This window comes from Pungitius pungitius, chromosome 4 (genome assembly GCF_949316345.1).
Source record: "Pungitius pungitius chromosome 4, fPunPun2.1, whole genome shotgun sequence".
Lineage (NCBI taxonomy): Eukaryota > Metazoa > Chordata > Actinopteri > Perciformes > Gasterosteidae > Pungitius > Pungitius pungitius.
In genome coordinates, this window is record NC_084903.1 from 4,318,535 (window position 1) to 4,442,867 (window position 124,333).

Here is a 124,333-nt window from a genome sequence, read left to right on the forward strand (position 1 = left end):
AAGGCGTAGCAGTGGCCGACACCTTCGACCAGTGCCGCGACACCGTCATCGCCAGGACAAAGGAGCTCTCCATTCTCACCCACGACATCCAGAGCCAGCTCAACATGGGCCGCTTCGTAGAGGTGGGGGACCGCCTTGTGGAAGTGGCCGACCTGGTGGTGTCTTTGACAGAGTGCTCCGCCCACGCCGCTTACCTGGCAGCCGTGGAGACCCCCGGCTCTCAGCCCTGCCTGCCAGGCCTGGTGGACCGCTACAAGGTGACCCGCTGCCGGCACGAAGTGGAGCAGAGCTGCGGCATCCTCAGAGTCACACCCCTGCCAGACCTCACCCCCCAGCTCCTGCTTGAGCTCTCTCAGAACATCTCCACCAATCTTAAGAATCTGACGGATATCTCCTCGCTGGCCAGCGAGAAGTCCAGGGACCGCTTTGCTAAAGAGCAGTTCAAACTGAGTGTGAAGAGCATGAGCACCAGTGGCACAGCCTTCCTGGCGTGTGTCAAAGAGGTGAAAACCCAGCCCTGTGAGTTGACCCGCAGCCGCTGCGTCCTCTTCAGTGCAGCTCTAGTCCAGGCTGTCGGTGCCCTGGTTGGGTTCGCCACAGAACCTCAGTTCCTCGGGAGAGCCGCGGGAATCTCCCCAGAAGGGAAGGGGGTACAGACTGCGGTGTTGGGGGGAGCCATGAGTGTGGTTTCAGCCTGTGTCCTCCTAACTCAGGGCCTCAGAGACGTTGCACAGCACCCAGAGAGCAGCTCCAAGATGGCAGAATACCGCGAGCGTCTGCGCAACTCGGCGTGTGCCGTGTCCGACGGCTGCACTCTGCTCACTCAGGCACTCCGAGAGCGCTCCTCTCCAAGGACGCTGCCGCCAGTCAACTCTCATTCTGTGAATTAGTTTAGGAAGAGGCAACGTGATGTCTGTCCCCTGGCTCTTTTCTGACGTACCAAAGAGACTCACTTGGGTTATGCCTGGTCATCAGGTTTCGAGTGACATCAGAGGGGAGGCTGCGTGTGGGTCAGAGTGCCAGTAACGCTGCAGGGTTTTGTGTCGCGCTGGATGTGGCTCCAACCTGGTTACTGCCGGACACTCGGGCTCAGCCGACCACCTGCTCTCCCCGACTGGCTGCAGCCTTCAAACCTGGAAAGTTTACCTCAGTTTTCAGCTCCGGTGCAAAAGGCAGCCTTGATGATGGATGTAGCCTCACTGTGTGAACCTATGGTTGGCTGACCTACTCGATTACATGTGCTTTGTGAGATTAGAAAGAGTGACCCGAGTGTCTCAATGCTTCGTTGTGGTTTTCAACTTGTGAATTCTTAATTGGCAAAAAGCTGCTGTGAGTGTGTGCCATAGGTTTTACACTATTTACCAGACTTCCCATAGTATTTTAAAGTGTTTTGATCATGCATGTAATGGAGTATTTATTTCAATAATTAAAAATATTGTTTCTGAAATTGAAACCTGTTTTGTTTTAATGCTCTTTGAAAACCCGGATAGTACAACAAGTCTCTGGTTGTATGTGTCCAGGGTTCAACTTGTCCGTCTGTGATTACAGCTTCCACCCCACTTCACAGCACCGGAAGGAACTTTCGGAATACTTTTCTCTAACATTTCACCCAGTATGATTGACAAATATCACCTATTGACTTTCAAAATAATGCCATACGGATGTTTACGCTGTTACTAGGAATTCATTAATAAATGATTTATTTCCAGCAGGGATAAGGACTGAGCATCTCTGTTGAACAATGCTGTTTATGGAGATACCTCACAACTAATTAATGCTGAAAGATACAGGAGTCATGATAATACCATTGGCCATATGCTTTGATTTTTTTTACATGAAGCAGTGTTCTAAACAAGTCCCACTGTGAGCAGCAGACAATAACTTTAGAACATTTTTTACAACCACAAGAGCCTTGACTGGGATCACAGTTTGATATTCATTAGTGTGTGTGTGTGTGTGTATATATAATATATTACACCTGGACCAATTAACCAAAACAGTCTACGTGGCTCTACTGATTTAAATCCTATGTAATGAACTTTGTTGTGCTGTGTCGAGGTACTGGGTGCGTGTAGAATGGGGAGAGAGCAGCTTGTTACATCCTGCAGTCATACCCATCTAGGGTGAGTTCAGGTATATTAGAACATCGTGTAATTTGGGACTGCATAAGGAAGCACCCCTAACTCATAGCCTTTTCAAGGCAGAGGTGAAATGCTTTTTCCTTATGCGGTCCCTAATTACCTGATGTCCTAATATGCCTGAATTCACCCTACTTCAAGAAAGTGGTGATAGTAACTTCTAAAATACTCCTTAAAAATACAGAAAAGAATGAAAAACACCAAACGAGTCAGTAGCTGAATAAGCTGTTTGTTATTGGTGGGGAACATTTGAAAAAGGGCGCCACCCAATTTCTCAGCTCTGCTGCTCATTACATAATTGCATGTTCCTTACAAATGTGCCACCATTTAAAAGGGAAAAAAATACTTTTGGATTGTTGACATAAAGTAGAGTAAATGCTTGTAATGCCGGCAGCCTTTTCTGTGACATGATATGAAGCTCAAGGGCCCGTTCCTTTTAAACATCCCTGAGGTAGAGCCTGAACAATTGGGCCCAAAACAGGAAACCTGTGGCCTTTGCTATCAGGAGTGGCTTCCTTCGCACAATAAAATGCTTGAGTCATAATTTCAGGCAAAGTTTCGCCCATTTCCTGCTGCAGGAGGGAAACACTTGCCTATCCTTTCCCTCTGGGGGCTGCATCCATGAGGTGATGACGACACTCGACTATGAGGAGAAGGAAGCTTCAGCAAAATGAAGAGGCTGGAGCCTTTATTCTGACTAACATACACACACACACACAGTCTAACGGTATCCACTTCTTTCTTGATGGTGGCGTTTTTTTAACAACTTTTTAACTTCAGGTATTTGAATGTTTTTACTTACGACGACTTTACTCTCCCTGTTGGCCGGTCAGGCCAGCAGATAAGGTTTCCAGGTGCGTTACAGCATCCGGACAGGAGCAAACCTGATCCTGGATGCATAATTGAATTTGATGGTAGATTAAATGGCAGTGCTATATTTCACTGACGGAGGGAACGTTTATACGGATGCATCTTGGGAAGCAACACTATGATGTAAAAAGTGTTTCTTCTCTGAAGCTCTCTCAGACTTTAATTGTATACGTAATAGAAGTTTTGGGGGGAAATACCAGATCACTAAAAGACGGTTCTTGTGTTAGTGATCTCTTTGTTTACTTGGGGTGTGCGTTGACCCCTGAAGACGCCACGTGCTGCAGTCAGTTAAATGAAGAGTCTGAGATGGAGAGAGCTTTTTGTATTGGAAGTAAAACAGAGGAATACCTCCATGTGTCAAACAGAAGGGGGACAAGTGGCAACCGGACCACTTTAGGACTGATAGTGCCCGGAACATGTTGCTAGCTGCTAGGCAACTTCCAGCTCAACGTCTACCCTGCAGAGCACCACCACCGTGTCCCTGAAAGACAGTGGTTTGAAAAACGTCCTGGCTAAATGTTGGGAGATGGTTGGCATTTCAGATGATGCAACACATCAAATGATGGAAAGTTGAGAGCACAGGAAAGTGCACGAGGACAGCAGGAAGAGTCGCTAGTTTAACATGTTGCAACCACTGGAAATCTGCCTCCAAGTTGATCACATGTGTGTAGTTTGTCTTCAAAAAAATACAATTAAACAACAGCATCCAAAAAACACGTTTTCTAAAGTGATAATTTTTAAAAGATTAAAGATTTAAAAGATTAAAAAAAAAAAAAAAAAACTTTTAATTGCGACTAATCTAGATTAATTAATTTCAAAATGTCCAATTAAGTCCCACACAGTGGGGAAATTCTCAGGGTTTACAAAGTAATGTACAAACATAAGACAACGTTTCGCCTGGGACACTTTTGCATTACTAACGCACTAAAATTTTGGGCCGAGAAGCATTCGTTCTATTTCAACATCTCTAAAGGTAGATGGTGCTGAGGAGCGCATGTGTAACCTCATTTGCTGCATAGACATCCTCTTTATCCCAAAGTGACTGAAGAAGTTACAAAGAGAGACATTTTGTGTGATTTTGTGTGGTAAATGTAAACTCAGCTGTCATAACAAGCTGCAGGAGAGCACCTTGTTAACCTCATGGTGTACTGCATGCTCAAAACAACATAGCATTGTTTATTTAGGCTGCTAACATAGCTTTTATCTTTTTTTATTAACAGGCCAAAGAAAAGGGCTCACTCTTAAGACTTTTCCAAACAGGGTCCTCAGAAAAGGACTAACCAGCTTCTGATCTGCATCTGATACCAGGAAGATAGTTAGGTTTTGCCAGTGGGGAGAAGAGCCAGACAATGCAACACAAGCCTTTATGGTTATTCTCGTGTCATAATTCTATTTCAATCATCAACAGAAAGGCAATCAACAACTTTATATACAAGTAGCGGAACGCTACAGAGCTGTGCATCATTTAAACCTTAGATGAGACTGACAATAAAAATATTCAACAAAAAGTTCAGTTTCATACAAATGTGTTAATACATGCCTTTAAAATCCGCTTTCAGGGTGACTTCCACTGCAAACCAATCTGCTTGCAGAAACGCACAATGACTATGGTTACTGGAACACTGATATCCATTATTCAAAGCAAAATATCTTGTCTGTTAAAACATGGAGGAACTGTTGTACTCAGTGGAGGCCTTCCATCAGACCTGCTGGTGGACAGTGATGGTAGGTGATACTCGGCTGTTATTGCAGGTGAGGAAACTAAGCAGTTGCTCCCCATCCTCGACATCTGCTCTCTTTCACTGAAAACACCCTCAAACACCACAATGTGGAAACTTGGCTGTCTGTCAAGTCCATTTCTAATTCCAAGCCGAGTTCTTCTTTGGCTCCCGTCACAGGGGAGGACTGACTACCGTAGCCTTTTTGAGCCCCTCATTTGTTATGGTTCTGCCAGCCTTGACGCGTTGACATATGGACCTTGGAGCTACAATGGTTACAACAGTGGTTCCAGTAATGCATTAGTTTTCTTGTCTTTCTTTTATTTGCGGGGAATTAAATACAAAAGTATTGGGTTGATTACAATTTTGTAAATAGGTAGTCAGGTTGTCTGAGTGGTATTACCATACCACACAAAAGTTTTACTCAACACTGGTGTGACACCATTGAACAGTTTATTAAATACTCGCAAGCATGGAGCGGAGTTGAAACAGATACTGTACAAGTCATGATTCAAGGCTACTCCAAGGATTTTTCCTTTGACTTTGATGTATATAGTCTTGGTAGTCACAATCTGTGCCCCCTTCTTCCGAGGAGGGGTTTCACGAGTTCTTGGTGCTTAAGTGGGCCATGGCGAAGAAATTCAGGGAGTATTTGTTGTGCGATAAGTGCGTAGTCTACACCGACAACAATCCAAGAAGCCACTTGAGACTTGTCGTCTGCTAAGCTGGTTGCGACCAAACAATGGAGGGCGGCCCAAATTGCCTGTTCTTACTTTAAGTTGAAGTACAGGTCAGGGAGAAGCAATAAGAATGCTGACACCCTCTCCTGGCAGCATCCTCTAAGTGCGCAGGACATGGCAGCCATGGTCACTGGCATTTTGCTTCCGGAACCACTGCAGCGTGCATTGCAGTTGGGGAAAGTTGAAGCAACCCAAGCTGCCATCACAGTCTTGCCTAATCGCACAAACAAGGTTCCAACCGGGGTTCCTCAGAAGCACAGCCATGTTACTGGCCAGCTATGTCCTCTGAGGTGTCCGAATGGTGTCAGGCCTGTGAAAGATGCCAAGTGGCGAAAGACACCCATCCAACTATCCGTAGCTACTTGGGGCATTTAATCCCCATTTTTTCCTCACAGCCTAATGAGATTTTGGCTATACTTTGTTGGAGCCTGCCATTACTTGATTCGAAAAAGTTCTGGTGATGACAGAAGTTTTCAGCAAATACACACTGGCTATTCCCATCCGTGATCAACATGCTTAAAAAGTAGCACAGGTTTTGGTTATGGAGTGTTTTTTCAAATGTGGTGTGCCTGCCCGTATACACTCAGATTAGGGTTGAAACTTCACTGATTCAGCAGTTGTGTGGCCTTAATGGCCGAAAAGTCTCGCACCACTCCCTACCACCCGGCCGATAATGGGCAATGCGAACTTTTCAATCGAACTCTCGAAAGAGAGATTGGAATGCGTGTCTACCGCAGGTACTATACTGTTACAATACCACTCCCCATCAGGCAACAGTGGGATCCCCATTTTTTCTAATGTTTGGCTAAGAACCCAGACTGCTGGTCGACTTCTTGCTTGGTTCAGGACCTGGTGGAAGCAAATGTCCATGAGTGGATCCAGGAATACCACACTCGGTTGCAGGTAGCCTTTGAGGGGGCTAGAGAGAAGTTGAGACTGGCTGCAGAGCACTGAAAAACTACATTTAGCATGTTCGAAGTGCACCTTTTGAACAAAAAGGTCAGCTTGTATTGTTGAGGGATTTCAGTCAGTGGGGACGTCATAAAATTCAGGATTCATGTTTTCTGGAGGTGCACAGAATCCTCAAGGCACCCGAGAATGGTGGTTCAGTCTACACCATCGCACCGGTGGACAACCACAGTAAAATTAAGCAAGTCCATCGTAACTGGTTAAAAGCCAGGGCCATCTTCTGACCTGGTCTCTGCTGGGCCAGACCCTGTAGTGGGTCTCGCTATGGGGAGAAAATAGCAACCATCTACCCCCGGTGCTGGCCCACCATCCAGTCACCATGAACGGAGTGAGGTAGCAGCACGTCGGACACCTGGTCAACAGCTGGTCACCATTATATATTGTCAAATGCATTGTTTGAACTGTTCAGGCCTTGGAGTTTTCTTTTGGTCACCAGATCCATCGTTGGGGTGACGATGCAACAAGGTGGGGTAGAATGTAGCAGAAGGGAGGAACACTGCTGTTTTGCCTCAGTCTGTCCCACTTATACACAGGACTACAGTCGATTGGCGCTGTGTTGCCGTCAGAGTCGTGTTAGCGTTTTAAAGAGACAGCCCGTTTTAGAGGCAGGCATTTTAACGTGTCATCTGATGGTGATGTCAGGACCCACTCTGGCTTTCGGACTTGTGTCAGGTGGCTATCCGAGCCGCCTCTGTACTTCTCAGTTACTTTGATTTTGTTTAATTTTGTGGTGTTTCCCTTCTAAAAGCCAGGGTGTTCTTTTGGGTATCTCTGTTCTTTGTGTTTGAAGATTCTGTCAAGGTCCAGGTGGTGGGGCTCATGTTCCCGGGTGTGGGTGTGCTGTGTCTTTTGGGGCACCCTGGGCTTGGGAACCCTCACGTGTGAGTTATACGTGTGATTGGGATGCCTCCTCTATTGTTTGGATCCTCACCTCATCACTGGTAAGCCACAGCTTAACTCTAAGCTGGTGTTTATATTGTCCCAATCATATTTAACACATGGTGTTTACCTTTATAGCCCAGGGAGCAATTCGGGGTTAGGTGTATTACTCAGGGACTCTTTGACATGGGACATGGAGCAGCCAGGGTTCGAACCAACACCCTCATGGTTCCCGACACATCCTCTCCAATCCATGCGCCACAGTACATAGAGTTAAGCCCTACACCAAGAAGTGTGACACTGTACAGTTACATTTCAAACCTATCAAAGAGTTAGTTTAACTCTACTAAGTGTTGCAAATGAATCTTTCTCTTTTCTATGGAAGTAAATCTGTGCCATCGGGGGTTGAAATAAAAAGTTGATTGAATTTCTAGCACTGAATATTTATGCATTGAAATAATGTACCTGAATGTTTTTCAACATTAAAACACCGCAAAAAAATTCAACCTAAAAAAAAAAATGTTGAAATATTCGAAATGGAGGCTACAATATTCAACCGCAAAAAATTCAACCTTGGCACACCAATATGCGGAGGCTACAATATTCAACCCAAATAAATTCAACCTTGGCACACCAACATCCGGGACACTAAGGAAGAGCAATCGATTCTAGATTCAAGATCAGGAGCGTGCGTCAAGCTAAAGGAGCGAGCACCCAAAACACCTTCGGCTTCGGATTGTATCCATGTCCAATAATAACGGGACTTTAACTCTTCTTCATGCCATCAGTGTGGCAACGTATGAAGAAATACATAGAAGAACATATAATGTTCACCCTAAACCAAAACGTTTGCTTGCCACTGACGATATACAACTCTATTAAAATATACAAATCAACTAAAATCCCTTAGACTCGGTTGGCCGAGTGGGTAGCACAGCCGCTCTGTGGCACTAAGTTATTTTGCGCGACACGGTTCGAATCCCGGTTGTGGCGGACTTTTAATAAATGTTCTTTTATGTATTTCTTCATACGTGGCAGTGACGTAGTGCTCACTTATACAATCGTAATCGCTGCAATGGATATGGGATGCATTTTTGAACATTTTCAGAACAATATGTTTGCAAATGTGTGACGACTCAAGTGACGGAGGCAGACAACACCTGCCTGCCGGGGGGAAACAAACACGCACCCGTAGCCAAACCAGTAGTTCAAAAACCAGTAGGCACGTAACACCGTCACTGAAAAATGGGTTCTCGTTTCAGACTTTACGAGCAAATACAGGATCCCTTTGAGATAAATTCTAAAGCCTCGCATTAAGACGTACATCCCTTTATGTAAGACTCTGCGCTACTTGCAGGTCGCTGTGTTGTGCCAGATCCTCAATAAAGTTTACCCATGGTCATGAAGACTCATTTAACGTTACGTGGACTTTGAATGTCGCTTAATACCCAACTGAGATCGGCTTGTGCCGCTGTGAAAAAGGATCCTTCCACCGACGCTACTGCGGTTATTCCTGCATGTCCTGTCGGGTTTATGCGTCTGCACGCTCCGCTAAAGCCGCTGCCGCTGCCCCCCCCCCACTACGATACAGCGGCTCATCTGCCTCTTCAAGCGCGTTCCTGGTTTTCAAAACTCCGCCAATCACTCCTAACAGCTTGTCCAAGGATCTCAGCATCATTAAATGAATTCAAAACTAGAAGAAGAGGCGTATTGTGAGCGGCTGTACGCTCTCGTTTAACTTCCGCTTAGTTCATGTCCAATACAGTCTGTTAATGTAAAAATGTCAGCTGTCTATTACGGAATCTTACAGACACAAACCACACTGATGGCATGAAGAAGAGTTAAAGCCCCGTTATTATTGGACATGTTTACAATCCAAAGCCGAAGGTGTTTTGGGTGCTCGCTCCTTTAGCTTGACGCACGCTCCTGATCTTGAATCTAGAATCGATTGCTCTTCCTTAGTGTCCCGGATGTTGGTGTGCCAAGGTTGAATTTATTTGGGTTGAATATTGTAGCCTCCGCATATTGGTGTGCCAAGGTTGAATTTTTTGCGGTTGAATATTGTAGCCTCCATTTCGAATATTTCAACATTTTTTTTTTTTAGGTTGAATTTTTTTGCGGTGTTTTAATGTTGAAAAACATTCAGGTACATAATTTCAATGCATAAATATTCAGTGCTAGAAATTCAATCAACTTTTTATTTCAACCCCCGATGGCACAGATTTACTTCCATAATTTTCTTTTGTACATTTGACTCTGTAAGAGTTTGCAGTGTGATTTCAACTCTGCACTTCAACACTTTTGCCCAACACTGGAAAAGTAACTTAATAAGAATTTTGCTGTGTACAACTACATCATAGTGCAGATTCTATCCATGTAAATCTCTCGCCACATTAGTTCCTTTTCGAATAAGAGGCTGTTGAGGGGAAAGATTCTTCGTCAAGTCCAGTATCATTCCTTCGGTCTTGTCTGTGTTGAGGTTGAGGAAGAAGACGACTGTTTTTGTATCCTTATGGTTGAAATGCACTTACTAAGTCACTTTGTGTAAAAGCGTAAGCTAAATTACATGTAATGTAATGTGTCCGCTCACGGACTGAGAGTGGAAGCTGGTTCCACAACAAAAGCTCCTCTTTTGTTGGCCCCACAAAAGAGGAGCTTGATAACTGTAAGCTGAATGAATTGAATTGATATCGACCAAGCTTGTGCTTAACATTTACTGTTTTGGCGTGTTAGCCGTAACAACTAATTAGGTCATCTGGCTTTCATAACTCAGTGCCTAGCCTCTTACTGACATCACTGCACGTTCTGGAAATGTAATGAAAAAATCTTCTTACTATCTTCATTTATGTATTAACTACTGACATATGTACTAATATTTTACATCATAGCACTCCTCATAGTTCCCCTTTATTCTAAAGAAAATACATAATACATAAATAGAGTAGTTTACAGATGTGACCCGTTCATTTTCCACGCACAAGAGCCAGAATAAACTGGAGCCCGAGACTACTATAGCAAAAGTGTTTATTAAATAAACTCTTCAAATGAGTCAATAAAAAGAGATTAAACACTGTTCACTTAATCACACTAGATCAACACTAAATTGTACCATTCGGGAGGTCAGTGTAAAGGTGTAAAACATAAAGTAAATAGTCACAAAAGGTAACAGGATATCACTTCAAACAAATAAATCAAATCATAGCAAATAAGATGACTAAATCAAACCACACAATACAGGAAACACATGCAAGATGGCTGCTCTATCTGCTGTGTCACTCCCTTCAACAGAGCAGGCATTTTTAAAACTCTACAGCATGCACATTACGAGCTCTCTGTGAACTGTTGGCCCCTCACATATCTTCTGAGTTGGTCCTTCTGGAATATGATCAACCCCCTGATTTAATTACACAGCAATTTGCTTTAAACCTGTTTCAAATTGTGTCTGAGCCAACAAGATAATTATTTGGAAATTATTTTTGATGACCACGGCCTGTAAACTCCATTAGATAATGGTTTGGATGAAACTGGGACTCAAATTCTACAGCCACTTCCCAACAGTGGATACCACATGATGGTTGGCCTATTGAATGCAGGACGCATACGTATACAAGGTAAGGAACAGTGGTCACTATAGAACCACCTTCAGGTTATCCAGGATGGCTGGACCTGCTGCGACTACGCCCACGCTAAACCAGTCCAACTATGACTGAGGGAAAGCATTCCAACTATGACTGAGAGAAACCAGTCCCACTGCGCAAGAGGAAAATCAGTCCCCGCTGCAACTGTGGAGTCTCCATGATCACGAGGCACAGCACAGTACAGGTGTTGTTTTATTTTCACTATGACCTTACTTTTCTACATGGGACAATGAACCTCCACTTATCTAACATTACACTAAGTGCTTTTGTGTTTTATTTATAATGTAGGGAAGGTTCATTCCAAAGTGCATGTATCAAAAGCATAATGTAACTAACAGATAGGCCTGTACATGTGGATTTGCATATCATGGGCTAAAATGGTGTGATCAAACATGTTCATTATACATCTCTGATTCCTGTATTAATGATTGGCTCTTTGGGATTGGAATGCCATAGCTATTCATGGAATATTCATCCAGAATCCAAGGATATTATAAAACAAGTGATATTTACAACAAGGTTCTAACAAATGAAAAAACAAACTCGGACTCAGTTCTGTAGTTCTGTAGAAGTCGACGATAAGGTCTCAAACAATACTTTTGGCTGAACAGACCCTTTCACCTGAACCCTTTTAACTGCAGGGCAACATGGAGTTTGAAGTTGGGACGTGTGGTGTTCTGGTCCCTGAAGTTCAGCTGCAAAGCTGATGGCCCCCTGTTCAATGTGTTCAATGTCTGTGTACAAACTGTATGCTTAATATCAGACATGCTCCAGAAAATGCCTGTGTCAGCAGCTGCATGATGCAGGTGGAAGGAAAATAAATGCTTTTATTAAGCATAGATCTGAAATCAGTGTTTAACTGCATTCTTATTTCCTAAACTCCTTTCTGTTTGACATAAATAAAAAGATTAACACAAAAGTATAAAGAATTCTAATGATAAACAGGATTTACTGAACTTTTCAGTGTTGTATTGACATTTTTCTCAAATGACACTGAACATATTCGCAGCAACAGATCAACTCCTTGTCGTGCTTCTCCCTCCAATGTTTTAACCAAACTTATTGGCTAACTAAATCCTAGCACACCTTACAGGAATGTGGCCGAATAAATTATTCACTCATCACGGCAATAGTTATTTATTCTCTGAGTTTGAGATCATTTGGCTGTGGAGGTGAAATTGGGTGCAATGCGGTTCTTGGTGCTGCAAAAAAATTAATCATTAAATGCCACATGGCTGCCTAGTTCAGTTTAATACAATGAAAGTATGTTGGCACCGTGAACAATATTCAATGTGCCAACATACTACTAATAGTATAGTATTTAGGAAACGTTAGCTAAACAACAGCTGACAAACAGGAATATAATGAATGACAAAATACAGAAATAAATAAATGAGGAAATACAGAAATGTGGAAATAGATTTATTTAATGTTCTGTTAAGGTATCAACTTATATTTATACACGTCTGTATTCATTCTTTAAATTATTTTATACATTTGTTTATTTAACACTTAAGGCATTTTTTTCCCTCTATAGATTGTGGGAGTCATCCTCCCTGACCTGGACACTGTGTATGCTGGGCGCCTCCAGAAGAAGGCCATCTACAAGGACATCACACACCGGGGTCTCCCTCCATCAGGAAAAAGATTCAGGACTGCTTAAACCCGCAGTTTTTCTGTCTATATTTTATCTATTTTATATTTAATGTCTTGTCTTAATGTTTTTATACATTCTTTTGGGGCTGTTACTGCTGTTCTGATGAGTTGCCAACTTAATTTTGTTGTATTATTTTTACGATGACAACAAACATACGTACATTACCGTAGCTTACCTTATTGTGTCAAGCTTTAAATGTACTTATATATACGTAAGTACCAAGCAAATAAAGGGAAGATGATCATGATTCAAGTGTTCTTGAAGGACTCAAAATGCCTGAGAGAAAGTCCTCAATTAAAGTAAATCATCCTGGACTTTGGAGACTGGGAAAGAAGAGATTCGGGTTATGTTGGGTGACTCTGTGAATAATTAGCCAGATTATGTTGTGGGAGTCAGGAAAAGCACGACCTGAGGACATCTGGTGGACCAAAGGAGAACGTTAGTCCAGCTTTATAAAAGATGCAGCGCTCTGGAGAAATTGGACTGTGGGACAAAAAGGGAAAAGGTGCTTGGGCCTTGGACCTTAGGGGGTGTATTATTACTGTAATTATTATTATTTAAAATATAGGCCCAAATCGGCCCAGCCATTTAGTATGTGCAACTCGATCAGAGACTGAAGTGAAGCAGTGTCACGGGGTTTCCTGCTCTCAGGATGTTTACTGAGGATGTTTTCTACTCTCTTTTCCCTCTGAGGTGTGGTCCATTTCCTTCACACACTACATGAGGACAAGTGCGACATGTGGAAGAACCACACAGAGTTTCGGTTGAGTTTGAAAACAGATCAGAACATTTGACAGATGGATGTATCGTGTAGACTGTGTGAATAGTTTCTAATAATAGGTAATAAGTATAGCAACCTTTTGTAAAATAATGGAATAGATGTAGATATGTTGTTAAACTGAATAGTTTTGAGTCTTACTTTTTTTTTACACACATTGCTAATATTTTATGCTGACTTGACAGAAATAGATACTGTACATTCTTTACAAAAAGCGACACTCACACACATGAGCCACTAGAGGGAGGCACAGAAAACACACGACACTCTCCCAACCCAGAGGAAGCCTGATGCATTTGTCGATTGGAAACAAGGCTGTCTGCATGAAGTCGAAGGCATTGGGAGCATGTATGTGCCCAACAGGGTGTGCAGCCCCACCTCAGACACTGTAGAGGGTCTACTAAGAGATACCAAGCCGCTCACCATTGTTACCACAGCCACTGAGCTGCTGCTTGTTGTTCCTTTTCCTAAAGAAAAAATGATATTTAATGGAATGTTTTACAGAGGGATTTGTTTATACATCATAGATACATAAATACAAAGAGATATCTAAAATATCTTCTCTAACAACCTTTTACTTTAATATGTCAACAAATTGAAAGAAGAATATTGAGCTTGACTTGGCCCAAGGACCACAATTCTGTTCTCAGAATTGTATGTAATTTTAAATGATATTGGAAAACACACTTCGAAACCAACTGTGAAAACAAGTGATGAATGCCCCCCTACCCCATCACCACTGTGGGCTTAGAGAAGCTTCTGGGGGGATGAAACCAGTGAAGGCCGCAGCTCACGTCATAATCTAACTCTGTTCTCTGTTCTGTTCTCCCACAATGCTTTTCTCTCCTCATTTGAATATTAGCTAATCATCGTGCAGGTCAAAAAGCACTCATCCAGACAGAAAACACACACACACACACATTTACTCCAATGACAAATGTGTGTTTATGTGCACCACAGAGAAGGTATTCATTCCCCCACACACCTACCCCCGCCCCCACACACACACACACACAGAGGCTTGTAAAAACCCTTGTAGGTGTGAGGTCATGCCCAGCTCAGTACGTGTGTTTTCCTCTCTTGAGCTGGCTCGAATGAAAAGAGCAGTGGTTCTGGGGAGCCGTGCCTCTACTGAAACACAGTTATGTTCTCCACACAGAGGAGGAGGAAAAGGAGGGAGGAGGAGGACGAACGAGTCACAAGCACATTACCCCAGATGAATCTGAGTGAGGAAGCCACGCTCTGCGTAATGCATCAGTGTGTGACCTGAAGTTCTGTGTGGAGTGAATCCATCCTTTGAATCCTCTGTTTACATTTCCAGTAGAAGCTGTAGACACGGCCTAAAAGTCAACATGATCGACTACGGTAAGTTGGACTTCCACTTTTTAACATGGATGTTTGTCAGCGTCTTTAACTATTGTAAATGTCTGTCTTTCATAATAGTACCCAAGTAGGGCTTTTAGACAGGGAAGTAAGACACTGTCTAAGCATGATGAAACTATCAATGCAATTTCAATGTTTTTGCCTGAGGGCTGGACGAGTGTGTGTGTGTGTGTGTGTGTGGATTTTACGCGATCACTTGCACACAGTGGCCCTTCATGAAAACACAAATTCCATCACATTGTGTATGTCCGATACAAGACGATCTTTATGCCACTAATACCTGAGTGAAGCCGGCAGTGGATTGAAACGGCTTCCTCTCGGCTCTCACCAAAGCCACACAGGCCCACCTGGCATACAGCTATATGAATATAAAAAAATGTAATCTGTCCTACAGATGGAAATCATCCGTATCAAGAATTCTATGTCTTCACCAAAGCCGGTAGATGGTCTCAGTGATTGTGCACATTGCGTGGTGGATTATTCATAGCATGACCCCTCTTGGCTGTCCTCTGAAGGCCTGCACCATCTCAAAAGCTGGAAACAAGATTCCTGTGAAAACTCCAAACAACACTCTCGTTGTCCGGGCTGAGCAGCCGCCCCACCCGTGCTTTTCCTCAATCACGGTCTGTTCCGGCAGACGGGCCCTGAGTTGCTGCCTTGCTAATAATAAAGGCAGTCAGTGTTTCTGTGACATGTGCACACAGACACACACACACACATGATTAAGCAAACACAGCAATCCTAAAACCTCCTTTCAATGTGACCCATTGGGGTGACCAGACTTCTCTCTCACCCACAACATTTTCCAATGTTCCAATCCCCCCATTCTGGGGGATCCCTAAGTGTGCCCAAGCCAGCTTGGAGATGTAATCTAGCCCCCTGGCATAAGCTCTCCCAGAGCTGAGTAGTGTGATGCCCTGATAGTTTGAGCACACTCTCTGCTCCACCTTTTTGAAGAGAAGAATTTTTCTGGAAAGTAACAGTTGCTATACTGGTTAGACGGGTTCCAGAAAATCCTTTAATAGTCCGACACACAGGGCTCGACACACACAGGTCCAGTCCACATCCAGAACATGGTCAAACCGTATGTCCCTGCACTGCCCTCTTGCTTAACAGAGCTAACATTCAACAACATCCTTACTGTTTGCTGTCCTGGCACCTAAATGTTCCCAGGCCCTGCTAACCTGCATGTTGATGTTTCCTTGGGCAAGACAGTTACCTCAACAATGTTCATGTAGCAGTGACTTCAGTGTGTGAATCTTAGTTACTGATGGGCAGGTGGCACTGTGTATGGTAGCTTCTGTCATCAGTGTATGAATGGGTGAATGATGACATGAAGTGTTAAAGCGCTATACACAAGCAGTCCATTTACCTTTTAAATGGTGGAACGAACTCCCCAACGACATCAGGACAGTGGAAGACCTGGACTCGTTTTGATAGCACTTGTTACCTACAGCACTTTTCTAGTTTGGCTTTCTCAAAAAATGTGTACTTGGTTCTTGTTGTTCTGGTTATGTACCCACTTGATTGAATGCCCTTATTGTCACTTTGGATAAAAGGGTCAGCTAAATAATACATGTAATTGTCTTTCATGGGCTTTTTCTTGAATTGGATTTGACTCCACCAAAAAACTTGAATGTGACTCAAAACTCCCCAGCTAATGGCTTAACAAACTGTTGGCTGCTAGTGGAAGATGAGTATCTATCATTGTAGATTGCATCAGTAGGCCCAGGTATCACGTTAAAACGCCTCATCCCTTTTTAGCTTCTGTTTGTGTGGACTTGTTCTGGGGTTTATCCAGCCTGTTGAAATATCTAACGTGGCTTATTAGCAAATCTTCCATAGACCAGGAGTAGTGCACCACATTAACATCTCGAATTCTCCAAAACATGTGTCGCCTGATAAGAAGATCTGACACTTCACAATGTCCCAACCAAAAGACAAGGAAGTGTTTACCTTCTAATTGACAATATATGATACTTGACATTGGTCTTCACTGACTGAGGTTTGTGGCTGGAGAGGCACTGACTCTTTCAAAGTCAGATTCACAAATATAGGACTTCAACAGAACAGAATAAAATCACCATTCAACTGGCTGCTTGCACATTGACCACTTGTTATGTTTCATATCCCATATCGTATATTGTTATCTTATTTAATATTGTCACGGTTTGGGTCTGCTTCTTGTCTTATTTTGTAGTTTCTCTTGTGTTCCTGGGTAACTTCACTTCCTGCCTTGTCCTGTGATTGCCTGATTGTTTCCACCTGTGTCCAATCACCTGCACCTCCCTAGTGTATTTAAGCCCTGTGTGCCTGTTGTCCCTGGTTGCGTCATTGTTGAGTGTAACCGTTGTTGGTGCATGTCCGTCCTCGCCTTTTCATTTGGATTTATTAAAGAACACCTTTGTTTGGACAACTCCGCATCTGAGTCCTCCCTGCCTCGACCCGCACCAGCCGTCCTGACAAATATAATTTTAAATTATCATTAAAAATAGAGCTGGTTTATTTTTGTTGTGGACTGTACAGCAGTGCATGCATGGTCTTGCCTTTACTTATGAATGAAGTCCATTCGCTTTTCCTTCTGGACAAGCATCTCTATGACTTCTTTATCTTAGGCTCAATACACGTTATTGCTATGGATGAAAGTGGTCCTAGGTCAGTCCCATCCCGACTGTATTTCAGCCTTGACGGACTGATGCGGTGCACTTGACTTTTGATACTTGACGTTTTTAGCCCGTACATGCAGGCTATGCCACATGTCTGTAATACTTGAAGGACAACAGCAGACAAAAACCTGTGTGCTCACATCAGGAATCAGGGTCAGGAAACATTTATTACCATAATATGTCAGTCATACAAGGAATTTGACAGTTCGACAATGGACAATAAGACAATGGACAACAAGACAACATAGTGCAAGAGGAATAAAAAATGATATAATAAAATATATTTTAATACGCCCTCTTCAGTGAGGCAGGGGTACTGCTGCTGCGACAAGGCGTCGCTGCCTCCGCCTCCATCTTTCACCGTATTTGAACAGGAAAATATACAAATTCAGCAATATTGACTAAAACAATCATTGGTTTAACTGCAATCTAATAATAACATTTCTATCAATGATCAGTGGACAAATATTTATTTGTTTTACTTCATTATTTTTTACATTTCATGATGACAGAGGAGCCAGTGCCACACATCGCTGGTTGTGTTACACCATGAAGCCTTGTCACCTCCTTCCCAATTACGCATGCATATGTACAAGTGTTAAATGATTGCGAGCTGTGTCTCTGCCAAATCACTGCCTCTGGCTCCATGATTTCTTACTCTGACACAGTGATCATTGCTAAAGACATCATGCTGAAATCTGCCGAGATATCATGCCACCTCATTATGAAACTTTTGACGGTTGACTCACTAAAAGGTAATGGGGCATCAGTCACAAAAGATGAGCTAATTTGTATTTAGTCAAACATGTGGCATTCACATGTTTGTGGCTGAATGCTGCTAAAACCTTTTGAGCCATTCAAGCCCGACTGTGAGTGAAAGAGCAAGATAATGATATCAGACCGACGGCGTTATGGGTTTCTGAGCCTGTACACATCTCCTTTAGAATGTATAATGTATGTGTGGGTCTTCATGTTGTGCACTTTAGAGCATAAAGCATTGATAAATGTTCAGTTACTCCAGCTCATTAATGGAGTGTATGCACAATAACTATATACCATTTATACATTGTGTACATTAGAAAATGAGTTGATCTCTGTGTGAGCCTCTACTAGCTTAATAGCTCCTCTTATTGTGTTGATTTTCCATGTAATTTTGTCACATCAAACTGCATGTCATTGTGCGTGTCTGTGTGTGCTTCTCTCAGAACATCTTAACCTGAATAAACTAAAATTATGAGGAGTGTGAAAAGCTTTGCCAATTTTTTAAAACAGGGAAAGAAAAGCTTTTTTATCGCCAGTCCTCAATTGCCTGAGCTGTTTCTCAGAACACTTTCACAGGCGGAAGCAGTCACACTGTCTTAACTGAGTTTTTCTAATTGCTCTTCAGAGCGTCCCCATCCATTAGGCTTCGGGCCAGCTGGGAGGAGTGTGATGGTTCCGGAGCTCCCACCGCACACCCATACTCACACGCCAACGGCTATACATCAGAGATACTCCAACCAGAGCAGGAGAGCCAGCACAGCGGCTGCTAGGAGGATGGAAAGGAGACGCACAGACCAGGAGGAAAGCCGCAACAACAACTCAACCAGCAGCCACAACCCTCGCTCCAAGAAACTGGCCATGCTATCCAGGTACCAGCACCGATCAATGGCTATTAGTAAATAAGGATGCATTGGAAGCTACCAACACTTCAGTTAGAATATCTTTTTCATTGGTAGACATAGTATGTAGCTTTCTTCACAGGCTGGTGTCAAATTTGTTTGTGTGAATTATGCGTTGATCGGGGAAAAGAAACACATTTACATAAAACGACAAACAGCATGAATGATTTCGTACAGAAAACATTTGTGTTATTGTTTGGATCTTAAATTCAAGACAGCTAAAATTGATCTTTTCAACACATTTTCACCCCCATCTCTTCCAACAGCGACTGTCAAACGTCTATAGAGAAGTTTACTTAGTTTGGATTGGATTGTTGTTTGGGAAAAATCAAGTCTGTTTGTACATGTATGCTAGTATTACCGTTGCGTTGTTACAGACAAAAGGTAAAATGAGTGAACGTTTAAATTGATTTCACCTGGGTTATGGTTATGTGTGAAAACATTGGACTCAACCATCCAGCCTGAGGACCATATTGAATACCTGTGCAAAACCTCATTCTATCATCTCAAAAACATCTCCAAACTCCACCCTACTTTGACCTTGTCAGATGCAGAGAAGCTTGTCCATGCCTTTAGCTTCTCAAGACTGGACTCCTGTAATTCACTTTTAACTGAAATCACTGGCAAAATTACCCTGAAACTACAACACATGGAAAACACCGCTGCCAGAAACCTGATGAGAGTCCGGAAATGCATAACATCCATCCTACATTCATTACACTGGCTCCCTGTCTCTTTCCGGATTGAGTACAAACATCTACTACTAACTCATGGATGCATAAATGGACATGCACATCCCTATCTGCAAGAACTACTCACTCTCCAAACCTCCACCTGCACCCTCAGATCTGTGAGCAGCTCTCTCCTCCACGTCCCCAACACCAAGCTCCGCACCATTGGCGACCGGGCCTTTTGCTCGGCAGCGCCACACGTGGACCGGTCTCCCTGATCACCTGAGGGCAGTACGGTCACTGGACTCTTTTAAAGCAGGCCTGAAAACCTTTTTATTCAAGGATCAAGGACGTTTTTTTTCTTCCCCAACGTTTTTACTAGCTTTTCCTCTATGTTTTGCCATCTGTGTCGCACTCTGAAATCGGCTGCTGATCGCAGGGCGATGGTGGCACGTGGAGTTGAGTGATGCGCTGAGAGCTGCAAGGTTGGTGGTTCGAAAACCGGCTGCCCCATGTGTCCATGAGCAAGACACCCAACCCCTAATTGCTCCCCAGGCAAAATTTAACACATAATGCAACGTACGTCGCTTTGGATAAAAACGTCAGCTAAATGACATGTAATGTAATGAAGAGTGCGTTATAAAAAATTATTATTATTATTTAGGCTGGATAGTTGTTGTTATGACATGGATTGGTTTGCATTGGAGTTAGTTGAACACCTGGTGCATCTCAAACAGACTCTAAAGGGTTTCGTTGGATTTGACCTTTTTCCATCTAAGTGTCCTGTATCTGCACAGAATGAGGAGTAGAGTGAAAAATCTATCGACGGGGATGACAAGGTCATGTGCTGCATGTTGGCCATTCGATTGAACATGGGAGCCAGAAGACTGGCTGAACGTCGCTCCTAAGAGACTGCAGAACTCCCTCCAAAAACTGGGGACACCGGTCAGACACTATATCTGCAGGGAAACCATTGAGACATAAAACATGAGAAAGTACAGCCTTTGGCGTTTCCTTGGTGCAGGACAACTTAGGCAGGGGAATGAAGTGGACCCTTTTAGAGGAAGCGGACCACCTGTGTTACCCTTGGACTGGGTAAGCCCTGCGATGAAGAGATGTCCAACCAGGAATGGGTGGAGGAATTTGAGTAACCTTACACCATGCACACACCTGGCAGGCGGAGACTCCCCCTCCTTCTCCATCACGGGCCACCAGAACCACTGCTTTATGACGAACATCGTCCTCGGAGCCCCGGGGTGGTAGGAGACTCGAGCGGAATGGGCTAACTGAACAAAGAGAAAAGGGGACAAACAGCCTGCTGTCAGCCATTAGGGACAGAAGCAGTTACTGCAGCCTGCCTCACCTTCTCCTCAATGCCCCAAGTGATGGCCCTTTCTAGGCAAAACGGACAGAATGCATGAGGGAGGGTTGCGACGAGCAACTGGGTCGAACAACTGGGTCAAAGCAGCATCTGCAGCAGACTTCCACTGAAGTAGACTTGTACCAGTTCTCCCAAGGGGTGAAGGAGAGGCTGAGCAAGGAACTGGCGAGCTAAGGGGAGACCAGGTCTCTCTTTCCTAAACTCTCCGAGATGGTTTTTCTAACCTTACAGCAAGAGCAGTTTAGACCTTGACACTCTCTGAGTCATCCCTCACAGGATTGTTAAGCCCTCTGAGAAAACTCCCCTGGAGAGATGCATCAGAACGCAAGAATGCCTTGTGTTGCGACAGCCTGATTGAGGTAATCAAAGTCTGCTACGTCAGTGTTGGCCAGTTTGTGCTGTCAGGTAGTTGGAAGCTACAAGGGCCTGGACTTAAAAGCGGACTAGAGAGGCGGTAGTCAGGTCTTTACAACAACAAGGTCTTTACTTCAAGCAGGATTTGGTACACGGGTAAACAGACAGGCAGAGGAATCTGAATCGGCAGGCAAAGAGTCACAGGTGGAAAAACAGGTGAAAAGACAGGAAGGCACACTGGGGTAAATCGCTGGTAACGAGTGGCAAGGAGTAGACACAGACTAAATACACAGGGGAACGAGACATAGGTGAAAACAATGAGTGCGAGGCTTGCAATCACACAGGAGGGCAGCACACAGGAAGGGAGGTGTCTGAATCAAAGGCAAGGTGAGGGACAACAGAAACAGTGACCAAAAAAACTAACCAGAAGGCGTGGGCATTAGAAATATGCACACATACGACATCATCTGTAGGTACATAACACTCCCCCTTCAAAAAAAGTATTTTTATGTCAACTGAGCTTGTTATTTCCACTCACTCTGTCCAGGTCTTTGATCCTGTGTCATTCTAAAACTAATGATGACTGTCCAGAGGGGAGGCGTGCTATATCGGATGGGTGCAAGAGATGGGGCCCAGGCTGTAGGGCACTAATATGTGATGGGGCTCAAACACACTGCAGAAATACAGGCAACGGGCACTGGAGGACAAGTGACCAATCAGCCCTGGGGAAGAAAGGAGACACTGAGTCAGATAACCAGTTGCAGCATACCAGCACACTCAGGGCAAACAAAAAGAGCATGAGGAGGTCCTTCAGCATCAAGGTATGTCAACGGTGGTTTGTGCTAGTGAGACTTTTTCCAAATGCTCTTCTTTAAACTGAGATAAATGTTTATTACTAACACATTATATACTTGGGGATAAAGTTTAAAAAACAATTCTAGCGCTTGGACTCTACTGGGTGATTTGTAATCAAGGGCCTTCTGCCCTAATCAGCAGCGAGGCAAATCCCCCTGTGGAGTCCAGACCCGGTGGTGGTGTTGGCTGATGAGTCTGATAGAATGAGGTCGATAAAGCTGATGGATCTGTGAAGACAGGGTGGAGATGGGGAGGTGTGTAACTGCAGCATGAACGTACTGAAGGTAAAGATAGTAACAGAATAGTCCCAGGATTTAATTGTTTCATTGTGCTATTTGATAGAAGAAACCAGCTGATCAGAGCAGCTGATGACCTGATTTACAGCCCCAATCAAAGACCGCAAGGTGATATTGAGTAAGCATGCATGAGGAGTAATTTGCAGATGTAGGACAAATAAACTATACATAAGAGCATAGTCTTCTGACTGAACTAACGTCAGCAAAGCATTAGTAAAAGTTAGTAGTAGTAGTAGTAAAGCAAATGTACTAGTAGAAGTAGTAGTAGGAGTGGTAGTGGTAGTGGCTTTTGTACTGCTTGTAGAAGTAGTAATAATAGCATTATCAGCAGTTGTCAACTGCTTACCTGCTGCATTAGTAATGACAGAAGCTATTAGAAGCAGTAGCAGCTTCACAAGTAGTAACAGCAGTAATAGCATATTAGCCAGTAGCTTAATTTCTCAAAAGGACATTATCCACGAAGTTCCACCACCGTAGTAATAGTAGTAGTTGCAGTGGTTTTACAAGTAGTAGTTGTAGTCGGAGCAGTAGTTGTAGTAGCATTAGCAGATCTAGCAGTTACACTAGTACTCAGTAGCAATGGTAGCATTAGAAGTAGCTGCACTAATAGTAGTTGTATTTGAATGAATTTACCTTTAATACTATATATACTTTAATACTACTAATATTATGTACATTAACCAGTTCAGTTATTATGATTTTAGTTTTAAAAGTTAAATTATTATTTCGTCAACCTCATAGCAGACCAATCACTTCGCATCCGTGGTGGATTATTGGAACCCAGGTTGGAAACCACTGCCTTACAGCATCTCAACTTGTCTGAGTAGTACAGAAGTCTTTATTCTAAAGTTAACAATCATTTTTAACGGTTGACTTTTCATCATCTACCAGACAGAAACTACAGTATATGAGAGCCTTGTACATTTCAGAAGTTTATAAATATGTCAATAGAATTATGTTATTATCAATAGATTAATTTCAGCAATTCATCTATTCTCATCACTGATTAGATTTCTTTGTTTCACATGATAATGTTGACCTTTGGGGTATTTCCATTTTTAAGTAATTGACGTAAAGGAAATATTTAAAGCTCAAAGCTTTTGTGTCTGTATTTTATAATGTCTGTGTTCTCTGTCCCTAAGAGCCATTGAATCATATATGGCCCACACTTTTTGCTGTTTTGTCATTTGTTGCTATCACGTCACTAAGTTAGATGGTTGCTCTGCTTATAAAGCTGGCTAGAGGTCCCTTATGCTTGTTCACTGTGTATCTGAGTGTATATGTGTGTGTGTGTGTGTGTGTGTGTGTGTGTGTGTGTGTGTGTGTGTGTGTGTGTGTGTGTGTGTGTGTGTGTGTGGCTATAGGAGAGTAGTATCTGGAGGATGTGTGTAGCCACAGGGCCCACTGAAGACATGTGTGGATCACAAGCCGCTGATAACACTGACCAGACAGGGGACGAGGACATCAATGTGGAGCCATGGAACGAGGGGAATTTACAGAGGTAAAGAAACAAACAGTAAAAAAACTCGGGGAAAATGGAAAATTCCGCATTTATGAAAATATAATAGGCCTCACAGGGATAAGGGCTGTATTTCTGGGGTTCTGGTGTAGCCAGCCGATATCCAGGCCAAGATTTATTTTACTTTCTTGATTCTTGTTGTTCTGGTTCTGTACTCTCTTGGTTGAACTTCACTCTTTGTAAGTGGATGGTAAGTTGGATAAAAGCCTGAGCTTTTTTATATTTTTTTATTTTCCGTTTTCCGCTCAGTGATTACAGTCAGTTGAGAGTTGACAAGAGTTGGAATTGAACTGTTTAACAGCTAGTTATCCAGTTAATACAATACCAATACTAACTGAGTAATCTTCTTAGAAGATATCCAAACACAAATTTCCTTTCTGGCTCTTTATCTCTCTACAGCAGGGGTCACCAACCTTTTTGAACCTGAGGGCTACTTCATGGGTACTGAGTCATACGAAGGGCACCCATTTTGATACACTCTTCTGAAATAACAAATTTACTCTGTTTGCCTTTAGTTATATATTATTAATGATTAATGATACTCATCTATTTGAAGACACTAATCAGTTTTACAAAATAATCTTTTACATTTCATGAATACTCTTTTGAACACCATTTTCCGAATTTAAATTCACAACATTTCATGTGAAAAATCTTTTTATTTCACTAGCCAGTGACAAACCCTTTTAACAAATCATTAACTATGTATTTTTTGGGGTAAGAATGTGCGTTCAGCTCCGCATCATTGCTGTTCCCGCACAAATTCTAATTCTTTGAACTAGAATAGGTCAGTCAGAGTTTGACTAAAAATTATCAAAACTTTCATGTATTATAGAAATATTTTTAATTATTTATTTATAATTTAATTTATTTTAGACCGCTCACTAGTGGTGAGTTGTGCTATTTTTAGAACAGGCCTGCGGGCGCCTCATATGGTCCTTGCGGGCGACCTGGTGTCCCCGGGCACTGGGTTGGTGACACCTGCTCTACAGAGTATTTACCTGCATTCAACTAACCAACCAACCAACCAGTGTTTGTAAATATTAGAAGAAGAAAAAAACAGATACTGTAATCTATTCGCATTGCATTTGGTCTATATATAGAGATTAACAAAATACTTGATTCTACTGAAATACTGAAAGCCTCCACACAGCCAAACTTCATGTAAATGAAGCAAATGTATATTCACATTCAAGGTTAGCAAAATGCTGTTGCCCTGTGCTATAAAAATAATTATCTATGCATGAATTAACGTTTTCTTTTCAGAAGCTGCAGCTTTGTGAGCCAAGACAAGCTGGCACCGTTTAACGGACAGTTTCTAGATGGCAGCACATGGAATGCAGGCAAGAGGATGATGACTATTCACATTAAAGCCTACAGTGAGGTATGAAATGTTATTTTCTGATTCTTGAAAAGAACACACTGCTGCGGTCCTCAGTACAATAACAGCCCACAGCAGACTAGGGGCTTTGTGTACATTTGTCCTGTTAATGCAAATCGATGCACGTTGTGTATTTAACATAAATATGTTACATGTTGCTGAATTTAATTGAAGTTATTTTTACATTTACATGTAATAGTGCAAACTTCACTTCCTTAGACAATTCACCTAATCTTGGAGTGCAATGATTTTATTACATTTAATTTGCACCATTATTATCATCAATATTTTCTTATAAAATAAAGCTCCAAAAACTGAATAACCAACACGGTGCTATGGTCACAAGTCTTATTTTGACACACAACCACAAAATTTAAAAGTAAGAAAAACATTTTCATATCCTAAGTACCCATATCCTCATAGATGGTATGATTTGATAATTAAAATGAATGTGTCGGCGATCCATGCCCCCCATGGCTAAGCACTCTGGGAATGGTGATTGATCAAACAGTTTTTTTATGCTGCAACGTCCAAGCCTTCCAATTTACAGTCAGACACAAGGCTGTAGGGATCTCAGTGAGAACAAAAACATAAAGGCAAAAAGTAATGGAAATAATTTGGTCAACTGTAAGCTTTATGTTAGAAGAAGAAAATGTGTATGATTTGTAGGCCTCACTGTACTTGGGGATTCATGAATTATTCTAACATCATTGACAGCAGCAGCAGCAGAGTTTTTACCTCTCACCAGCCAGTCATGGAAAGTCAGGGCAATGTTTTGTAATCAAGTTCTCTGTAAAATCTTTCAAATGTAAAAAAATGAAATGTACTCATTTTTATCATATAATGAATCAGATGTAGACAGTATCAGCCTTACATCTAGGATCTCCTCAACAAGAATGAGGAGTGCACGGTCATTTTGGAGCCGAGATGTTGTATTGAACTCAGCATGCTGTGTTTTATTGCTCCTCTGGAGCCACAGAGGCAGTAGCCATTGCGAGGAGGTCTTAATATTTTTGTCACTGTGGGAGCTGTTCTGCAGGGCATTGACTGCATCGCATCGCCCAGCTGCCAGGTCTACTTGAGTCACTTTTAATAGGCCGGAAAAACCTGAAGGAAGAATGGAGAAATAGGAAAGAATGCCTAATACGTGACTGGGCTTAGCTTATTCTTTTTTTCTAGACTGTGTCTGTTTGTTTTTTTTTTTTCTTAATGGCTCCCTTCAGTAAATTAAATGCTCCCTTTCACGTGGATCCAGATGATTCATGATGATCCAGAGGATATATTGTGTTGCCATGGATAGATGAACCTTTTAATGTCAGGGTACTTACTTAAAATAGTCAGGTTGTACAGGCCAGGTAGGTAAGTAGCAGTAAAGCTCTTGTAACCGGTTGTATATAGAAACAAACGCAACACAAAAGATTTCAGGAATCTTTGGCCTTGATTAAAAACAGCAGGCAAAGTCAGTATTCATTCATCAACATCTTATTTTTAAATTTTATTTTATTTTGTTATTGTAAGAATAAATACATAGACAGAACATTAATTGAATGACAAAACAGTGAGCACATACAAGCCATAAAACCTCATATATTTAGAGTATGGGTCAATCATGAATAAGTAAACAGGACCACCAAATAGTAATTTAATTAAAGTATCACATACTGTATATTGTGGCAACCAACGGGTGTGTTGGTGAAAGGATCTCACTCGGATGCAAGACTGGCTGCAGCAAAAAAAGGGTACGGTTTATTTCAATGCACAAAAAAAAGGTGAAGGGACAAAACAGGTTCTTCCTCTTTTGAGGGATCGGTTCAATAGGTCCAGCCAGGCTGTCCGGCCTTCCATCTCCTTACTGTGGAAAACACAGCAAAACAACAGGGATTAACACACGTGCCCAAAAATGTCTAGTGTCCCAGGCTCTTGGAATGGTTGGTCCTTTATAGTGTGGCCAACCTTCATCAGCCTCATGAGCCGCACCTGGCTTGCTTGTTGTCTCCAGAGGGGGCGGGGCATTTCCCCTTTTGGTCACCTGACCTCTTGCTAGTCGGTGCCCCTGACCTTGGTGCTGATCTCTGCTCCTGGGCAGTCTCCTGAGGCGGCGCCCAGGGGGGGCTGCGTCCGTGGGTTGCCAATATATATATATATATATAAACCACCACGTCGTTTCCTGCCAAACAGCAGGCCCAGGGAACCTCCTGTACGGCAAACAACAGAGGATGAAGTCATTAATCCCAAATACGTTCATCATCAGATTTCTTTTACATTATAGCACCTCCATTAATGGTAGCAGTCGCAAAGGCCCACATGGTTTATCAGCTGACATCGCGGGCTGGACGCGCACCAACGGCGCACATCCTCCCAGATGCCTGGCCAGTAAAATCAGGCCATTATCCGGTCTGTAGTTTTACCCATTTGGCCAGCCATTGGGCTATAGTGAGCCGCCTGGAAAATTATGTTTGAGTTGCAACCAGGGCTGGACTGGGACAAAAAAAGGGCCCTGGCATTTTTGCTCAGACCGGCCCACCACAATCGGTCGGACCACCAACCACCAACCAGTACACTATCCTTGCGGTTCTTGCATATCTTCTGTTCCGTTCCCAAAAACCCATACAAAGCTGAGAAGTACTGTAAGTGCCATGGACCAGTTTACAATTGCAAGTATAGGTTACTTTGTTTTAAAGGGATAGTTCACCCAAAAATGAAAATTGTGTCATCATTTACTCACCATCAAGTTGTTTCAAACCTGTATGATTTTTTTAATCTGCTAAGCACAAAGAAAGATGTTTTAAAGAATGTAGGTAATCAGACAGTTGATGGACCCCATCGTCTTCCATAGTTGGAAAAAAAAATACTATGGAAGTCAATGGGTTCCATCAACTGTCTGATTACCGACATTGACTTGCCGTAATATTGCATATTGATGATATTGTAAATTCAGAAGAAACATTAGAAAATATCTAGTTAGTTGAATATACAGCTTTCAAAATGCAAAGTGGGTTTTTAACCCCCAAATAACATACATTAGCTACCTCTTCTAACGTGTAACTCGTTGTTGGCGTGGAGTGATGATTAAAATAATCAAATGGTATCATTTACATTTTTTTCTAGAGAAAAAGGGCCGTCGACGGCCGTTATGAGTTTTAAATGGTTACATTAGAATATCCCAAGTTGCAATTGAATAAATGAACTCTTAACTCTGCTAGCTACAAAAACAGTGCAAAATAGCTTATCCTGTGTTATTTGACTTTAGCTATCTGAGTGGCCATTGCAGTAACTTTTAAGTGACAATTTGACAAATGACAACCTGACACTCAGACTTTATAATAGCAACAACCGACAACGATTATGTTGGTTGCCTTATTATAATATTCATTAATTGAGGTAACTGTTAAATCGTCATCATCTTCATTGTGGCCCAGCCACACACACTATCCTCATGCACCCGCCCTGATTAACACTTCCTCCCTGTTCATGTAGCTACCTGCTTGCTTACCGTTTCAATGACACTCTCCTGCTCGCTCTGTCCCTCCTGGACTTCACTGTCAGACTCAGACACCTGCTGCACCTTCTCCTCTGCTGCCTGCGAGCCGCAAGCACCGCTATCGCTGTGGCTAGTCACCTCTCCTCCTCCATGTGCTATTTGATATGATATATGATGTGATAGTTCACCTGCTGTTTCTGTAGGGTTGCCAACCGTCCCGTATTACCCGGGACATCACGAATTATGGGCAATTTTGATTTGTATTTGTATTTGGCCAAAGAAAAGTGTACGATAATAGACTAGAGAAACCATAACAGGCTGCAGCATGCGTCAGGCAGAAGGAACACACCTACAGTGGAAGCATATATACAGTATACCACTGAAGCACGTAACATACGCAGAGAGAAAAATAGCAACACTGAGCAAGACAAATGCACAAATAGGTGAATCAAGCAGGCAGGACAGACAACACATCAATGCTCGCAAAGCTGATTAGCAACAAGCCAATCCTTAAGGTTGTATTTGAGAGTTTTGTATGTGTTTTGTGCGCAAATGTGTTGTGTCACAGAGAATACAGATTTGCTAAACGACCTTGACCTGTGTGAAATAACACTGTCTCCTGGGAATATGGTTAAGAGCCTAACACTATTACACTACTGTCATAGCTGGCTCAAGCTATGCCAAACGTCAGGAGCAGGAGACAGTGAATAAGATTAAAGAATATATGTTTATTGAAGTATAACCCTAACAAAAAGAACTTCTATATAACATTTATAATGACACAAGTACAACAACAGGAAACATCACATCACTTTTAAAGGCAAAACAACAAGAAATAGTTTTTATCACTGCATTGACAAAAGCATCCTGTACAAATTGTCAGCAGCGCCACATTTGTGCAGGCAAATCAATGTTCCTGGGTGAACAGTAGGGAGCAGCATGTATTGCAACACAACGTGCACAAATGTGAAATTTCGAGGCAAATCTTAGCACGACAAAGAATCTCATGCAAACAGGTGTTTCACCAAGAACCTGTAGTCCCTACATAGATACATGTAGTGCATGCATGGCTCCGAGGCGGTTTAAGGTAACTGTCGGTGTGTGCGGAGGATGTAGGGCGGTAGGAAGAGGCAAAGAGGTCATTGGTTGTTTCTGGTGTGACCCAAATATCTGTCAACAGACAGAGTTTCTATGTCCTTGTAGGAGTTCCAGGAATACAGGGATTTTAATATGACAAACTCACACAAGTTCACAAGGTGTAACACCAGCATCAACTTCAATGATGAACTGAAATAACATACCCAAAAACTATAAGGACCCTGTGAGGTGGGAAGTCAGTAAATTCGTGGTGTATGTGTGGACGTGTGAAAAATGGTGTCGTGCGTGTATGAATGAAGAGAATAGCACAACTGAAATAACGCATGGAGACTACAGCCGGAGACAACAAATCAACAAAAAATACTAAAGTGATCAATTCTATTAACACAAAATTTAAAAATAACCAATTAAGTGCAAATCCATAAAATTTACTATGTTAACATTAGCTCATACCATGGTTTAACTAAATATTAAAATACTTTTCGATGTTCCTAGAAGTTCAAACCTTAGCCCTGGCCCTGCACCACCTGGACTCTCCTCCCATCTTAACAGCTGGATCCTGATGTTTCAGCTAGCAATAAGGCTTTCAGGAGAAGAACAGGCCGTACTACGATACTACCCCAATCTATATTATATTATACCAAACCACCATCTATTATATTTTACTTCACTGCCTTGACTCTACTATAGTATTTATGCACCGCTCAACTTTCAATACTACTAAATTATGTTGTACAAATTCAAATACTGGGTGTGTGTTTTACGCCAGTTGTATAATAATTAGCTTTACATTAGGGACTACGAGATGGACCCCTATGCTCACATAAAGAGGACCTCGCTCATCCCTCTCCTCAACCAACATCTGTCCTTCCTGTATTATCTGGCACAGAGGGCAGAATGTGTAGTCAGGATGGGAACTAATAATCTATGGCAAAAGTGGATTTAAAGGTACATTCTGAATACTGGCACGTTGCATCTTAGGCCCAAAGTTGATAGGTTTCTCTTCCCTGGAATTTTGTGTACTTCAGGACACTTTCAGGAGTGAGGACACCCTGCATTCCCAAAGTCTCACGGCAAACTCATCCCACCCAGCCCTCATTTCCCCATCTGATGCTCAGTCGTTACCTGGATACGCAGATGAAAAACTTCTTGCCAACAACAACCACACAAAGGTCATATATTTATGTGTAACCTGACCCTCAGTTATTTTAGGTATGCACCATCAAAAAAATTATCTCATCTTGTATTTCAATTTTTTTGTGTCCCTTTGGATGTTTGTCTGTGTGTGTGTGTGTAGTTCTCCATCCCTGAGGTGAATGAAGAGAGGTTCTTGGACACAGATGAGACTAAGCAGAGCTCAACAGGACAGACGGCCAATAAAAGGACACGCTGCAACTCAGCCAGTGGGTAACATACAATTTTCCCTCAATAGGACATTTAACAATCAACTCCACAAAGAGTGAGAACCATCAACTTGACTGTGAGCCGGTGGGAAACTGCGCCAACAGGAGACTGCTGAAAGAGAGCGGCGGCGATGGAAAAATGGGTTCTAATGTTTATTGTCTTCAGGGAGGTTTGAGGCCAGAGAGTAATATCCTTTTACAACCAGGAAGCCGCACCGCTTATGGGAAATGTGATCCTAATTGTGAGAAATGCATGCACTTACAGTTCGAACAGTGTGAGATTGGAATTAATGGATTGCACATGTCTGTGTAAATTTATAATGACACAACAACAGGAAACATCACCTCACAAGGCAAAACAACAAGAAATAGTTTTTATCACTGCATTGACAAAAGCATCCTGTACAAATTGTCAGCGGCGCCACATTTGTGCAGGCAAATCAATGTTCCTGGGTGAACAGTAGGGAGCAGCATGTATTGCAACACAACATGCACAAATGTGAAATTTCGAGGCAAATCTCGACAAAGCACGACAAAGAATCTCATGCAAACAGGTGTTTCACCAAGAACCTGTAGTCCCTACATAGATTCAGATTCCGAGGCGGTTTAAGGTAACTGTCGGTGTGTGCGGAGGATGTAGGGCGGTAGGAAGAGGAAAAGAGGTCATTGGTTGTTTCTGGTGTGACCCAAATATCTGTCAACAGACAGAGTTTCTATGTCCTTGTAGGAGTTCCAGGAATACAGGGATTTTAATATGACAAACTCACACAAGTTCACAAGGTGTAACACCAGCATCAACTGTTACGGCTGGTAACGAAACTGTTTTGACCACTATAATAAAGAATTTAATTCAGTTATTCTGACTATTTAATTAGCAACTAACTAATTTACCTAACTTTGAACTTGATGTTCATCCTGACGACACTGTGTATCACCAGGTGTCCATCCTTACTGGATTGGGGATCTGGACAGCATCATCATGAAGACCCCAGAGCTATACACCATTCATCCTCATGGGAATGGAGGTTTATATGGAAACAGGAAGTCTCTGTCCCAGCAGCTGGAGTTTCCTCATTCCACTACACAAGTATTTAAAAGAATTGTGAATTTCTGAAGAAAATGCATGAAAGTGCGGACCACACATAAATGTTACTAACATTAGCACCAATTCTTTTGGCGCAGATATCCAATATTTCAGACCGTTCATAGGTTCATATCAGAAAGAGTGTGATTTTGATATGTAGTTTTGCTTGTGATAACACAATAGACAGAATTTCAGCGTCATGCTGAAATTTGAAAACACAAATATGAACTCTGAGACTTGACACGATAATATCATGAAATAATCTAGTTTCGGCTGCTTCCTTGGAGTAGCCTAGGCCTTGCCTATTCTTGTACATTTCTAAATAAAAAAAACTCCACTTGTTTCCTTCTAGAGCTGTAGACCACTAACCTCCCTCACCCAGGCTCCCTCAGCCCTGTCAGTCTCCTGCTTCTGGGCGGAGCTTCCATCTCCTTTTCATATATCCATGTGGTCAATTAATTGCATGATATACCGGTACAATAGCATTATGAGGAAAACTATATGACATTTAATTTTTACGAGCAATAACTCATTTATATAATACGGAGAGATGAAATCCAGCATGCTGATTGGTTGAGAGTGAGTCACGGGGTGTACATTAAAGAGCAATAATGTAAACAGTACCTGTTCACAGTTAACTGAGCTTTCCATATCACTGCGCATTCAAAGTAAAGTAGGTTAGATTTGTGCGACCGTTAGTTGACATTTTTTAGGGTTAGGGTTAGGGTGGCAGTGGCTGGAAAACTACCGGAAACACCACAATTGATCGGTTTCGGGCAATGCGAGCCTTTGCAACCGGACAATTAATCTGCTGTGTGTCGGGCCGGAGTGCGTACGCCTGATGACAGCCGTCACCGTCAGTCAGCGAACCGTCGGCCGTACCATTCGCCGGATTGGCAACGCCACCCACTGTCAGCCATTTGCCGGTCTGCCACCCCCCCTCATCAGCCGTACCGATCGTCAGTGGCCCGCGTTCGGTTGATGAGGGCAGGATTTGGCCGGAACCTGAAATGAGTTTGACTCCTCTGCCCTAACCCCTCCTTTACCACCACACTCGTCTGACACACTTGGTGAAGTGAAACAGACGATCAGTTATGTTAATACTTTACAGTGTTACAAATTTGGTGAGCAAATGTGCTCTGGGTCTGAAAAGCCCCAACATTAGTGTGTTCATTTTGAAATGTACACTGTTAAAGCCCAGCACATTACATCATCAGGTCCATGAGGTGTATCCTCAGACCCTTCTGGGATTTAAGGCTTGTTCTTTTTGCTCACTTGTTACATGTTCTTAAATAAGTTGGTATTTTATCAAAGGAACCAATCAATATTCCAGCGTTCACTATTCTAGCTGAGAAAAACAGACTAGAAGCAGTCTGAAGTGTCCATCATATGAAGTCAATATTAATCAAGCCATGACTGAGTCAGTCTAATCAGTTTGCTGCTGAAACAGAACAGTCTGGTGGACGAACAGCAGCCCGGAGGCTCTCTCACTCTCACTCAGGAACATCTGTGATTTAGATCCTTGATTTCTACAGTGGTGTGTTAGTGGATCAACCACAATTCAACAATTGTGATTTTGTGTGTGTGTGTGTTTCATGCTACTCCTCTCCAACCTGTTCAGCATCCCTCCCGCTCTCTCAGCTCTGCCCAGCTAGTACACTCCTGCAGTAACATGCAAGCCTTCATTATCTGCAATGTTGTGCTGATGAAGGGCCATGGCAAGGTAGGAGCCATCCCCCACCAACACACCAACACTGTCATACTGTGTTCCCAAACGTCTTCTCTCCCTTCTGATTTCCAACATGGATAATATATTTATTTCATCTGATTGTTATTCATTTCTGTTGGTAATCATTTGTATTCAAATAGTGCTTCTAGTTTTGGTTTTATTTATCTTTTGTTTACATTGTACATTACATTGTTTACATCTGTCTACATTGTATGTTGCTCCATCCTCATCTATTCTTCACACAAACCTTTTTCCCACGTCAAGAATGAACTTTCACACTCAACTAGACATGGTTTACTTCTAGTATCAATGACATCGTAGTATTGGACAAAATGTAAAACTGCTCCTACTTTTATATTTAGGATTCCTAGTATGATGATGTTTTTACATTTTTATTGATGTGACTCAATGCTAATGCTATTGATTATATTTCTGCTGCTGTTTCCAGGGTCTGGGCTTCAGTATAGTGGGTGGGAAGGACAGTATGCATGGACCAATGGGGATCTACGTCAAGACCATTTTCCCTGGTGGGTCAGCAGCTGCTGATGGAAGGCTGCAGGAGGGTGAGGCACAACGTTCTGCCCATGAAGCGCATACACTTGGAACACCGTAAACTTCTATTTTTACAAGCTCTATAGTGATCTGATCATCATGCAATACTATTTGAATCAGACTTAAAATATGGATACAGAGAATCTCTCACTTTTCTCTCACTTCTTTCTCTGTGTAGAGTAGCAGTAGATATAAACAGTATAACTGAATATTGAAGACTCACGGGTGAAAATACACAAAATGCTGGTGTGTGGTGTATGATAATGATAGTGTCATGAAAGCTAAAGTAGATTTAATGCTCTCACTCTGTGTCTGAATAGGTGATGAGATCCTGGAGCTGAATGGAGAGTCACTACATGGCCTGACTCATGATGAGGCCCTTCACAAGTTCAAAGTAAGGCTACTACATTTTGATCCCAATAACAGTACTGTTTTATCTTCTATGTTCCAAAAAAAATATCACAGGTGCATAACATTGATCTACTGGACCCAATGTATTTATCTAAAAATGAGTAACAAACCCCCGGCCAAACCATCTGGAGTTTTACCTAAAAGACCAAATTACTGAGTACAGAAGCCCCAATAAAAAGAAGATGTAAATCAGCAAGTAGTTTGACCAAACACTCAATGATTTACTGTTCTTTGTATTGATGAGGTTAGTTTGGGAGTTTTACAGTTAAACATTTTTGTTGTTAAAGCGGATTTGTAGTTTTTGCACTATAATTCAATTTTAATTTAACAACAGAAGGCTCCTGTACAAATGTAAGTTTTTTTGTACTACATGTACAAATGTTTACTCCATTTTTAGGGAAACCACTGTGTGTGCTCTGCAGGACCTCTAAACATTACACATGCTAATATGTCTTTATGAAATATGATGCATTGATTAAATTAACACTGTAATACATATTTGACATTGGAATTTTTTTCTACATATGTACCTTTAGCTGATTATAAAGAGGCCACTTCTTCCCAAAGCCATTATATACAAAAGTCTTGGAGAATTTAAATATAGTATTTATTTCATAATATGGACTTAAAAATCTCTTTCTGTTTACAATACTAAAATGACTTTATTAGAATGGCACACAAAAAGTATTCTTAAAGAATGTAAAATCAATATCAGCACCATATTCCGCTTTCCGGGGTGGTGGGGGGTTAGTAGTGGGCCAGAGATCAAACTCATCCTGCCGACTTTTGTATTGAGCATTGATTTGAAATATTCAATGTTTTTGTACAGCAAATCAAAAAGGGCCTCCTGACTCTGGTGGTGAGGACAAGCCTGCGTGTGGGGGCCCTTTGTGGTCAATCGCAGGTAGCTCAGCTATGCAGGTCACGCTCCCTCAGCTCCACCACAGGTATGGCCAGGGCTGTCTCTGACATGGGAGACTACAACTGCCTGAACACACTGAGTGTACCGGGTCAGCCCGCCAGGCCCAGGGACCGCGTCATGATGTTGATCATCCTGCACAAAGGTCAGAAACATGGGAGGAGGGGTTCTACGGTGGCAGAACAAGACTCCTTCCTCGCATTTACACGCCGTCGTGCCTTACTTTATTCGCAGAAACAGACACAAAAGGCAACTCAACAAACCTGTGTTGGACCTAGACATAAATTGAATAAAATACATAGAAATGTTTTTTGATTTGTGGAGAAGGTATTTTAAATACAAAATGACTCCACTCTAAAGTATTTTGGTATAAATTAAGATTTTTTTATTGGCCCCTATCAAATACAAATGACAAAATACTCAAAAGTAATTGAAATATGTTTTTTAAATGCAAGTAATAGAAATACTACCCCTCCATGGTGACTAATGTTTGGTTTGGAGATGCCCTTTGAGCTTGCTTGGGACCACAGCAGTGTTGGATGGCTTCTTCTTACACACCAACAGAGTCAATGAAATGAAATCCTTTAATTGCTGTATTGCCTTCAGCTCACTGTTTTTTCTTTCTCTTGACCACCTCTCATACTTGGCTTTTCATCTGGATTTGACTAGTCAGCATTTTCCCTTCATCATTTCATTCTACTGTCTTAAATGCACGTGGTCATTATTGCAATACCTACTGCCAGCCAATTGGGATGAAGAATATTTCATTACTTAGCCAGCCGATATATTGCAGCTCAGGCACTCAATAATTGCAAAATATTTGCACCAACCAAAATATGTTCTTTGGACTTGGTGGAAAGTGGAATTGGACACTTTTGATTTTAAGATTTTACAAAGCTCAGTCTTCACAAAGGTCCTCACACTCCTCGGGATGGTAGACTTGCGTGTTGTGATAAAGAACATTTTGTTCCTTTTTTAGAAACAACTATGGGCTCACGTTTATTATTGTTTTTACATTTTAGGGACTAAATGATTGATTGTTGGATAAAGAAAGCCTTTTTTAGTTTACCTCTAAAATCATCTGTTGTGGTTTGTTGATGTACACGCTAAGTTTATGTTGAAATGAATCCTTTAATTGTAGGCAGTATGAATGAATCATATCACAAGAAAGGTTTATCTATGAATGTGTCATTTCCCAGAAGCTGCCTGTGGTCTTGGTATTGGACTGTGTTGTGTTCCATCCGGTGACGGGTGCCCAGGGATCTACATCCTCACCCTCTCTCCGGGATCTGTGGCTCACATGGATGGGAGACTTCGGTAAGCAGAGCTTAGAACACCGTACAGTATGTAGGGGCATAAGACTGATTTAGGTAGAGTGACTGGATATGCTTATTCCTAGGCAACGGTTGAATCGCATTGCGCTATAAATAATTAATTTAAATTAAATTAAACAATGATATTAAAAAAAAATTAAAATATTCAGTCAAAAGTAGTGTATTTTGCAAACACTATGAACAAATGAGGTGATTTCTAACAGCATTATTCCCTTTACACAGTAGCAGTTATTTCTTGTAATTCTCTTGATTCTTGAACATGATTCACTTTAAAAAATAAATGTTATCAAATACAAAACCAAAACTATTTGCCACTGCAATGGCATTAACTTTTTTTCTAGATTGTAAAAGCTTCTTATTATAACATTATAACAAGCAAGAAAAAATAAAAAAAATCTGTCTGTTTTCTGAAAAGGTATCATCTATCCATCTATTCATCCATCCATCCATCCATCCATCAATCAATAATCTATCAATAATCTGTTCAGTAACATCTGTCCTTGTTAGAGTGAAGTGGTCCAGCTCTAAGTATGCACTTGTGTGACTTAAATATCATTATGAGTATATATTTTAATAATAAACTGTATTTTTCTCAAATCTCAAGTTCTTAACCACCCATTGCTACAATGAGAGCTACAAGGCCCTCTGGTAGCACTTGGCAGAAGAGGATTAGCTCCAGTGTCTCAGTGAGACCTGAACGGGCTACTTGCTGCTGTGAGGTCCAGGCTCGCCTGGCAGAGCTAGTGTGATGGTGTGATGAGCTGATTCTTGAGCATCATTTGCGCACCAGAGTGGTGGAAAAACAACACGAAATATCAAAGACAGATGATCTATCTGTAATATCTATATAGTAAGGACCCCAAACAACGCATCAAAAACGTTTTCCTTTTTTTGTTACTGACAAGTATTGACTTTAAGGGCCTGGTTTTGTCAACTATAGCTTTGTGCCATAACAATGTGATGTGATTTTATATTTCCAACATATATCAAATAGCTTTTATTGATAAAATCTTTGCTCTTCCAAGCACAATGAGCATTGTTGCAGAACATTCTGCACGTCATTTTTTCATCTCAGTTTTTGTTTCTTTCCACATCTTTTCCTGAACTTTCCCCTTTTTCTTTTAGATGTGGGGATGAGATTATGGAGATCAACGACACTGTGGTTTACAACATGGTCCTGAATGACGTCTACACAGTATTGAGCCAGTGCGCACCAGGTCCAGTCCATGTTATGATCAGTCGACACCCCGATCCCAAAGTATGCAACGCCTCCACCTCATTTACCTTAACCAGCACGTGCAGCCTGAGAGTTAATGTGGCCTCTTTTGTGACGACACTGAAGGCCTCTTCAGAAGACCTCAGCGTGAAAGTGTTTAATCCAACTCCATCCTAGTTCTGTAAAGCTGCACTGAGGAGAAGCAAGGCTTCAAGCTAAAGGCTAACATCTGCATGCTAACATTCTCACGCCGATGATGATGTTCTGGGAAGGTTTTCTTGTGTCGAAGTAATGGTTTTTGGGACACGGGATGTCGCACATGTACAGACTGTAAAGGCCTCTGAGGAAAATTTGTAGTTTGCAATTTTGGGCTCTAGTAAATAAAATGAATTGAATGCAATCCTTTAGCAGTCATTATGTTTACCGTTAGCATGCTAACATCTGGTAATTATGATAGACGCTAAATTGTGCAATGTAAATCTAATCTCATTAAGACACTACCGTCAACATGACATCTGCTTCCTACATGCTATGACTCTGCTACCCACTGGTATAATGTTCGTAACATACCAAAATCATCTTTAAGTGCAATAGAAAGATTTATTTTGTGAAAATTCAAAAAATACATCTTGAAAATGTGGGTGAGTTGAGCACAGTTGTCCTTTAATCAAGAGAATCTGCAGTTCGATCTCCGGCCCCTTCACGCCGCATGAGGGTATGTCCTCGGGCAACAAAATGAAAACCAAATTACTCCCATAGCTGTGACTACATCGTATCAATGTGATGGGAAGGTGTCACGGTGTATGGTAATTCCTGTCATTAGTGTATGAATGGGTGAATCATGACGTGTTAACAAGCTTTTAGTCTCCGGAAGACTAGAAAAGAGATAAACAGGTACAGTCCATATACCATTCGTACACAGTTTTCTCTGCCTGGGAAGATACGTTTTGGGCAAAGGATGTCCTGTTGCTGCCTGCTGCCTTTCACACTTTTAAAGTCCCACTGTTTTATGCCTTTATAGCCTTTCAACAATATCTTCCCCAAAAGACGACCATCATGTAAAATTAAAAGAAACATAGTTGACAAAAATAACTGGGTGAAAAGGAAAGTTATTAAAATGTGTTAATGATTAAAAAGGTATTTCTACTGCCCACTTGATGTTCTATGCATAGAAATGACAATAAACTATTTACCATGAAAGCAGTCAAACCTTTTGCCCCTTCGGGGTAAAACACCTGAGAACCACAGTGATGTCAAGACGTATATACTGTACCTGTGCCCAGGATATTGGTACAGCACCAACCAGTGTATACCAAGAGTATACATTGGCGTTTCCAATATCATATTTTGCTCTTACAGATGGCTCTCTCCATAGCAGATTAAAAGGGTATATTTTAATGTGCATCCCAAGCACATTGGTTCGTCACCTAAACATTTGTCTTCCTTTGCTCTATGTGGAGCATGACCTGGTTCCATTTTAGGCCCTTGGTTGCTGTTAATCAGCATTGATACAACATTGTGCTTTGTCTATCACTTGTGTGCTAACATAGTACATTGTTCCTTTCCTTTAAACATCTGCCAATGATTCTATATTTTTCTTCTTCTTCTATAGTCTTATTGTACTTAACAATGAAAGTTTTTTAAGAAAAACTTTATTAAAACAGATTATATGATATCCTGGTCATTATTTTCAACAGCAGATTCATTCATTTTTCTAGTGGGAAACCAGGATGTACCTGGAAGTTATGGTAAATTGTCTGTACTGTTTCTAAAATCTCTTTTATGTTATCATTTACCCAGTCACTCAGATTTATACACCAATGACCAATACCATGCGACCGTATATAATGCCACCTGCCAATCACATTCACACACCGTAGTCACAGCTAAGGAAGCAATGTTGGGGTTAAGTGTCTTGAACACACATGGACATGGACACTAGGGGAGCTGGGAATCAAACCACAGATCTTCTGGTTTAAGGACAGACGTGCACTACTCTCACTTCCAGTTACCCACATGTCTCCTTTAAAATGTTTGTGAGTCCACTCAATCACCAACCTTTTTTCGTCACCCTGACTTATTAATCTTGTGTGTGTCATAGGTATCCGAGCAGCAGCTGAATGATGCTATTGCTCAGGCAGTGGAAAACAGCCAACTGATGAAGCATAAGAGCCATTGGAGCATTGATGGTGAAATATATGTTTGGTCTCTATTCATTTTTCACAGTCACGTGTACAGTCTGCCTGTAGCAGCAGCCTCAACAGCACAAAGCTGTTTTTGAGGCTGCTGCTCATCATACATCAGTTTTTGTGAGCACATCTGTATGCAGACTAAAACATTTAGCACACGCAACAAAAATAAACAATGTTTAACAGAAAGCCCACGTTCACACAGCCACACTGCCACCATCATCAAACAATCACCTACACCCTTTGCGTCCTTTCACCTCTCCCAACCGACCCTGAAAATCTGCAGAGGATGTGAGTCGGCTCTTTCACAGACTAAAGATCAGGAAGGCTCCGGGCCTGGATAGGGTGTTGGCTTCCTGCCTGAAAGTCTGTTCTGACCAGCTGGCTCCCATCTTCACACTGATTTTTAACCGATTACTGGGGCTGTGTGAAGTTCTCTCCTGTTTTAAATGTAAATGGATTGTACTCGTATAGTGCTTTTCTAGTTTGTTTGTTTTTTGTTTGATCACAGGGCTGCGTGTACCAGCATCTTACCCTCGACACAGATGTGAACAATGCCTGGAGAGGAGTTTCAGTCAGCTGACGGTTCGACGAGCACAGAAGACCATGACCCGCTCCTGCAGCGACAACACCAATGGTCCCAATCACTGCCTTACCATACACAGCCTTCACAATACACACCATTACCCATCAGTCCGCGTCCACAGCCTTGACACGCCCATGGTAACTAAATACTTAACAGTTTCTGTTTTCAGATTAATGTTTTTTGGGGGGGAAATCATTTAGAATCCAAGTAATCACCTACTACTGTTTCTAATCTTATCCTTGTATAGTCGATAAAAGAGACATGCTCTGACAACAGACTGTCAGTGCCAGTGTACCCCGATGAAGACTATAAACTTCCATACCACCATACTCCTGCCAACTTGTCCAGTCAACACGCCCTCGATCTGGCCTCAAGGGGTTACAAGGTAACCTATCCATCCATCCACATATTCAAACATCATCCATCCATACAACCACCATACAACCATATATACACGTATTCATTAATCACATTCATACAGAAATATATCTAAAAATACTATCTCAAGTTAAGTTTCTTAGATAGGTAAATAATATCTTCATATTGTAGAAGGAAAACATAAACAATCCAATCAATATCAGCAAACATCCTAAGTTGATTTAATGCAAAACAATTAACGTTTCAAAAACACACTACTTTGCAGTTATATATTTAATATTTATTCCATGAAAAAAAGCAGTAAAAATAACTTTGACAACTTTTTTTTCACCTTCACAGGCAATTCAGTATAATATATAATATATATCAAATAATAATTTTATGCAGATATCATATTTTACAAATATTACTTGGTGTATTCCATATTTAAAAAACAGCAGACTGCACCTTGCTGATTGGCATCTCTGCAGCACAATAAATTCATCACATATGACATAGATATATGTTGTACATATAATACCTGTAATGTGTGTCTCTAGTCCACCTGCAGGATGCGTGTTGCTCAACACCGGCATTGCAGGCCTCAGAATGTTACCAGTGAGGAGGGTTATAATGGAGAGTCCAGTGGACCCACTCTAGGATCCCCTGTTCGAGATGGAGGACTGGAGTCCTCATCACACATCAGCTGCCAGGTACACAACAAGTACAGCTGATCTACAGTTATTTTTTATACATTTTCATTTGTCCCACTGGTCAGGTATTGCTTTGGTACCAGTAGCTACCAAAAGTAGGTATTTGACAAAACTTATTTTTCAGACCAACTTCTTTCTATGCTCATGAAAGGAGGGATGTGATTGTAAAGCCACTCGGCAGCAACTTGGCAGGTTAATAGTTGGCCTTTGCGAGCAGCTTTCAGGAACACATCAGGTCAAATACCTAACACTGAAAGTGTCTCAGATGTCACCACTCCTCAGAAACCCACCATTCACCAAATGAAAGTGAGCAAGTGGAGGCGGAACTTGCACTCTGAATGGTGTCAACCCGTGCGGGCAGACTTGCTGTGTTTCGGTGCACTTCTCCAGGCTGGTGCAGAGTGCTGTCTGGTCTGAGTGAGAGTGGTAAATCTCCCTGTCAGCTTGGGAAAGAAGGTCCTTGCTAATGGAAAGAGGGCACTAATCTCCTTCTTCACCCTGTATTTTTTCTGTTTTCCAGAATCAGTATCAGAAACATTTATTATGTTGAACAACGGCTGCACGGTGTACCGGTTTAAGATTTCCAGTATGAATTTCTCACGAACCATTCATATCTGTGTTACGTCGTAACAACTGACGTTGCTCTTCGGCAGGCGGCAGAATTTAGTTTTACACCTAATAACTTCATACCGACAATGAATAACCCACAACAATAACAATTATAAAAATTACCTTGCCAAACTGCATGCTGGGTACAGCTTATAACAAGAATTAACACTGTTGCTACATAAAAGCATGGAAAAGAGCGATGCAGGAGGAACAACAAGAGACCAGAGATGCACCAACACAACTTGTGCAGTATGGTAAGTAAATCTTCGTCATCGGGTTTTGAAAGAAAAAGGTGATTGAATTTCTAGCACTGAATAATTTTGCATTGAAATTATGTATCTGAATGTTTTTCAACGTTAAAATACAGCAAAAAATTCAACCGCAAAAAATTCAAGCACAACATCCGGGACCTCAAGGAAGAGCAATCGATTCTAGATTCAAGATCAGGAGCGTGCGTCCAGGAAAAGGAGCGAGCACCCAATACAACTTTGGCTTGTCGGCAGCATGGTGACCGGATTTTAGCCATGTCCAATAATAAGGGGGCTTTAACTCTTTATGCCATCAGTGTGGTTTGTGTCTAAGATTCCGTAATAGACAGCTGACATTTGTACATTAACAGACCGTATTGGACATGAAGTAAGCGGAAGTTAAACAAGAGCGTACAGCCGCTCAGAATACGCCTCTTCTTCTAGTTTTTAATTAATTTAATAATGCTGAGATCCTTCGACAAGCTATTAGGAGTGATTGGAGTTTTGAAACCAGGAACGCGCTTGAAGAGGCACATGAAGCGTATTGGGGGGGGGGGGGGCAGCGGCTTTAACGGAGCGTGCAGACTCATAACCCCGAAAGGACATGCAGGAATAACCGGGGTAGCGCCGAGTACGGAAAGTGGTCGGTGGAAGGATCTCAGTTGGGTATTTAGCGGCATGCAAAGTCCACGTAACGTTAAATGAGGATCTTCATGACCATGGGTAAACTTTATTGAGGATCTGGCACAACACAGCGACCTGCAAGTAGCGCAGAGTCTTACATAAAGGGATGTACGTCTTAATGCGAGGCTTTAGAAATGAACACAAAGGGATCCTGTATTTGCTCATGAAGTCTGAAACGAGAACCCATTTTTCAAAAACATTCAGATACATAATTTCAATGCATAAATATTCAGTGCTAGAAATTCAATCACCTTTTTCTTTCAAAACCCGATGACACAGATTTACTTCTATACTGCAGCTTTCGTCCATTCTGCAGGGAGGGTGCAATCTGCCGTTCCTCCCGGACATGTTCAAAAACATCAATAGCAACACACAACTACACACACAACTGATCAGGCAGTTTCTTTGAATGACGTGAAACGAGGCCTATCTCGGTTATCAACATATCAGTGGAGAGCAGCAGCGGATCCACTTCCTGTTTGATGCAGGGTAGTATGTGTCAGTAAATTGGAGTAGCAACAAGATGCTGCTCAGAAAAGGATCCATCAGATGCTAATCCAGCAATGGGTTGGGCACATGATAACCATTATAATATGTTTTACATTAAAAATAAACTAATAGGGTGAGACACATAGGGATATAATACGCTTGTTGTGGCTGCTCAGAAAGCTCTTTGTTTTATTTATCAGTTTATTAGTTCAGTGAGATCTGAGATCATCTGCATCACAATGTTTTTCACTTCAACACTGAGAGATGACAGGGAAACTGTTACTTTCTCAATGTACTCATCAATGTACTAACCATGCTTCTCCTTTAAAGAATGACATGTGACACACTGCTTTCCTTCCACATCCGGCAGCTCTTCAGCAGAATGTACAAGGCCTTGCGAAAGATCCTGAAGTTTCTCTTAAGGAATGTATGTTAAGCGATGTGGCTTGCAGTCTATTGCTTGTGAATGCACGGTGAACATCTTTTAGGGCTTTTCTCTGTATGTGTTTTGTGTGAGCGTTAATTTGCTGAGTTTTGTATTGATTACAAGGTTTTTAAACAGGGTAAATGCTTTCTATATCAGTTATAAGCCATTTGAAAAATCATTACTTATTTACTATCTTATGGAAAGCTATCCAAGGGGAGGACAATCAGACAAGAGATTCGTGTCTCCCAGTGAGTACCAACTGTCATTTAGTCTGAAGCGCACACTGCTTTTACATTAATGTACACAACTGCTCCTGTACGATCAATCACCTGGAACCTTTTGTTGGCAGCCACGATTTGCTGATACTTAAAATGACTTGTGGGAAATATGTTCGCAGTCAATTTACAACTTTTAAAAACATATACAATTAGCTAATATGAGTTGTGTGACATGTTGATGTTAGCCATGAAGTACAAGTGTGTTCACCTTTGTGTACAACTGGCTTTGATAATTAACGTGTTAGAATATAATACTGTGTTTAAAAAACAATTTTATGTTGCAGTCATGCTTAATATGCATGCCTTTACATATATCTTGGTATGTGCATGTCAGCACGAGAGCAGTGCATGGCATGTGCTTGTCACAGGCTAAATTGGAGATTGATAAAGTTAAGACAACACTTATAATTTATTAAGAGAAAACCTGCAAAATTGTCGTGCCTTAATCTGTTGCTGATTGGAGCCTGCAGAAAAGTGAATGAAATCTGCTGCGCTTGCTGGTATGAAGCCGGGGGTTTGGTCACATGACATGGTCCTGGTCCAATGGGAGTTCTGTGCACTTCTCTGCACATCCCCCATTTATTGTCCTGTTGAGGTCTGGTACCTAGCGAGGGGCTGTGATTACAGCCTCTCCTGGTCAAACATGCATGTCTTCCTGCATGTTCCTTTGTTCCCCAGAGCAGCTTAAACACCAATGTATTTGCAGCTGTCTATTTTTTTTCATTTAAATTATGTTAAACAAGGCTAATATGAATCCAGTCACTTAGATAGTTTCATTTAATTTGAGATATAACATTTGTCTCATGAATTCTATCAATATAATGGTGCTATTTGGACGTTTTTTGTGTTGTATAAGCCTTATAGCGTACCTTTGATAGACAAAAAACAGCCACAGAGATCAATGGCGACTGTTTTAGTTGGATCAACTTTCTACTGAAGAACTAGTCCCCATGAAAATTGTTGTGATCTGTGGTAACTACCCCACCTTTACAAAAAGAACTCATTTGACAACGCCTCCCCCTCCACAAAAAAGCTTAATTTGACCAAGAACTGAAAGCATCACTCTTGTTCCTAACTTCATGGGCCTGTTACTCAGTCAAACAGTGTGAAAGCAGTAGCAGTTATGTGGATTGTCTGAGCGGAAGGAGGGTGTGTTATTGCACCTCTCTGTGGTTGATACAAGAGAAGCTGTTGTGACAAAATACTTCCTGTTTGTGTAGCAGGAAGGAGAACGAATAAGAGACTCAGAGGAGATCAAGGAAAATGTCTCTCAACCTGTAGCCTGTACCAACAACGGACTTCACTCAGGTAAGACAAGTATTACAATGTTATATTTCAGCACCTGAATGAAGGTACGTTTGATTTGACAACGTGACAGAAGGCTAAATTTGGTTATCAGTATTTCAGTGGAAAGAAACTGAGGTTGCACTTGCTGTTTGAGGCAAGGTTATGTGTATCAGTGAATATATTTCAATCAGATGACATTAGATGACAAATTGAATTAAATGCAAACGTTAACCACTTGATAATGTATTTTTCAACGGTAAGGCTAATATAAAACATTCATGTATTATAGTTTGGGTTTAGAAACATAAGCATTTAATGCATTTTTGGCAGCTAATTTGCTAGACCTAAATTGTCTGGGCTCAAATGACTGGACTAGTGAAATTATAAATGTATTGTTCTACTTTCATGATAACTTCAAGGTTCTTTCTAATTTGTTTTCTAATAGTTGTATATAAATGTATTTGAATTCATGAAATAAAACTTTGAACCTTCATTAAACATATGAATAGGCCTGAAGGATGACTGTTTCAACTATTATGTTTACATTGTGAATACACTGTGAAAACTACTCATACATTTTGAGACATGAACATGTTTGAAACACACAACTACCCTTCAGAATATTCTACTTTCCTCTGTGCAAACAGCTGTTCTCTGCACACAGCAGAAGAGAGGAGCCCTTAGGAGGCAGGCTCGTATCGACCAACACGCCCAAGAACAGCTTCAAGATCCTTGGGTTCGCATTTCAGACAGCCTTCCTGAAGAGCTGACTAAGATCCACCATCGCCCCTGCAAGCGTGCTGCAGAAAGCACACAGCCTATAAACGTCCACAACAAGCCTGCCGCCACAAGTGACAAACAGAACATGTCTAATCTCAATGGCGCAGCCACGGATGGGGCTTCAGATCCTCCGTCCAACACGGCCCCTGGAAACATGTCGGAAACACCTTTGGGAGCAAAGATAGGGCCCCCGGTGGCACCAAAACCTGCCTGGTTTCGAAGGAGTCTGAGGAAAATTGAGGATGAGCAGGAACAGAAGAAGCAGGCAAAGCCCACAGAGGAGAGGTCTGCTGTAGGCTTCAACAGAAGCTTTGGAGCCAGACCTGCCTCCTCTGCTGCCAAGCTGTCAATTAAACAAAAGATCCATTCATTTGAGACTTTTTCCAATCCAGAAGTTCCAGAAAAGGGGGGTATCAGGAGGCCTTTGGCCTCTTCCAACTCTCTTCCTCAGGACAAGGATTCCAAGAGTCCCCCTGCCTCACATCGAGAGTATGGAAATGGCAAATATGAAATCCCAAAAGAGATTCAGGCTGGCAAGTCTGAATCTGTTATGGAGACAAACCACACACTTGTGTCTGCTTCACCCTCTGCTATCACCTTCTCCTCTTCTGATGCTTGTAGTGAAATACCAGCAGAGTCCCCTGATGATGGACCTAGCCAATCCTTCAACGATCTTCCACCTTTTGACACCATCAGTGCCAATCTGGACGCAGGGGAGCATGATTTTCATTCTGCTCAAGCCCATAATGACAGCATGGTCTTTCCAACAGAGCAGGGGCCTGAGCTTAAAAGAGTGGATCTTACCGAGAACACAGAGTGCAAAGTCCTACCCTCTGTAACATCTGTGGGATTCAGTGAAGTCCAAGAGGAAAGTTATCCAGAGAGGACAGAGGAAGATGGAGCACATAGCCAAGGAACAGTGCAGAGCACAACTCTGAGAGTGGTTCCCCCCGCAGACAGTAACCCCCTGGGAGGCCTGGAGGAAGAAAGTTTAGGCAAAATCCTTGCCTTCAGTAATCAGGTAATGTCATGTGAGCAACTATGATCTGTCTTTATGTTACTTGTAAATGATATTTGGAGGGGAATTGCCATCCATTCTTATCAATACATTAAAAGTAACAATTGATCGAGATGATCCAAACCACAGTATGTGGAAAATACAGGCAGAACCTGCACCTGGGAAAAGTAAAACCAAACCTATATTCTCTTTAATAACCATCAGGGTCCTCTGGTTTATCTGAAAGTAATTCAACCATAAACGACTCGTACAAACCAACAACTTGTAATATGACCTGTGTTTGTAAAATGTTCAAAGCAAGCTCAGTTTGCGCCAATTTTGGACATACACGAGAGCAGCACAGATGGATGATTTATGGTGTGGACGAGTCTCTAAATGCATTTTTCATATTTCTATCATGAAAATCTGATTTGCAAGGCATTCTATAAAATAGTCAGTCAGAAAACCTTTCTGGGATATTGTTGAACTGTTACAATCATTTCTACATTTGGGATGCCAAATGTAAAAAATATTTTTTTTTCCAGGTCTCACAAGCTCTGATGCGCTCTCTACCCATACACCCCCGCCAAGGAAACCCTCACTCCCTAAACGCACAGGACTCCTCTGATGTGTTTCCTCAACCTCAGTGGTCAGAGCACACCGTGGACACCCCCGACAGAGGATTCTCTGTCAGGTAAGACTTACACTGACAACTCAGCGTTAACATTACGTGCTGTGCTTAATTACTTAAACAGGAACTCAACACCAAAAGGCATACAGGACCTATTTTAATTCATAAGGAAGTGGTTCAAAAATCAGTTCCTGTTTTTCAAGAGAAGCAGTGAATTGTCAGAAGAGATGTTAAATGCAGCTTGGTTTCACGCTACTGTCATGCACAATGTTCAGATGTGTGTAACGGACATTAGATCCTTATCTCTCATGTGTTCTCATTATTTTAAACACAGCTTGGCCACACTGAGGGAGTGCACAATTGAGCGAGGGGAGGAGGGTTGTGATGACGAGGCAGCAGTCACTTCTGCTTGTGCCCACTCTGTGATCTCAGCAATCCCTACTCAGGAAATACAGAGGATGATCCAGGAAGTAAAAAGTCTGGACGAAGAGGCCCTGAAGGTAAGAAACATCACAGAACATTTTTGTAGGATAGCTTCACCAATGCTTACACAGGTTATAAAACTGTAGATGTATGTGTATGTAAAAATGACCAACCAATACACGAAACAACATCATAGCATAGCATACATAATCTTCAATTTAATGATATTTAGGATTATAGAAGTAGGATATTCAAGTTAAAAATGATGTATGCACATACATACAATATAAATAAATTGTGACACACAAGTAAATAATACTCATTAATTATCCGCAGACCAACCCACTCATGTAATGACATGATGTAATAATTTGTGCATGTAAACACTGTTTTAGGATAATAGCAGTTGGATTAACCAGCCATAAAAACATAAATAATATCACGTGAATGTCATTCAGAAATGCTCTTTCTGATAGCATTATGAGTAGCTACACATACTGAAGTTTCATATAATGCGCAGATGTAATGAAATATTTAAAATAGTGGTGGGCATAGATTAATTTATTTAATCTAGATTAATCTCACTGTAATATTGCAATTAATCTAGATTAATCTCGATTAAAATGGCTCATTTGAATTCTGCCGAAGGCATTTAGGATATGTGTGCTACCCAAATAATTACTAAAAGTAAGTCTTTGAGAACAGGTTTCTCAGGCCAGGTGGCACATTAGACCAGGGGCTCATCTCCTGTTTCCAAAATGCATCACAAACTGCTTGAGAAAGATGTTCTACTATGATAATTGGTGATGAAAATAAATCATGTTCAATAAGATGTACTTGTGTTTACTAACTGTTTATCCAGCGAAGGAGTGAAGTTCCCAGCTGGCATCGATAAGGTGTACAGTAACGCCGAGGTAGTTATCGTTGTTGACAGATGTCCAATGGTCCCCAGTCAGTACTACACACCTCGCCTCTACCATCTTCTCATCTTTTGCGGCTTTCTCTGCCGCGTGCTGGTCATGTATTCTCCTCATGATAGTTCGTCTAGCAGGTGGTTTGTAAGATGGATCACCTGTGACTGCCTGAAGAACAAGCTCGAGCCCGTCACCTTCTACCACGCTGATGGGCCGGCAGCTGGTGGCAATCCACTGAGCGAGGAGATTCGTTAGCTTGGCCGAGCTAAGACGGGCTTGCACGGTTACACTCAAACATAGTAGTTTAACGACTCATGCTAGCACGTCTCGTTCTCGCCCCCTACAGTGCAATTTGGCTAGGTATACATCCGCGCTAGAAAATCAAGGTGAAAATCATCATAGCTTTCGTAGTACAGACCCAGCTCCCAACCGAACTTTGAGAATAGATTTTCGGCGCAATTTTTTCTTTATCGCCGATAAGTGTCTCACCATAACGCAGCACTTCATCGCCAATAACAGCCCACCACTAATTTAAACCCACTGTGACTTTGGCAATGTAGCTGTAAACAATGATGGTGGTAACAAGACAGATATTGTGAGCTTATTGCGTAAAAAAGGAACACACTACAATAATAACTGTTGCTCTTTTCCCGCAGCAACTGGCGGCCATCCACGTTGTGATTCTACACAAAGAGGAGGGAGCTGGTCTGGGTTTCAGTATTGCTGGAGGATCTGACCTGGAGAGTAGAGCTATCACGGTAAGCAGCACGCTCGACAGACATTCATTCAGGTTCAGGTTACATCAACAGCGGGACACACACATGTGCAATTCCTATATAAGAAAGGATCTGAACTGGTTTTAGAATGAAAACGCCTTTTGAAACTTTTAAGGATATTTTATTTGCGTTCTGCAAATCAGGGTTACACAAATAAAGGGCAGTTGATGGCCATTGGTGCTACACAAGGACAGCAACACATTTTCAGAACCTGCTGAAAATGTGTTGGAAGGCTTAAGGCTGAAATGAATTTCAGAAAATATCTGAAAATACAGAAATGAAAAAAAATGAAATGAATATCTGAAAATACAGAAACTGCAGAAGATGAAGTGAATTAAAAAATGCTAAAAATAAAAAAATGGCAGAAGGTGAAGTGCTTTTAAAAAAAATACAGACATAAGAAATAATGAAAGTACTTTCAAAACTGAAAATACAGAAATGACAAAAGCTGAGTTGAGTTTTAAAAAATGTATTTCTGGTAGTAATATTAGTGTAGTATAGTGTTAGTAGTATTACTAACTACTATTAGTTGTCATAGTATTTGTAGTAACATTAGTAGTAGTTGTAGTATTATTAGCAGTATAAAGACTAGTAGTACTTTTTGTTATAGAAGTACGAATAGTAATATCAGTTGCAGGGTCACTACTACTACTAGTATGAGTCATTTTAATAGCAGTAGAAGTAACCAGTAGTAGTTTAATGGGGGTAGATAAGATAGCTGAGGTGGTGGATAGAATGGATTTTGGGGTGGGCTAGGGGAAAGAAGCAGGGTTAGAAAGGGTGGGGTTATATCTTAAGCGGGGAAGAGGCAGAGTTGAAAGGAAGGGGGCAGAAAGGGGGGGGGGGGGCTTCTGTGAGGGAGGGATTTAGATAACTTGGTGGGGTGACAAGAAGCATGGTTAGAACGGGGGGTGCGCAGGGGGGGATTTGTGGAAGGGGAGAACATCTGTGAGTGGGGGGAAAAGGCAGTGTTGGAAAAAGTGGGTTAAAAAGGGGGGTCCTTTGTAAGACCTGAATACTTTAAGGTCCTGTCCGACTGCACTAATCAGCTAATACGGACAGACAGAGAGAGACTGCTGCGCGTGTCTGAGTAACCTTGGTAACGGCGCACCTGCGATCATTAACAAGCTTCTTAAAGGGCAGAGAGAGACAGCGATTTCCACAGAATCCGCACCTCAAACAAGTTAAATTACCCAGAAAACCATAACTTAAATACCCAAAATGATGAGATTTGACGAGACCCAAGACTCTGATGAACACGTCCACGTTATTTACAGTATGTCAGCAGATTTGCTTTGGAGCCAGTGGAGCTTGAGACAGATGTTGTGTCACTCTCTGGCTTCTCAGGCCAAAAGTAAATGTCTGTGGGATTCCATAGCCACGTGCACAAGCACGGCATCATTTTGATCCAACACTGAAGCCTGAAGAGTGAATATTGTGGCAATAAGGGCAGAAGTGCAATATATTTTTAACCAGATTCTGACGCTGCTGCACATTCTAGATTGTCAGCCCTCACTCTAAGAAACACAATACACACTGAAACAGACTGGAAAACTAATGAAACATAATCAGTGATTATGAAAAAAGTAAAATAAATAATAAATAAATAATTTTAATAAAATAGTTTAGACTTTTGTAAACATTTTATAGTTGAAATGTCTGTTGTTTGTAGCGTAAAGATTGGTGAAGGATTTGAAAATTAACTCCATTGGAAAACAATGTTAAAAAAAGTTTATGATTTTAGTTCACATGAATTATATTATAAGAGCAAATTCTACCAGGGCTAGTGAGAGTGCTAATGTCAAGCCCTGTTGACGACCCTTTCAACCTCTTCTTTAGTCAGCTTTGACCGGCTCCAGGCTCCCTGCAACCCTGAATAGGATAAAGGCTACAGATATTGAATGGCTGGATGTTAGTATATGTTTTATGTGTTTAGTCCTGACTTTACAGTCATCACGACAGCCCTTAATGTGGATACAGATTAATGCTGGATTACATTCTCCTGCTTTTAGGCAAAATGCATTCAATGACCATTAAAAAAAAACATTCTTGTTTTCATTCTACAAATATATAATTGTGATCATTTAAATAGTGCAATCTTAAACACACTTTACTCACGTACACTTTGGGATACTCACTGTCTTCCAGGTCCACAGAGTGTTTCCCAGTGGCTTGGCAGCTCAGGAGGGCACCATTGAGAAAGGAGATGAGGTGTTGTCTATAAACGGACAAACACTGCACGGCCTCACGCATGCTGACGCTACTGCGGCTCTGCGTCAGTCCCGCAGTCTGAAACAGGGTGTGGTGGTTGTCTGCAAGAGAGCCGAGGAGGATGGAAGAGAGGGAGAAGGCTGCAGGAGCAAACAGCCCAACATTGCAGGTGAGTCCCAACTGCTTTCTTAAGTCCTGTGGTTCCTGTAGGGCTGAAAGGTTCTCCAATGATTTACATCTGTTGTGAATTGTTTTTTGTCTTGCAGTGGAGGAGCAGGGAGGCCTGCTGACTGTGGAGCTCGACAAAGGAGCTGGAGGAGTTGGATTTACCCTTGAGGGAGGAAAAGGCTCAATCCATGGAGACAGACCTTTAATCATCAACAGGATCTTCCAAGGTACAATCATGATGCCATCTGATTTCATTCCATTTACAATAAACTAAATAGGTCCCCTAGCGGTCAGCAGTGTGTGAATGTTAGTTACTGATGACTGATTGTTTCTGTCATCAAAAGAATAAATGGGTGTAAGATGATGTTTCGAGTGATCGAAAGACATTTACCATTCATTATTGGGGTGAAACACTGGGTGAAAACTGGGAATGGAGCTTCGGGAATGGTAGCTGCTTCAGACATGAATAATAATTCATGTCTATAGTAACAACTTTAACCAATTATATTAACGCTTGACCACAGTACTATCCTCTGCTATGTTTGGCTATGTATGAACAGTTTATAGCAGGGGTGTCCAACTAATTTCCGATTAGGGCCAGACCATCAAAACCATAGGGAAGGGTGGCGCGGACGATGATCCGGCCACCAGGGGGGGCAGTTCGCCCAAATAATAATTATTACGAGCAGTAGCAGTAATCATATGGAACACCGTTGGTGAACGACCTGATCGCCCCACCTTGAGCGCCGAAGAAACATTTTTATATTAAAAAAAAACATTTTACAAATAGTTTACACTTAGTAGTATACACTTATTATTCATATTCACTGTCAGGAACATAAATACAAAACAAATAAGTCTGCTGTCATAATGTTGTGAAGGACACGCAGACTGACAGTGTGTGTGTGTGTTTGCAGAGCAGAGCGGTCTGCAGCATGGAGACGAACTTCTGCAGGTCCAGGGAACCAGTGTGCAGGACATGACCCGCTTCGAGGCCTGGAACATGATCAAGACCTTACCTGAAGGACCCATCATGGTGGTCATCAGAAGGGACCCCGGAGGGGTAGAATGACACACACGGCTGCTGGGAGCTGCTTTCAAATGAAGAAGCCAAAGAAATGAAAACCAACCTTAAAAGTTGGTCTATGCAAATGTTAGAACTGTGGCTTAAATAAAAGGCTATCATATTTTTAGACAATTGTGAACAGATATGGACGATTGTCAAAATGGTCAATTCACCCAAAACCTACCACAAGCCCCCCATGCCAGATTCCAAATACTGACAACATTGAGCTTCAAACCTATAGTGACGTGATGTCCACGTTTTATTCCCTTAGTTGTTACCATATCTGTTAACTAGCGTCACGCTAGCTCTTGAAGAAAGCCGTATGTATTTGAATGAATGAATGAACAGTGAGGGTGAATCTGGCTTTAATCAACCTGGCTTTACAGGGACAGTTTTGATGCTCTTTTGTTGCTCACTGATACAGAGGCTCGGAGCAGAAGTTGTGGGCGGGGCTTAGCCAATTACATTCCAGTGGTAACAATCTCTTTGAACGTTGAAAAATGAAGATGCTATAAAAAGACAGTTGCCAGCTCTCTATGTTTAATGATATGTTTTGTTTGTGTACACGCATGATGTTCTTATTGAAGGATGTTCCTTGTGTGGCGTCTTTGTGACTATCGGTTCAAAATAAAGTTGTCTTTTCCGCACCAGACTTGAATGAATGCATAAAGGGATACATTATATTTCTAAAACCAATTTCTTCAAATAAGGCAACACAAGGCTAAGTAGAAGGCAGTAAAGGTACAGCAGCTTCATTCTCTTTATCCATAGCATGTGAACATGGCGCAGTGGTAGACCGGGTTGTCCTTCAGTCAGTTTGATTCCTGATAACAAGAGGGAAGAACAACAGGAGGGTCGGCACAATAACAGCAACCCATTGCATCCCTGTAGTTCGTTGTACAGCTTTTCATTAGATGCCGTTTTTAGCGCCTGTCTAAAATAGTACAAAAAAAGCAGAATGCGTAATTATGTGTAAAAGACTGGAAGTGAATAGATTGGAGTAAACGTCAAGCAGTGGGACGGTACAGCTCGCATGTGGAATCAGAAGTTTCATCCAACCTCAACTGAAATGTTGAGATTGTATTTGTTCCAATTCTGAGCTGGAATGGGACACCTCGAACACAGATTTTTGCATTTTTATTCGACTTCTGACAAAGCGTTCTGCTAACTTTGCCCACTCGGCCCCTGCATTTACAGGATGTCTTTGTATCCTTACATATGTAAAAAATATGATCTATTATTTTTATAGAGTCGCTCGTACATAAAACTTTTAACAGTGTAAACTTGTGTTCACTTTTGTGCAGAGAACTGGACTACATCTTCTTAATCTGTTTAATGCTGGAGATATACAAAACGTACAGGGTGCAGAACAGTACAAGATGAACAGGTGCATCACTAAACTTGTAAAAAAAAGTTCAGACTATCAGCTGTTTTCACTTCTATCGGAGTGTGAGCGGCAGACGTGAACATTTGATCTCATTGGTGGTCAGCACTGTGACGACAAATTAACAAGGGTTGAGCTGGGACGGATGTCATTGTTGTATCCTCTTTCACCACTTTGTTACTCTAGATGCAGTTGATGCTTGTTGGTCAACGTTCACAGAGGTCAGATGAATCAATGCTGGATCACATGTGGCTGCGCTGCTGAGGTCACAACTTGAAGCATGTGCTGATTGCACTTGCAAGTGTTAAGCAGGATTTATTTTAAAATGACAAAACATTGGGTGTCATTAACAAGAATCAACAAGAAGTAAAAATCAAATGAAATTGCAATTGGTGAGATGGGTCACGACTTATTGGTAACATACAAACAGATGTCCAGCAGGTGAATCAACGGCTCCATTCTCATCAAGTACTGACATGTTATCGAGATATCTTTGCAATATCAACAATGCCACGAAAGTGGAAAGCAGCCAGACCAAACAGTGAAGCACTTCCCACTCCCACGGGCTTAAACATGCTCTCATATCCACATTGCCTGTAAAACTGATTGCAATATGCTTCTGCAGTGACAGGATTGAGACCCAGAAGAAAAAACAACGATAAAGTGGCGATTACATATTCCCCCGACCAGTGAGGACCATTTTCCAGTCTCAGCATATGAGGGTTAAAATAATTACAGTACATGTGTGGACTAGTTTACTGGCAGCTGTGGAGAAACGTACATCTGTATATCTTGTATTGAATATGTACGATTATAAAGGCAAGAGTAACGTTTATAACATTTAGTGATTAAATAAAGACACAATTTGAGTGGTGAGCTTGAATTTGAGCAGTTCACCCTGTTTGTCACTTTAAATGACAAGACAACGTGAATAAATAGAGCTAATGGTGAGTGTGTTCAGTTATTACAGTACTGTCACTAAATACAATCCCACTTAAAGTTCCACATGTACTTTTCCCATTCATTTTCCCCCCCAAAAAAGCAATCATGAACTATAATTTGTAGAGCGAGGTGGCCTTAAAATAACCCGGACTGATAAAACACTTTGCTGGTCCTGCTGATGGACGATCTAGTACTTTGAAACAGGGGTCAGTATAATTCAACCTTCCACGACTAGTATCGGAGTTGAGAAAACTCCTATGGGTCAGAAAGAGTGGCTTGTTAAACTAACATTACATATCATGAGGGTGACACTGGGGTCAACAAGTGAGGATAGGATGTTAATGTTCCAATCGAGGAAAACAAAACAGCTGAACTTGGATCCAATACTTGGATCCCATCAATCAGGACCAGGATTCACAAGTGATTTCAAAGCTTTAGCGCTGTGCTGCACACTTTGAACCCAGATGCTTGAGGATGTTGTGGGACTTCATCGTAGAGGTAAACCACACGTTTCAGAAGGCAGGATTTTTGATTGGCACCTCAATGCTAATTGCCTCTTAACAGGAGGATTTGCTTTTACATGACTCTGAACATGCTGAATTCTAGGTTTAAGGCTCAATTTCATTTATCGGACAAATGGTTCTTTGTAGTTGTTATGAAAGGAACCCTCTTATTTACTAATAAAAAGATAAATCATTACAAATATGCAGTGAAGATAAAAACTCATGTATTTGTAGATTGGAGAAAATGGTGTTATGTCTTTGATGGCCTGAGAATCAAAACGAGTATTTCAACCAGGTGTTCATAGTCACCGAGTTATGCCTTGCAATGGCTTCATCTTATTGACACTACTTTTACAGAACAGTACTGTAAGAGAATGTAAGCTTAAATTGAGGTTGTGTTATTTTTGGGAATTCGTGTTTCACCACAATAGTTGTGTCGTATGTTAAAACCACACTATTTGCCTTTTATTGTGAAAGGTCTAGTGTCAGATGGTGACCGCTTTGTGAGCCCACTTCAAAAATCTACAGTGGTTCTTATATGGAATCTGCTTAAGGAGTTTAAGGGACAGTGTATAGAGAAAAAGAAAATAGGAACACTAATCCCGCCCCCAAAAAAGAAAAAAAAGAAGTGCTCAGTGGGCAGCATAGAACGTCCCCGATGCACCCACCTGTGCTTCAGTGAAAGGAATTACAGAGAAGGCAGATAATCACAGTTTACAGGTGAATTGGAGATGAGCAGATGGCAGTTCAAGTACAACACAAACAATTAAACATGCGGTATGAGTCAGTACTCCAAACCAGCAACCTGATACCAGCATAAGGTAAGTAAGGTCCATGCAACATGCATGTTTACTGCACACACTGAAGAACACAATCATAAAAAAGGAAATCTCGAGTAGCATCAGCGTGCTAAAAAGTACACATGTTCTGTCATTTAAGATCATGTACAAATATAGATTATTATTATTATTATTATTTCATTATTTAGATCGAAGGAGATGGATTCCTCCCAATGACGGTGACGTGAGGAGACTGATTGCGGTCTTCTCGGTGCGTAAACTACTTTCACATAGAAGGATTGACTGTTGAAGGTTCACTGGGTTCCTCCTGCAGCCACACAGGACCGAAGGAATGTACCAACAGAGATCGTGGATGGGATCTATTTGAGGTCAGCCATCGATAACCCATTGTGCCGACTGCTGTTGTTTGGACTGTTTAAAATACAACAAACCTGAGGAGTAGTAGGGTTCAGGTTTGAAGGTAGCTACATGTCTGTTAGTGTCAAAGGTCCTTGAGGGACTTGACAGCCTTGGCCAGGTTGCTGTAGAACTCGGCCATGCTGGAGGGGAAGAAGGAGTCAACCACAGAGCGAGGGAGGAGTCCTCCAAGGTCTGTCTGGAAGAAGCTGAACACCTGGGTTTTATTAGGCTCCCTAGAAGACAGACAAGAGAAAACGTGTCCTACCGAGACACAAACACACGCTGTACACCTGGTCTGGTGGGCGTGTACTCACCCTGCGATGGGGACACAGATGCAACCACATCGATGGTTGAATCCTCTCACGTAGCCGGACTGGGGCGGGCAGCCTGGGTGGGTTACGTTGGTGGCTGTTTGACATGAAGCAGGACACACATACACATTGGTCTACATGATGTTGATATTGTGAGATCTGTGGCTCCAAACCACGTGAGCTTTTACACTAAATAGAGAGCTTTCCATTAAAACAAGACTATGGACAACTACAGACTACGGACAAAAAAAATGTACAATTGATGCATGGGTCTAATTTGGCTTCTTTCATACTAGAGGTGAGAAAACATCCAAGACATGTATCCTGGCTGGGTTATTAAACATAATATTTCAGAAACGTTGTAGTAATGCACAGCAGAGGTGTCATGGTCTCTGGTCCTGTTCCCCTGCAGTGTCCCCCTCTTGAAGTAATAGCCTTTGCCTTTTAGAAAATATGCGTTTGCTGTATTGCTGAGAGTGGTTTCTCTTATAAGTGTTTGGTATTGATCTACTCATTTACAGTAACTCTGTGCAAGAAGGTTTAAACCAAGAGGGAAAGTATTGGTTTAAAATGGTGAGGCTGCTCTAAATGGGCAAGTGGAAGCAGTTCCACTCGGAGTTCACCCGGTGGAGCCCAACACACGTCGTCACCTATCTAAGCTTCACTCAGATGTTTAATGGTCCAATGGGCTAACAATTCTGTTGTAAACTAGCCACATTATCCCCACCCCTTGCAGGAAAGGCCCACTTGAACTGTGTTTACATGTTTAAATCAAATAAGTTTGGTTTACCTATTTCCCATATTATATTAAGAAATAGAAATAATATATTTCTAAATGTATCTATATATTCATTGTCACTAAATAAGCATTCCCAATTAACCTATTGGCTCAACAGCCAAGCCATCATACCATGTGACCAAGTAGTTGATGATGACGGACTTTGTAATGTCACCGTGTTGATCTATGGAATATCTAATGCCTTCAAAGTTCTTTCAGAACCTTCTGCTGACTGATACATTTCAGCAATAACATCTCTCTGATGGCTTTTGCTGTAAGATGCAACTATGAAAATGGCGAGAAGATCTTTCTAGAACAGCTGAACTCTTCTGAATCAATCGGCATCACTTTAAATAATGACAGGTGGGTATTGACTACTACTTAACATGAGTTCATTGTGATTGGTTAATTTTGAACACAGCCACACCCAAAATTTAAAAGGAGGATATGCACACTGAGGGACATTTTATGAGTTTTTAATTTCTCCCTCTAAAAGTTTAGATTCATCTGTTTAAATTATGGGGTAAAAATGGTAAAAAAAAGTTCTGACATGATATGATTGGTCTGATTTTGGCATTTTAACAGAATGTGTAGACCTTTTATATCCACTGTATGCACATTACCTAAGTGTTTATTACAGCAGCACACAAGTAAATGTTCCTGGCAAATAATAGAAAGTTAAAATGATGAAAACAACCAAAGTCAGTTGGGTATAGTCTCTTTAATATATTTTTAGCTTTTCAACCAAAGGCTTTTAAAGCAGTGGTTCTTGAAATCTGTGACATTTAGTACCACAGACTTATTGATAAGGTACAACGTTAACAGTCAGTTTCTTTGGGGATTAAGAGGGAAGTAGAGGAGACCAGAAGGAGTTGTCACAAACCGTTTGATGAAATGCTGCCATCTTCGTACTGCTTGACTAAAATAACATCTACAAAGTCCCGTGGAGCTATGATGCCCATAGCTGCTGAGGGCGTGACTGTCCGGCAGATAGAGATGTCCTGTGCAAGAGAGGGAGACAATGATCACAAAAACTGGGGGGGGGGGGGACAAAGCAAAAGCATAAATGAACAAACACTTGTCATATCACATTTAGAAATGTAAAGCTGCACCAAAGGAGAAGGTCTTTTCTTTAATGAGGAGTTAGTAAATGGATCAACCACCAAACTGTGCTTTCTCTTTTTTAGTCTTCCAGCCTCTCGGCTACATGGAGTCATTCACCCACTGATGACAGGTGCTACTATAAGAAGGGACACCTGGCCGTCAGTAACTAACAATCTACCATCAGTGTCACAGTTACAGGAGGGATTTGTGGGTAAGCGTCTTTGCCAAGGACACATTTAGATGGACACAAAATGGACAGGAATACAGAGACCCGACTGCTGCTGTGCTCCCTTCAACCACAAACCAAGATAGAAATCTAGGTGCAATCATGGATTCAGACCTCAACCTGAACAGCCATATCAAGAGTTACGAAAGAGAACTCATGTCTCAACCAGATTTGGAAAAACTTGTTTAGGGCCAAAGTACATTTCTGATCTGCGGATACCCGATAAACCGCCACGAACCCTTGGCTTGTCTGCTCCACGTATTTGGAAGAAAGTCCCAGAAAGCTGCAGGTCTGCTGAGTCCCTACGCTCCTTTAAATCCAGATTAAAGACTGTTCTGTTTGTTACTGGCTTTGATTCACCATTTCTGCAATACTCAAATTCTTAAACTATACTGTATACTATTTTTTTAGTTCAAATATTTTTAATGAGATTCATTTTTTTAGGATTCCATCAACATTCTTCACTGTAAATCCCCTTGCTTAATGATTAGATGTTTAATGGTTTTATGTGAAGCACTTTGAATTAAAAAGTGCTGTACAAATAAAATTGCCTTGCCTCCCTCCAAAGAGGAGGGCCATGTAAGAGCATTAAACTCTTAAGAGGGTGTCAAATTCAAGATAAGCATTAGCCTAGACCTGGCCGGGACGAAGGCCTCTCTGAATGTAGCTTTTAGATCGTTTTTGCACTGGGAGTCAATAAGTTTCATTTGCAAGATACTTGGGAGACTCTCTGCAGAAGGTTGTCCGTAGCACAGCGTATGATCACCAGTGAATGAGGTGCTTTCACCCAGAGAGATCTGCATGTATCAAAATGGATGAGATTGTTTGCAGAAAGCAGAGTTTTCCACAATTGCACTTTTGTGGCGGCTTTCACGTTTTCATACACTGCTGTGATCTGCTGACCAGGGCCCCAGAGCTTCAGGTGGAGGATGTTCAGCTCCTGTGTGTGTTCACAAGGAATGCAAGATCCATCTTGGATCATCACGTTCAGGAACACCCATTATGTCATCTTCCATTTATTTATTTAATTCTACTTTTAACTCCCCCTGTGTTCACTCAATTCCTTCTAAAAAGGCCAAAACCTGGCGCTGCTGTGAACTCCTGGACTTAATGTAATGGAGCACTGTCAGGGCAACAGACATGACATGCTGCACAGCGCCTGTTGGTGTATGATACAGTCCTCCAACTTTCTTTGGTCCAGCGCTACCATTGTGTTTTTTGGCATTTATAAAGCGCTGACACAGCTTCTGAGAAACATTCCTGCTGCGTTCGCTGATAGAGATGTTGCTGAGCAAGCTTTTCTTTTCTGGACACAGAATACCAGCGAAATGCAACATGCAATCCTTCAGAAACTGCCCTTTGGTGAATGGCATTCCTGCTTTGGCGATCACCTCACTCACCGCGTGACTTGGACTGCAGCAGAACAATCCTTCTTGGCCTTCTGGAAAAGACTTTAGACGCAGCAGTTTGAGACCCCTGCTCTAGCTGATGTCAGGGCTAGGAAGAGAAGATGTCCTCCTGCCTCCCTCCAAAAACGGCCACCAAGAGGTGTGCAACAGGGTTTGTTGCAGGCAGATACGGATGCAACATACACTTCAGCTGTTGATGGAGCCTCATCGATACCAGCGAGAAGGTGGAGGATCACGCCATCCAGCCCTGCATCATCAGAGCTGCCCAGTGGTGGGCCACCATGCTGCTCTGTGCATCCACAAGAACAAGCGTGACATTCTCTCAATACACGCAAAAGGGCGTGAAATTGGAGCAAGTGGTCAAACACGTGCTTGTGAGAACTTAGGACCACACTGAGTGACGTGAGGCAGTCACGCCGAGGGGCCGATTGTAGTCTTCAGTGTTCATGCAGAACCACTCAGCAGTGTGCATTCTCTCTCAAACCTGTCCTCCAATACAGTGCACCAGAAAGCATTCGCAACTCTTCACTTTATACATTGTTACTTTACACCCTTATTCCAAATGGATAAAAAAAAGTAGATAAAGTTTATTTGAAAATGTTTGCCGATTGATTAAATATATGAAAAAAATATATATATATATATATACTGTATATATATATATATATATATATATATACACACAGCCTTGGGTCGGTACTTTGTTAAAGCACCTTTGGCAGTCATTACTGCCTCAAGTCATTTCCAGTCAAGTACAAGCTTGACCCACTTATTTCTGGGAAGTTTCACCTATTCTTTGCTGGACCTCTCAAGGTCCATCAGGTTGTCTAGGCCCCTCAAGGACATGGACAGTCGTCCAGAAGGCACTCCTTTGTCCTCCTAGCTGTAGTCTTTGGGTTATTGTCCTGTTGGAAGATGAACCTTTGCCTCAGCATGAGGTCCAGTGCAGGCTTTCATCATGGATGTCTAAGTAGATTGCTGCGTTCATCTTTCCGGCGACCCCGACTAGTCCCCCAGTTCGCTACTGAAAAACATCCCCACAGCACGAAGCTCACACCACGCTTCACTGCGGGGAAAGGTATTAGACAAAGGATTAGCGGTGCCTGGTTTCTGCCAGACATGACGCTTGGCATCAAGGCTTAAGAGTTCAATCTTTGTTTCAGCAGATTACAATTCTTTTTTTCATTGAAGTGCCTTTTGGAAAACTCCAGACGGGCTGTCTTGTGCCTTTTACCGAGTAGCTGCTTCTGTCTGGCCACAATCATACAGGCATGCCTGGTAAAGTGCTGCAGAGATGGTCGTCCTTCTGGAAGGTTCTCCTCTTTTCATAGAGAAATGAAATGAATGAAAATTGAAAGAAATGTCTGATTTTCATTAGTTAACTTTCAGAACATTTTTATTTATTATTGTTATTTGTCAGTTTCAAGTTCAGTGGCCATTGTTTTTTTTTTTCTTTAATGGAAGGTTGCCAACAATTATGTCCATGTGTGTATGCAGAAGAGAGCAGTTGCTCTGGATGCAGATCATTATTCAGTCGTGGTTAAAGGGGATAAACGCGTCAAGGAAAACATTAAATATGCCATAAAGTCAAAATTGATTGATATAGGATAGAATCAGGGACTGCGACGATAAGAGCTGCAGAGAGGAGAGTTTGTTCGGTGAGGAGTGTCTTCTCGGGGAAAGCACAGGAAGATGATTTCTCCTCGAGTCTGGAGAACAGCTCGTCACTGCAGCGCTTGAAGTGTATGAGCCAGTGCTAGAGGCCTATCGCTAGCTTTACGTGTCCTTGAAAAGGAAAATGGGTCAAGCATATGTGGAATTGGTAAGAGACCTACCAACGCATTTTAAGCGATAGTTGACTGCCCTTGACGTAGCTACTTTTGAAGGTCTGTGAGTTCAGGGTTTTGGAGCAGTTGAAATATGTCCTTCTAGATCGAATTGTAACATCAGACTTCGAAGCGCGACTACAGCGGATAAGTATGTATTTTTCCATTATGGCTCACAATGCTTCGGGCGTGTGGAGAAGTGCTTCTGATGCATTGTCGCAGGAGATGTCTTAAAGGAAGGTGGGAGTTTTTAAATCAGACTTCAGATATAGTGAGATTTGTAACTACTGTACATTGGAAGGCAGATTGTCCTGTGCTACAGGCGGGATTAAGGGATATAAAAAATAATGTTAGGCCTGTTTGCTTTTTAGAGTGTTGCCTGAGGTTGTTACATCCTGCATATTTACACACACTGTGGGAAAATCAGACCTTGACATGTCATCTGACAGCATGGTTGAGATAGTTGTGGAGGTCCCATCTTATCTGAGCTCATTGTGTCACACAGCAAGGTAGTAGAGCAGCAACGTTCTCTGACAGGAATATTTGAGCGGGTTTTGTAGTGTCTGGAGCAGCTAAAGGCTACTTTCTGCAGAGCAAGATATATAGAAAATGGGTCCCATGGGTGGGGATTGTGGGACAAAGGATGTTTTCCAAATATTGATGCAAACTTTTGTTGAGTTTTGTCCTCTTGTGTTGGAAGGGGCACATGATAAGTGTGGACTCTTTTGGGTCCAGGAGACATCCGTTAACATTTTGAAACTTTTTTCGGGGCGGTGTTACAAGGGACGTGACACATTAAAACTGTGTGCAGGGAAAACAACTCAGAGGATCGAGGCAGCGGCACTGCAGGCTATTGCAGCTCGGAGTGAGACAGTTGCACACCTCATTGTGGACGGTGTGGGTCCGTAGCCGTGTTCCACGGGTGCTTGTAAATATTTGATCCCTATGGACACCGACATAAAAGCCCAGGTCCCGTTCCTTTGGTTTTGCTTACCACCTAGGCCTGTCGCTTTTGATATTGCGTTACCGCAGAATATACAAAAATGAATGCATTAATTTTAGGTGGTGCAATATTCACTTTACATATAAATGAACGTCACCAACATTTTAGTCAATCTACATCTACGCTTACATTGTTGGAGGCGGGGCTTAGGCAGCACCTTCACACGCAGAGCGGACACCGACAGGGAACGTGTGAACCCACTGTGTTACTAAGTGTTATTTGTTGTGACATGTACAGACAATTAGGAGAAACAAGTCCAAATGGACTTGGTTACGAAGCCGCAATCTTCAGCTCTGGTGTGGAAACATTTTGGCTTTAAGCCGAATGAGAGAACGAGCCGCTACGTTGAATTTGTTTAAAAACAGTGGCAACGAAAACAGGCAACACAACCAACAACAACCCTCCGCCCAGTCTCTCAACTAATGTTGGTTCCTCCTCTTTGGCTGCGAGGGCCATGGGCAGGGCGATGTCGCCCCGTCTCTCCCAGCAGCCACGGAGCGCGTCGCCGTGCCACCCGTCAAACTCCCTCTCGGGTTAAACCGCCCCGGCGCGCTTTTCCGCTGGACACATTTTCTCAAACCCGCATCGACCCCAACCCCGATGCTTCACCCCAATATTGTTTATCGCAAATAATGTTGGTGCAATAATAACACAATTTTGATATTGTGACAGCCCACACTTAATTCCCCCAGGACACTTTTGATGTCCGTGACACTGACTCATAATGGTAAATATTGCTTTGTTTGGTCAGAGTGGAAGGAACTCATTGTTTTTATCACAGCCTTAACATGGTTCTGGTGTTTGTTATTGGGATAGAACCTCATAAGTCTTTTTTTGGACCATTGTCTAATAACCTTTGAATTCCTACTACCGGAATTTGCTCCTCTTGGCAAGGGTTTCCACAGTAGATGTTTATCTGATAGCACCGTCACCATGTTTAAAAGAGGTGATTCCATACGTGTTTAACTTCAGTATCAAGTCTCAATATATCAGTGGACTCGTGTGAAAATGGATTGGATTTAAAGCCAGCCAGAACCACTTGCTGTTGTAACAATTCAAAAGTGGCCAAGCCAATACAATATAAAACACTATGTTGTTCAGTCGTGACCCTAATCAAATCTACTACAACTACACTTTATTGAGTTGGGTTATTAAACCAACATACATGCAGTTTATTGACATGACCTCAAAGTGACAGCTTTCAACCAACCACTAGAATATGCAACCTGCAGCTTTAACTTTCATTCAAATCAAACCCAAACTGTATGAACTCAAACCGTGGTTAACATATAACGAATGGTCAAGACAAGACATTGTGGAATCAGAAGAAAGAAATTAGTAACACACCTCTGTGATTTGTTCCAAAAGCTCAAACCTTTTGACATTATTGTCCCACTTGACTCGGAGCCCATTGGGTACTGGTTTCAGACACTCCCACACTTTCTCTGGGCTGCCAATGACAATCCCCTCCCCCTTATAACTGCAGAGGAAGAGAGACGAGGACAGGGTCAGGAGAGGAGTTTATCTGCTGAAAAGTAAAATGATTCATTATTGAACCGCTCACTGATAAACAGTCCACAGCATGAGCCAGGACCTCGGTTTCCTTAAAAAGTGAATTTAAAAGTAAATATGAATGAATTTAAAAATAGTAAACAAACTTAAATAGATATCTGTAAACATTCTCACATACACACTCGCAAATAAAAAATAATACTTCCAGTTATGCAGGTTGAGCAGTTCCACAATGACACAATTAACTTTTAACCTCTTGTTACTGCTTTTTATCCATTCCTCCGACTTTTATGTTCTTACTACTCTGCACCGAGCCACTTGCTAATACACAAGGTGATTTACGTTTCCAGATGATGAAGAACTTCTCTTCTTCTGAACAACATGACCAGCAGGAGAACAACACCTTCCACGGAGTGCAGATGATGTACTTCAGACTGATGTGTGCGTCTGCATGGTATCAGTGAGAGCAACAGCTGGTGCTGGTTGTAACGCTGTTTCATACAACTTGTGTCCCGTCTCATGCTGTAGACTGTTTATCAGTGTTCTCCTCACGCCGTGCGTGTGGGAGGCTCGTAGGCGCCTCATTCCCTGCCATTCTAAGGACGCTTTGTTCTTCTTGCGTTGTCCAAAGTTCTCCCGCACGCCGCATCAACGTAGTCTGACCAAGTCTTGCTCCACTGATGTTTGTAGCTAGTGGGCTGACATCAATGGTGTGTGACGCTTTAAGTGGCACTTCAGACTCATAGGACTCCGGTGAGAAGATACTTCCGGTTTGCAGTGGTTCGAAATGGCTTTGCTTTTAGTCGATTAAGAATATACAGCGGTTGAAATAAGTATTGAACACGTCACCATTTTTCTCAGTAAATATATTTCCAAAGGAGCTATTGACATGAAATTTTCACCAGATGTTGATGACAACCCAAGTAATAGTCATGCGTTCAATACTTTTTCCCTGTGTCATTTCACATTATTACACATAACTTTATTTCTGAACTTCTTTCTTTTGGTTTCTTTGTATGTATGTATTACAGAAGTTAAAAGGTAATATGGCTTTGGGAGACCTGACTGATCTCATCCTTGCGTTTACACTCACATGACTTCAAAGTGCTCCTCTAAAAGGTTTCATCTAGGTAAATGATGCATTGTGTCCAACTGTTCATGAAATCTAAACTAGATGAAAAGTCAAGCTTTCTCACACATTCCCTGGGAACTCCGACGAGGGACGCCAAGACACAGCCACGTCATTCTGCCAAAGGAAACAGAGGGACAGTGGGACAGTGAGCAACGTTGGACTTTGAGGAAGGAACAGCCCTTGTAAACGCACATCATATTTCAAAGAGGCAAAGTAGTGGGGGTTTTTACAGTCTTGACCAGCACAGGCGTGATCTGACATCATCTGACAGTCAGCATCATCATTGAGCATCATTGTGCATCACCGGCACTGCATAGTGCAGCTGAGCCTTGTCTGACAAACATGTGGGCAGGAGATTTTGAAAGTAAAATAAGTCTAATAATGGCTCATATTTATAGTAAGTTGTACATCGGCTCATTTGTTGAAATTGCACTTTATTGTTTTGTGTTCTTCTGGTTGTGTATCCCTATTGTTGAAATGCACTTATTGAAAGTCACTTTGGATAAAACATCAGCTAAATGACATAAAAGATGGTAACAACAGACGGTTCTATAGTAGCGGGCCGAGTTTAATAGCAACCACATGGAAGAATTAGCAACCATCTCTTGTATTTTTCACCATCTATGTGAAATAGAAAGCAGAGAGCAAAACAAGCACCTCAAAATAAATATACGATTGTATAGTTGTTGCAATACATTTTAACAGCCTCAGACAGAACCATTCCATGCACGATGACTGTGTTGTTGGTTTTGCTAATGCGCTTGCTTAATGCGACGTCATTTCCTGCAACGAGAGCATCACACCAACTGTGTTAAACGGACAAGGTGTACTTGCACCACGCTGAATAGCTAAGTCTGCAGCAGCCATCGGCCTCTGTAGGAACCGACCAAGGACCACTATCACCAACTTTACTGATGTCTCTAGTGCTGTCCTTTCATTATTATCTGCTACATCAAATAATAAAGTCTTCATAATTCAAAATGACCAAGATTGAAAGATCTGAGTTAAAGTGCGGAATTTCAGTCAATTAAAAAAAAAGAGTTGGTTTCCAAGTGTTCGGTGGGTGGGGCTCTGAATGAACAGCTGATACTAAAGTTCAGTTCTTGAGAAGTCGCTGAGCAATGTCCATTTAGTAAACCGTACGATGGAGCTGTGCAACGACACCTACTGGTTTGCCTGCGCATGGGTTTTCTTAACAGCAGCAGCTGTTTTCTGCCTCCGTCGCCTGATTCGTCACGCATGTTGTTGGAAATAATCAGAAGGCATCACGTGTCCATTCAAAACATTAAGATTAAATGAGTGAGCACTACATGATTAATTTCTGCAATAGATTGGTGCTGTATTCTGAAGATTTTCAGCAATATGTTTGCGAAGGTGTGACGAATCAGGCGACAGAAAACAGCTGCCGATGTTAAGTAAACACAAACAGTCATACGTAACGTTAGGCAAACCAGTAGAGACGTAACGCCGGGGACAACGTGTACCATTTCATATCAGGCGATAAGAACAGCGAACACTTACAGATTTCTTGCAGACTTTCCAGCCGGAGTCATCCCTCTTGTAACTGAGCAAGCAGTCCCCCACAACCTTGGCTTTATGTTCATAATCCATAGCACTTTCCATAGGAAATTAACGCTACCTTGCTAGCCTAGTGTTAATGATTTGGCAGATAACGACAGCTGACGGTGTAGCGGGTGAAAAAAGATATGATATTATGTTCCAATTCAACAGAGATTCAAAGAGACACTGTCGCTGAACTGCAAAACGCGAACGTTTAAGTTACTTATGAGCAAATAGAAGCGTTACTACACAGTTAGCGTTAGCCCAAATGAATGGAACCTGCTTTGCGACGCGCGCATCCTTCACAAATAAGCAGTTAGCTCGCGCGTATGACAACTCTGTCAAATACTCTAAGGTTTCAAACCTTCTATATTCCACCAGCCATCACTGATCTCGGTCAAGACGTTCCAATTCTAAACTAGTCTAATGTATTCCCTTAAACAAGTGTTACCAGTGCTATCAATTCATTCTGAGACATCCTGCTTCCGGTATAGCTTTCAAAATAAAACTCAATCACACAATAATTAAGCGTTTATGAAAATGCAATAGGAGCTATGGTAAATATTTCATTACATTTTCAATTTTTTAATGGATTTCATCGGAAACATTCATCGCTATTCTACGAGGCAAAATATTTACGGAAGCAAAATGTATCATATAATTTATTTTGAAGGCAAAAGTCTCCGAGTCTCGATGCATCACGAACCGGATGCTGCACAAAGCAGGCTGGGAATTGGAGTGTTCACTTCGTTACATCGAAAACGATGTATTATTTCAAACATTTTCAATTAAAAACGATTATTCCATTGTGATCGGATGGGAAGCCGGTGTCATTATACAAACTGTGTGTTGATAGCTCATCAGACACCAATAACTGCAGTGCAGTATGGTTTGAATGATGGACACGATGCTATAACAACGCATTTAATTCACTCAAGTACATGTACATGTTTAAAATTTTACAAGACCACACAAATTGGAGCAAAAAAATCACATTGATGATAATATTCTGACTTTGCTTTCAAACCCACTGTACTCTAGTAGTGTATATATTGTCAATGTTTAAACAGAAGACATCATTGTAGAAAAGATGTCATACATTGGTGCAGACAAGATCATTTGAATCAATAACATTTAAATCCAAGCTGGTTTTGAATTTCTTTTTGGCCAGCTTCTCTTGCCTGGCATCCGCCTTGAGATGGGGCTCCTTGTTGTGGAGGACCTGAATATACTGGTCACTGCTGCTGTTCTGCTGGTCGCTGCTGGAGGCCACCGAGGCTGAGTCTGACTCGGTCAAAGGGGTCTCCAGCTTTGCTCTCATCTTGGGCTTCACAAAAGACTCCGTGTGCCTGGTCCTGGCCGGGGACTGACGGTGTCTTCCTGGCGAATGGATGGGACGCCTGGTTCGGACAAGGAGCGAGTCGGCTCCTCTCACGCTGACCTCGGCCTGAAAGTTCGACTCGACATCTCCACAATCCATTTCTCCTTCACCATCCTCCTCTTCATCGTCTCCTTGCTCTCCATATCTTTCTCGAGCTCGACTGTGGCCGCCTTTCACCACGGACACGTGGCCCTCCACACGGCCCCCGATGTACAGGTGTGGCGGCTGGTGAAGGTCAAAGCGGGGGCGGGGCCGATGAGCCTTCCCTGACGCCACCCTTCTCCTGCCTTTTCCCTCTTCCTCCTCCTCTTCCTCCTCACTCAGATGCTGCTGCGATGGGTGGGACCGGTGAGCAAATGGTTGGTGGTGAGCGCTGCGGGGCGTGTAGCGTTTGATGTTGCGTGGGTACACCTCAAGGACCTCTGCAGGCTCCTCCAAGAGGTAATGGCATGGGATCCGTGTGGAGGAGCGGAGCAGCTTCTTCCGGGGCTCGTGCTCATTGACAATTACATAGCGGGTGGTGAGACCGCGCCTTCCTCCATATGTCTGTGCAGTGACGATCCCGGCAGCCTCTACTGGATGTATGGAGCGTATTGCCTTCCTGTAAAGGGGGTCAGAATAGTGAGCTGGGAGATTGTATACCATTTGGTGGGAACCAATTACAAGAGAGGACAACACATATGGGCATGGATGACTATTATGTAATATCATTGCTGGAATAAGATCTTTGGATTATGCTTGATGAAATGTTCGCAATGCAATTCTTCCCAAATGAAAGAGAAATGTACACTGCAATGAATAATTAATCACGGTTTAAGCGACCTTAAATGAATACACTAAAAACACCTTGGTATGAATTGTTTTTAGTCTATACATTGACTAAAAACACCAACAAATTGTGGCATTTAAATTGTACTTACAATGGCTCTTATCTATAGCAAGTTGTAATTTAATGAAATTGCACTTTCTTGTTTCTTGTTGTTTTGAGTTTGTATCCTTATGGTTGAAATGCACTTGTTGTAAGTCACTTTGGATAAATTTTGCCAAAATGTTCTTACAAAAACACTGGTATGTTTCTTTAAAGCCGATACTCAGCAGGTTTACACGAGGACTATTCCATGATAAAAAAACATTGCTGTAACATACACGTATTTATCACTTCCAACAGAATATCATTCCTCAAAATGAAAAAAGAAACTGAAAGCGGTTAGAGAACCTTGTTAGCTACTAAGGTAAGACTGAATAATACAATTTTATATTCAAGAAATTGCGAGATCTCTTCAAATCACAGGAGTTGTATTTATACATTGGGATGTTTAGCTAGCTAGTTAGCTACATGCTAACACCATGTTAAAGTTAACATCGCTACCCAGGACAGCGGTAAGGACACACAACCAGGACGTGGATGAAAACCGGCACGTTTTATCCCAAATTTTTGTGGGGCTTTTGAGTTGGTCTTTCCTCAACACACTGATCGTGTGCCGCCAAGTTAATATGGTTAGGAGAACATTTGTATTTCAGGTAGGGCCATGTAGATTTTCTCCAAAAATCAATTAAATTTCATTTAAAAACTGCATTTTGTATTTTCTCAGCTTATCTTGGTCTAGTATAAAAAATGTTTGATGATGTGAAACATGCAAGTGTGACAAATATGCAAAAATAAACCAGACAAACACTTTTTCATGGCATGGTATCCACCATATCAGAGGATGCCTATTTTCTCAAGACTGAAAAAAAAAAAAAAAAGTCTGATTGTTAAAACCCAATATATCAATGTAAGTCAGACCTGCTGGGTATGTGTTCCGGCCTGTGTCTGGGCAGCATGGTCACCGTCGGACTTGTGACTGATCCAACCACACTTCCTCTGTTCAGGTCCGTCCTAGAAGCTGATTGTGTGATAGTGTCGATGCTGTTTCCATGACGAACAGGAAAAGTAAAGTTTGTAACGCTGCCGTTCCGTCTGAGAGATGCAGTGTGGATAGAGGCCTCCTGGCTCGTGATGTCACTTTCCTGCTGATCCGCCTTTTTGTCAGCTGCAGCCTCTGGAGCCTGTAATCTCGCTAAGATGGGGTAAATGTTACATGGTGAGAGTCACTAGAATAAATAATGGAACACAAACAGTAAAGAACAAACACAGGAGATACCTGCAACCATCTGGAGGACTTTCTTCTTGTCATCTGTCCGCTCCTGACGAGATTAAAAGAAAAATTCCACCTTAAATCATTTCTAAATTTTGACTTAAAGCTACAGCAAGCTACGTTAATTTCTTTAAATTTTGTGTTGGATTTGGTCAAAAATTGTAGTGTTTACGGGCTCCTGAGTCCCTTTGGAAAATCTTTCATTCAAAGCACTTTAATCCAACATGCCAATCACCTATTCATGCACTGATGACAAGAGCTACCATCAAAGGTGCAACTATCCCGTGCCATACATAACTAAGCATTCACATGGTCTTCAGGAGCAATTCAGGGTTTACTGTCTTGCTGTTTTACTACAAAACTCTCCATGAAATCAAGGGCAGTTAGCTAAAGTTCTTGCTCAGCCTTGAAAGATAAATTATCACTGTTTAATATAACTGGTAATATTCCTACAGTATTCGTCATGTCGTGAGGGCTAACCCAGGGGTGGCTTGATCTCAATGATCATCTCCACACCCTGGACAACAGACAAGGCGAAGAGTAGCTGGTACCACAGCCGAATGTGCACAGGAACGCATTCCGCACGAAGCTCCGTCTCTTCGAGTCACAACTGCAAAACTTCAATGTAGCGCACTTCCCCACGCTGACCGAAATCAAATACGCATTTCCAAATGCCAAAATGGGAGAATGTGTGTCTCTCTCATCCCTCATGAAATAATTCAGTCAGCGCTTACAAGATTTTTCCGTCATTGAGAAGGAAATCCCACGGCTCCGTTTTCACTGAATGCAGAAGTAGTGGAGGACAGTCTGCAATTAGAACTGATGCAGTGTGATGATTCTCTGAAGAATCAGCTTCTCTCCCTACCGGACTTCTACCAGAGTTTGGAAAAGGCCAAGTTGCCTCTGATGAGACGCAAAACGAATGATGAGTCTATCTGCGAGCAGACATTCTCTCTGTTGACGCTGAATAAAGGCAGACTGAGAACCAGAATGACCGACAGCATCTCTGTGACGTCCTTCGCATCTCAACCACCAAGCCTTCTCCTGAGCTGGCAGCTTTCCTTCGGACCAAAGCGCAGCATCACTGCTCCCACTGAGCCAACATCCTTCCCATTACAGGGAAAAATACACAGTTTTCATTCGTTAATAAGCCCAATTACTTAAAATAATTCAGTCAGTTAAAGTTGATGACAAATTTTAACAAACATTTTTGATGTGTTAACAATCCCAATATTTTATTTGCGTAATAAGCTTAAAATATCCACATCCCCTATTTCTCTCTCTTGTCTCTCCCTTCATACAGGACAATTAGAAGTGAGGCAGTATATAGCTCACATGGCCCAGTCCTTGTATGTTTTTCTGTATGTGCATAGTTTGAACACCCATGTGTTAACCGAATCTGCTGAATGTAATTGTGGTACAATTGAAAGAGATACAGACATTAAGATATTGTGTTCTTTTAGGGATGAATGGTTGAAATAAATACAGCATAGGACCTCCTGTCAGCACTGTAGGAATCGGGGTAAAGACATTTAGTGTTAAAGAGCTTTGAGTGGCCAGAAGACTAGAAAAGAGACAAACATGATTACCATTTAACTACTTTGCAATTGATTCATCAGAAACTCACTGTCTGGAGCTGCATCCTCAGCTGGTTGTTGGTAAATTTGAGGGATCTGGCAATGGCCTGGAGATAGTATATCAGCATGCTGAAACACACCAGGACAAAAGATGACATGTTAGGTGTGTTGTATTTGTGTATTTTTTTCCTCCCTTAGTCTTGCTTATACCCTTAATTCAGGTATGACATGTTAGAATGGAGTAATATTATTTGAAACTCAGCTATTTAATCAGATCAACCTTAAATTTGGCAAAGGGCGATGGTGGCGCATGGAGAAGCGTGGTGCGCTGGGAACCGCGAGGTTGGCAGTTCGAATTCCAGCTGCTCCATGTGCCACGTCAAATTGTCCCTGAGCAAGACTCCTAACCCCTAATCACTCCCCAGGCAAAATGTAACGCATGGGTTAAAATGCAATGCAAGTTGCTTTGGATAAAAGCATCAACTAAATGACATGTAATAAAAGCCTTAAGACTTCTTTGATGATATAGTTTTTCAAAAACTATTGACGTGGAGACACGGTCCTCGCCATGAAAAAAACCCTCCCGTTTCTGTGCCTTGTGTGACGGCCCCTGTCTCTAATCACAGTCAATATGCTTTTGTCCCTTTGTCCTTAGAAAGCAGAATGCCTGATGTAGAGTGCCTGGTCTGACAACAATGAATACTATTTCTTTGTTTGAGTACAAATAGACGTATCTCTCATTAACAGTGGTGTCTTCGCTGTATTTGTCATTACCTAAGAGCCAGATTGTGACACTTGACATACTCAAAAAATCTGGAAAACATGGGTTTCTCACCCAATCAAGCTGACTAGACCTCTTTCAACATCCTCAGTGGAGAGCAAATTATCCACCTTGAAAGCAGAGTTCTGTGCAGAGTCCCTGCTCCACAGCTCTTCTCTCTTCAGGAAGCACCCCACCTATTCCTAATAAGTTACAAATGCTGGTGTCTTTGCTATGTGTTCTGTGTGTATGCATCAAACAGCAGTTGGGAATATTCAGACTTTTTGGAGACCCTAAATGGAGTCCTGCTTTGGACTCTAATAATGATATTAATGAAGTATCAGCAGTACCTTAAATTTGGAGTGAAAGAATGAAAGTTTAGACCAAGACTATTTTATTGCGAAGATCATGTCATCCCCTTTTCTTTTTGTCTCACTCCAAACTCAGAACGCTGGGTGGCCAGTTGACCCCCACTCCAAAAAAAGTTAAGTTTGCGATAAGTTTGCAGGTATGTATTCTTGTTTAGGCAAGTAAGTTGCCACAATTGAGCACAGTCTTTTTTCAACACCCATAGGGTATAGGTGGCCTGGCTCATCCAGAACGTATTTCTTACTATAGGGCAACATGAGACATTATTTATTTGGGATTAATACCCCTGAGACTGATTGGTGTATCATAGAGGCTCATTAATGCTATTAATCTTCTCTTCCATTCCTTGCACCTTACTCCTTCCACCTTTTATAGTGGGCTGAATATTTTCGTAGTTTAAAAGATGAGGACTGAATTGTTTAAGTCATCTTCACGACGATGGTCACTTCCCTTGCTAACGGCAAACTAGTTAAAATATTCCCAGGTCGTGATCCACAATGTAGTCATTGTGATTATCCTTGGCAGAGTTACTAAACACGATTTGGGCGTGTCCATAAACGTATGCATTTCAGGTCCCATTTTTTCATTTTTTCGTCTTTATCGTTTTAGAGGTCACAGTACAACCATGCTCTCTCTGGCAAAATTTGGACCAAAGAAAAGGATATTATTGCCCTTATCACTTTTCAGGTATGTTATAGAACCCTTCTGATCCAATTTGTTTGTTGCTTTTCAATTTGAGTTTTATTTAGCTTTGACAGTTTGCTTTACTTTATCTTTTTCACTATAAACTGATTCACTCAAACACAAAAATGGAAATACTTCCCAATTACTCTTGTACACTGTGCATTCACCAAAAAGTATGTACCGAAAAATAAATATGGCAATGCATGTGTGTGTGTTTGTTTAGTCTTACAACAGCAGCAGCAGGCCTGGCAGCACCACGACAGGGCTAGTGACGTAACTCATTACTTTACTGAACCACAGGGGGAAGTCATTGGCCACCGTCTCAGAGATGATGTCATATATCTTCTCTTGGCCACTGAAACACACATTAAAGTAATTTTATGTATTAAACATTTAGAAATAACAAAAAAAACAGAACCTTAGAGTTCAGGTAGCAGCTCCTCATATTGCACAAATATGAGTACTAGTACTTCCTCTCTCCTATCATCAGCTGCACCCTTCCCACCACCTTGTGGACATAAAACAGAATACAAAATGCAAAAAGGCAACCGACAGTTGTATCGATGCTGGCCGACAGCATCAGCTACAGCAGGCAGCTGAGGTCACCGAAACCAATGGACCACTTGCCTTTTCTTTCGGAAAAATTATTTATTTTGAAAAATGACAGGATTCTTTCTCAATTATATGTGCATGTCCCTCTTGAAGCATTTGTCTTGTGTCTTGACAAAAAGGTTGGGGCCCTCTAAGCTACAGTCTATGGTAACGTATGGTTTAGCTTTCTGATAACATATAACATTGCTTTGAAGTGACTATAGATGATATGCTGATTCAGTTCCAAATGATTGTGTCTAATTCAGCCTTTGAGCACTTTGGAAAACACAAAAGAAAAGTGTCATTACAAAGACTTTAAATATTACTTTACATGTCAAATAAAATATTTTAAGTATGTGTTTGTTTCAAGGATAGGAGGATGCAGATGCTTTATAGTTTTAGAACATTTTCCATTTTCCACTGATAGGCAATGTAAATCCCAGCAGTTCCTTTTAACCTCACACATCTTTTGACACAGTGAACAAGGATTCACCTGAATGGTCCACAGTGCTGTGACGGTCTATATCTCACTATGGCAAAGACGGTGGGCAGCATACACAGAAACAGCATGAAAAGAAGCATAGCCAAGTAGAAATTGTTTGATCTGGAATAAAAAGTAAAGCACAGAAAACATTGTTTTTAACACATTACAAACAATAGAATAGGTCTGATTCGATTGTTATTGGTGGTGCGTCATATTCATTTTACTCAAAAATGACTTAAAATGTGGAAACAAATCCTGCACCATGTGGCCGTTTATTCCCATCCAATAACTCATCTCAAACATTTACTTCCTGCCCCCTTTTAACCTCCCTCTGTCATCAGGGTGACACCTCTTTCCCTTAAAGGGGCCCCGTGAATTTGGTCCTTAGCAGTCCCCTCGAGTCACCAACATTTTAGTGGATGGCGCTGCCTCTGCCTGCTTTTTTTTGACAAAACCAGAGGTGGGGTTCAGGCCACAGATTTTCATTCTTGCCTACAACCTCCAAGTGTGTTCTATGACGGGCGTGTGAAATGGAGCTGTTGGACGGCAGTAGAAGTCTTGCGCACACTTCAGGCGTATGCGGTTTTGGGGGTTTTCTCGCGTACGCCTGATGGTGAAATGGCTCATACTTTTTCAGTTGAGTGAACACAAAACCATTACGAGTCACACAATATTACAGTTAATGGCAGAAATCAAAGATTTCACATTCCATTCAAGCAGTTGATTCATTACAACTATTGGCATCCGGATCATTTCAAACAGTCATGGCATCAGCAGTGGGAATATCACGGTCTGGACTCAGCCGTATCACAGCCCAAGTACTTCACACACAAAAAGTGTTTTGTATTCATACCATCAGTGTGTAGTTGGCACATTGTGTGCTAAGTAGATGATGGCTTGTGTTTACCGTTTGATACGAAAACACAATTTTTACAAAGGTGTGAAGAGTTAATCTAGCTGTGTTCGCTTTTGCAAGACAACTACAATGTTTTGATAATTGGGTGAAAGGTTTTCTTATTTGTGTGTAGAGTTTTGCAAAAATAGCCAATAGTTACAAAAAATGTGCTTAAGCAATCAGACAAAACTAATCAACAAACAACCACATGGGGTGTGTGTGTGTGTGTGTGTGTGTGTGTGTGTGTGTGTGTGTGTGTTTCATGTATGTCACACCTTGAGGCCCGGAACACCTGCTGGTGGGGAACATTACACGTGAGGACGGCCCAGCTCCTCAGGTACATGAGACCAATCAGCTTCAACACGTTGAAGGCAGGAAGACAGGGAGAGAAAAATGCTCCCATCCTGGACGGAAGAAAGAGAAAATTCAGTAACACACCCACACAGCCACTGGGGTCACACATCATATAACACACATTACATCCTAAGGCTCATGGTTTCGCTTCATTATGTTCAATGCTTCAAAGTGGCATTTCTAAAATGAGTTGAGGAGATGCAGTGGAGCCAGAAACAAGGGTCTAATGGAGAGAACATAGCAGGCCACATTCCTTTAAACAGGGTCATGGAGGCCGGTCAGCACCAGCCAGTCAATTAACTCTGAATGACATCTTCTATTACACACTGGTGAAAGCCTAGCTAATACAGTGGAATTATGGTCTGTTATCTATATTTCATTTTCTGTAATATATTTTAAAAACATTTTCGGACTTACCAGATCATTCCTTGGTTATAAATCAGATGCAAAACATTCTCTGCTATTTTGAATTCTCCATATTCAGGCTGAGAAGACAGAAAGATTATTAATTGTTGTTGTTTTCCTTTTAGTTGGTCAACCAAAGAGTCCTTAAATGATTAAATGAATGCTAAACAGGCCTTAGCCAACTGAAAGTTGGACAAAGCCAGATTATTTTTGCCAGTTTATTATCCACTTCAATTGAGGCCTTTTCCATATTAAAAATGTGGGTAAAAATAAATGGCTCCATAGCGCCCCCCCATTTACTTACTTTTATCCCTCAATCATTGATTGACTTGAATTTTGTCACACATGTACTCTTGATTATGCTGTACAAAAAGGTCGATCATGGTATGAAAATGCTTTTAACTGTTTTTTCTGTCATTTTTGATTTTGTGAAAAAAATATTTTTTGAACTCCTTTCATACATTGAGTAAACTTTGTCAATGTCTCATTGTGTTTAGAAATGATGGACCAATGGAAATGCAAGGGGTGTGGCCTAATAGTTAAAGGCAAATAACTTACAAAAGTACCTCAGGAATCAGGAACAGTTATTGCCAAAATATACCAGGAATTTGACATGATGGTTGCTGCTTAAAATCGGACAGTTAGAAAATGAGACAATGAGATAATGGACAAGACAAATAACAAGAAAAATGCCATGTTCAATTTACAGATTTACAATTTAACTCTACGGTAAAAAATGGGATAGGGATGAATAGCATACCATGCATCTCGAGAAAGGATAATTGAACTGGGGACTACTCTGAACTCCATGACACTTATTCATTGTCAGCCGCTTGTGAATCAGTGAGTTTAATGGTAGCTGACTTCAAAAGGACTTGAATCCATCTCCCCAGCTTCACTGAAGCTAATCCAGAGGGGGCATGTGCTGCCAGGTTCTAGCAGTTAAACCTTGTAGATGAGTGCAGGAATGTACGTCCTCAAGACAACAATTAAGGCTTGACTTTTCCACATTTTTAGTATCAACAGTTCATTTAAAGGGGCATATTATGAAAATTCCACTTTTTGTGGTTTAGTTTGCTACAATTTACAGTTATATTAACATGTTTACGTTGATATATGTTAAGTTCATGTACAATATTATGGAGGACTAAAAGTGCCACAATTAAGTAAATAAATACACAATTAAATAATTACTTAAATGTGTCATTAATTAATTAAAATTAGAAAAAATACATAAATGTGTACTTAAATGTGTCATTAATTAATTAAAATACAGATTCGTTTTATAAAAAATACATATTTCACTATTTACATTTACATTTCATGATCTTGCGTTGCAGTGCTTCATGAATTACTTAAAACTGTCAAACTGACCCATCAAAGTCAGTGGGCGGGGCTAACGCGAATCCAGTCTGATCCATTGCTTTGGTAGAGTACCTAGCCACGGCAGTATTTTGTTCCTGGCCCAAACTCTTTGTGGCATATAGATGGCCACCATAAGCTCATCAGGTCAGTGATATTAGCAGATAAACATCTTTCTAGATGTTTCATTACAATTCATGTGTTTGCAACAGGTGGAGATTTGTTGTCCACGGTGGGGTGGATGGATTCAGTCGTTTAGTAGCTCTGCATCAATCCAGTATCCGGAATTGATTTGTCTTGACTTGATACACAGGGTAACCAATCAGGCGTTAGGTTCCGCCTACCAACTTTTGATGGGTCAGTTTGACAGTTTTAAGTAATTCATGAAGCACTGCAACGCAGGATCATGAAATGTAAATGTAAATAGTGAAATAAGTAGGATATGTATTTTACATAACATGAATCTGTATTTGAATTAATTAATGACACATGTATTAACACATTTATGTATTTAATTCTATTTTTAATTAATTAATCACACATTTAAGCAATTATTTAATGATGTGTTTATTTATTTAATTGTGGCACTTTTAGTCCTCCATACAATATAGTCATGATGTTGGTTCTCTGTAAACTACATGTGATTGTGTTATTGTGTGGTTATTATCCTAAAGTAAACAGAATGTGCTGTGTATTTCATTTGTTATTTGTATTCAACTACTCGTATCTGGTTAAGGCTGGTTAACAGCCATTAGTTTCTAAATAGATATAATTTGTACTTACCATGCACTTACATTTTATAATGTGCTCTTTTTCAGTTTTACAAACCTCAACATTTTCCTGCATTAAATCCTGCTAAACACAACAACCTGTCTGTATCTTGAAGAATATGGTGCTGGAAAATATATGTCGAACTGGCTGTATAGCTAGAAAACCTTTTTCTTCAAACAACTTTTAGCGAGGACAGAACTCCTAATAAACAACAGTCTCAGCACCACGACAACAAGACAGCTGGTGAGTCTCTCCTCATTCCTCTCCAGCTAACATAGGCTTCATGCTGTAAGAAAGTGCATCATAATGCTAGTTAGGCACGTGTAGCTCCACAGCACGCTGTAGGAGATTATCTAGGGCTCAGAACTTCAACATCAGTTTAGTCACATAGCTAATGAATTAAATAGTTTATTTAGTTTTTTATTTAATTATTAAATTGAACCACTTCTATTTAACTGAATTCCTTTCTATTTAACTACTGTACCGAGTTATTTTATATAATTTCCTAGAAACACACATATCTGGCTTTTCCACCCAGCGCTACAACCTCCTCCTCTCTATGGATATTGTATGTCCTCATCAAACAAAAAGTTTTAAATAGTGGCGGGTGCCAACCAGTCAATGCGTTGGGGTTGATAAGCCAGAAATGAGTGTATTATTTTAGCTTTGTTTTGAGAAAACCACTTTAATGAACTGTCTGATCAGAAAATGGAGCAGGCCGGTCCACATGGACATCGGCGCTTAACTCTTTGAAGTGCCGGATTTATTTTTCTAGCTAAACTGAGACAGCTAGGCTAAAGTGCACACTCACAGTTGCCGTAGCGTAAAAAATAGTCATAGCAGAGAAAAAAAATGATGCGCTGGTGAAAAGAATCCAGGATGAGTTGAAAAGGGAAAAATATGAGCTGGATGCCATTTTGCTAATCTGCATACTCCATCAAGAAGCACTGTGTAAGTCTGTACTGCAGCCTGATCACGTACTACGGCAGTTGTAAAATTTTAAACGAGCGTCGAAGGGACTTCAGCATCGTCAATTTTTTAGGTTTTATGTCCGCTGGCTAGGTTTGGGGATAGTATGTTTACAACTTCATCCTCCAGCATCTGGACTCCACAGGAGCTCAGACCAGGATCCTGTTTGTGGACTTCAGCTCTGCCTTCAACACCATCATCCCGTCTCTGCTGCAGGACAAACTCTCCCAGCTGCACGTGCCCGACTCCACCCGTAAGTGGATCACTGACTTCCTGTCCAACAGGAAGCTGGGGAAACATGTCTCTGCCTCTCGGTCCATCAGCACCGGTTCCCCCCAAGGCTGCGTTCTTTCCCCTCTGCTCTTCTCTCTGTACACCAACAGCTGCACCTCCAGTCACCAGTCCGTCAAGCTCCTGAAGTTTGCAGATGACACCACCCTCAATGGACTGATCTCTGGCGGGGATGAGTCCGCCTACAGGTGGGAGTCTGACCATCTGATGACATGGTGCAGCCAGAACAACTTATAGCGCAACGCTCTGAAGACTACACATCATCGAGTCCATCCTCTGCTCCTCCATCACCGTCTGGCCTCCAGGACTCTGAGGCGGGCAGGAGAGCTTGTAGCCAACCTCTCTCACCCCAGACACCGACTCTTTGAGCCTCCTCCCTCTACCAGGAGGCTGCGGTCCATCCGGACTAAGACCTCAAGAGTTTTTTCTCGTCAGCAGTTGGTCTCATGGACCGAGTCCGAGTCCCCCATTGACCATACATACGTTTTTTAACATACATATTGTTAAAACTTTCTTATTTTATTATTATATTGCACCAATTCACCAAGTCAAATTCCTATATGTATATGTAACATGTGGCAAAAATGGCTGTTGATTCTGAAGTATGGAAGCTCAAAAGTGGGATGAGCTCATTTTTTTCGGTCAATCAGGAAAGTTGACAATTTTGTACATGAACTTGACAGTCTACAAAGACAAGTTGACTTCCTTCTCAAAATCAAATCATTTTCTCACACCAGCGCTAGTGAAAGAGGGCCCTCGACCTATACAGAAATATGGCAAATCGCTAAACGACCTGCACAGAAAAAAATAACTATGGACTCTAGAGCTGACTTATTAAAACGTTTTATCTTATTTGCGGGGCCCATTAGAAAAATATAAAAGGGATTAAAACTCAAACTTACAAACTTGCTCTCTAAATCCCAGCAGCAGCAGTCACTTAGGTAGCGGACCACCAAGCCTCTGATGAAGTCAATGAGTAGGATGCTGGCCACCGTAAAGATCATGTCGATGATGGATAGCTTCAGCATCTCCTGGAGACGAACAATGTATATATAAACATGTGCAGTTCAATACATTTTACACCACTCAACCAGGCTGAAACCTGCTCCGTTATGTTGTTTTCTAATGTTTGTTCACCCCTCGGACATCTGCACAGCTAGAAGATGTTTAATTATTTTCTCTGATACAACTGACTGCAGCTAGCGGCCGTTTTGTTTCCGCGGTCAACTTCCGGGAACCATAAGTAAAAAAAGGTACGTTAAAATATTTTTTTGTATTCATTTTGGCAACATTAATTGCACAGATTAATGCGCTTATGCGGACATTTATTTCTCCGCGGCCTGGTGGTTGGGGACCACTAATGTAGAGAAGAGGGTACCTGTCCAACGTAGGTCTCCCAGCATTGGTCCTGCTGAGAGCGGGTGTTCTTCTCAAACAGAGCTGTCTGGTTGGAGATGGTCCCTGAACTGCTTGGCATGGTAACCCTAACATCCAGCAATGTGGCAATTGTTGCTATGGTGCTGTTGCGATGCTCCGAGACAGAGATCTCAGAAACCAGGGTGGAGAGGCTGTCTACCTCTGGCTGAGAGATTGTGGCCAGGAAGGAGCTGGAGTCAGACCAGTTACCTGGACTCACTGGGTCCTGGAAGACAGAATTAGTTGGATAAATTACCAGCTACATGCTATGTCATGCTTATATGGGCAACTAGTTATGAGATAACTACTTAGTGGTTGGAAAGTAAAAGTTCAAAAGGTTAGCAAATGGCTTCATTTAAAAAAATATATATATATATATATATATATATATATTTCAAATTTATAAATCTCTGATAATACAATGTCTATGTGGTCCATGTGACTCGTAGGTGAGGTTCAATGGGTAAAACGGGAAACAGGAGGATGTACTTCACTTTACTGAGGGGCGATGGCTCAGCAGGGGAAATGTCCAGAAGAATTTTTTTGAGTTAAAAGTAGAAGTAAATAAATCAATCAAAGATGGCATAATGGGTGTTCCTGAACTTGATGAACCAAGATGGATCTTGCATTCCTAGTCAACACACACAGGAGCTGAACATCCTCAACCTGAAGCTCCAGGGCCCTGGTCAGTTGACCAAAGCAGTGTATGAAAACGTGAAAGCCGCAATTGTGGAAAACTCTGCTTTCTGCAAACAATCTCATCCATTTTGATACATGCAGAACTCTCTGGGTGAAAGCACATCATTCACTGGTGATCATACGCTGTGCTACGGATAACCTACTGCAGGAGTTTGATCAGCATCTTGCTGTGACACTTTGGACTTTGGACACGTGGAGGTGGAGAGTCTCCCAAATACGTTGCAAATGAAACTTATTGACTCCCAGTGCAACAACAATCTAAAAGCTAAATACAGAGGCTCAGGGAAAAATGGACCTGACTGGATATTTATTTGGAATTGCCTTCTGCAAATGTTGGTCCAAGTGCAATTGTTAAAAAACTCATATATATGTGACAAAAGGAAATGTATTTTCACTAAAAACTAATATAAAAATTAAGAAAACTGCTCGGTTCTTTTTTTTTGTTGAAAAATATTAGTAAAAATTAGTTGTGGGCATAGATTAATTTCTTTAATCTAGATTAATCTCACTGTAATCTTCGGCTCATTTGAATTCTGCCAAAGGCATTTAGAATATGTGTGCTACCCAAATAATTACTTAAAGTAAGTCGTTGAGAACAGGTTTCTCAAGCCAGGTGGCACATTAGACCAGGGGCTCATCTCCTGTTTTCAAAATGCATCACAAACTGCTTGAGAAAGCTGTTTTACTATGGTAATTGGTGATGAAAATAAATCATGCTCAATAAGATTACTTGTGTTTACTAACTGTTTATTCAGCGAAGGAGTGAAGTTGGCCAATAGAGCTGTGCTGACGGGCTTGCCTCGGTTGCATCACATCATTCACATCTAACAAGGCTCTTCTTCTCACCAAAACACTGATGTGGATAGTACCAAAGATGTTCTAGTTATCATCACCTGCCGTAGAGCCCTCCTGTCCTGAACCCTCCTCATCCTAAGCAGGTTTGTAATGTGTCCCGTTAAGATGCTTTTGGATCTCTATAAAAGTTAATACATTTCTACGCTTTTTTTCCCATGATGTGATGACAATATTATGTTGTTTATGATTTATGGGAACTTCCACACAGAGACACATTTCTTTTTTAAATGGGTCATTTTTGCTTTTTCGGTTCCTCCACTGGACTCCTGGATATAATTTAAGCAGAGATCAATGACTATGCTGAAGAAACTGGTCTCATTTCTGTCTGACACACAACACCTCTTTTCATTTTTTCCCGGTATTGAGTGTTCTGTTTGCTTCACAGATATCCTCTGGCACCCTGAAATACCTTTATTTTAGAATAGATAGTTTACTATCCAAGTATAGTCATTTGAAGGTCTCTCAGAGTTTCAGCAGTTTGGTTGAATCTTTCATATTCTTGCCCTGCTGTTAGTTACCAGTTAGCGTTTTATAACGGATGACTGTATATGCAGATTGTACGAATCCAGTAGATGTGTAAGAGTATGTGGTCATGTGACACATTGCAACTTTAATGGAATGAGAAGAAGAAAATAGATGCTCATCATTTTCCATACTCACAGAAGAGCTCATACTGTTGACCTTATCAAGGAGGGCAATAATGAGGCTGTAGAGATTCCCCAGGTATAAAACAAGTACTCTGTAAATACATACAGATATGACCAATGTTATTGTACCTCGGATGTACAGTTTGTAATTAGTGCTGCCTTTGGCCGCAGTAATGTAGAGATTGAGTACCTGGCCAGCTGGAAACGCAGGGAGGTTCGTGGGTGGTACATCTCCAGCTGAGAAACAAGCTCAAAGGCAGAAGGAGCAATCATGGTGATGAGAGAAACCACAACACTCACCTGGCAACAGAAAGAAGGTGCAGACTGTATTCTATGTCTCCTTTTTAGAATAATGATTTCTCCTTAAAATAAATAATACATTACAGAGACAGACACGCTTACACTGTACAAAACACACTTGATATATAGCTTCCTGCTACTAGCACTACCTGCTAAGAAGTTAATCTTTTCATTTGTCATTATTCACCTTTCATAATTCTTGCACGGAAAATCTAAAGAACACAAAATGGCAACACATGTTCTGCCCACTCTTCTGTATCAAATTATACTACCAACTAAGTTGTTGCAATAACATTGTTAATTGAATATCTTTTTATCTTTTAATTTACATTTGTTGGGACTAAATATGCAAATATTTATATAATGAATAAATAACAACTGGGAATATTTGTCAGTTGCAATGTTTTTTAAAATTTGAATCAATTTTGTAAGTCTGAATAAATATACATTAAACATGTTTAATATTTGAAGATTTAATCCAAAATAGATCCTTTGCCATTGTGGCTTCTATACATTCTCATAGACGATATTTTTAAGCCGAGCTGAATGACAGACAGAAGCCCAGAGCGGAAAGAAGATTAAACTAAAAAACATTAACCCAGAAAACCTGTTTTTTTAACCTGTTCAAAAGTCATGCACACAGGAAAGAAAAAATCCAAGATCCGAGTTGAAAAATTGATTGCCAGATTTTCTTCTAAGAGCTTAAGTACTCATCCAACAAACTGACCATGGATTTGTTTGGCTGACAGAACAGCAGCCTCTCTGAATTAATGAAATGATGAAAGTGAATCCATTCAGTGCATTCTGTACACCATTGATTATTTATTCCTCTTGCGGAGACTAAAACATTTGATTAGTATTAAGGGAACCGCACTTAACTGGCTTACGTCGTATTTATCGGATTGATCGCAGTTTGTGTTTGTAAACGGCGAATCCTTGATGGCCATCAATGTTGGAAATGAGATCCCACGAGGTTCTGTGCTTGGACTGATTTCATTTAGCCTGTATATGCTTTCTTTAGGCAATGTTATCCGAAAGAATGCATAAACTTTAATTATTATGTAGACGATACTTAATTGTATATCTAACGATCAAACAAGACAAGATCTGCCATGTCGTTAGACTTGAACAATGTCTTAAAAACATTGACACCTGGGCCCTGTTCCTCGTATGTGGCTAACAGTGAAGTATGTGGAGTCAGCCAGATCATTTTCAGGATGAGATGACGTAGATGAGGCTTTTCTGTTCACCAAAGCAGGTTTGGCTAAATCACCATAGCAATACATTGAAAAACTTGAACCTGCTCCAGTGCAATCATTAGCGCCAACTGGATTAGTTCACCACTCCCCCGTTAAAAAGGCCAGCTCACTTCCCTATGATGAAGGAGCGATATCAGTTGGATTAACATTTTGTAGGGAGAGAGTACTCCGAGATCACAAAGATCCGTTATGTCATCACGATGACGTCCTGTACGAGTGCTATTGATACTGAAGACGGGGATCATTTATTGACAAGAAGAATTTCCAGAGCCGAAACGTTACGTGATTGATTAGAGTGATGAGGCACTTAAAAGGAGCCTATACATTTACACATTTAAAGTTAACTTGTGTGCAATACTTCTCCCTTGCAGGGGGACGGTGTCAGTTATTGCCATGATTATATGATTCATATTATTTTGTTTTGTATAGCACAATATCGAAAATTTGCCTCAGAGGACTTTACAGTTCCTACATGTGACATCCTCTGTCCAGAAACCCTCACATCGGCACAGGAAAAACTCCCCAAAAAACGAAAAAGCATTTGATGGGGAATAAAGGAATCTTTAGAGAGACAGACGAGGATCCGACCCTGGAATGTACGAACTGCGATGGACGTACAGAATGAACAATTTAAAAGATTTACAATACGTTCAATTCATCTGACAGAAATGATTCAAATTCACATTATCTCCTTATATTTGTTCATGATCATCTCCTGCTCGTCAGCTGGGAAAAAAGATGGTCTTCCTTTAAGTCTACTTGACGTTGTATTTTTAAAAAATCCTGGTTTCAGGGATCGACTCTACCGCCTTCTAAAGTAGGACGCGCATGTGCGATTATCTGATGACTGACATCTGTTTCAAACTAAGAGACAGTTTGTGCGCAGATCAGCCTTTGAGGAAGATAACATCAATCATCTTGTTAATTTGAGCTGGATAATGGGACATTTGATCGAATTAGTTGAACCGCATATGAGGAACAGGGCCCTGGATGACCAGCAAGTTTCTGTCACAGTGCAGCTCCACATCCCCCTCATGCCACCTAATCAGTTTATTCTGTACACCTGCTTGGCACATTCACCTCGTCAGCCCAATCACACTCACCTGTCTACCCTACTCACTCCTCTCAGTATTTAACCCCAGTCACTCACTCACTCGCTGCCAGATTGGTCTTCTGCTTTCATGTCAGACTCTCCAGTGTTTAGTTTCAGATGGATGACCCTGCCTGCCCGCCCCTGTTTACCTTGCTAGCCCAACCCCCGGTGAACCTACCAGCCCTTCTGTCCCATTGTTATTCTGCCTGCTGTTTCCCGGAGTTTTAATAAAAGATCAAAGAGCCCTGAAGTTGTGAGTAGTGCATTTGGGTCTGAGTTCTCTTCGACCAGGATGTGTCCTTTAACGCTCAGATAAAGCCAACTTCAAGGACTGCTTTATTTCAGCTACGTGATACATTGAAAATCACCCACTTCCTCTCTCAAAATATTGCAAGAAAATGTATTAATTCTAGACTAGACTAGAGATAATGTGTTCAATCTAGACTTGATTATTGCAATTCTTTATTATCAGGCTACTCTAAAAAGCCTCTTAAGCCTCTGATTCAGAATGCTGCAGCATGTGTATTAACAAGAACTAAGAAAGGGTTCATATTATTCTTTTATCCGCTTCCTTGCACTGGCTCCCTGTTAAATCAAGAATAGAATTAATCTACAAGGCACTTGCTGGTGAGGTACAGTCTTATCTTAAAGAGCTTGTAACATTGTATAAGAGCTGTGCGCCATAAATTCTGGTTACTTGTGGTTTCTTGATACTTGGGTCTTTTTTATTTCCTCTTTTAGAGGGAGGTTGACCTCTGTTGCGAATTGCGGAATTGCAGTCTTCGTAAACATCTGGGATTGATACAATCACACCCTTCATAAGTCCATTCTGCGGTATTGGATCACTGTCTTTCTTCACCTCACATTCCGCGTAGCGCCTTGCACCCGACCAGTCCGTCTAGCAAAAGCCTCTGCGGTTTTAAAGAACCCTCCAGGGTTTTGACTACCATTTCGGTCGGCCCTGCTCAGGCCAGGCTCCTCCAGCAGTCGGTTGGTCCTGACGTGCAGCGCCCCTTTCCATATCAGTACGACAGTGACGAATCTTATGCTGCCAGACTCGATTTTCCACATGTGGCCGATCCATGTTATTGTAGTAAGCAACCTTCTGTCTATAGGCTACCTCCATAGAGGTAATGCAGGAGTCCGCCACAATAGTGGTATTGAGCACTAACATACCCGCTGCCGTACACACTATGAGATCAATTTTCCTGATTCCAGTGTTTGTCGGGATTCTTGGCTCCTGTTTGAACCTCTTTTGGTGAGGCAATGGGTCACCCAGTTGTTCACGGTGCTGTGACTCTTGACTCGCTCATCATGCGCTCTTGTGCAACGCTGCACCTGATGGCCAAGGGTCTCTTGTGCGTTACATCTCACATTGCACAAGGGAAGCGCCCATTTGCAATGTGAGATGTAACGCACAAGAGACCCTTGGCCATCAAGTGCTTCCCTTGTGCGCCCTCTGGATCCTTGCTTCTTGTGCATAAACTTGTGGCATACGCACGACCGGGTATGCCACAAGTTTTCTCGGATTTAATGGCCATCATGTTTGTCCCCCCTGATAGGAGTCTCGTGCCATCAGTGACCTACTGGTTCAACCTTGGGACTATATACAGGACTGTCTCAGAAAATTCTGGAAACACTCTTGCAGGTGTTTCGAGTTAATTAGACAATTCAAGTGATTAGTTGAATACCCTACTAGTATACTTATTCATGATATTCTGATATTTAGAGATAGGATATTTGAGTTTTCTTGAGCTGTAAGTCATAATCAGCAATATTAAAAGAATAAAAGGCTTGCAATATTTCAGTTGATTTGTAATGAATCCAGAATGCATGACATTTTTGTTTTTTTAATTGCATTACAGAAAATTCACAATATTCTAATTTTCTGAGACAGTCCTGTATATTGTGGCATCACGAGAGGCTGGGTCCTGGAGAGACGCTACATCCCTAGAAGATGGCTGTATCCTGGGACAGCTATGGCCCCACCTGCTGGTGGACTCGGGAACCCCACCCCTCCAGGCCCGCACACCTGAAACCGATCAACGCGTAATGAACTGAAGGGTTTTTAAGAGACAGGAAGAGGGAGTGGGGAAAAGAGGAGGCTTGGAGATACGAGTGGCAGACTGGGCTCCTGACTAAGGACCAGAACACGGACGCGATGCTACACACCACAAGAGGTCGAAGACCAAAGAAGGGTGCTTTCCTGCCGGAGGGAACCAGTGTTATAGTTTCACCTTAAGGAGAGGTCCTACTTAAGTTTGACACATAGAACGTTAATTTAGGTTAAAACCCCCAGAACGGAAATAAAAACATTATTTTCTTGCCGTGTCCTTGCACTCATTGAACTGTTCCGCCGAGAGCGGTGTAACCTCCCGTGACGTCACAATATATATAAATATAGCCAGCCTTCCCTTTCCAATAAACCCTTTCTTGCTTATCCAACGTCAGTAGAAGCTTAGCTGTAACTCTTTGGAGGATGAGCTGGTGGTAGATTTTAGGTACCAGATGGTGTTTCACAATGAAGACCCGCTGTTGAGGTTTTAGAGGGGCCTTACGTAGGTTGGCCAGCATATCCCTGATGCGGGCTTCCGGTGTTTGGATCTTTCTCTTGGCACTTATCTTTATCCCAAGATATTTGTAGGTCTGGGTGGGTTTCATGCCTGGAACCTCAGCGCCTTTGATGTTGTGGCAGGGTCTCTCGTCCACCAGCACTCGTTTGTTTTGGCCGTCAGCTACTACTGCCAGAGTAGCGCATATGGCTGGGTTGGCTTGTAGACCTGCCGTGGCCAAGAATCCAACACTATGTTAGTGACCGTTTGGAGGCCCCGTTTGCTTGATGTAAAAAGCACCAGATCGTCTGTGAAGGCCAAGGCCAGCAGCTGGTTTCCCGTACACATCATGAAACTCACATCCTCAGTGCCTCATTGACGATTAAGGGAACAGCAGAGGGGATAGTGGATCCCCCTCCATTGACCATCCTTAGCCCCAAGGAGATGGGTGGCTCTCTGGGCATAGTACTCTCAGAGGTATCCGCAGATGTAGTTCGGGACTCCATCCTCGAGGGCCACCCTTACGAATGTCTGGTGTTAGACGCTGTCCAAGGCTTTGCGTAGGTCAACAAACGTTATTAAGAGGCTTTTAGTTTTTTAAGTCTTAAAAAGTAGGATGGAAGCCAGTTATCCCTTCAGTTATCAAGCTCTTCTTTTGTATAAGCAGTGGGGGAGGTGTGCAGACAAAGGCACCTCATTTAAAACTTGATAACTCTATATAGTTAGGGCTGGCATAGGTTAGCTTAGACCAGCCCTCCGACAAGCTGCTATAGGCCCGGATTTCTGGGGGAATTCTTAGGACACACTGAGCTCCTCTCTCTCTCCTATCCGGACCCTGGTCCTGCTATTAATATTAATCACATTACTATTGCTGTATTCATAAACCAACTTTAGCGACGTTGCTTCTGAAGTCATTGTGCCTTTCCCTCCTCAGGTTTCTGTGGATTGTGGTTACGCCTGATGGTGGTTACATCTGATGGTGATTCTCCCTGCAGTGGTCCTGCTGTACACCTGGCTTGCTACTCTCAATAGTTGAGTCATTTCTGTCGTATGAATTGAAGATACTGTAAATCCTCCTCTGCCGATTTCCCTAAGGTTGTTGAAGGGTTTTTTCATTTTTTGGGGCAGATTTTCCTGTGCCGATGTGATGGTTTGGGGACAGTACATGTGAACAGACTATAAAGCCCTCTGAGGCAAATTTGTGATTTAGGGCTACACAAAACAAAATGAATTGAATCGAATCAGTCCTGGTTCTCCACTTTCATTGATTTTCTTGGAACGGTATTGTATGTTGAATAATCTAATCAAACTAATGATGTCTGTTCTGCTACCTCATTCTTCTCCCAAAGTGTCAGCTCCGGCTTCTCCTGCTCTAGTTTCTGAGAACGGTCCACCACAAAGTAGATGATGTAGATGCTGCCAGCCAGAGACAGCAGCACCAGGATGTTGGCTAAAATACGCAGACTGATGAGAACTGCCCTGAGAAAACACAGATACATTTTTACATCAGCTAAATATATTAGTGCAATGGTTTTCTCTGAAGTAGAAGTACATAGCATGAAGTACGCAGAGTGGTTGCTTATTTTTAAAGATATTTTAGGGTACAAAGAGATAGCAGTGCAACATTACTAAATGTATCTCAAATCAAAACATTATAATAAATGAAATGCTGATTGACCAAGTATTCTATGAATCAGTAAATTGTTTTTGCCTGTGGATAGTGGCAACATGGCGGTGTCATGGAACTATATCGTGTCAGATGTGTGGCTGAGGACCAGAGAAAGAAGTTAAAAAATACTGTGCCACATGTGGGTTTGTTTCCTGTTTTATTTTGCAGTTTACTGCCTTGTGTCCCTGGATTAACTTTACTTCCTGTCCAGGCTTTTTCTCTCAATCACCTGTACTCCCTCAATGTATTTAACCTCGTCGTGACAAACTGTGTTGATTCAATCTCAGAATCCAGGATTCAGGAAGGATTTCTCACATACGCTACTGCAAGAGAGAAAAAAAACCCAGAGGAAGACAAAGAATAATGCAAGATCAAGAAACAAATAGACACCTACAGACTGGTGTCCTTCTTCTTTTCCTGCTCCTCAACGATGGCTTCCTAAGTAGAGAAGCGTTTGATTATAAGTTTTGATGATCCCTGCTGTTGTATCAGGCATAATCACAGCAAGTCACAAATTGTGATTCATAATGTTCTGTGGATGAAGTACAAGAAGGGGACAGGGGTGTTGTTGGCGCATATGAAAGTGTAACTGGATATCTGAGTGTGCAGTGCGTCCAAGTGTGCCACTGACCCTGATGTTGTTGACAATGGCAGCTCCTTTGCTCTCTGCAGCCTCTGGGTTTCCTATCAGGTAATCCCAGGCACAGAAAACTCTCCAACAGAACGTAAAGTTCTCATCGGAGGCACTGGCCAGGCTCAGACGAGAGTTCTTGGCCATTCTGTAGGAATTTATGTAGAGCAAGTCATCAAACCATACAATACATTATCAACACTATTTAACGATGCTGGTGCTAGTTGAGTGGTCAGTCAGTCATCCTGTCCAACAGTTTGGTCCACAAGAAGTTTCTTTACAAACTCCAGGTTGTCATAGATTTTTTATATTTCTGATTCCTAAAGAATGAATGATTTTACATTTGTAAAATATATTCTACCTCACTGAACCATGCTATGGGGAGCTAAAGAATGTTAAGGCTTTTTTTCAAGCTTGTGCTTGACGCTTGGTGCCCTTGTCTCGTCTTACTGGGCAGGCCGTTGTCAGTCCATCTTAGTAATTACACTTACAAAAAAGAAACTACAATCCGCCTGTAACACACGTTTTTGTGAGCTAGTGCACGGTTGATTGTAAGGAAGTGACATGGTCTGTGTAGGGAGGAGGGCAAGGTGGATGAATATAGAACTTCTTTATTCAAGAGTGTGTTTTTTTAAATTTTAGAGCATGATTTGATTTCAGAAACTCCCGGGCACGGGAAAGACATTCAATGACTCGACAGTGAGCAAAAAACACAAATGGCATGAATACACTGGGAAGGTGCAGGTGATTGGACACAGGTTGAAACAATCATGGACACGGCAGACAATCACATGCGGGGAAATCAGAGACACGACAGGCAGGAAACCACAAAATAACAGGAAACAAACCCAAACCGTGACGAATGAACAAAACACGTTCTTGAATAAATACAGGAAGAAAGCTCCATCGATGAGCATGTCAAACCAACACATGACTTCTCGCTGCAGATGTGATTATTTCAACACAAACCACTTTGTCCTAAATAAAGTTGGCGCAATATTGGCGCACTGCAGGCACAGTTAGCGGCAATATTGTTGAACAATCAAAGGAAAAAGCACTGTTCATGAGAAGAACACATCTTATGATACGGGTTAGCTGATGGACTAGTGAATTTTGCAGGCCGCTATCATGGAGGCAGTTTGAAACATGCTAGTTCCCGATAGGAAACAGCCTTCTGTTTTAGAATGTGCGTCTCCTCAAGTCTGCGTAGGGGGCTTGGTTATGGTCAGCACACAATTCAATTGAAATCCATTTTTCCTTAAGTTTGCAGTTTTAATTTACTGACATGACAAGACAAATTCCATTGTCAGATTGTGATCATGTAAGTATCATAAAAAAGCTTAATAATTACTTTCTTAAAAGGATGATGAAACTGTAGGCAAAGACAGCCATCCCAACCAGGAAGTAGGCAAGGGGCAACCGGTACCCTGCACTGCCAATTTTCCTCAGTCTGCCATAGTAACCATAGAATAATACGGAGTACTGCAGGTAGCCCTGTGGAGAAAGATACACACAACATATGTCGACAACAAGAAGACCATACAGCATATCTATTTCTACAGTATACATCTACATCTAGAGCATCGCTATCTTGCGGACCGCGGTCCAGACCTGGACTTGAAGCTAGAAAAGACCGTTGTGATTTAAAACCTGATGGGGTACATCTTTCAACCAGCGCACTTTTGGTAGTCCTTAGTGGCCTAAAGCACCGATAGACTGACAAGAAGGTGGTTTGAGCCAAACTCCCTGGCTCCGTCATTCGCTCGCATGGTTTCTCCTACCACAGCTATGCAGACGACACCCAACTAATTCTCTCCTTCCCCGACTCGGACACTCAGGTGGCGGCGCGGATCTCATCCTGTCTGACTGACATCTCTCGGTGGATGTCCGCTCATCACCTGAAGATCAACCCCGACAAGACCGAACTACTTTTCTTCCCCCGGAAAAAACTCTCCCACCCAGCACCTGACTGTTAACTTCGGCGACTCTGTGTTAACGCCCACTCTGACTGCTAGGAACCTCGGCGTGACACTTGACTCCCAACTCTCCCTGACTCCTAACATCACAGTAACAACACAATCCTGTAGATACACGCTCTACAACATCAGGAGAATACGACCCCTTCTCACTCAGAAGGCAGCGCAGGTACTGATTCAGGCTCTTGTCATCTCCCGCCTTGACTACTGTAACTCTCTCCTGGCAGGTCTCCCTGCTACCGCCATTCGACCACTGCAGCTCATTCAGAATGCAGCAGCTCGACTGGTCTTCAACCTTCCAAAATTCTTCCACACTACTCCACTTCTCCGTTCTCTTCACTGGTTACCAGTGGCTGCCCGCATCCAGTTCAAAACATGTGAATGGATCGGGTCCAGTCTACATCCAGGGCATAGTGAAACCCTACATCCCAACCCGCACACTCCGCTCTGCATCTGCCAAGCTGCTTGTTCCTCCCTCACTGAGAGAAAAGCACTCGGCGAGATCGCGACTCTTCGCTGTCCTGGCTCCCAGATGGTGGAATGAGCTCTCCGATGACATCAGGACTGCAGAGAGCCTCTACATCTCTCCCCTCTAGCCTGCCACATACAGACCTATGTAAATCTCAAATGGTCCAAAAAAGTCATCAAACATAATCAGTGAAATTGAGAAAAGTCAGGTCCCAATGTGAAACAGAACGGGGAAATTCAAGCTTAAGTTCACATTATTTCATGTTACTGAATTGAAGCACTTTATTTGAAAATGCATAATTTTCACATTTGATTTATTTTCTCTTGTTTTGAAATGCAGCTGTTTTTTTCTGCAAACTAGCTGCCAACCTGGTTGTTAGCGTATTTAGCAAAGGATGGCTGATATTGTATTTAAACTCTATCAAAACTGCAACAGTTTCTTGCCAAAGAAGACATAGAGCCTTTGACTGGACTTCAGTGAAAAATTATTTAATTGTCCAGTCCTTGTTAAACACTTGTTGATTGTAGATCAGGGATGCAAACACATAATAATTGAAGACCTCGCCCCATGGCAAATATCCATATGGTTACATTGCCACCAGGCTTGTGCAATGCGGTCGGGTTTGAGAAAAGCCGTCCAGAGGAATCAACAGTAGTTCAGGTTGAAAGACAGGCGGATCGTTGTTGTTTTATGTGAGATTTTAGCTTAGTTGTGTTGCCTATTTTTGGTGCTACTGTTTATTAAGGCACCGGCTCGTTCACATTGATAGGCTCTCCTCTCTCATTCTGCTTGAAGCCAAAATGTTTCCGGTTCGGCTGTAGATGTGACAAAAAAGAACATATAACATAACATGGTGGGTTCACTGGTCCTCCAGTCCGTATCTGTGTGTGAGCTGCCTAAGCCCCGCCTCCACTTTCCACAAGGAAAAAGCACAGAGGCAGCACGATCAACTTAAATGTTGGTGACGTTTATTTATATGTAAAATGAATATCGCAGCACCAAAAATTATTGCAGGCGATTTCAGAGAGTGTGCGATAAGTCAATTTATCACATATTGCGACATGTCTATGGCTAATGAAACCTTGATATTTCTATTATTGTTGGTCAGCTGTTGGTGCGAAAATTACAGTTGATGAAATTAAAATCACACACCCCCCCACCCCCCTCTTAAAAAAACGGATTTGCATGATTCACACAAGTCACCCAAACTGAGGCCAAAAAGCGCCCTGCATCAATGGGTTGAGAGGAGTAGCAATGTCATAACAGAGAGTAGCCCGGGCTCAGCAAGATAAAGTCAATGTATCACTGTGTCTAATGCGCCACCTGTACAAGGTCAAATGAATGCAGTCATAATAATGACATGATTTGGGAAATTCTGTATCAATTTTTGGCAGGTAGTTTAAAAAGACCATGGGGCTGGATGTGGGCCGCGAGTCGTAGTTTTCCCACCCCTGCTGTGGTGTTATGTCAGTATAGAAGGCGAGGTGGCCTTGCAGTATAGGTCGGGGAGGCAGTAAAGTCATGCTCGAACAGTGGTTCATTGTGTTTGTAATGTGCTATCGACAGAACAGTAAAAAGAAAGAGAGGCTAACCCCGAGAGACCAGATGGTGTCCAAGTCCTGGGCTGAAGCCTGATGCTCCTTGGGGATGGTTTTACTCCTCGTTGTCCCAAACGGAGCTCCTGCCAGCAGCTAGTATATACAAACACAGACCAATGCATTTTGAAATTAATACAGATATTACCAACCAACGGCTCTAAAATCCCAACTGACTGTATCTGGTACGGTAAAAAGAACGGCTGAAGAATAAACTGTAATGTATCAATAACTGCCAATGTGCTCATTCTGTTATTACATTTCTGGTGAAACCAACAATGCATGGTCTGGCTACTCAAGCTCTGTATTTAACACACAGCAATGACATTTATATTAGCATTCTCAACTCAATCTTGAAAAGAAGAAGTCTAGGCTCCATAACTACATTTTTGATGATTGGCTTTGGCATACACATTTATTTTATAACCAATGAAGGTTTGTCCCAACAAGGAGAGGCAGATGATAAAAACCTGCATTGGGAATGATAGCATTGGTAGTATGTGGAAAAATTGATTTTGTCTGCATGTCGGTGAGAAAGATAATTCCAGCTGCATTTTGATGCTGAGTAATGATATGAAGCAATTTGTTTATGTATATGCCATATGTTAGCTATCTGGAGAGTTATAACCAGTGGCAGCTGGTCCATAGAGGGCAATGGGGCGTGGTCCCACCATGAGCGACGGAGAAAAAATATATACATATTCATTTTTTGTTGTTTATTATATTAAAAATAAATTTTTCAAATGTGTATTTTTGAAACATGGATTATATACGCGGTAATATTTCTAAATTAAGATATCTGCGCAAAATATGTGCTTTTTTATGCGCTTGTCTGCATGTCTCGAGCTGGGCTCGGGCCGGGTCCAAGAAGCAGTTAGCCAATCACATTTGGGCATAGCCTAAGCTGCGCTCTCGTCAGGGCGAGTCTCTGACGCGCCGTTTAACAACATAACAGGAGCGACCACCGGAAGTGTCCGTCCAAGAAGACCCGACCCGAACTTAAGTACTTTGCCGGAAGAATTAGAGGTAATACAGCTGTATTCTTTGTTATATTCTAGTTAGTAATAAATACTTAATCACAAAGCGAGTTCAAGATACTTTTGATTCTCACAAGAGCATGTGTGGGTCTGCGTCTTGTGTCGATGGACTCGTTTCAATTCATGGTTCCGAAAGGCTTGCGCGTGTTGCAAAGCAATTCACCGCCAGAACACTAGGTGGAGTAACGTTTTTTGTTGACGAGAACCTAGAGAGTGACGTCTTTGTGTATGGGAAACATTGGTTTGTTTATTTGTTGGAATGCATTGGTGCATTCGAAGTATTGTTCTTCGAATCTTTATTCTACTTATTCTATTTCTTCCGCCGCACCTGTCAACTCCTTCACACTTTCAGCTATTAAGACCATTCAAATATTAAAATGTTCAGCTTCTTCAGGGGAGGGGGGCTATGACTCAAAATCATCCACCTTTTTAACATGTTTCCAATGGATTAAATTTTCAAATTGTCTCAAAACTTCAACTTTCAACTTTTTCAGCTTTTCCAATCTTTCAGCTAGAGACACCATTTAAACTTTAAAATCCACAAGTGTTACGGCCGTCGGACACCACCCTTAACATAAAGGAGAGACGCACATAAACCAGCGTGCATCAAACTTCATCTAGGGGTATTTTATTAAAAATAATACATATTAACGGTAGTTTACTAATGACCCAAAACAAATCAATAGGTGCGGAACGTTCTCCACTGCCGGGTTGGCGGCTGAACGGCAATCTTAATTGTCACAAGCACGTTCGGGCTGCGATTCTCGAGGATTCCCCCATGCAAATTGTCCAGGAAGCCTTTTGTAGCCCCGACACAGGCTCCGCTCATGTGTGGCTCATCTGTAAATCAACACACACACACACACACAGTGCGTGCACTCGAATGCATGTAGTAACAAGCACCAGAGCTGGGGGACGTAACAACAAGTCTTAACAATTTCATAAAAAACAGCTTGTTGATATCTATTATACTGTTTTCATAATCACCAATTATTTTTCATTAGTTTTGGGGTCCTATTCGAAGTTAGAGTGTGTGGTAGAGTGCGAACAAAGTCAGAAAACAACAGAAGGTACATGTTTTGTAAACTGCTATATGAGCAGTTTTAAAACAATAGAGACATGAACGCTACACTCATGCATTACATTACATTACATTACATGTCATTTAGCTGACGCTTTTATCCAAAGCGACGTACAATAAGTGCATTTCCATAAGTTCCATAAGTCAAAGTCATGCGTTCGGTAGAGTCTTGTGTCTCTCAAAATCCCATTATTTTTTGGCTACCCCAAAGAGTTTTGCCCCAGAAAGCATTTGTTTGAGGTGTGGTTCTCGGTAACTCACTATCTGTCTGCCCCTGTGTGCTCGTTAGTGGCCGCGCACCTTGCTCCGTTGTTACGGCAACTAGCTGGGGCTCTTTCTGTGACTCACAGCTGATCCTTATTAGCTGATTAGTGCAGCCTGACATGACCTCCTTCTCTCCACCTTCTCTCATCATTTCAACACAACCCCACATGGAGGGAATTCTTACTGTAATGTTTGATGAGGCCTCTCACCCAATACCATCATTTCAAAATAAAAGCTGTAATGATTATCTGTAATTTAACCATGAAGCCTAGGATAAAGCTGTTTCGTTGAATAGTGATTGCTCTTTCAAATAGTACTACAACCACAACTAATATTTCTTGTACATCTAGTAGTACTTCTAGTATTTCAACTGGTATTATTACTAAATTACTTTTACTACTACTAATATTACTAGTACTACTAGTATTTCAACCCCCATGGAGGGAATTCTTACTGTAATGTTTGATGAGGCCTAATAATATTTCTGTCTCTCAACCCCTCCACCCACTCACCAAATACCATCATTTCAAAATAAAAGCTGCAATGATTATCTGTAATTAACCATGAAGCTTAGGATGAAGCTGTTTCGTTGAATACTTATTGCTCTTTCAAATAGTACTACAACCACTACTAATATTTCTAGTACTTCTTGTAGTACTTCTAGTATTTCAACTGGTATTATTACTAAAATGACTTTTACTACTATTATATTTTCTAATTCTCAGCTTTTCCTATTTCTTTTCTTTCAGCAACGTTTAAATTAATTTCAGCTTTTATTATTTCTGGGTTTTCAAATTCATAGACGCTTCTCCTATTTCTGTTTTTTGCAATTCTTTCAAGTTCATTTCAGCTTTTCACATTTCTGTATTTTCAGCAAAAGAAATGTATTTCAGCTTTTTCTATTCTTTCAGCAATGTTTAGAATAATTTCAGCTTCTTTCATTTCTGTACTTTAAGCAACATTTTATTTAATAATATAATAATATAATTTATTTATTTAATTTCAGCTTTCTGCATTCCAATGCATTTTCAGCAGGAAATGCAATTTCTAGTTATTTATCAGAGACTTTATAGCTCTGTGCATCACCACTGCTGCTTTTCATCGCATTTTTTTCGCGGACATACTTGTATTCTGTATTTTGTACAGAATATTTGTATTTTGCTGCGCAACTTTTTTCACTCCTCGCCAAACGGGGAGATCTGCGTCCACTACAAGGTCGCCATCCGTGCGTCCGTATAGGCCACCAATGACGGGTTATATCAGTGGTCATATTTACGGATTTTTTCTGGCAAAAACTCTTCAAACAGATTGATTATCTCGTAAAAAATCTTCATTTTAATAATGGCGGAATAATGCTATGAAACCAGAAATGTGAGACTCCTGAAAGGATGTAGTTAGCAGACCAATCACAGCCTTGCGGCCTGCGTGAGCTTGCGTAGATTTTGACGCAAGTTTAGAATGGGTCAACACGCAAGCACACAAGAGGGGCTGAAAACGCAGCAAGGGGGTCTTGCGTCAGCATAAACTAGGCTTAAATCCACAAATTTCCACCACACAGGTTCAAAACTCAAGACACACTTTTTTAGACTCTACCTTGACTAAAACACTAGCAAAACAATATACTACCGTAGCACTAACAAATGATAGCACTAAAATTGTACTTATAATGGCACTTTTCCTTTTTTAACATGTTTTGAAACTGCTTATTTGATGAAAAATGTACTTTCTTGTTACTTGTTCTTCTGAGTTTGTATCTCTATGTGGAAATGCACTTATTGTACGTCGCTTTGGATAAAAGCGTCAGCTAAATGACATGTAATGTAATGTCTAGGGATGCAATGTTGACAGATTTAGTGAGGGCAGGCCAAGTTATTTAAAGTTATGTATCTTGACAAATTAATCCACACTAGTTCACATATGCCATTTGTCAATTATATGGAGAGTTATAAACACATTACAATAGAAGAAAATACAAATCGAAGTGTTTGAACTCATTAATTAATAAAAAAAAAAGGGAACGTTCATGGTTGTTTTTGGAAGAGTAGTGTCTGGCTAATTGGAATATTGTAGAGGATTCATCATCAGATTTGCTTCCTTTGCCCACATGTTATTATATTTCCGGTTTATAGTACAATTCTGTCTATCAAATGGTATTCAGTATTGTTCAATATATGAAAGTTGTTGAATAGACAGTGAGATGATTGCTGACCTCTGGTAGGACGATAAAGGCTCCAGTCATGATCGTGAGGACGATGTTGATCCCAAACAACCATCGGAGGAAGATGAAGTAGGAGGCCACGCCCGACCCAAAGTGACCTCAACAAGACACAAGAAACATCTGACTGAGCCGTTGACATGTTGCATGGTCCCTCATTTTGCTACATATTTCAGTTCCTTGAAGAAAAAAAATGAATTAAGGTCTAGTTGAGTCAAGAACTGTAATGTTCTGTTAACTGCCATTACATGCCGTGGCAAATGGAGAAAAGAGGGCGCTAAACCTTCTACCTGTCTCTTCTACATCCCAATCCTAACCCAGGTGCTTAAAATAAAGTTTTACCTTTAGTTAGCACGTTACTGGATATGACCAATCTGTCTTTTATCAAACAGGACATGTACCACAGTCCTTCAATGTAGCTCAAATCAAACCTCTTCTTAAACAACTCACCGGCAGTCGGGCTCATTAATGGAGGCCGGGTCCCCCACTGACTGACTATCACATCCCTCTTTTCCCACCGGTCACTCCCTTCACACTCACATACACTTGTCACTTTCACATAGGCTCACAATACAGTTTAGAGAATGGTTATCTGTTCGCCAGTGCACTTTATTTTTGTATTGTTTATTTTTATGCTATATCCCCTAGCCTATAGCCTACATTATATACAATAGATTCAAATTGGTAAATTGAACATGCTGTTCTTTGTCTTGTTGTCCATTGTCCCACTGTGTTACTGTCCAATGTTATGCACCAACCACCATGTCAGCGCGCAGAGAGCAGCCTGTCATCAGCAAGTATTCTGTGAAATGACCAGCTGGTCTTCACGTCTTTGTAGCGGTTATGCATGAGTTACAGCTGTATTGGCAGACTTTTGATTCATGACTTCAACAGAACTTTAACGTTTCGTCTGTATCCACAGTGTGCAGGTGTGTTTTACTGTCTATCATTGTGCAATAAAACTAACAATGTTTTAAATTACAAATGAAGAGTCCCAGACCGCCATCGAGACTCTAAACCGGCAGCAGGCCTTCAGCTTCAGAAAAGCATTGAATTGTAATAATAGTAAATAAATATTTCCCAAACATGAATGATAATACTGCTTGCTTGTTTGACAATGTAAGAGTTGATAACAGAGGGTTATCATGAGCCCAGAGCGCCTTCGAATTCAGCGCTCACGTGATAGTCTCTATGGATGGAATTGCTCTGATATCCAGCAACACTGTCAAGAACCTTGTGGTTCTCGTCGACCAAGATATGTCCTTCAACTCTTATATAAAGAAGACTTCAAGGACTGCATTTTTTCATCTACGTAATATATAAAAAATCAGGAACTTCTTGTGTCAAAGTGATGCAGAAAAAATAGTTCATGCATTTGTTACTTCTAGACTGGATTACTGTAATTCTTTGATATCAGGCTGCTCTTGTAAATCGCTTAAACCTCTCCAGTTTATTCAGAATGCTGCAGCATGTGTATTAACAAGAACTAAGAAATGGGATCATATAACTCCCGTATTATCTTCTCTGCACTGGCTAAATCAAGAATAGAATTTAAGGTACTTCTCCTCACCTACAAGGCACTTGCTGGTAAGGCACCGTCTTATCTTAAAGAGCTTGTTACACTGTATTGCCATACAAGACAGCTACGCTCCATAGATGCTGGGTTAGTTTGTGGTTCCTATAGTTTTAAAAAGTAGGATGGGGGCCAGAGCCTTCAGTTATCAAGCTCCTCTTTTGTGGAATCAGCCTCCACTTTCGGTGGCAGATTTGGTCAGCTCATTTAAGATGAAGCTTAAAACGTTCCTCTTTGATATCGCGTAAAGTTAGGGCTGGCTCAGGTTAGCTTGGACCAGCCCTTAGTTAAGCTGCTATAGGCCTAGACTGCGGGGGGACTTCTTAGGACACACTAAGCCCCTCTCACTCTCTCCTTCCACAATACTCCACGTTTTATTAATGTACATCACTAATTCAGCTTCTTTCTGAGAGTTTTTTGTGTATTCTCGCCTAGCAGGTCGCCGTAGATCATAGTTCTGTCTGGACCCTGGTCTTGACACTTGACGCTGCAGCCATCATCATCATCATCATCAGTATTTTAAATATGATTAATATTACTGTCATCATAAGCCAATATTACCCTTTCCTAAAGTCTTTTCTCTACCTCCCCACAGAAGCTTCTGTGGGTTAGGGTTAGGGGGGTTCTATCTGATGGTCGTGCTGTACACTTGTTCTGCTATTTGCAATTATTTGTATAATTTCTGTTAGAGGAATTGAATGTACTATTGTACATCTTTTAAATTGTTTATTCTGTACACATGACATCCATTGCAGTCTGTCCATCCCTCCTCTGATGTTCTCCCTAAGGTTTCTTCCCTTTTTTCCCCTTTGAAGGGTTTTTCATTTTTTGGGGAGTTTTTTCCATGCCGATGTGAGGGTTTCGGGACAGAGGATGTTGCATGTGTACAGACTGTAAAGCCCTCTGAGGCAAATTTGTAATTTGCGATTTTGGGCTATACAAATTGAAATGAATTGAATTGAATCTATAGCAGGGGTGCCCAATAGGTCAATGGACCACTCGATCCCGAAGACAGTACCAGTCGATCACATGGCATCGATAAAAAAATGACGTCATGTAACCGTGGGAGATGACCGAAACTAATGCTAATACTAATTAGGTATACTTGCTTACTAACGGACACATTTCATTTCATTCCAAAGCAACCCAGGCAGACTGCAGTAAGATAATGACCAAAAACATGCGGGGGGCTTGTGATGGTTTCTTCCATCTGACAGATGAGAGGTGTATTATATACATACAATACTATGAGATGAATCACTTAAAGTAGACACAGATGAGGTTAAGGTAGAGTTGAAATTGAATTTATAGTGATATTTGTGCATTTAATTGGAAGTGAGTTACCACACCTGTTATCATCCTCTTGAAGTTTGAGTAACATGAAGACAATATGCAGGTGTGGAATGTGGAACGTAGCACCATCCATTCAAATATATAATTATTGTTGCTGTATCAAACCTTCTCTGTACTTTATGGAACCTTTATGAAGCTAATTCTGTGACGTGAGTCTACTCTACCGAGTCTATTGTTGAAGTTCTAGATATTAAGAAACAACCTCTGTGTCTCTCCCCCTCATACAGGGGATCTGTATATTAGAGCAGTCTGACACATGACTTGGACCTATCCAGTCCTCTCAGACCATCTTGCAAATCCTCCATAGTCACTCACTCCCCTGAAAACTGTTCCTGAACCGATGAGAGGGTTCCGGGACACAGGATGTCGTGTCTGTTAAGATTGTTAAACCTAGAGGCAAGTTTTTCACTTGTGATTTGGACAAAATGATAAATTGAATTGAATATAAAACAAAAATATGTATCATTACTGGTATTTATTCTGTAGAAGAAACACATGACTCACTTTCAATTTTCTTGATCCTCACCTCCCAGGGAATGAACAGAACCAGAATGTTGTAAAGCACACGTGAAAGTTTCTTCAGCAGCTGCAGAAAGAGAAACCAGTATTAAGAGCACTTGAAATACACTCCTGACTTACCGAGGCGAATAACACACAGCAATTTTGAGGATGCAAAAATTATGAAAGCAATGGTCTCATATAATAATAATAAATTGGATTTATATAGCGCTTTATAGTAGTCTCTTTGACGTTATATCACCATCACTTGTTTTTGTAGTACTTGGTCTTCCATAATAACTTAACAGTTGTAACAATATCTTCAATCTTCATAGTATATGTCTGTAAAAGGTCAGTGCTAAGCTACAGTGGAGAGATGTGTGGGAGGCATTAACAGAGACATTGAGGTGTCAGCAGGCACCTCGTCTTATGGCTTTGGAAGTGTTCTTCTCCAAATTTGCAGTTGCTTACTCCAATGGAACAGCGATACGCACAGGTGGAGGCTATGGGTCTCACATGGACCTGTGAATTGGTTCTGGAATTACCTGATAGGGACACATTTCTGCCTGGAAACCATAAACCTCTCATCAAACTGCTTGGAACACAAGCACTGGATGTCCTTCCGCAAGAATCCAGCGCTTCAGGATGAGACTAATGCTCATACACTATGGTGCATATGCCTGGAAAGTCACTTTCAACGGAGGACACACTGTCAAGCTCTCTTAAGGAATCACGCATGTAAACAGAAGAGCATGAGGTGATGGAGAGCACATTTAGGTGGACTGTGTGATGCCAGCCTATTCCACATAGACGGAAAATCTAAAGGTGCAGCTAAAAGATGGCCGCGTCTGCTCACGAGTCATGGCACTGTGCACAGAAGGCATGAACCTTTGCCAACAAGCCACTGGCAAGAACAAGCTACACTCACAGTGAATGATGGCTTACTGTTGAAGGACACACTGCTCATTATACCTGTAGCATTCCCGGCTGAATAATGGTTGGGAGTCTTAAAATTATGTTTTTTTTAACACACCTGGCAAACTAAGAGAAAAATAAATATAACCACTGATTAGCATCTTAGACAGAACAATGTTCATTAAACCCAGATATTTTCTGTTTCTGTGGGTTTTTTCCTTGTGTACTCTGTCCTCCTTTTCACTGTCCATGTTATGGCCGTTGGGTTAAATGGTGACTCTTAGGCTCTGTGACCACTGTTGTGTCTCTTCCCCCTATTCTGTGTGTGTGTAACTGGCTCCGGCCTTCATCACTGGCCGCATCTCCACACCTGCTGGCAATAAACACTTGTGAGCCCTGGGTTCACTCCACCCATCACCAGATTATTTCTTCATCTCAGTGGTAGTTGAATTTTAGACGCTCTACGTTTTACCTGACCTAACATGTTTGTACTTTATGAGCATTGCGCTTTATATGTCTAACTTCTCCTTCCTGGGCCTCGGACTTCCTTGCCGTAAACCAGCCAGCGCCACTCACACCGCCTTCCTGCATTCCCTCTGCAACTCCACCGGACATTCCCCACTCCCACTCCTCCTGCAAACCATCCTCCATTAAAAAAACATAATCACCTGCTGTCCGCTCTTGGGTCCGAGCTTAACCGACCCTAACAGTAGGTGTGTGAATGTGAGAGTGAATGGTTGTGGTCCCACCTTGAGCAAAGAAAATGTATGTAGGCAATGTATGTCTGCATGTGGCGGGTCCAAGAAACAGTTTAGCCAATCACGGATAAAGATAAATGAGTGACATATTATTTCAGCATCCTAAAATTCATTAAGCTTTAGGCTAGCCCTTCGCCGCCCTACGCTGCCCTATCGTCAGGGCGAGTTTCGCGATGCAGCGTTTTAACAACATAACAAGAGCGACCACGAGCAGTGTCCTTCCAAGAAGACCCAACCCGAACTCGGTACATTCTCTCCTCCAAGACCCGTTTGAGAGAAGAACTTGGCTGGAGAAACTGGACGGTAAAACAGCTGGACCGAGATCAGCCTGAGCTCACAGACAACGGACTGGCATAAAAGGGAAGCCGCACTTCTGTAGAGATGCTACACTGGAAGGTTTAGCTAGCTAGGTAGCTATGTGCTAACACCGTGTTTAGCTTTCCATGCTCACTTTTTATATCAACAGGGACAGAATCCAGCATGGACAGATACGGGAGTAAGAGACATGAAGCACTTTTCGGAAGAAAAAGAAAACCATAGAGAACACCGGCACAGGAATAACGCCATTACGGTAATCTCTAGTATAGACGCGCACCGTAGAATAACGTGCAGGCTTGGCTGTGTTGTTGGAGGTGGAGGCTGGTTGCCCGCAGCGACAACTCTGTCAAGTTACTGTGTTAAAGTAACATCGCTACGCAGCTGCGATGCACAAAGGACTACCGCGAGGACCAGGACGTGCACACAACCACATTTTCTCCAAAATAATTCATTGTCTGATGTTTTGTGGGGCTTTTGAGTTGGTCTTTCCTCAACACACTTTATAATAGTTATGATATGGTATATATCATATTCAGTATATTGTTTTATATAAATATATAGTTATATAAATATTCATTAGTATACTAAAATGTATGAGTAAGATGTCCCCTATTATGTTAAACTGTTATGTGTGCAAGTAATAATGTGTGTTTGATACCCTTTTTCTGCATTGAATCTGTCACGGTGTGGGTGTGTGTCCTATTTTATTTTGTTCCTTCCTCGTGTGTCCCTGGCTTAGCTTCACTTCCTGCCCGTGTCCCCCCCTGTGATTGTCTGCCGTGTCCCTGATTGTTTCCACACAGGTGTTCAAACACCTGCACCTTCCCAGTGCATTTAAGTCATGTGTTTTTTGTTCTCTGTCAAGTCATTGAATGTCTTTCCCATGACTTCTCCGTCCTTGGTTGCGTTTTGTCTTAGGCATTTCGATTTTGGTACTTCAATAAAGTTGTTTTTGTTAACTCTGCACTTGAGTCCTGCTTCTGCCTACCCGTCATGACAGAATCATACTTGGATGTTTACTGAAACCGATTGGCTAGCCCTACCAAAAAAAATCAACATAAAGAGTGGATGTAAAGCTCTAGATGTGATGGGGGAAAAAAATCTGAATATAATGATGTCAGCTGGACTAAACATTATCATTTTCAATTACCTGGGAAATAAATGAGTAATTATCAGACTTCTAATGCAGCCTGAAGATTTTAATTAAGCACAGCTTTTACAACAGGCTATAAATTCACTCATCCTGCCTTGCTACAGCTGCAAAGGGGATATGATTACATAAAATACAGACGGACACTGTAGATAAAGTTACCCACAGCATGTGTGTTGAGCTCACATGAGGCGGCCCGCACAATGGAAACCGCAGTGCAGTAAAACAACAGAAAAAGCTCCTGTCAGCATAGGGTTACTAAAGGTGCTCTCAGTAACAACGTGGATGAAAGAGGATGTTAACTCAGCCAGAACAAAGACATAACCATCGTTACGCCAATGTTTGTACTTTGTGTGTTGACGACGCAAAAACTAAGTCTACAATTTTAATATTTTTAATAATAGAGGCATTAAATCATGGTTTTAAAGAAAAGCAGCATTGAACACGCACCTAGCAATCCTGTGTGTATGTATTTATACGTTTACTTGTGGATGCATATTGTTGTTCTGTTTTCATTTTTGTTTTAATTGTGTTCTTTTATTTTTTCCCCTTTGTGTAGCCCACTGGGGGAAATGATCGCCACTAGAGGGCACTGTACTCTAAAGACAACTAGCGTGTGACGAAGTGAAGTGGACTTTGTCCTTTTTACCTCATTGACCTGTGGAGCAGTAAATGTACATTTAAATGGGTATGGAGAAGTCAGTAAATGTATTGTTTGATGTAAAATGTGCCGATTTTGCACCGATGTTTTCAGATGTTCAAGAGGGAGCTACAAGGCTAATGACGTTTGGACATTTTGACCATCCTACCTGAAGACTATGCATTCTGTTATGCATAAACTTAAATCAATAAAAAAACATCTATTAAACACGCTAGTCTCACGTCCATGTGGGTGCCTTGGTTTTCCCTTGATGATCAGTACCACAATGCTGTTGACAACTGGTTTCATGTGGGACACAAGTAGCAGTCTCCAGGGTCTTTAGACCAATCCCTCCTATCTGAACTCAGCTATTCATTTATTCTTATAGTGGACAAAAAGCTGTTCTTCATTCTTTACAAACTGGATTCAAAGCTGTGTGATCATATGAATGACATACATACATCAGCTCCTGCAGTCTGGTAGCCTCTGGTTCTGGTGAGACGGCCTTCATACTTCAGAACAATCTCTCTGGCCTGCCTGGGACACACAGACACACAGTTGGTAGTAGTTGGTAGAGTACTGAGGAACATGTTTTTATCCAAAACTCCATGTGTGGGATGCGGTTGTTATCGGTACGATAAACCTTTTTTTAAATGAATGATGTGGTGATGTCCTGCTAACGATGATAGTGGAGGAGTGAGGCTTGAGGGCAACTCCAATGTGAAAGTGAATTTTCAAAACACAGGGGGAAACATGCTGCAAATACATTCATCAGCCAACCAGTAGTAAAACCCAGATCCTTCTAAATCAGTAAAGCACCTAACTGGTTAAACTTAATTAAAATAAAGTGTAAAAACAATTGTTTAGCTTTATAGTTTACCAGAAGGAGGAAGCCGCTCATCCATCTGAGAGGGCAATGAGGCATGTATGGATCAATGGACACTCAACGTGCACTGTACTCTCGGAGGGAAAGAACCTAGAGTTTTTACAATTGTGGCATGGTTTTTATTTTTTGTAATATAATATTTTCAATATTTTATTTTTACGGTGAGGAGTGGTATAGGAGCAGGCGTTGCAGTGAGAGTAACCACAGACGCTCAGCCTGAGATTAAAGAGGTTGTAAAAGCGCAGACTTGCATCCCGGCCCTGATGACGGTAATAAAACCTCTGCAGTAATAACAAACTGCCCATATAAAACCTGTTATCCATGGCACATACTCAGCACATCTTGAGCTCTCCATCTACTCTGCGTTCCTCTCGTCTAATAACATTCAGTCAACTGTTAGAGCCTACACAGCTCTGTGTGTGATCACACAGCACTTATGGTAGAGCTTCTTTAGACATGTGGACATTCACAAGCGTTTGGGTACGTGGCAGAATGTTCACACACGTTCATCCATTTACCAAAGATGTGTTGCTGTACATGTTAACAAGGGATACTGCCTTTGTGAAAATCAAAGTATATTTGTAAGTTCAAATCTTGCTGCTCAATTTTTGCAAAAGTAATTCCATACCATTGTCTTATACAAATGACCATTCACGTATATGCTTGTATGTCTTCTGCCGTATCTCCCATCAAGCTCTGTGATTGCCAGTTGGACAAAGAAGTTAAATGGGAGGAACAAATGAATCAGCCAATTCATGGAGATAAATCCTTATTTAATGGGCTCATTTTAAACTTCAAAATTCTGTTCCATTATAGAATGTTTATAGTGTTGCCTGAATTGTGTTGTAGGGGATCTATTGAAATGCACAGAACGTTTTGCACTTGATGAAATGCCACGGAACATAATACATACAGCAACCGTTTTTGTCCAGCATTAAAGGGCACATTTGTAAGAGACAGGGTTGCTCTTTTGTCTCGTCCTACTCCAGTCAGCACAAAAGGTAAACTAATCTCATGCCAGAGATCAGTTAGATTGCTAGTATCTCTGGATGCATTTCAGTAACACAGAAGAATACACAGTCATTATACCTGTGGAGGTTTTGTTGGGTGAGCAGTGAGTCATTCTCTCTTTAAATAATAACATATATACAGAACTTTAATTGAGACAAGTAGCGTTTGTGCGTGTGCGTGTGTGTGTGTGTGTGTGTGTGTGTGTGTGTGTGTGTGTGTGTGCTAACGCAGAAGAGGAGGGCAAGAGTAAACTATCAGTCCACAGATAGAGACGGAACAATCACACTTCTGGGTACTTTAGAACTTTGAGCTTGCGTCTCATTGGCCAGGGTCTGGTCCGAATGTTGGCGATGATCTCCTTCTGATATTGAATGTTCTGGAACATCTCCTCTGGGTCATTACTTTCCACTCGCTCATCCTCTTTATCGTCTTCATCTGAGGAGCTACAAGAGAAGACACAGGGGAACGATGAAAAAGGGTCATGCCTGCTGACATTGTAAAGATAACTGAATAAAGGATATCATCTTAGTGACTGTTTTTGACTGTCCCTTGAGATCAGAAGAAACCAATTAGTTTATACTCACTGGGGACAGCTTCCTTAAGACAGCTATTCTAAGCAGGTCAATAGAAAACAGCAAAATATGTTCAAAAATATCCCATTTTACTGCTGCAAATAATATGAAACTGTTGAGCGTCTGAGCTGCAAAATATTGGCTGGCTAAATAATGAAATACTCTTCATGCCAGTGGGTGGCAGTAGGTAATAATGACCACGTGCATTTACTGTTTTTTAAGATTGAATATACACTAAAATCAAAAGAATCAGACAATTATCCAAACCTTTCACTCAAGGAGCAAAAGTCGGCCCAGATTCGTACCACAATGAGGACAAAGTCAGCCTCACACATTGCGAAACAATACACACAGTGATTTGTAAAACACTCACCCCACTTCTATACATTACACACTGAAGTGTTTTACAGTTTTTTCTGTTGGCTAAGGCAAATAACTATGGCAACTATTGACTTTTTTTGCAAAACTCTACATACAAAAAAGAAAAGCTTTCACCAAATCTGCAAAACGTTCTCTTGAAAAAGCTAATAAACCTTGCTTAACTCAAACATTCTTATAAATGGTATTTTCGTATCAAACAGTTACCACAAGCCATCACAATAATAAGCACACAATGCGCCAACTACACACTGACGGCACGAATAAAGAACACAAGGTAGGCTGTGTCAGTTTGAGGTCATACTTTTGTCATAGTTCTGTAAACATACAGGGATCTAAACGTCAAATATTGGTGTTTATTTACACACATCAAAACACAAAATAGTCATTTCACTGAGGAGAAAAATAGTAAAATCAGTCTACATTGTGTCGTCTCTCTGGGTCCGGCCACAAAATGTTGTCTACATCACATGCAATTCGCTCTAGTACAAGGCCCCATGGGAAAATATCTTCTGGAATGCCGTATCCATCCCTGACATGATGCCTCCTCCACTTCCTGTAACAGGGCTACACGTTGATGGGGCCAGCTGTGGACCAAAGCTAACATCGTCCCATATGATGACATATCTGGTCTGCTCCGGTCTGTGGACATCAGTGAGCATGTCATGTGTCCAGGAATGTAGTGCCGTGTGCAGTGTTCTATGGGCCCAGGGTTGCATGATGGTGAACTCTGGCTTATTAACAGTTTTTTTCAATTGCTTTTACTTTTTTTTTTGCAATACTGAAACCACACTTTCAAAACTCTTCACACAGTTTGCATTTCCTTCATTTTGGCTAAACAGTTAATCAAACCTACAAAACTCACTCAGACCAACAAAACCGGCCTCTCACAGTGAGACCATGTTCACAACATTTAGTGTATTTCATCAGATATCACCGCTCTTGGTCTCCCTCTCCTTTGTCCTCCACACACTCTCCCACGTATCTCTCCTCTTCTATGATCCTTATTTCCAAACAAAATCAGTTCCAAGCTGTCACCTTTTACTGAAACATGGTGATGAGACTAAAGCAGGACACCTGAGTCGGCTTTGAGCTGAAATATTGAAATATTTCAAAATAATTACTGCAAAAATGTTTGCAATTTGTCATCATTCTGATTTGAATGTGGTTTTATCAGTTTTGAAAGCAGTGTGTTAGCATATGAAAAAGCAGTTTTGTGGAGTATGAATGACCAAAGTGTTTGTGGATTTAGAAAAATATGGTGATTGAATGCATTTTGTCTGAAAGCCATGAAATATTATTCACAGTTACGTCGCTGATTGTGTAAAGAGTTTTAAAAATGTGGTTTGAGTATTGAACAATAATTCTTGTTTTTTATTGAAAAGAACTGTAGCATTCAGAAAAACTGTAAAACATGCAATTGCAGAGCACTGATTGTCAAATTACCAAACCATGTCCCAATTGGTTAAACGCAGCCTTCAGGGGCCCAAACACAACCAAACACAAGATTGCTTACAGTAAGCACTGTGAAATGCAGGAGGTGAGTTTATCTTTCTTCAACCAAAGGTGGAGAGTGACGGTGAGAGGGGCAATCCCAGAGGAGGAGGCCAGATCCAGCTAGATTTTATTTTTTGTCTAATCCATATAAACAGGAACTTGTTTCTTGTTGTGAATCTCCATGTTACGTAATATCTTAACACACTTGTCTTGTGTGGTGTCTATAGTGTATATATGTGTTTCACAAATCACTGTGTATTGTTTTACAAACATTGTGTTTATAGTGGTACAAATGTGGCCGATGTTTTGCACTTTCTTTGTGTAGTTCACTTACACTACTCCGATTGCTGAGAAGTAGAATTGCGTGTTTAAGGTTAACAGCCGTGTGTAACTGGTACAGAATAAAGTCATATGCAATGTGTGTGTCATATGGTAACTATATATAGTTTTGATCAATTTGTGTATAGTTTTTACGAGAATGTTTCATTTTGCAAAGCATCTGAAGTGTTTTGCTGATTGAGTTTGTGGTTGTGCTAAGTGTGTGTACTGTTTTGAATAACCAAACAAAACCATCAAAATCGTGCTTCAGCAAAGGTACACTGTAAAAAAGAGTTTAACGGTCAAATGACAAAAAAACATCAAATGAAAGTAAAATATCTTAACCCAAATAAGGTTACGTTACAGATTAACAGCTTTTCCTGTATTATTACGACCAATCATGGCAAAATGTTTCGGCTGCACTGCTTTTTTGAGGTTGTAACTTTCAAGCAATTCGTATTACATACCGTTTATCAGCTACTTTCAATGAGTAGTTTGCGGTAAGGTGTCTTGTTCAATTCAATTCATTTTATTTCGTATAGCCCAAAATTTGCCTCAGAGGGCTTTACAGTCTGTACACATGCAACATCCTCTGTCCCGAAACCCTCACATCGGCACAGGAAAAACTCCCCAAAAAATGAAAAAACCCTTCCATGGGGAAAAAAGGGAAGAAACCTTAGGGAGAAAGTCAGAGGAGGGATCCCTCTCCCAGGATGGACAGACTGCAATGGATGTCAAATTCAGGGGCACTACGACACATCTGGAGACTGGGGTAACCAGAGGACCCTCTCTAACTAGTGTGTCACGGTAACCCAGTGCCCTCATTTTGAAAGACTTGAAAGTTCTCATTCTTGCTTCTACTTTTTGTCTGGATCCAATGCATTTATTTCTGTGCCTTTACTCAGTGGGACATCGCTGAATGGGTGTGGCCAGAGGACCACCATGCCTGAAAGAGCAGTGCATACTGTGTAAGTATGCATTAGGTTTGACAGGCAGTAGCTGTAACCAATCGGAACAACAGTACTGCATAGCGTCTATCAGAAGTGAGGGAACATCACAACCATTCCACACGTTTCTGGTCATTACCTTACTCGGACAATTTGCACTGATTGGGGTCAGACAGGGTTGAATTTGAATGAAATTAAATGTCTCCGTTTTCTGTTTGCGGTCAACCACGCATGTGTGTGACGTGATTTTTTTTCAATGGCAAACAATCGACCGGCCCTGCCATAGGGGTCTACCGATGAAGGAGCTACAGAGGAGATACAGCTCAGAAGAATGTTATATTTATACTGTATAGTTTATATATTATTTTTTTGTGACGATTTATTTTGGAGAGAAGAAACGTCCAAATTCCATGTATGCAATCTTGATAAATGTTCAAATTGCTGGACATTGCTTTAGACATCTGGTGATTGGGATAATCACAATCAGTGCTGATCAATACTTTCTTCCCTTCCCTTGTCTATTGGATAATAAATAAAGAAGGAGATTTACAGGATGCATGCAGGGTAACATCTTAGACATACTATGCAGGCAAAGCCATGTAGGTCTTAATGCGGGTACAATCCCCGGAGTTATCTACAAGGGTGTGTCTCATAATAGAGTAACTGTGTCTTGTAGGGTGCTGGACTACAGATACAACCTTCTCTGCCTTCATGAAAACATATCATTCCAATTGGGCCTTTCCCCCCAGCTAAGCCGCTGCAGAGGAGAACGTCCCCTGATGGTGGCCAAAGAAATGTAAAGTATAACACCTGCAGCGTCGCATGTGGTGAAAGACAAAGAGACAGCAACCCCCAGACTGACGCAATATTTGCAATATAGTTCTTCCGTTGTCTTCTCTTATTTCTGCATGCAGAAATGTCCCTAATCATAATAAGAAGGCAATGAGAAGAAACCGGCAGAGAGCGGGCTCCAGCAGAAACAAACACCACCACACACTTTGTGAGACAGAAGGGAAGATTTAGAAAAATAATGTTTCAGTCAGTTAATACATCTTTTACGTTTAATACCATTTCGTGGACGTTGTTTCTTTTGCATTATCTTCTTCAAAGGGATTATAAATCCTGTGCAGCATCTACCAACGAGCACATCATTTGTGACTTAGACCTTTGAGAATTCTGTGTGTTTTCAATGCACTTTTTCAAATGGATTGTCCCTCCTTTTGGTATGCTTCTGTGATGCATGCTGTGTGCATTTTAGAAACAGTCTCTGTGAAGGAGGCCGCTGTTTTAGTGTCTGCAAATCATGAAAGAAATAAACAAATGATTTTCCTAACCTTAGTAACGTGCAATTATTCAAATGCATCACATGTAAAGGCAAAAGATTTCTCCAAACCCAAACAAGGTTTAAAATCTCTAATAGCTTGCGAAAACCTATATTCTCCATCATCACTAAGTGATTATCTAAAAAATAATGGTTGCTGTTACATAAATGATAAAGTAAGGAAATTTGCATTCTGTTGTGTCATTTCCTTCCATACATCTATCATATGTGCATTTAACAGAGTCAATCTCTTTCAGTGTGATTAATAGACTAAAAATTCCATTTTGTTAAGATGACCAACGGGTCAGAATGCCCTTGATGGCAGTTGAGGGAAACATAGCACACAGGAAACTCTTTGTAAATCTGTCTAATTATATAAGCTTCAGGAAGCATTTTGAGGCTCAACGAAATGCCGAAAGTCATATTGTGACAGAGAGAGAGAGAGAGAGGAAAACAGACAGGCTGGGAGAAAGCAAGCCAATTGACAACAAAGACTGAGGAGAGTAGACTGACCCTTGCTGGTGGTCCTGGTAGGCTGAATAAATCCTTCTGGAGTTCTTCCTGATGCTTTTGTGCCTCTTGGCTGCAGACAGAGACCTGATGCTGCCAGCTGAAGGCTCAGACACAGTACTCATGCTAGCTCCGTTCAGACTGGGTGTAGGGCAGGGGGCTCAGCTGACTGGTCCGAGGTGACTGTAGTGGAGCTGGAGCCCACTGGAACATCACACACTACACAAGTCAAGACTGAAGCGCACACACTCATCAGGCCAATCACAGCCCTGCTGACTGCTTAAAGGGACAGCACCTTTAATAGATTAGATTTCTGGTTACTTCAGTTCGACAAGGTATGGTTGTACATCAAAAGGAGCTCAGTTCTTACAATATGATTCCACCTAAAAACGAACAAATATTTACAGATGTAATAGTCCAAGGTAAAAATAAAATCAATATCTGGAAAGTGTTAGTTCATTAGAATAGTTACCAGCTGAATGATAAAGTGCTGAGTTGCAGGAAAATGCATAATCTCTAAAAAATAGATAAATGTGTTGAGCTTTGATCATGTATACTGTTCATTAAATACACCAGAACGGCTCTACAATTTAGAGCCCATCTTTGGACCTGAATCCCCAACACAAAAGAGTTGGCAATAAAAAAGAAGGCTACTAATGATTTCTCTCTCTGGTCCAAAGTGAACATTGTGACAGTGTCTCTAATGTCCAGTGCGGGACATCTCCTGGTCCTATAGAAGTCTGTAAGAAAATGACTGCTTCTCTCTTGATTAATTCCCTCAGTAAACATTGTAAACACGAGTTTATGATCTCAATCTCTGGTTTCAAGTTTTCTTCAATACAGCAAGATGTTCATTTAGATGATGACGGTCCATTCAGGTCTGGAGTTAATTGCAACATTTTGGTTGTGTCTCTCTTTTGTAATTTCTGGAATAAACTGGCAAGGAACTAAAAAAAACAGATCCAACTGTCGAACTTGAAGAAACCATCCTTAGCATGAGCCACATAATTAAATGTTATTCAACATTGCTGAATATCGGTATAGATAGGTTCATTTATACGCTTTTATTCTACCAATTTATGTCTGCATGAGGCCCTTTTTGCTAGAGGAATAGTGTATTATACCTTATGTCCCCTTGAGGGGAAGGGATATCATACAGTAGTGCAGAATGAAGGACTGACAGATGTCGTTTAACTGGCGGCTACCTCAGAGGAGTCCTTCTGACCTGTGTCTTTATTCACGGTGACATGTCAGAATTTATATATTCAGATTAAAAACCTGGATGCTGTGCTCAGTAAAGCCCTTTGATGACCCTGCAGAGAGTTTAGGGATTAAGCTTGTGGAAGATTAAAACCTGAGGAAATGATATTAAACTGGTCTGAGATCTTGTCTTTACATTGTTAGGATCTTCAGCTCTGAAAAACTCTACTCATTTTACCACCTCAGAACGCCGGGTGGGATTGTCATTGGGTCCCCTGGTTGGGGACAATAGCACACCGGGCCACTCGGCCTGGGGCCGGAGAGAAAGAAAAATATTAAACGTTTTCATCGTGTTTATCCGCCAAACTGTCAAGACCGAAAAAAAAAATTCTAACTTGTAACTGGTCTGTGAGGCAAAAAAGGTTGGGTACCTCTGCTCTATAGCTGCAAGCCCCTTTTTAGCCCCCTGGTCGGAAATTGCATACCCATGATTAAAAAAGGATGAATCTCTGCAACCATAAGGTCTATTTGAATAATTTGGCTGTCATAATGCAGGGACCACTTGTTAGGTTTTATCCTGATGTGTAAATATCAGCATGTTGCTGTAGGTTAAGACAAAAAGAAGCTGGCACACCGCACAAGTTTCCGGTTCGTCCTCAATTAAAATGACTTTCAGGACACTTTCCCTTTGGAATTATAATATTATAGCTCCAAACCAGCAGATCATAGTGTCACCAGGGGGACATTGTGGTTTAATAAATTATTGGTTATTATATTTTAGCATGTTTTGGTTTTACATTTTAGCATGTTTTGTTTTTATAAACATTTTAGCATAATTTGTTTTTATAAACATTTTAGCATAATTTGTTTTATAAACATTTTAGCACAATTTGTTTTATTACATTTTAGCATGTTTTGTTTTTATAACATTTTAGCATGGTTTGTTTTATCACATTTTAGCATGGTTTGTTTTATTACATTTTTACTTACAAAACCAATGTTTAGCCAACTACATGCACCTGGAGGGACTAATCAACTACAGAGCCCTGGCCAACCATATTTCACTAGGAGAAAGGACCTCCCCTCTCCAATCACCCCAGCTGCTATAAGGACACCAAGCACGGCATGAGAGGGGGTAGAGAGGCCACGGGAAGGAGAAGCCACATGAAGGAGAAGCCACATGAAGGAGAAGCCACAGTGGAGTAAAGCAGTGGAGGACGGCAAGGCAGCGGACGAGCAGGCAGGGTGCATACAAGAACGAGACGGATTGGGCACCTCACTGGGCAACCGGAAACTCGGAGAAAGGGCCGGACGGATCAGTGGCTGGTTGAATTTTAAACCTTGTTTTTAGCACTTTGTTCCAGCTGGACTTTTTACAATTGTAGTTATTTATGGGCTTTTAGTTATAATAAAATCCTCCTTTTAACCACGTTTTTAAGTCTTGTGACCCATGCTGTTCTTCCTTCGATGAACAAAGAACCGGTTTTTCTGGAGACCTAGACTCCGCAACTAGGTGGTGTTGCTGGTACCCTTTTTATAAATTTATCTTATTTTTCTTATTAGATTTTAAGTCCCCCGCCTCACCGGGCTGACAAGGGAACTTTTCTGGCAGTTGCTGGCAGGATCGGATTGGAGAACAGCTGTGGTGATTTAAGACATAAAGGCTTCGAAGATGATGATGCCTGTGTTTCCTGGTGCCCCGTGTCTGCCAACATTTAAAGGGCCAGGTGAAGATTTATCATATAGTGATTGGAAGGAACAGATTCAAGGACTGTTAAGTTCCCAAGAATTAACAGAGGCTGGGAAGGCAGCTATTGTGTTGGGAGCCTTAGCAGGAGAGGCTAAACGCCAGGTCAGTGTCCTTGAAGACAGTGAGCGAGACCAGGGTAGGAAGATTTTTCTCCATCTAGACTCTCTCTATGGCGATAGAACCCCAACCCCGGTTTTAAGATCACAGTTCTTCGGTTGTAAACAGAAACCTGGAGAGACTGTACCCTCGTTCATATTACGGTTGAGAGAGCTGTTTTGCATGTTGCGGCGGCATGATCCAAGCAACGCCCCCTCTGACACGGTGCTACGAGACCAGTTGTTGCTTGGGCTAAACGAAGGCCCAATGACTCAGGCGCTGAAGGTGTAAGCACGCCGTAACCCAGACGAAGACTTTGCTTCACTACGGCAAGAGGCACTACTGCTGGCCTCAGAACACGGATACACACAGCCGGAGGTAACATGCTTTTCTGTGAACAACTCTCATGCCTCCCCTGCTTTGTTACAGAAGGAAAGTTGGAGAGACTCGCTGAAGCGAGAGATCATGGAAGATGTGAAATCCCAGATGCAAGGACTCGCCCAAGAATTAATGATGGAAATTAAACCACTCCTTCAACCAGTCAATGCTCCCCCACCGCCCCTGACACAACATAGGGAGCGGTCGCGTCCAGTGCTAATGACTGGGATGGACAAGGTAGGCCGATCTGTCGTTAATGTAGACAAGCGGGACATATATAGCCAGGTATTGTAGGAGGCCTGCTGCTTCCCAGGCGGCTTTAAACTAGTTGTCCCTGCTGCTGAGGTCCAAGGGGCAGGGGTTGCTGATTCACTACACGACTCAAGGGCCACAGAAGCCTTTATTGGGCAATGTCCAACTATAGGAGTAACGATTGAAGGGGTTGAGTTGCAAGGACTGTTGGATACGGGGTCTCAGGTTACCTTAATGCAGCAGAGTTTATTTGAGCTGCATTTTTCCAAAGCTAAGCTTGGGAAGACCCCTGTAGTTTTCCAGTTAAGGGCAGCCAATGGCCTGGAGATCCCATACACTAGCTACGCAGTGTTTGATCTAGAAGTGGAAGGCATCAAAATACCTGGACGAGGAGTCGTGATTATTAAAGATAGACACTGCACCCACCCGCTCCTCATAGGTATGAATGTTGTGACCGCCTGCTGGGAAACACTCTTTAAACAGCCTGGAAGGCCTGTTTCCACCCCACAGCAGCTGAAGAACCAGAGAGTTTGGCGGGATGCTTTTGCTACCTGTCGACGTATCAAGGCCACCATGACAAAAGACGGATTCTTGGGAAACGTGCGGCCAGCTGCTCGCCAAATTATCCAAGTCCCACCAAAGAGTGAACTGCTGGTGTGGGGCCGTGCTCGGATGGGCCCGGGAGGAACTGACTACTGTGCCCTGATGGAAGCACTACCTGAAACCAACAATGTTGGCGTAGCTAGGACACTAGCAGTGGTAAGAAATGGGAGGATCCCTGTTCGTGTCTGTAATCCATATCCCTACACCTTGTCAATAGGGCGGTACCAGAAATTGGGTAAGCTGTACCACATTGATGAAGCTGATGTGCATGGATCTCATGACCTTACCCTATCTCTGGAAGACAATGGTGTTGTTTAAGTGGCTTTGATCTCTCTGTGACCTGATCTCTCTAAACCGCAACAGGAGGAGCTATGCACCCTGCTGCTCAAGTGGAAGGACACGTTTGCTAACCATGATGAAGACTTTGGTCGGACAGACCTAGTACAACACCGTATCCATACAGGTGATGCAGCGCCCATCAGAGAAAGGTACCGACCTCTTCCGCCTCTGATGTACAAGGAAATGAAAAACCCACTTGCAGAAATGCTTGAGAAGGGGGTAATCAGAGAAAGTTGTAGCCCATGGGCTGCACCCATAGTTCTGGTGAAGAAGGACGGTAACTGGAGGTTCTGTGTGGACTATAGGAAACTTAATGCCGTAACCCATAAAGATGCCTTTCCCCTTCCCAGAATCGAAGAGACTCTAACAAACCTGACCCGTGCCGAGTGGTTTTCTACCCTTGACCTGGCTAGTGGCTATTGGCAGGTTGAGATGGACCCACAAGACAGAGAAAACTGCCTTTACAACCCCACTTGGACTATTTGAGTTTGAGCGCATGCCTTTTGGCCTATGTAATGCACCAGCAACATTTCAGCGCCTAATGCAACAGTGTTTAAGTGGGCAAATGGCGTAGTCCCTATTGGTGTATTTGGACGACATCATAATATACTCACCTGACTTTTCCTCTCACCTACAGCATTTGGATGAGGTGATCCAAAGATTGTTGCGGCACGGCCTGAAACTGCGATTGGACAAGTGTAAACTTCTCCAACAAGAAGTCAAGTTTTTGGGCCATGTGGTGGATCATTCTGGGGTAAGACCTGACCCCGATAAAATCTCGTCTGTATCAAACTGGCCTGTTCCATCCACGATAAGGCAAGTGAGAGCCTTCCTAGGGCTAGCTGGATACTACAGACGCTTTGTATCTGGATTTGCCAAAATTGCACGTTCCCTGAATAACTTGTTGACAGGCATTCCAGCAAATAAAAAGTCTAAGACTCGAAGAGTGCAATGGTCCTCCGAGTGCCAAGCAGCCTTCGATGCCCTAAAGAGGGCTTTGACACAAACCCCTGTTCTGGCATACGCTGACTACACACTTCCCTTCATTGTCTACACCGATGCAAGCAACCAGGGGTTGGGAGCAGTGTTAGCCCAAGCCCAGGAGGGAAGGGAACGTGTAATAGCGTTCGCCAGCCGAAGTCTACACCCAACCGAGAGGAATGATGCTAACTACAGTTCGTTTAAGCTAGAGCTTCTGGCTCTAAAGTGGGCGGTGACTGAGAAATTCAGAGACTACCTGACTGGAACACAGTTCACAGTATACACAGACAATAACCCTGTTGCTCACCTGCAGACTGCTCGCCTGGGTTCTGTGGAACAACGCTGGGTCGCTCAGCTGGCTTCTTTCAACTACGACGTCAAGTACCGCCCAGGTAAAAGCAATGCTAATGCAGATGCTCTGTCCAGGTTTCCAGTTGACCCCATCCCTGCCAGGGTTGCAGACCAGGAGTGTGAAACAGGAGCAAGCGTGACCACAGCAGCCATTGAGCTAACCCCTAGAAGTGAGGACAGTGAGTTGGCTAGCAGCGAATGGGAAGATGCCCAAGCCAATGATCCAGACATAAAAGTGGCTAAGAGGTATGTAGAAAACCAGACTCTACCGACGGGACCAGAACGCCGAGCCTTGTCCTGTAGAGCACAGAGACTGTTGCAACAGCGGAAAAGACTTAAAGTTGAAAACAAAGTATTGTGTCGTAAGGTTACTGACCAGCAAACCCATGAAGTACGCTTCCAGGTGGTGTGTCCAAGCTCAAGGTGTGAAGAGGTCTGGAAAAAGGTCCATGAAGCCGCTGCCCATGCTGGTGTGGATCGAACACTGGCCCGGATACGACAGCATTTCCATTGGCCTGACATGGAGCAAGAGGTACGCCATTTCCATTTGGGTTGTGTTGCCTGCAGCCTCCAGAGGAAAAGAGTAGAGCCTAGGGCCCCTCTTAACCCAATAGCTGTGTCATACCCTCTTGAGGTAATAGGGCTAGACTTCTTGTCCTTGGGTCGGCCAACAGACCGTATTCAAAACATCCTTGTTGCCACGGATTTATTTACACGTTACTCTTGGGCCATCCCTACACATGACCAAACGGCGCAGACGACAGTAAAAGCTCTGTGGACTCGTGTAATACAGCCTTTTGGCTGTCCAGCTCGGTTCCATTCTGACCGGGGACCAAATTTTGAGTCGGCATTGATGAAACAGCTCTGCGATACCTATGGTATAACTAAGAGCCGCACAACGCCGTACCATCCTGCAGGAAACGGTGGAACAGAACGCTTTAACCAGACCTTGTTAAACATGCTCCGCTCTCTAGAGACAGAGAAGCAAAACCGTTGGCCAGAATACTTGCTTGAGTTGGTACATGCTTACAATAATACAATACACAGTGCAACCAACTACACTCCCTCTTTTCTTATGTTTGGGAGACATCTGAGGCTTCCTGTACATGTGGGACTTGGTGTCGGTCCCCAGCAACTACGCCATGACGTTGGTGGTTGGATACTGGACCACCAACAGAGACTTTCACTAGCGTATCATATAGCTAGACAGAAAATGGGTAACGCAGCCTCCCAAAGCAAACAACACTATGACAAAAGAGCTAAAGCCATGCCACTCTTACCTGGAGAGAGAGTATGGGTACGCAACAGAAATCGACGAGGTCAAGGAAAGTTGTGTACTTGGTGGGACCCTGAACAATTTGTTATTGTTGAACTAGTGGGCAATACAGGGTTGGTGTATAGGATAAAACCTGAGAAGGGGGGCCGTGAAAGAACATAGAAATGCTT

At 41.8% G+C, this 124,333-nt stretch overlaps 4 protein-coding genes across 4 annotated transcripts in view; 2 read left to right on the forward strand and 2 right to left on the reverse strand.

The window, feature by feature from the left end:
• tlnrd1 (talin rod domain containing 1) overlaps positions 1–1,695 on the forward strand; it is a 3,402-nt gene extending 1,707 nt beyond the window's left edge. Inside the window, exon 1 of the mRNA XM_037453044.2 lies at positions 1–1,695. This exon is cut by the window's left edge and continues 1,707 nt beyond it. Coding sequence (XP_037308941.1) covers positions 1–890 — 890 coding nt within the window. The 3' untranslated portion in view covers positions 891–1,695.
• Positions 1,696–14,577: 12,882 nt separating this feature from the next.
• On the forward strand, positions 14,578–56,004 carry il16 (interleukin 16). Its single transcript, XM_037484788.2, has 26 exons — positions 14,578–14,752; positions 18,824–19,067; positions 22,051–22,324; positions 24,019–24,155; positions 25,440–25,557; positions 31,162–31,305; positions 31,431–31,536; positions 32,475–32,623; positions 34,242–34,343; positions 34,798–34,912; positions 35,222–35,295; positions 36,142–36,376; positions 37,431–37,548; positions 38,691–38,823; positions 40,883–40,970; positions 41,482–41,693; positions 41,804–41,941; positions 42,474–42,626; positions 46,582–46,669; positions 47,296–48,449; positions 48,971–49,119; positions 49,391–49,556; positions 51,050–51,151; positions 53,318–53,549; positions 53,647–53,775; positions 54,466–56,004. The coding sequence occupies exons 1-26, from the start codon at positions 14,740–14,742 to the stop codon at positions 54,618–54,620; spliced, it is 4,728 nt and encodes a 1,575-aa protein (XP_037340685.2). The 5' UTR covers positions 14,578–14,739; the 3' UTR covers positions 54,621–56,004.
• A 293-nt stretch (positions 56,005–56,297) lies between these two features.
• On the reverse strand, positions 56,298–69,992 carry stard5 (StAR related lipid transfer domain containing 5). The gene is made up of 6 exons (XM_037484800.2): positions 69,465–69,992; positions 68,008–68,057; positions 66,647–66,779; positions 60,615–60,732; positions 58,957–59,050; positions 56,298–58,875 (listed from the first exon to the last, which is right to left on the reverse strand). Exons 1-6 carry the CDS (start codon positions 69,564–69,566, stop codon positions 58,725–58,727), a joined length of 648 nt encoding a protein of 215 aa, XP_037340697.2. The 5' UTR covers positions 69,567–69,992; the 3' UTR covers positions 56,298–58,724.
• Positions 69,993–70,183: 191 nt separating this feature from the next.
• LOC119198931 (transmembrane channel-like protein 3) lies at positions 70,184–117,111 on the reverse strand. The gene is made up of 22 exons (XM_037456546.2): positions 116,941–117,111; positions 111,691–111,837; positions 109,959–110,034; positions 105,723–105,804; positions 102,287–102,393; positions 97,693–97,791; positions 95,007–95,149; positions 93,656–93,803; positions 93,419–93,462; positions 92,687–92,834; positions 86,342–86,451; positions 86,165–86,243; positions 83,913–84,176; positions 83,437–83,565; positions 79,154–79,221; positions 78,658–78,786; positions 77,497–77,607; positions 76,642–76,767; positions 74,650–74,728; positions 73,029–73,071; positions 72,671–72,944; positions 70,184–71,485 (listed from the first exon to the last, which is right to left on the reverse strand). The coding sequence occupies exons 1-22, from the start codon at positions 117,060–117,062 to the stop codon at positions 70,597–70,599; spliced, it is 3,417 nt and encodes a 1,138-aa protein (XP_037312443.2). The 5' UTR covers positions 117,063–117,111; the 3' UTR covers positions 70,184–70,596.
• Positions 117,112–124,333: the final 7,222 nt, after the last annotated feature.

Coding starts and splice junctions, on each gene's coding strand:
- LOC119198931 (XM_037456546.2), bottom strand. CDS start 117,062: ATGAGTACTGTGTCTGAGCCTTCAGCTGGCAGCATCAGGTCTCTGTCT. Junction 102,394..105,722: donor GAGGATCAAGAAAATTGAAA/GTGAGTCATGTG, acceptor TGTCTTGTTGAG/GTCACTTTGGGTCGGGCGTG. Junction 73,072..74,649: donor TGAGGATGCAGCTCCAGACA/GTGAGTTTCTGA, acceptor TAATCTCGTCAG/GAGCGGACAGATGACAAGAA.
- il16 (XM_037484788.2), top strand. Junction 49,120..49,390: donor GACAGAGGATTCTCTGTCAG/GTAAGACTTACA, acceptor TTTTAAACACAG/CTTGGCCACACTGAGGGAGT. Junction 49,557..51,049: donor TGGACGAAGAGGCCCTGAAG/GTAAGAAACATC, acceptor CTTTTCCCGCAG/CAACTGGCGGCCATCCACGT.
- stard5 (XM_037484800.2), bottom strand. CDS start 69,566: ATGGAAAGTGCTATGGATTATGAACATAAAGCCAAGGTTGTGGGGGAC. Junction 60,733..66,646: donor TTTTGGAACAAATCACAGAG/GTGTGTTACTAA, acceptor TCTCTTGCACAG/GACATCTCTATCTGCCGGAC. Junction 58,876..58,956: donor ATCTGTGTCCCCATCGCAGG/GTGAGTACACGC, acceptor TCTGTCTTCTAG/GGAGCCTAATAAAACCCAGG.